The sequence below is a fragment of the Tursiops truncatus genome, chromosome 8 (assembly GCF_011762595.2).
Source record: "Tursiops truncatus isolate mTurTru1 chromosome 8, mTurTru1.mat.Y, whole genome shotgun sequence".
Lineage (NCBI taxonomy): Eukaryota > Metazoa > Chordata > Mammalia > Artiodactyla > Delphinidae > Tursiops > Tursiops truncatus.
In genome coordinates this window covers 44,037,146-44,181,324 of record NC_047041.1, presented here as the reverse complement: position 1 = coordinate 44,181,324, position 144,179 = coordinate 44,037,146, and the positions used below count along the sequence as shown (strand labels likewise).

Sequence of the window (144,179 nt, the reverse complement as noted above, 5' to 3'; positions counted from 1 at the left end):
GATACCTCATTGTAGTTTTAATTTGCATTGCTCAAATGGTTAGTGATATTAAGCATCCATTCATGTGTTTGTTGGCAATCTGTATATATCTTCTTTGGAGAAATGTTTATTTAGGTCTTCTGACCGTTTTGGATTGGGTTGTTTGTTTTTTGATATTGAGCTGCATGACCTGCTAATAAATTTTGGAGATTAATCCTGTGTCAGTTGCTTCATTTGCAAATATTTTCTCCCATTCTGAGGGTTGCATTTTCATCCCATTATGGTTTCCTTTGCTGTGCAAAAGCTTTAAGTTTCATTAGGTCCCATTTCTTTCTTTCTTTATTTTTTTATATATCCATTTCTCTAGGAGGTGGGTCAAAAAGGATCTTGCTGTGATTTATGTCATAGAGTGTTCTGCCTATGTTTTCCTCTAAGAGTTTTATAGTGTCTGGCCTTATATTTAGGTCTCTAATCTATTTTGAGTTTATTTTTGTGTATGGTGTTAGGGAGTGTTCTAATTTCATTTTTTTACATGTAGCTGTCCAGTTTTCCCAGCACAACTTATTGAAGAGACTGTCTTTTTCCATTGTACATTCTTGCCTCCTTTATCAAAAATAAGGTGACCATATGTGCGTGGGTTTATTGTTGGGCTTTCTATCCTGTTCCATTGATCTATAGTTCTTTTTTTGTGCCAGTACCCTACTGTCTTGATTACTGTAGCTTTGTAGTATAGTGTGAAGTCAGGAAGCCTGATTCCTCCAGCTCCATTTTTCTTTCTCAAGATTGCTTTGGCAATTCAGGGTAGTTTGTGTTTCCATACAAACTGTCAAATTTTTTGTTCTAGTTCTGTGAAAGATGCCATTGGTAGTTTGATAGGGATTGCATTGAATCTGTAGATTGCTTTGGGTAGTAGAGTCTTTTTCAAAATGTTGGTTCTTCCAATCCAAGAACATGGTATATCTCTCCATCTGTTCGTATCATCTTTAATTTCTTTCATCAGTGTCTTAGAGTTTTGTGCATAGAGGTCTTTTTTCTCATTAGGTAGGTTTATTACTAGGTATTTTATTCTTTTTGTTGAAATGGTAAATGGGAATGTTTCCTTAATTTCTCTTTCAGATTTTTCATCATTAGTGTATAGGAATGCAAGAGATTTCTATGCATTAATTTTGTATCCTGCTACTTTACCAAATTCATTGATTAGTGCTAGTAGTTTTCTGGTAGCATCTTTAGGATTCTCCATGTATAGTATCATGTCATCTGCAAACAGTGACTGTTTTACGTCTTCTTTTCTGATTTGGATTCCTTTTATTTCTTTTTCTTCTCTGACTGCTGTAGCTAAAACTTCCAAAACTATGTTGAATAATAGTGGTGAGAGTGGGCAACCTTGTCTTGTTCCTGATCTTAGAGGAAATGGTTTCAGTTTTTCACCATTGAGAACAATGTTGGCTGTGTGTTTGTCATATATGGCCTTTATTATGTTGAGGTAAGTTCCCTCTATGCCTACTTTCTGGAGGGTTTTTATCATAAATGGTGTTGAATTTTGTCAAAAGCGTTCTCTGCATCTATTGAGATGATCATATGGTTTTTCTCCTTCAGTTTGTTAATATGGTGTATCACATTGATTGATTTGCATGTATTGATGAATTCTTGCATTCCTGGTATAAACCCCACTTGATCATGGTGTACGATCCTTTTAATGTGCTGTTGGATTCTGTTTGCTAGTATTTGGTTGAGGATTTTTGCATCTATGCTCATCAGTGATACTGGGCTGTAGTTTTCTTTCTTTGTGACATCTTTGTCTGGTTTTGGTATCAGGGTGATGGTGGCCTCATAGAATGACTTGGGGAGTGTTCCTCCCTCTGCTATATTTTGGAAGAGTTTGAGGAGGATAGGTGTTAGCTCTTCTCTAAATGTTTAATAGAATTCACCTGTGAAGCCATCTGGTCTTGGGCTTTTGTTTGTTGGAAGATTTTTAATCACAGTCTCAATTTCAGTGCTTGTGATTGGTCTGTTTATATTTTCTATTTCTTCCTGGTTCAGTCTCAGAAGGTTGTGCTTTTCTAAGAAATGTGTCCATTTCCTCCAGGTTGTCCATTTTATTGGCATAGAGTTGCTTGTAGTAATCTCTCATGAGCCTTTGTATTTCTGCAGTGTCAGTTGTTACTTCTCCTTTTTCATTTCTAATTCTGTTGATTTGAATCCTTTCCGTTTTTCTCATGATTATTCTAGCAAATGGTTTATCAATTTTGTTTATCTTCTCAAAGAACCACTTTCAGTTTTATTGATCTTTGATATTGTGTCCTTCATTTCTTTTTCATTTATTTATGAACTGATTTTTATGATTTCTGCTAACTTTGGGGTTCTTTTGTTCTTCTTTCTCTAATTGCTTTAGGTGTAAGGTTAGGTTGTTTATTTGAGATGTTTCTTGTTTCTTGAGGTAGGATTGTATTGCTGTAATCTTCCCTCCTAGAACTGCTTTTGCTGCATCCCATAGGTTTTGGGTTATCGTGTTTTCATTTGTTTCTAGGTATTTTTTTGATTACCTCTGATTTCTTCAGTGATCTCTTGGTTATTTAGTAGTGTATTGTTTAGCCTCCATGTGTTTTTAATTTTTAACAGATTTTTCCTGTAATTGATATCTAGTCTCATAGCATTGTGCTCAGAAAAGATACTTGATATGATTTCAATTTTCTTAAATTTACCAAGGGTTGATTTGTGATCCATGATATGATCTATCCTGGAGAATGTTCCATGAGCACTTGAGAAGAAAGTGTATTCTGTTGTTTATGGATGGAGTGTCCTATAAATGTCAATTAAGTCCATCTGGTCTAATGTGTCATTTAAAGCTTGTGTTTCCTTATTTATTTTCATTTTGGATGACCTGTCCATTGGTGAAATTGGGGTGTTAATAGTAGCACCCTACTATTATTGTGTTACTGTCAATTTCCCCTTTTATGGCTGTTAGCATTTGCCTTATGTATTGGGGTGCTCCTATGTTGGGTGCATAAATATTTACAATTGTTATATCTTCTTCTTGGATTGATCCCTTGTAGTGTCCCTCTTTGTCTCTTGTAATGGTCTTTCTTTTAAAGTCCATTTGGTCTGATATGAGAATTGCTACTCCAACTTTCTTTTGATTTCCATTTGCATGGAATATCTTTTTCCATCCCCTCACTTTCACTCTGCATGTGTCTGTAGGTCTGAAGTGGGTCTCTTGTAGACAGCATATGTATGGGTGCTATTTTTGTATCCATTCAACCAGTCTATGTCTTTTGGTTGGAGCATTTAATCCATTTACAGTTAAGGTAATTATCGATATGTATGTTCTTATTACCATTTTCTTAATTGTTTTGGGTTTGTTATTGTAGGTCTTTTCCTTCTTTGTGTTTCCTGTCTTAGTAAGTTCCTTTAGCATTTGTTGTAAAGCTGGTTTGGTTCTGCTGAATTCTCTTAGCTTTTGCTTATCTGTAAAGGTTTTAATTTCTCCATCAATCTGAATGAGATCCTTGCTGGGTAGAGTAATCTTGGTTGTAGGTTTTTCCCTTTCATCACTTTAAATATGTCCTGCCACTCCCTTCTGGCTTGTAGAGTTTCTGCTGAAAGATCAGCTGTTAACCTTATGGGGATTCCCTTGTATGCTATTTGTTGCTTTTCCCTTGCTGCTTTTAATATTTTTTCTTTGTATTTACTTTTTGATAGTTTGATTAATATGTGTCTTGGTGTATTTCTCCTTGGATTTATCCTGTATGGGACTCTCTGTGCTTCTTGGACTTGATTAACTATTTCCTTTCCCATATAAGGGAAGTTTTCAACTGTAATGTCTTTAAATATTTTCTCAGTCCCTTTCTTTCTCTCTTCTTCTTCTGGGACCCCTATAAGTCAAATATTGGTGCATTTAATGTTGTCCCACAGGTCTCTGAGACTGTTCTCAATTGTTTTCATTCTTTTCTCTTTATCCTGCTCTGCAGTAGTTATTTCCACTATTTTATCTTTGAGGTCACTTATCTTTTCTTCTGCCTCAGTTATTCTGCTATTGATTCCTTCTAGAGAATTTTAAATTTCATTTATTGTGTCGTTCATCATTGTTTATTTGCTCTTTAGTTCTTCTAGGTCTTTGTTAAACGTTTCTTGTATTTTCTCTATTCTATTTCCAAGATTTTGGATGATCTTTACTATCATTACTCTGAATTATTTATCAGGTAAACTGCTTATTTCCACTTCATTTGTTTCATCTGGTGGGTTTTTTACTTTGCTCCTTCATCTGCTGTGTATTTCTCTATCTTCTCATTTTGCTTAACTTTCTGTTTGCAGTCTCCTTTCCTTGGGCTGCAGGTTCATAGTTCCCTTTGTGTTTGGTGTCTGCCCCAAGTGGGTAAGGTTGGTTCAGTGGGTTGTGTAGGCCTCCTGGAGGAGTGGACTGGTGCCTGTGTTCTGGCGGATGAGGCTGGATCTTGTCATTTTGGTGGGCAGGACCACGTCTGATGGTGTGTTTTGGCGTGTCTGTGAACTTATTATGATTTTAGGCAGCCTCTCTGCTAATGCGTGGGGTTGTGTTCCTGTCCTGCTAGTTGTTTGGCATAGGCTGTCCAGCACTGGAGCTTGCTGGTCGTTAAGTGGAGCTCGGTCTTACCATTGAGATGGAGATCTCTGGAAGAGCTCTCATCGATTGATATTACGTGTAGCTGGGAGGTCTCTGGTGGTGCAATGTCCTTAACTCAGCCCTCCCACCTCAGAAGCTCAGGCCCGACACCCGGCCAGAGGAGGAAGAGCCTGTCAGCCACACGGCTCAGAAGAAAAGGGAGGGAAAAAAAGGAATAAAATAAAAGTTATTAAAATAAAAAACTAAAGTAATTTAAAAAAAAAAAGAAGAGAGCAACCAAACCAATAAACAAATCCACCTATGATAACAAGTGCTAAAAACTATACTAAGATAAACATAAAAATCAGAAACTAGTCTGTCGCATTCAGCAAACCCCAAGTCTACAGTTGCTTCGAAAGTCCACAGCCTCAATTTTGGGATGATCCGTTGTGTATTCACATATTCCACTGATGCAGGGTACCTCTAGGTGATTGTGGAGATTTAATCAGTTGCTCCTTAGGCTGCACGGAGAAATTTCCCTTTCTCTCTTCTTTGTTCGCACAGCTCCCGGGGTTCAGCTTTGGATTTGACCCCGCCTCTGCATGTAGGTCGCCCTATGGTGTCTGTTCTTAGCCCAGACAGAAGGGGGTTAAAAGAGCAGCTGATTAAGGGGCTCTGGCTCACTCAGGCTGGGGGGAGGGAGGGGTACGGAATGCAGGGTGAGCCTGTGGCAGCAGAGGCTGGCGTGACATTGCAACAGCCTGAGGCGCACCGTGTGTTCTCCTGGGGAAGTCATCCCTGGATCACGGGACTCTGGCAGTGGCGGACTGCACAGGCTCCTGGGACAGCAGGTGTGGATAGTGACCAGTGCTTGCACACAGGACTCTTGGTGGCTGCAGGACCATCCTTAGCATTTCATGCCCGTTTCTGGTGTCCGCGCTGATAGCCATGGCTTGCGCCCCATCTCTGAAGCTCATTTAGGCAGTGTTCTGAATCTCCTCTCCTCAGGCACCCCGAAACACTTGTCTCTTGCCTCTTAGGCAGTTCCAGAGTTTTTCCTGGACTCCCTCCCAGCTAGCTGTGGTGCACTAGCCCCCTTCAGGCTGTGTTCACACAGTCAACCCCAGTCCTTTCCCTGGGATCTGACCTCCAAAGCCCCAGCCTCAGCTCCCAGCTCCACGTGCCCCGGCGGGTGAGCAGACAAGCCTCTTGGGCTGGTGAGTGCTGGTCGGCACTGATCCTCTGTGTGGGCATCTCTCTGCTTTGCCCTCTGCACCCCTGTTGCTGCACTCTTCTCCGTGGCTTGAATCTTCCCCCAACACACACACCCCGTCTCTGCCAGTGAAGGGGCTTCTTAGTGTGTGGAAACTTTTCCTCCTTCACAGCTCCCTCCCAGAGGTGCAGTTCCCATCATTATTCTTTTGTCTCTGTTTCTTCTTTTTTCTTTTGCCTACCCATGTACGTGGGGGAGTTTCTTGCCTTTTGGGAGGTCTGAGGTCTTCTGCCAGCATTCAGTAGGTGTCTGTAGGAGTTTTTCCACATGTAGATGTATTTCTAATGTATTTGTGGGGAGGAAGGTGATCTCCATGTCTTACTCCTCCACCATCTTGAAGGTCCTCCTCAGGAGTCAACCAACCTGTCCTCTTCATTGGCTTTTGAGCGGCGAGCAGCCGGACCCCACTTTCATTTACAACCTGACTGGCACAGACTGTCAGTAAATGTTTTAATGAGAATGGAAAATACGAACGATGTGAAACCATGTCTTATATTACTGCCAAACACTCTGAGTCCTGGGTGCTATATGCTGCCTGTCTTTTTCTACAAGGAACTTGAGCATTGCTGCCAGCTTCTACAGAAAGCAATGGGAAGGGGGTGGGGGGGTCCAAAGTCTGCTGGACTGGAAGTTTTAAGGACTGTGTTCCATTTGTGATTCTGCTACTAACTCCCAAGTCAACCTGGTCACTTCACCTCACACCCCTGCAACCCCCTTTGAATATCTTCTCTAAATTGTTTAGACCTTCTCCAAGATAACCTGGCCATATGCATTGAGTCCTAAATATAGGCATAATTATCCAACGCATAGTTAATGCCATTTAAACAGTTACTCTGCTTGTAAGAATCCATCCTAAAGAAATAATCAGACAGTCTTTCAAAGGTTTATGCACTAGCTATTTAAAGCGGCACTATTTTTAGCAGCAATCTGAGTACCCATGAATAGAAAATTGGTTAAAAGACAATGTCATATCCATAAAATTTAATATTTACAGCCATTAAACGTCATGTTTATAAAGAATATTTAGAGCCATGTAACGTTTAGAATATAACATTATTTTGGAAAAAGCAAAGTATAAAATTACGTATGAAACAAATATGTATATATACATATATATATATATTCATCCCTATTTTGCTAACATATGTGCATGAGTATACATATAGCTGGAAGGAAACTTAAGGAAATATGAATGATAGACTTATTGGTGATTTTTGTTCTTTATGCTTTTCTAAATTCTCTACAATATACATATACTGACTTAAAAATTGGTGAAAATTAATGTATAATTATTTTGGAAATATTTTAGGATTTACTATTTATTTTTATTTACTTTTGGCATTTTGAAATTTTACATGATATATTTGTTTAAGTCACTAAGTAATTTCTGACACCTAGATACTCATGCATGTGATTTTCCAGAAGCATTGTTACTATTATTAAGACTTTTTACAATTACTGTTTTGTTCTTTTTGTCTCATTATTCTGCTTTCTGGAAGATTTCCTCAGCTTGTTTTTCCAAGTCTTCCATTGAGAGTATTTTATTAGTCGATTTCCAGGAGATGTTTAGATCTATTTATCTACTTTTTTAAGAAATGTGACAGCTTCCTAAAACATAAATATACAGCTTGACCAATTAAGTTGATTTCTCGTAACAATCTCATGGCAGCTTCCTGAGAATTATTGGAAAATTTACTACCCAGCACTTCCCACCCACCAGTGCACCACATTGGAAGTGTTTAAACAGCACTGGAATTGTAGGTTGCATATAGACGTGCAAGCCCTAACATGCCCAGGCCTCAGCAGTAACCTAGGTGTTTTGTGAAACAGATAATAGATGGCCTGTGGGGAGCAGGAATTCTTAAATTGTATTATTGTTGGAAGACCCTTTCGTTGAGGTAAACTTAACTTGGGGAAAGCTGGGAGGCAGGAAAAAGTGACTTGTTTCTGCTGCTCCCCAATAATCCCTTGCTCCCCCACTCCACATCAAATGACCATCTTTATTTCAGAAAGTCAGGTTAGGAAGAACTCAAAGGAAATACAGAAAATGTGACAATGAGGAAAGGTGGGACTTTGTTTTTGTTGTTCTTACCAAAAAAAAAAAACAACAACAAAAAACTCTTAGCTTTGGTCTGTTTAGACTAAGTCTAACCAGTAGAGTTGTTTGGAAATATCTTTCTGTTGATCAGCGTCTGAATTCCAGATCTTTGTCAGCAGCAGTTTTCCTGAGTCAGAAGTCATACGGACTGGTGGCAGCCTCCTTCAGCCAGTGAGCCTCGGAGACGAGATGCTTATCTAGACAGCTGGGATTATCTTCGCCAGGTAAGGCATACTGTTGCACAAATTGGCTTATGCTATAGGGAACAGAGACACAAGGAAGATCAGAGGCCCCCCAGACTTGCCTGTTAGATTTCTTGAAGCTGATAATTCCATGATAAATTCCAAAAATAAAATGGCACGAGGACCTCCAGAAGTCTCAGGAAGATCAGGGCCATATACATCTAAAACTCCAGGCCCCTGCGGCTGCGAGGTCGAGCTGCGAGGAAGCTGCGGCTTCCTCCATTTGATGAAACAGTACTTCAGCCAAGCCTTTACCACTGACTCATTAAAGCTGAGTTCCTCTGAGGTAATTCAATCTGGGCATATGGTCTTGCTAAACACATCTTCCAACATTCTCAGCTGTTCTGGGATAGAGTCTGTGCATCTTCAACGAGCACACCTTGGCTTTGCCGGCTTGAGATCTTTTGGGAAGGCAGTATTTCAATCAGCTGAATCCCCTGAACCAGTGCCTCCTTGGTCACTCTTAGCACCTCAGTTTATTATTTGTTATTTTAATAAAAGGTTTTACATTTTGTTAATTCTCTTCCATTTAGGAAAATTTTACATTGCTAGGAGCTTTTCTTGAGTCATTTTTAAAGGAGCTCCCTTGGAAAATATCCATCAGACAAGCAAAGCCCTGAAGCTTCCCCATCTCCTGTCCCATGGGAGTCGTGGCCTCTCTGCTCCATGGCCCAGTCTTCCAAGCTCCTGGTATGCAAGGCTGGCATTCTTTCCTACTAAAACCGACTCCTAAGGCTTAGCCTGGGGGATTAGACAGCCCCTTGCCCTCTAGAGTAATGGGCCAAATAAATAATAATTGAAGATGAAAGGGATTTTCACAGTTTCAACTAAGGCTAAGAAGATTACATGTATTCTAACCCCAGTCACAGTGGTAGCTTTATGGCATCTGGGTTCACAGTGAGGTCACAAGTCACTGGCAGTAAATAGGGGCCTTGGAAGAATAAGAGTTATGTATCAATGTGCATTGTCTGCTAATTAGCTAGTGCTGCCTGGCATTTATTATACAGACAAGTTAGCAGAACTAGGAAAAACAAGATTTGGAACACTGGGCTGACAAGCATTATTAAAAAGGTTATATTTATGGGTCCCAGCAAGGAAAGTAATGGTCATTTTGGCTGAAAGAAGAAACATACATAACAGATCCCTGGGGCATACTAAGTTGGGAGGCCAGTGGTAACTCAACTTTGCATTCATGTTTCTTCAAATTCCACTGAAAAAGACAAATTACTGGGTCTAGTCTCAGCTCTATAACTCACTTGAAGTGTGACCTTGAGCTATCATTGGATCTCTCCGAGCCTCAGATTCTTTAGCAGTACAATGTGATGAATATTATCATCCTCCCTGGCTGTAAAAATCAAATCAGATAAATGACTAAGCAATCGTTTAGGAAATTGAAGAGATCTCTATACAAAAGTAAGATATAACTTCTTGGTACTCCTATTGCCCATACTATAAGAGGAAAAGAACTCTGTTATAAGACTGCATACCAATACTCTACTGTAAAACTAAATATAACGCTTACGCTATAGGGCTAAAAGAACTCTATAGCTCATACTGTAAACCTAAAGGACAAAAAGAATTCAACTTCCTCTAAGAAAGCATCACTGAACTCTGCCAACTAGAATTGATTCCCCAGCCCCTCTGTAAGTCTAAAACACATGCTGCTTTTGCCTCAAGCAGACCTAAGTTTGAACTGTGGCTCTACCACTCGCTACCTGTATAATCGTGGGGAAGTCACTTAACAATGTGTCTTGGAGATTTTTTCATGTCTGTATCCAGTATGTAATTCAAGCCCATTCTTTTTTATGGCTGACTAGTACCATTATTGCCATTTATTTATGAAGAAACCCAGTTTGAGAGGCTAGATCCCTTTTCCAAAAATATAGTACATGTAAATACTTGAACTGGGATTTAAACCCAGAACCGTCTAGATCTGAAGTATTCATCCTTTCCATCAAGCAATGATGCAAAATCAAAACTTCAGAGCACAGAGCAGACATTTGGTACGTGCAGGCAGAGGATACTGGTTCAGTTTGACCCGGGAGCCAAACCACCTGGGTTCATTCTGCTGCTGCCGTTTATTAGCTGTGTGACCATGGGCAAGACACTTAACTTCTCTGTGCCTCAGTTTCTTACCCTGTAAAATGGAGATAAAAATAGTGCTAGTTTATATGGTTGTTCTGAGTACTACTTTAATGCATTAAAGTAGTAGGTGCTCAAAAAATATGAACTATTATTGCTTAATAGTAATAATTTTCTGAACTTCTCTTCACAAATCTGTAACATACTACTGTCCACCTTTTGAAGGAACAAAATATAATTACCAAAAAGAGAATTTATTTTTGGAGAGTTACTAGCAAATCATAAATGCTTCTGCTAATACATATATTAAATGTTGAATTTTCATTCACTACTCTCTGAGACAAATAGTAGCTATTTTTCTTTTTCTATTATACATTCATATAGGTGCATTTTTTAGGAAGTTTGGCAAATATAGAAAGTAGAAAAAATAAATCAGCCATAATTTCATCATCTAACACAATCACTGCCAACATTATATTGCATGTTATTTTATTATTAATTTCTATTTTTGGAATGTATATGTAATATGTAGATATATAAATACAGTTATAACAATACTATATATATACCTTGATTTCTTAATTCTACTTGTTTACATAATGGTGATTTCCTTCATTTCAAACTTTATGAAATACATTTTTTCCAAACAATCAGATCACTGTCCCTTAAAAGTGTATCTAAGTTGAAGCTTAGCAAATTATCACTTTTCAACCAAAATAGAGCTTGTTAAATATAACATCACTACAGTCTTAATGAGGTTTTTTCTTATTTTTAACATATTACGTAGGAAGTGATGTATCACAGGAAATGACATGTTAAGGAAATATCATTTTGTTTTCAAAAGATAATAAAACCTCTGCTTTTTTTTTCAAAATTAAATAGGGAGTCATAAAAATAGTCTTCTTGAACTATATAAATTATCTTTCATATATTTTCGGAGTTCATCCAAAATGTGAATTTTACAAAAAATCAATGTGGTGTTTGAACATAATTTTTAGCACATGCAAATTTTCTACATCTAATTATACTTAGTACTTAGCACTCTTTATCTTGAATGCATCAAAGCATTTCACACATTTTAATAAAGACTAAAAGTTTTTTTTAGTTAAAGATTGAATTTGGGGTGATATTCAACAAATAAATTACACAAAAATATCCTTTATAAAATGCTACATGTAATATATGATAATATATGATATACTCAATTTCTAGAGCACTAAAATGAATACTGTATTTCAAGATGAAGATACAGCAAATAGAATCAAAGCTATTTATTTTCATTATTCACCTATTATAATTATTTGTTAAAACGAAATAGATCCAAATAGTAATTTTTTTATCAAGTGTGGTCAATTAGATAAATAAACAGCTTTAGAAACTTTGCTAAATCCTCATGCTTTTCTGTCTTCCAATAAAATGTTTTGCATTGCCATTTTTTTTAGTTTTTAGCCCTTTGTGATTATTATTTTGGATGTCTGTTTGCTCTCTACAGTAACCCTCCCATGATATGTCTGGGAAGTAGCAATAGACATCATCCCATTTGGCCAGTGGTGTGTTACTTTTAGAGTCAGAAGAAAAAACTATCCATGCAGTAGTCTAGGAAGGAAAGGAAGTACAGATTTCATAAGGGATATTTTTATTTATAGTCTTGATTAGATATTTAAAGGGCATATAATCCAGAGTATTTGTGCTGAGGAGTATCTGTTGGGATTTCAGTTTAATCTTGGAGAGTGGAAATTTTGCCATTAGCATGTTTACCTGCAAAAGGTAGTTAGGAAATTAGGGTGTTGGAAAAGAAGGAAGGAAAACAGAAAATTAGGAAGAGAAGGTAAAAGAAAATAGAGGGAAGGTGAGAGAGAAGAAAGAAAAAAAAGAGGAAAAAAGGGAGGGTTCATTATACTCCTACTCTGTGCCAAGCATTTTCACTAAATCTGTACCATTTAACTGTTAATCTAACCTTGAAATAACGGTATTATCCACACTTTTACAACGAAGAAATTGAAGCACAGAAAAGGATAGCTTAATTTCATAATTAACACAGTTTGTAAGTAATCAAATTGGAGATTAAACTCAATAGTATCTGACTTCAAAGCCTATATTGTTTTTCAATTAATATCACTGTACCATTCTAGATATTGCCCGAATGCTCTGTGAGCTTTTCTGCTTCCTGATTTATGGAAGTTGCTCAATCTGGCTTTTCTCTACATTGCTGAGTCTGATACACAGTAGACATTCAGTAAACATTTGTCGAATGAATGAATGATTCCCAAAAGCAGAAAAAGGAAATGGGAAAATGAGCTTCTCTTCTTATAAAGGAAACAAAGGGAGGCAGACACCAGAAAGTGAAACTATGCTTAGCTCTATTTTGGCCTTGGAAAGTAAGGTTGTCTGAAATTAGTTTAAGACATGAGTTCAGATTGGGTATCACCAAGAAGTGTGATTAGGACTCAGCTGATCTCTCAGCTGGAAAAAGCAAACAGACAAAAAACTGAAGTCAAGTTTGCACCAGAGACTAATCTGTAGATTTTCTTCTGCTCTAGGGAAGTTCAAAGATGTGGTTATAGATTCTGAGACCCTAGTGGAACATCCTATACCACATTTCTACTACAAGATTAACTCTCAAACCTGGAATTAGCCTGCCCCCAAACTCCTGTCTTATGTATTTTGAAGCCGCATCCCTTGGACCAAACTGAATCTCCCAGGATGCAAGCCTGATACATCAGATACTTTATTGGAAACCCAAGCATTAAACATTCTGACTGTGCTTTACACAAATAGATAACAGGAAGTCATCAGGGGATGTTTGTTAGATGATGTTAATGGAAAATTCAACTGGCGTCTGTATTATTTACAATATTTGGCATGGCAAGTAGTAGAAAATACAACTAAAACTCTTCAGCAATAAAAAGAATGTTAGCTAACATCACTGAAAAATCTGGTGATACAGTGACACTTGATTGAGTAGCTCAAGGAGATCAAGGATTCCATTCTTCCAATCTTCCTACTCTACCTTCCACAGCATTGATGTCTGTGCAGAAACTGGTTAGCTGTTCACCAAAGTTTTTAGCTCTTTCTCCCGATGATGCAAGTGGACTGTATGATTTCCTAGCCTTCCTCACAGTTAGGTTTGGCCATGGGACTGAGTTCTGGCCAAGAAGAAGTAGCAAAAATATAATAGCTTGTGGAAGGAGAAAGCATGCAGAATCATGCATGCTCTACACACAGAAGAAGTCATGAACTAATACTAAAGATATCTTGACCACACGTGCCTCCAACACAAACAGGCTCCAAAATCTCAAGAACAGAAAAGAAGTATGAAATCTATGCAACCCCTGAGCAAGGACTGCTCCCAGACTAATTTCAGCTGTCACCATAAAAGGTCAGGGAGGACAATTACTAGGGAACTACCTCCCAGAAGGAGGACTCAGCGCCTGCAGGAAACAATAGCTGAAAAAGTTCTTTTCAGAAAGAAGAATAAAATCTAGCCAAGGAACCTCCCCCATTTGTTAAGGGAAAGGGGCCTCCTCAAGCCTGCCTGACAGAATGTTCACCATTGCTATGGGCCACTGACTTCAGTAGAATCCCACTCTTCTCTTGGTCTGAACGGAAGTTTGAGCTGTAGCTAACCCATCTCTGCTCCAATATTTTATATTGGGTGGGCATGGGGGAGCAAATAATTTAATTTGTTGTTTCATATGCTGCAAGATAATTAGAGGTATATTCAGACTCAATGGAGAATAAAGAGCATTATCTAAAGATCATAAATACCTGGATGGCTATCTCCCTTGACACAGAATAAGTGTCTTCTATTATGTGGAAGGAAGAGTAAAATAGGTATGTGGTGCCCATAAAAGTGCAATGTGGCAGAAACTGGCTTGCCGTTCACCGAAAACCATTTCCTTTTTCAGTTTGGCCATGTGATCCACGTCTGGCCAGGGGGATGGCACAGACATGAGCAACCCCTTTCAGACGTGACTCATAAAAATTACTTGCATGTGATCCTCCATGCTCTTTCTCTTTCCATGGCTTGATGGAAAAGAGCACAGAGATCTTGCAAGCTTTATACTGAGAATGGAGGAGCCACGAGATGTAAGGAGCTTGGGCACTTCCGCTTCTAACTGGGATGAAGTTAAGAGACTAGATTTACCCTCCTTCCTGAAACAATCAATAAATTGGACAAAATATTTGAAACAATGGTTTTCAAGGCATTGGTCATAGACATCAGGCAGTGAAGAACAGTGATCACTGAGAAACTGTAAGTAAGGCAAGCCCCTACAACCATTGAGAGAGAGGTTCTGGGACATGGCTCAGGCAGTGAGACTTCGGGCAGGGCCCAGCACACTGTCTAGAGGAGGATGGAAGTCTGGGGGGACCAAGGCAGCTAGAGTTCACAGGATAAAGTACTATAAAGGGCAGAGCTGCCCAAAGAGAAAGACCTTGGGAGATATGCAGAGGGAACCCCTTGAGTGTTCAGCAAAGTACTGATCAGCAAGTGTAAGGAAACTATTTGGGCCTGGAAAAAGAATGTTCTAGAAGGCACAGTACCTGGAGCTCACACAGGGCTGAAATTAGTGTGTCTTCTCACCAGCTAGGCTGAAAAATCTCATAATTCATGGGGTATTAGGTAGAGTTTTCAGAAGGTTCTTGTCTCAGCAGTAGGACTAAATTAGCTCAAAACTAAATGCTCTCTAGTTCTTCCAAACAAATATCAAAAGTAAATCCCAAAAGGATAAAACTGTTTCTAACATAACATCATCCCAGAGCAAAGCTCAACAATGTTTATAGGGACACAGAGAACATGTTGGGTGCTGGCAACTTTTGACTGGATGTCAGCAATAAAAAACTTAGACTTGGGCTTCCCTGGGGGCGCAGTGGTTGAGAGTCCACCTGCCGATGCAGGGGACACGGGTTCATGCCCCGGTCCGGGAGGATCCCACGTGCCGCGGAGCGGCTGGGCCCGTGAGCCTGCGCGTCCGGAGCCTGTGCTCCGCAACGGGAGAGGCCACAACAGTGAGAGGCCCGCGTACTGCAAACAAACAAACAAACAAACTTAGACTTGATATAACTTAGGAACCAACCTGTATTGTATTTGAGACATTTCTGTGTGTTTGTATGTTGCATACCAATATAGCTTCCTATTGGGGCTGGTCCCAAGATCTTATGGTCATATGACAGTAACCTGCATTAACTAAGGCTATATCTTTCTTATTCATGTCCAGTGGGACCCAGTGTCTTTTTTAATAGCTTCCATAGAAGAAAAATAATTGTATTTCCCAAAGCCTCCATTAATGTATCCTTGTATTTTATTAGTCTAAACTGATTCATGTTACAATATCTAAGTGAATGATGGTCGAGGCCACCATAGACAATTGTGCGTGTTACACCTTGAACAGGGGCACTCAACCAAGGGAAGAAATGGGGGCTCAAAGCCAGCATGTGCCCTGTTTATCAAACGGTGCAATTTGGTGCTGGGCTGCATTCACCTGGAGAAGGGGGCACCTTTCTTTTATTTGCACAAAGCTGCCACACGGCCTTGTGTAGACCCTGATCTTTGTGATCAAGCAGAGAGACTCTAGTAGGAAACGGGAATAGAACCGAATGCTAGCTAGGGATCAGGGGAACAAGAAAATGACTACTACGACAACCTCAATGATGTGATTGTTAGTACGGCTATCATTCGTTATATTTCAATATATCTTTTCAGATATCCTAAATGAAAGGAATCTCACTTATCTGAAATCTTATACAATTATATCTTATAAAAATCTCTTAGAGAGAGAATTAGCTTTAATTATAATTAATTGCATGCATGTAACAAGTCAGGGATGCAACACAGAGAGAGCCAAGGATTGGAGGACTGTGTGTCGAGACTCTTGTGGGACTAAATGGAGACAGGGAATTCTTTTGGCCAACACAGGAAAAGCTGGTAAAAGGAGAAAGAGTTCCAGCAAGCGTTATATTTTGAGTGGAAAGTACTTAGGTGACAAATGCTACTATACCATCTTTCCTTTTCTCAAGACAAGAAATAAAGTGATTTCTTCAGCATGTAGTGTGTTAATTCCAGCAATGACCAAGAGTGAGAAAATGTCTTGATGGATATAGTACTCAAGCAGGTTTCCTAGACACTTCTAAGATGCAGCAGTGAAGTCTCATTAAATCTGGGAAACCAAACACAGGAGAAAACTGATCATCTAGAGAACCAAATTAAAAATTAATTCTGTGCCCTGGTTTTCTTTTGGATTTATAATCAGTTTGGTGCTGTGACAACTGAAAATTGTCATAGCATCACGTTAATAGATCCTGTTGTGATCTGTGCCCAAACAGTCAAACCAAGTTGCAAGCAAATATATTGGGCAGATCATTTGTTTCTACATACCAACTTATACAAATTCATTGGCACTATGTATAGTAGTAAATATAAAATGCAGAGAATTTTTTAAACGGTCCTTTGATTTTTCCAGTATTACACTTTACAATGCAACATTAATTTAATTGGCCCACTAAAATAATGTTTTGGTAGTTACAAACATGTTCCTATTAAAAATGAAATTAAAATGATAGGGATAGGGAAAATATCCAAAAATTAGTCTGAGCCGTTCAAAAGAATAAAATCAAGTAAACAGAAAGTAAAACATATAGATAACCAATAAGGACCTACTGTATAGCACAGCACAGGGAACTATACTCAATATTTTGTAATAACCTATAAGGGAAAAGAATCTGAAAAATAATATATATATATATATATATATAAACTGAATCAATGTGCTGTACACCTGAAACTAACATGACATTGTAAATCAACTATACTTCAATAATAAAATAAATAGAAAAGAAAAAAAGTAAAATGTAAAACGAGCAAATGCATATTTGTGCTATTAAATTCAAAATTGGCATTTAAATTTCAAAAATGACATCATCTATCACATTTAATTAATATTTTAATTCTAATAAAATAAGTCCTACATTTATGTATATAATCTATAAATGTGTTTTGGTGTTTTAGTTCTAAAAGAGCTAGTGAGTTTATACCTACTTTTATTCTTAAACATATTTTATTAACGTTATAATAAAAACAAGTTAAGACAACACTAGAAATCCATGAAAATATTTTCCTTTTAAGGGAGGTTTATATTTTAGTCAAGTTTGAGAAACAATCTTATATAGAACTTTTTCTTAAGTAAACATGTAGCTAGAGGGCTTGCTCTACATTTCTGAAATTCTCAAGCCTGATGGGAAAAATACCAGAAGAAATGGAATCCAGGAGAAAGAGGTAGAAGAGAGTTATGAAATGGAAATGTACCACCCAGAAACTCCTCACCTCTCAGACAATTACTAAAAAACCCTCTGTGAATGGAGACACTTCAGAGGTGTCATTACGCCTTTTGTTCTACCCTAGACTTTAAGTGTCTTAAGGAAGTTTTCATATCTGATTCATCACTGTCTTGTATTCTATCTTATTTTAAAAATATGTGTTAACTTAAGAAAATACATTCCAAAATTAGTCAGGATTAAGGAAGTGGCAGATTAGTCCATAAACCAAACATATTTCAATTCAACAAAATTTATTAATTATGTACTGAGAGCAGTCACTATGCTAGGTGTTGTGAAAATGAAATGATATAATATATCCCCATGAATAATCACTAAGAGAAATAGACATAAATAAATTGTAGAACAGTATGACAAAAATTGTAAAATATGTATATATACATATATGTGCCATATACGTGTGTGTGTGTGTGTGTATATATATATATATATATATATATATATATATATCAGGAAATTATTCAGAAGACAGAAAGATTAACTTCAGAATGGTAGCAAGATTCTGTGGGAACAACAGGAACCAGGTTAAAATTTCAGAGAAGGGATTGCCCTGGGTAAGTGAGCTGATGATCTCCAGTCATTTTCCCCACTAAGGACATTTGCCCATTCCAACAGCAGGCTGAGGACTGGGTTTGGCCCAAGCCTATGGCTTTTTCTGGGGAAAGAGAAATCACAAAGCTTTCAGCAATCACGCAGGGCTGGTGTAAAACAAATTGGAAACTTGAGGGACCTCAAAGGCTGCAGTGATCCTGCTCCCAATTCCCAGGGTTTGGGGAAGGTTTCCCACATCATCAACAATTCTCTGACACCAGCTGGGTGTCCTACAATTCAACTCAATTCTGACTCTATCTACCAGGAGATAGCATCAGATTCCACAGGTTAAGCGCTCAGTCCCCTGACCACCTTAACATCAAACAAACAAACAACCCAACTGAAAACGGTTAGAGGACCTGAAAAGACATTTTCCAAAGAAGACATACAGATAGCCAATAGGCACATGAAAAAGTGCTTACCATCACTAATCATCAGGGACATGCAAATCAAAATCACAATGAGATACCATCTCATACCTATCAGAATGGCTATTATCAAAAAGACAAGAAATAACAAGTGTGGATGATGATTTGGAGAAAAGAGAACCCTCATACACTGTTGGTAGGAATGTAAATAGGTGCAGCCACTATGGAAAACAGTATGGAGTTTCCTCAAATAAACTAAAAATAGAACTACCATATGATCCAGCAATTCTACTTCTGGGTATTTATCTGAAGAAAATGAAACACTATTCTAAAAGGATGTATATACCCCTATTCATTGCAGCACTATTTACAATAGCCAAGATATGGAAGCAACCTAAATTGTCTATCCATAGAGGCATGGGTAATGAAGATGTGGTATATATATATATATATATATATATATATATATATACACACACACAACAGAATATTACTCAGACATTAAAAAGAATGAAATATGGCCATTTGCAACAACATGGATGGACCTGGAGGGTATTGTGCTTAAGTGAACTAAATCAGACAGAGAAAAACTAATAGAGTATGATTTCACTTATATGTGGAATTTAAAAAAAAATACAAACACATAAAACAAAATAGGAACAGACTCCTAGAGAACAAACTGGTGGTTGCCAGAGGGGAGGGAGTTGGGGAGTTGGAAGAAATAGGTGAAGGGGATTAAGAGGTACAAACTTATAGCTATAAAATAAGTAGTCATGGGGATGTAATGTACACATAGGGAATACAGTCAATAATATTGGAAGAATTTTGTATGGTGACAGATGGTAACTGGTCTTATTGCGGTGATCATTTCATAACATATAAAAATGTTGAAACACTATTCTATACACTGGGAACTAATATAATATTGTATGTTAATTATAAATCAATAAAAAAAACTAAGGGAAACATAAGGTTTATTAATATATAGTGCTGGGGAAAAAAATCTCAATATGATGCCCAGTGCACTGTTCTAATTGTTCCTCTTTCTTTCCCAATCAGAATGCAAATGAATGAGACATGTCATTTCGTCAATCCATTCTGATTTATTTTTTAAAAGCAAATGATTCCTTGTAAATTTTACTTATTATTAAGCTAATAGTATGTTAAATTGGTAATTTTCTCACTATTGGTTGAGGACAGAGAAACAAAGCAATATATGACAATACTCACTCCCTCAAAATTTCAAAGGGATTCAAACTACCTATGCAGATTTTCTCAAACAATGTGACTAGAAAGCCACCTCCTGAGCTGAGGTTCAATATTGAGAGAAATACTGAAGGAAAGTAGTTGGGAATGTTATATTATTTTTTTCCTCACCACTTGCTCTTTGATAAAGGAAAAGGTGTGCTTCTCCTTACTTCAGACACACTGAGAAAGGTTTCAAGAAATCACCATTTGAGAAATCTAAAATGAATAGGCTGTGACTATTGTCCTAGTGCCAGAATGAAAAGCAGTATCTACATTGGGAAACAGCTTAGTTTCCACTGATGTCAGGGAGAGATGTATATTTGTCAAGGATCCAACAAAGATTGCATAGTAGGGAGCCAGTCTGAAGCATAAACGGTCCAAGAGTCAGCTTCATTATGCAAGTGTTTATTAGATTCATAAAGAAAAGGGTAGGGATCATTAGCAGACAACCAAGGTGAAGACATTGCAGACATCCAGGGTGTGGAAATCAAATGTCCCTGATTGGGAAATCTCCAAAGAACTCACAAATGTGCTTCATGAGGGGGAAAAAAAAATCACTGAATATCTACCATGCCCAGAGAGCACCAGCTCCAGATTACAACCATACAATAAAAGCCTGATATTTTCTGAATGTGATCTCTTTGTTCTTTCCCTATGCCTATCCTAGTCTCGAGAATCGCAGCTAGTGAAAAGAAGCCCATCATGCTTCCTATCCCATAACTGGCTTCTCACCATGATGGAGATGCAGGATGGAAAGAGGAAAACTTTAGTTTCAAATGCATTTCATAGTTTTATTTTTTCAGACTGGACATTTCAATTACTAGACTGAGATTGTTCTGGGAACTAAAGTGATACTTTATTATCTGGGAGTGACTGGAATAGTCTTAAGACATGATCTGGTTTTCAGGTGGAGCAGGTAAGAAACAGCTTCAGAGGAGTTGTACGAATTGCTATCAGTCAAGGGGAGACTGTTGACTTGTCACAGACAAGCCGGTTGCTGATCAATTCCATTTCCTCTTCCAGGGAACACAAGAAAAGTAATTCTCAGCTTCTGTTGTAGCTGGGTTGGGGTCATGGGACTGGGATCTCGCCAGTAAAATGTGAATGGAGGTACACTATTATATAGCCCTAGCTATAAACCACTCCAGTGATTCCCAGTCTAATTTTCTCCTGACCTATGCCTAGAAATGAGGGAGACCATACATGAGGGAAATCATGCTGTGTGATGGGAAATCAATGTCCCTGAGTCACTGCTTGGAAGCCAGCACTACCCCAAGATCTCCAGCAAACCACCTGACCCTAGGCAGACTGTAATATGAGCAAAAAATAAACTTTAATTTTTGTTTAATCCACTGATTTGAGTTTGTTTTCCTCAGCAGCTAGAATGAATTACCCTGATGAATACACAGCCTAATTCTCTTGCCACAAAATTTTGATAATATCAGCAATTATATGCATCGTATTCACAACTGATTGTGATTAATAAGTGAATGGTAACAGTAAGTAGAGAATGATTTCTGTAGAGAACCAAGTATCCAAGAGGCTCTCTCCCTAAAGCCAGATGCGACTCACAGAAATCTGTCCTTTAGTGGACGGGGTTTTAACTATGTCATAAGGCTGTTGTGTGAAGAGAGGAGTAGTACTTGTGAATCTGAGGTCCACAGGAACGGTTAAGACCACCTGAGAATTCTAAACCCTATCCAATCCTGATCTCTGGTGGCCTTGGCCTGTAGCGGCTTGAAGCAGGGTTTCAGTTTCTGGCCAGTGATTGAGGTCGTGTCGCGACGGTGAGCACACTGAATCCTAGCCACTACACCAGTGGTCAGTGACAAGGCCCTGGCCCTATGGCTTTGCAGAAAGAGAATTCCCACAAAGACGGAAAGTAGTGAAACAAGTAAAGTATTTATTAGAGAAAAAAGAGTACAGTATGTGTGGATAGACACACGGGGTGGCTCAGAGAGTCACGCCCTCGTGACAGTTTAAATCACTTATACGGGGCATTTCTTCCTGGTTTCCTTTGGCCAATCATTTTAATTTGCCTGGCTCAAAGTCCATATTTGGTATATCTCGGGATTTTCCCATGTGTGCGTGCGCATCTCTTAGCCAAGATGGATTCTACCAAAGAGGCCTGTGGGTAGTGAGCATCAGTTGGCATCAGTTAGCATCACTCCCCTTTTGACATCCAAGGAGCCTTTCTGCACATGTGTAGTCGGGGAGGCCTCCTGACTTCGAGAGTGAGAAATATGTGGTGTCTTATCTTCTATCTGGGCAGGGCCCAGCCTCCTCTCTCAATTATCCTGTTATTCCCATCTCGGAGTATCGGTCCACAAGGAAGGAACTCCAACCATTTTCCCCAGGGGCCCATCTATCCCCTGCCTCAATCCTAAAACAAGGTTAACTCCTGGTTTCTCAGTGGGAAGAAGAAATTAAGACTTCTGGTTGGATTAACCAGAGAAGAATTTGGTTAAGCACCAATTTGGGCTTGGCCTGGAGAGGTGGGTAGGATCTGATTAGACAAAGAAGAACAGAGCGGGTATTCTGGAGGGAAGTGCAGCACCAGAATGGTTGCAGATACAGGATGAGTGTGTTGCTAGGATAGAAAATGGACGAGTCATTCAACATGATAGCTTCCTCTATTTGGACCATGGACATTAAGGGGAAAAAAGATGAAAAGGGATACAGGAGAATTTTGAATAAAGGATTAATAAGATAGCATAACTGACTTTTAGATGATTCCCAGGGAAAATATATTGAGAGCTTACCATGTGCCAGTTACTGTACTAGGTTGTTTATATTTCATTTAATTCTTACAATTCAGTGAGGTATGGACTTTTATTAGTTCCATTTTATAGATGAGAAAATTGAGGCGGAGGAAAGTAAAGTAACTTGACTTCAAGTCATAAGCATAGCAAGTTTAGCATCCAGAATTCAGACTCAAGTAGGTGACCCTAGTAAATGCTCTTAACCACTATACTGTGCTTCAAGAATAAGACAGTGAATGTTGGAGGTGGTGAGGTAGTGGAAAGAGTTTTACCTTTGAAATCATAATAATTGTTGCTTGAATCCTTTCTCCGCTATATGAAGTCTTGGGCATATGAAACTTTCTGAGTCTAAATATTTTTTAATGAAAATAATACCGCCTACCTTTATTTATTTTTTAATTCAAAAGATCTCTGGTATAAAGGGTAACGTGTACAGTACATAGAGCACACTAGGTGGCTCAGTACACAGTAGCTCTTATAATAGTGCAACATTGTATGGGGTGAAAGAAGACTATGTATATAAATTTAAGATCTTTTTTATTTTGCAGTTAGATGACAGAGATAAGCATGTCTAGACAGTGCCTAGCAAATACTTGGTATTTAAAGTCAGTTTAATAAACAACAAGGTCCTACTGCATAGCACAGGGGACTATATTCAATAGCCTGTGACTAACCATAATGGAAAAGAATATATTATATACATGTATAACTGAGTCACTTTGCTGTACAGCAGAAATTAACACAACCCTGTAAATGAACTATACTTCAATAAAATTTAAAAAATAGAGTCTATTTAATCTGAATCTGATTTTGGGGTTGTCATGGGGCATTCAAATGGCACTGCCCGATGAATTTACAGATGTATGACTGGAGCTTGGGATAAAGGTGAGCGTTGAAACAACAGCCACCTATATAATGTGCTAATTGAGTTCGTAACAGTGGATGAGATTCGTGAGAAAGAGATGTAAAGTGGCAACACTAGTGGCTGTTATGTTGTGGGGCATGAAATGAATCCAGGAAGGAATGATCAGAGAAATAGTAACTGTTACCTTCAAATAAAAAAAGAGTTTGCACTTCCTAGAGAGAAATGGGCTCTGATAGGCATTGTCTCTTACCTGGAATACCTATTGTCATGAATAAAAAGATTGCTGAAGATGAAGTATTTGTCACAGACAATCCACAATGTGGGTTCACATGTGGGTAATATTTTTTAATTGTATTTTTAAATAAAAAGTTACCTTTCTCTCTCCTTGAAAATAACTGGTGAATTAGAAATGTTGTTATTCATTCCTACTTGTTATCATGCAAACACTTTAAACAGCTTCTTGCGTTTCTATTGGACTTTTTTTTTTTTTCAGAATAGCAAAAAGAAAAATAGTCCTTTCCCATGGAGAGTTTAAGCCTACCTTCTCTTTTCAGTTTCTAATTTCTATTGCATTTTTGTCAAAGTAATCTTTCTGCTATTTATTCAACAACCAAACATTTGTCAAGCACCTACTAGATGGAAGGCCCTCTGGTAGGCTCTCGGGATTACAAAACTAAATTTAAAAACAATCACTGTCTTTAAAGCCTGTGTATCTCAGTGAGGAAGAAAGATATTTATACAGAAACTGTGCGTACAAGTGACCACATAACAGGCATTATGGGAAAAAAATCTTCAAGTGGGCTAAGGGCGCAGCACTGAGCCATGCAGATATTTAAGATCCGTACAGGTAGAACTGAGAAGTGAGGAGGAGGAAACATTGCCTGAAAATCTGAGTAATTATAAAGAGTTAAATTTCAAGATTTTATTGTTCTTGTTTGCACAAAGCTAATGTATAATTTTGATATGTTGCATTAACTAAATATCAAAGAACGTAGATGGTCTCTCTTCCTTTTGATTTTTTATTTAACCATATTAAGCAGTCTAGCTTATATAAAAATTTTAAGACAAGTAGTTGTAACTTTCCATAATCATCCTACTGTTTGAAATATACCTACTCAGGTGTAATTCTGAAGTTCACACTAGTGTGTACGGGGAATTTTATCTTGGATTTTTCTAATCTGTCACCCACTCAAAAGGCAGAAAGAGATTCCTTTATTGCAAAGCCATTGGCCACAAGAATCTAACCCATTCAAGATGGAAGAACTAATTTATGTACTAGCAGTTTATTTATGGTGCTTTCAGGATTGCTATCTATGAAATAAATTAAGGTTTTATCCGCTGACTAATACACCGCAGGGATAGACCAGTCCTCAGAGCTCTGGATCAAACCTTTTTTCTCTTTGAAGAGTGTCACAGACTTTTAAGGGTTTGTTACCAAGGGAATATAGTAGAGGGAAAATAGCCCACCGTACAGATTTTGTTAAATCCTAGCTTCCTTCACTTACTATCATAACTGTCACTTCCTGAGAGAAAAGCTTAGAGAGATCTATCTCTACCATGTTTTGCATTATCATTCCTATAGTTTTTCATAATGTGTGCCGCCAAGAAGAAGCAATCATTGATTGGATAGAGATTCATTAAAAAAAAAAAAGAGGGGCTCCTTATGAGACTTAGTCATATTTTAATAACAATAATAATAATAATAGAACTTATTGAATACTAAAGATGTATCAGATACTGGGCTAAACAATTTATCACACATCAAGTTTGCAGGCATCATGGTATAAAGAAAAGAGCTCATGTTTTTAGGGTCAGGTAAGTTTGAGTTCAAAACTGACTTTTGACTCTTAACTATCTGGGTGCCTTGAACAAGTTGCATATCCTCTTTGAGTCTCATTCCCTTAGTCTCATTCCCTTATCTTTAAGAAAGGTACCAAAATATGTAACAGCTATTATATGTGTAAAACTCTTCTAAAGCACTTGAACATAGTATGTGCTCAATAAATCTACAAGCCTAACAGTAGGTACAAAAAATTTATCCATGCTTTGAATACCATTGTCCTAATATTTCTCACCATGTGGCCTTAGTGTCACCAGTTAGAGGAGAGACTATAAATGACTTTTACAAAAAAAGCTAGATTGGGGTACACATTAATCTTGAATCAAAAGACAGAAATTATTGTTAATATTTACAATGCCTTGGTTGCAGCTGAAAAACTAAGTCAGGTGACTTGCTGCTTGCCTTTGGATCCTCATGGTAGCTTTACATGCATAAAAATTAATTTATTCCACCAGCCCACTCCATTTTCTTCACCCTCACTCAGCTGCAGTTTGAAGATCACTAGTAACATTACCTTCTTTAGCTCCTCTGATGTTCCAGACACTCATAAGACATACCACAACCTTTCCTGCCAGACATGAACAAAGCTTTGAAATCAATGACAGTTTTCACAGAACTTTTTTAAAACCATCCTATGATGAGCAATTAATAGGTTGTCTCCTAATGGGGGCTTGTGTGCAATTAGTGCTAACATTTTATGGGCAATTTTGAATGTTTTTGTTTTTCATCTGGATCCAGCCGAGTATGTTTAAAATCTCTCAATAATGTTTCATAGTGTTCTGTGTAGAGGGAGACTTTGTACATCATTCATTAGCTATGTAGTTAAAAAATTTTTTTCTAATCACTTTTGCTGGTATATAAAATGCAAATTGATATTTGTATGCTGAATTTACTAAATTCACTTGCTAATTCTTATAGATTATCTGGAGATCCTTTCGGATTTTCCACATCTATAATCGTGCTATCCACAAATAATGACAGTTATTTCTTCCTTTCCAATAGTCACACCATTTGTTCTAACTGGATCTCCAGTATATTGTTAAAAAAGGTGATAGTGGGCATCTTAATCTTGTTCCTGATCTCATGGTGCAAACTTCAAAGATTTTACCATTAATTGTGAAGTATACAGTGAAGGTTTGGTAGATGTTCTTTAACATATTAAAGAAGTTTCTTTCTATTTCTAGTATGCTACAAGTTTATAACATGAATGGTTGTTGAGAGGTATCCATGCTTTTGTCTGCAACTATTGAGATTATCATATAATTTTCTCCTTTATTTTCTAAATATAGTGAATTATATTGATTTTTGAATATTGAAACAATCTGAAATAAACCCACCTTAATCTCACTTGATTCAGTTATCAGCTAATACAATTTAGGATTTTTGCATCTATGTTTATGAGCGATATTAACCTGTAATATTTCTTTCTTATAATGTCTGTATCAGGTTTTGTTATCAAGATTATACTGGCCTAGTAAAATTGGAAGTGTTCCCTTTTTTTCTATTCTCTAATAAAATTTAGCAGAGGTTGGTGTTATTTTTTTGCTTAAATGTTTGGAATAATTCACCACTAAACTTATCTGTGCCTGGAGTTTCCTTTGTGGGATGGTTTTTATTTTGAGACACATTTCTTTACTAGATATAGGACTATTCAATTTTTATAATACATCTGTGTATGTTACAATAAATTGCATTTTAAAGTAACTTACTCTTGGGACTTCCCTGGTGGCACAGCAGTTAAGACTCCAAGCTTCCAGTGCAGGGGGCCCGGGTTTCAGCTCTGGTCAGGGAACTAGATCCCATGTGCATGCTGCAACTAAGAGTTCGTGTGCCACAACTAAGGAGCTGGCAAGCTGTGACTAAGGAGCCAGCCTGCCACAAACTAAGACCTGGGGCAGCCAAATAAATAATAAATAAATAAATAAAACTTTTTAAAAAATAAATAAAATAACTTACTCATTTTATCAAAATTTCACTATTTGTTAGCAAATGTCTTTCATTATTCTGTCATTTTAATTTCTCTCATCTCTGATAATAATGTCTCACTTTCGTTCCTGATATTATTTGTACTCACATTTAATCTTCATAACAATTCTATGTGGTGATTATTATTATTTCTCACGTTTTCTAAGGAGTAAAGGAATCTCAAAGAGCTAAGCAGCTGCCCGTGTTTAATTAGCTAGAAGGCACAGAGCTAGGACTCAAAGCAAGGTCTGTAGCCTCAGAAGCCTATGTTCTTTACAACCATGTCAACACTCATTTCAAACATACATTGTAGTCATGACTATGCTGATTTCAGTCCTTTCAGAAAAAAAAAAAAAAAAATGCATGTAGGGGCAGGGCTTCTGTCCAAGCAAATAGAACAGGAAAAAGATAAATTTGCTTTCCTCAGTCTCTAAACACTTACACATTTGACATCAGTGCTGTGAATCATTTTCCACTTAACATGCACCATTATATGCTCTTCAATTTCTCTGAAGAGCTCCTCCCATCCTATTTGAAAATACTGAATTATCCTTTAAGCAGCAGCTTCTATTCTGTGAAGGATTTTTTCTATTCTATTCTTCTACAATATTCTGTGCCTCTGATTCCATGAAGCATTCCTTAACTCTCCCAACAAAATAGATGTCTCTGTTGCATTACCACCGTAGTTACTAAAAAAAAAAAACAAAAAAACTCTCTATTATAGCTTATATACTTATATATAATGTTGTGAATATGTTTATAAACATCTGCCTCTCCTAATGAACTATCAATCTCTTGAGGATATTAGGAACCATGTCTCCTGCATTTTTCTAGGCCCCGTGTTCAACATAATGACAGAGGAGGTGCTCAGTGAAAACATCTTCATTATTTTATAGGACTAATTATTTTTACATGCATTTCTTACCTCCCCTAAGAACTTTTCTCTCAAGGAATCTACCACAGCAGAACTTTGCTTGGCATGCAGTGACTGTGTTCTCTACATATGAAATTTCTCGGAAGTAAGAAGAGTTTAAACTTCTTCCATTATTTGAGGCTGCAGTTCTAATTATTTTAAATGATGATACTGATACATGGCTTCAAAAATTGAATCACATTTTAATGTTTACATTTAATTAATTAATGCTTAAACATATGCATTCACAGACTCAATAGCTGTCTATATTATCTCAATTACAGATAATAGCAAAGTCTAAATTTGATCTAAATTTGAGGTTTTACTAAATGTGAGAGTCAAAATAAGTATTTTTCCTTCTCCCCTTCTTACCACTCTGCTCCATTCTCCCCTGTTCTACTAATTACGAACATACTGTGTGATGGGCAAAGCAGAACTATCTGAGGCACTTCACTGAAGGCCTAAGAAAACCGGGTAGAACTTAGAGCTGCAATATGGGGCAAAGCCACTAGGTGGAGCCCCATAAAATCTATGGTCATCTCCTGCCCATTACTAAACGCTTTAGTCCATAGGATGCTTATACTGGAATGGACCAAGGAAAGCAAGGAACCAACCCCTTCATTTTCACAGAGGAGGAATCTGGGAGCCAATCAGGGAAAGAACCAACCTAGGTCACACATTCACATTAGTGAAAGCGAGCAGAACCCTGTGAGGTCCTCCCAGTTACGAAAGCCCTTCTGTGTTCCCTGCCTCTTGTTTGTAGAAAAGCTGCAGCCTCCCAGGCATCCCGAGTCACAAAAGGCTCAAGCAATTAATGGTTAGGAGTCACAGAATCTGTAGTTCCTCCCTGAAGGACATAGATAACAGTGTCCAATACACATTCCTGAGTTGTTTTGCAGATACTATAACCACCACCAGAGGGAAAAAGCTGGCCAGATGACCAGACTATAGCCATAATGTAAGCTGCTGCATCTTGAGCAGTACTGAATCTATGGCTTGCACAATTCCAGGAACTGGCCTCAAGGAAATGGGAACAAGGAGACCCTGGAGTTGAAGACTAACTGTGCTTTAAACAATCAAGATGACGCTGACCAGACCACCACATGACCAGTTTCAAAATGACTGTCGGAGCTGACTGTGCTGTTCTGCACATGGCCCCTGCCTGCACACCCCTGAAACTTCCTGGCTTTTCCCTATACAACCCTTTCCCTCTAACCAACAAGAGGGAGATGCTTTGGGCGACAACAGTCTGCCATCATCCCAGGTTGGCGGCTTCCTGAAGAAAGCATCTTTCTTTTTCCACCAACCCTTGTCTCTCAAACATTGACTTTTGAGCGATGAGCAGCTGACCTTGAGCTCGGTTCTGGCTCTGGCTGGTAACAGCAGTAGAAACCCCAAATCAGCACCCAGAGTCTGCATTGCCTTGGGTCTTTGCATTTGCTACAGCAATGGTTTTCCCCTAGAGTTATGAATGGAAAAGCTGTACAGCTTAAATAAAAACAGGATACATACCTAATCAATCTCCTCAGTGGCAAAGAAAAGCAATATTGGCATAACACTAATTAGCTTGTGCTCCGGAGTCACATACTTTTAGCCAAAGGAAGTGAGCTTCATAGTCAGTGCCTGCAACAGTGTGCATTAGAACAAAGGTATCTAGGCTTCTTCCTACTGGATAATTTAAGGGACCTTATGTCACTGTTCTGCCTCAACTCTGGGAAGGGGTTTGGGCAGAGTGAGTGGAAAGGACTGCCTGTAGCTTTTCCAATGACAGACTGTGTGGTCTCAGAGGCAAGTTTCCTGCCCACTGTTTCCATGGGGGAAAATGGCTGCTTTGCCTAATGGGCACAATCAGAACAAGAAGTTATGGGGCTTTGGGATAAGATGATTACAGGACAGAACTGATCATCACAGGTTATCACTGGTAGCTTCTCTGCCCCTTCAGTCCTATCCCTTTTTCCACAGTTGTTCTCATTCTATCATGCCTTTGTCCTAGAAGGGAACGTGGCAAATAAATCACAATTACATACAGTGATCTGAGAAATGTAAATAATACAATAGGGATCATCATGACATTAGGAAAAATATGATTCAAATGTCTAGCAAAAATTCTGGCATATACACAGCAGTGTTAAAAAAAAGGTTGCTATTTCTATGCTGCTTCATTCCTCTCTGATATGTTTACAATTAAAGAAAAACGAAAGTGAGAATATCTTTTTATCTCTATAACGGAAGAGATCAGGTCTTCCGACAGAAAGCTTTTGTGTCAGTTAAATATTTACACATAATGTGTAATAGTTACTCTAATTAGAGATGCTTCATACCTCCAAATGTAAGGATTAATTAGGCTCTGGTATCTTCATTTCTTAGATTTGTAAATTGAAAGTAAAAAGTAAATTAGAAACTTCCTATAACATTTACAGAGAGAAAAATATGCAAAGCAGGTTGGTGCTCTCACACTTTGTTAGTGTCACTCCATATTACTAAAAACATTTGAGAAACATTTTTGTAATCTAGTAGACAATAATTAAAATGTAGACAGTAACAAAGCACTTACTTATTCCAGGCACTGTTTCAACTGCTATAGAGAAGCATTATTTTGCTTATCACAACCAAATTTGTGAGTTAAGTAGCATTACCCCAATATTTCAGAAGAAAATGCCAAGGCAAAAATAAAAATAAATTGTGTCACAGGTAAATGTCAGAGTTGGAATTTGGCATTTGGTCTGTTTGGCTCCAAAACCTGTGCTCCTAACTACTACATACTTAGGTTCATTATTTGTTTCCTTGGACTCAAAGCTAAGAAAATTAACTATGGAAAAAGCTACTTGCATATAAAGGTTTATTTATAATAGTGAAAAGTTAAAAGCCAAATAAAGTACATATAGTGGAAAACAATAGTAAATAGAGTAAATTATGAAGGGATATATATATATAAATAAATATATATATATATATATATATATATATATAATCCCCTATATCTTTATAGATAAAAGCATGAAAAATGCTTATTGTATAATAACTTCTTTAAGTATGATATAAATCTATACTAATTCCTTTTGAAAATTTCTTGTATATATTTCCATTTCAGAGATAAAGAAAAGAGAACGAAGTCAAGTTTCTTTTTTGTTTTCTGGGTTTTTTTTTTTTTGCGGTACGCAGGCCTCTCACTGTTGTGGCCTCTCCCATTGCGGAGAACAGGCTCTGGACGCGCAGGCTCAGCGGCCATGGCTCACGGGCCCAGCCACTCCGCAGCATGTGGGATCTTCCCGGACCGGGGCACGAACCCGTGTCCCCTGCATCGGCAGGCGGACTCTCAACCACTGCGCCACCAGGGAAGCCCTAATGTCAAGTTTTTGATGCATGGCATATACTAGAATAAGAAGGTAAACATAATAAACTCATTCTGATCAGCAAGTTCTAATTATAAGAATGTTTTAGTTCCTAGTATTACTAAGCTTTGTCTCACCAAGCATGTGAGACAATAATAATTATAGCCTTGTTTTGATAAGTAGGTTTTAGAAGTAATGAAGCTTATAAGAATAAAGCCTGGGTTTCTGATGTCCCTACATGGGGACCTAAGCCGGTGAAGAGCAGGCCCCCCTACCTGTGATGACAAGGTGGAAGGTGAACCCTGGAGAGGCAGCACTGCTGCAGTGCACCCCCTGCTTATTTAAAGGATTCACTGAAATCTGACCAGTTAGCTTCTCCTTTAAGAACGTCAAGTAGAGAAGGGAGTTCCATATGGTAAAATCATTGCCTAAAAATTAATAGTAATATCACACCCATTATGAGTTATATCCACTCTAAAGGACCTTGAGAAGACCCACAATGAGACAGAGAGTGGACAAACAGAAGGGTGAGCGGTTGATCCCACTGATTTCTTCTAGGTCCTCTGTACCCTACCTCTTTCCCTGTTTTTTTTTTTTTTTTGGAAGCAAGTGATTAGTTGCTCTCATAGTGGTAGATTATTGAGGATTCTTTTCTCTCGCTTTGAATTTTCTAGCAACAGATATAAAAACAAGAAAGGAAAAAAAATACACAAACTTGTTACCTGAAAAGTAATCATAGAACAAGATCATCAGTGACGTGTACTGATCAGTGGCAGTGACATATATACTTCTTTCCCTTGTTTCGTTTTCCCTATGGAGTGACATTGCTTTAAAACTTTCTTTAAAGGAAGAGCATTAAAGAGACAGGAGAGCAGTTAGTGTAAAAGGATCTAAGAATCTTGAAAAACCCAGCAACTTATCTTTCTACTCCAGATAAGTCTGAGACTCTTTTTTCTTCCCTCTATTTCCGTTCTCAGAATCTAGTGCTCTAACATCTCACACACACACACACACACACACACACACACGCACACACAGAAATATTGCCATATTTCCTACTTTCTAAAATCAGCTCTCCTCCTCCTGGGTTCCCTCTTGCTATGAGATCTGTTCTGGCAGTGAACTATCTCTCCCCTACCCTTCTCCACCTCGACTTCTACACTTCTTTTTTTTTTTTAAATTGAGTTATAGTTGATTTACAATGCTGTGCCAACCTCTGTACAGCAAAATGACTCAGTTATACACATACAGACACTTTTTCATATTCTTTTCCATTATGGTTTATCACAATATATTGAATATTGTTCCCTGTGCTATACAGTAGGACCTTGTTGTTTATCCTATATATAATTCGACATCTACACGTCTTTCCTCACACTTTATATTCCAGCCATTTGGATGCACATGCATTTTTCCAAATACACCAGCATGTTCAGTAACTCTGTGCCTTCCTACATGCCTCCCCTCTGAAAAATCCTTTCTTCTTCCTCATCCCATATTACATATTCTTCAGGTGACCTCTCCCCCTTAAAGCCTTCCCTACATCACACTCACCCTCCCCACAAGTGAGAGCCTGCCCCATAGGCTTAAAAGAAAAAAATTGGTAACGAACACAAATTCTTGAGCTTGTCTTACAGAACAGCAGATAAAGAAACAACTTGTTGAAATCCCCTCTGCGTCTAACACAACAAGACTGGCTGAAACCAGCTGGAGCCAAGATGGCTGATCAAACTTTGGGCAGAATAAACCTGCTTGTCCGATTGGTGACCCTTTGATATTGAGACAGGCTGGGACCTAGGGCCTGGGACGTGGGACACTGTGCAGCTGTGCTTGCACCTGGACAAGCGTCTCCTCAAGCAACAAAATACAAAGAAACTATAAGGGACTAAACTTGATGAGCAAGTTCTAATTATGAGAATGTTTTAGTTCCTAGTATTACTAAGCTTTGTCTCACCAAGCATGTGAGACAATAATAATTATATCCTTTGTGCATGTGCAGCTGGGCCAAATTATGGACAACAAGATACAAAAAGACCAAAAAACACCAACAGCCACTTCTGAAGAGCAGGGAGCAAAAGCAGGGGGTCGGGAGCAAAAGCAGGGTACTGAGAGTGCCCGAAGCACAAAATACCACCTAAGAGGTGGGCAAAACACCTACGCCACCCCTCCAGCCCGACCCCTGAACACACCCCTACCCTAACCCCATATAAGGAACCAGCTCTCGGCCCTCCCCTCCCCCCACCACAAGCAGGTAAGCAAGTGCGGGAACCTGTTGTTTGCTCTCCCTCCCCCCTGCTGCCGCAGGGGCCCCAATAAAGTCTTGCCTGAATTTCTTGTCTGGCGTCTGATCAATTTCTATTGATTAAGGAGGCCAAGAACCCTGATCAGTAACAATATCACAGCCCAAATTGCCACCTCTTGCTTCATACCAACTCCCTGGCATCTGCACATGCAGAGGCAGGAAGCCTGCTTGGGCCTGTGCATAGGAACTTGGCACTTCCTTGGCCTTTGTAAGCACAGCACCCTCCCTTTTTCTTCACGGCCCCAGAGCCCAATCTTTAAATATCCACCTCACCTTGCCATCTGGGAGACAGATTTCAGAGTTCTGCTTCCTGTCTCCTTGCGTGGCCGCCCTGCAATGAAGACTTTTTCTCCCTGCAAAAGACTGTTGTCTCCGTGTCTGGCATCGCTGGCTGGGGGCAGGGAGGGTTGGGGTGGGGGGCAATACAAACTCTGCACGGTGTCCATCTTTAAGGCCCAGTACTTTCAGAATCCCAGTAGATCCCCCATTTTATAATACAAATATTTGTTTATATATCTCTTCCTTTGTACTCTGAGATCCTTAAAAGCAGAAACTCTTGGCTGACTTTATAACTTCATATCCCAGCACAACATAGATGTTCAATATTAGTAGCGAGGATGATGATGATGATGATGATGATGAATGGATGAACGGATGAATAAATGAAAGGGTATACATCAACGGTAGGTAAGATGTTTGAAATCCCGCCAACCAGAAATCTACTCTGGAGCCTGGGGTGGCGCATGCGCAAACCCTCTGTCCTGTTCTTCGCTGTGGATACATCTGGGTTGGCTGCTCCAGCGGAGTCTGCAGCCCCGCCCTAACTGAAGTACGGGAAGACTGCAGGTTGCTTAGTGCACAGGAAAGCCTCACAGCGTCAGAAACTAGCAATCCTGGATTCTGCTTCTCAGAAGAATCCTGCCTTAAATTCTCAAGCAAAATTCTGCTTTAAATTAGCCTGTGATCTTGGGCAAGTCTCTGTAATTTTCCTGAGAAAATTCTGTTTCTTCATCCACAATGAGAATAGGAAGTCCAGTCTAGATATTTCTACGTTATGGTGTTAAGAAGGTGCTGGAGCCCGGGGCCTGGACAGGAGGGGGCAGTGCGTCTGGAAACACGAAGAGCTGGAGCGAGCGCAGGGTGACGGTAGCGGTGCCGGCGGGAGTAGATCCCAGCCGTGTATTCTGGGCAGCCTCGGGCGACAGACTGTGCTCTCTCCACCAAGCCTTCTGCAGGTCCGGCGGCCCTGAGCTGCCCCAAGCTAGGTGACAACATGTCCCACTGCCACCGTGGACTAGATGTCTGTCGTGAAAGAAGGTTGTTTCCACGAGCGCAGTGAATCCATAAAGACCTGGAGTGACGGCTCCTCGCTGGATGGAAGGAGCGCCGGAGCCCCCGACCAGGCCCTGCCCCCTCTCAACAACTTCTGTGTCGCAGAAAGTCCCTGATGAAGACCAGGAGACGGTGCCCAACCCTTTTGTCATACGCTGCCTGCAGTGGACCACAGTCAGCAAGAGGACCATCCACGTGGACTCGCCAGAGGGAGGTGAGTCTGGGCCTCCTCGAGGACGCCCTTTGAGAGCTTCCAAGCCCAGTGTAAGAAGGGGCGCAGACGGACAGATTAGGAGTTTACCGTCTCAGCCCTTCCGCGAGCTGGGAAGAGCAGGGCTTCTCAGTCCACTGACCCGGTTCTGCGTCCTCAGACGGGCGGGTTCGTGGGAATCCTGGGCGGAGCTTGTTGACAGTACTGGGGCTGGGCCTCTGCCTGTCTGGAGGGGGCTGCATTTTTAATGAGCATCTTCACTGATTTTGAGACAGGTTGCCCAGAGAATCAGTTTTTAAAAGATTATTTAATAATTAGAAGAGATGATGTAGAATTACTTAGGTCAAAACAAATTGTAAGAGGCAGTGTCTGGTGAAAGCTTTGCTCTCATTTCTGCCTCATGTGCTCTCACCCCCGAGTTAACTGCTGTTCTTCTGTGTCTGGGAAGAGCTTCTTCACACATGGACAGATCCATTCAGATCCTTTTGGGTTCTACTCTCCTTGTTTTATCTTTTTACACAAAAGGTGCCATTGTATGCAAACTGTTCTGAGCTTGCTTTTTTCACTTAAGTTATCTAGAGGAATCTTTCTGCTTCCATATATAGAGAACTGCTGCTACATTTTTTTTTTAATAGCTGCACATGTATGCCCCTAAGTTTGTTTAGCAGTTCTTTATTAATGGTGACTGGAGTTGTTTCCAAACAATGCCACAGTGAAGTATTGGGTTGGCCAAAAAGTACCTTTGGTTTTTAAGTAAAACTTAAAGACACAGTTTTCATTTTCACCAATTATTTTACTGGACAACATATTCACTATTTTGTTCCACTACCTTCTGCCATTTTTCAGGCAACTTCATAATTCCATCTTCCCCAAATTTATCTTTTTGAGCAAAGAACTATTGCAGGTGCCTTTTACAGTCTTCCAGGGAATTGAAATTTTTTACATTAAGAGAATTTTATAAAGACCAAAATAAACAGAAATCCGAAGGTGTTGTTATGTCTGGTGAATATGGCGGATGAATCAGAACTTCCCAGCCAAGCTGTAACAGTTTTTGCCTGATCATCAAAGAAACATGTGGTCTTGTGGTATCCTGATGAAAGATTATGCGTTTTCTGTTGACTCGTTCCAGATGCTTTTCTTCAAGTGCTGCTTTCAGTTGGTCTAATTGGGAGCAGTACTTGTTGTAATTAATCGTTTGGTTTTCCAGAAGAAGCTCATAATAGAGGACTCCCTTCCAATCCCACCATATACATAACCACCTTCTTTGGATGAAGACTGGCCTTTGGTGTGGTTGGTGGTGGTTCATTTCGCTTGCCCCATGATCTCTTCCGTTCTCACAGCTTGTTCTAAAAACAGAATGTTTTCATTACATTTCAGTAGAGAATAGCGTGTGGAAATATGGTCGAGAAGGTTTTTTTTCGCTTAACTTATGTGGAACCCAAACATCAAAGTGATTAACATAACCAAGCTGGTGCAAATGATTTTCAGCTCTTGATATGGATATTTTGAGTTTGTCGGCTATCTCCCGCCTGGTATAACTTTGATTGTTTTCAATTAATGTCTCGATTTGATTGTTATCAACTTCAACTTGTGTACCCGACCTTGCGTGGAGCGTCGTCCAGCAAGAAATCTCCAGCACGAAACTTTGCAAACCACTTTTGACATGTTCTGTCAGTCACAGCACGTTCTCCATATGCTGCAAAAATCTTTTTTTGTGTTTCAGTTGCGTTTTTACCTTTCTTGAAATAATAAAGCATGATATGCCAAAAATGTTGCTTTTTTCCTTCCATCTTCAATATTAAAATGGCCACACAAAAATTCAACAATTTTGATAAGTATTTTTAAAAATGCATGCTGATGTGACAGCTGTCACAATACAATCTAACAAAATTGTTTCAAATGACATTAAAGACAACTAAGCACTACTAGAGCCATCTTATGGAAAAACCAAATGAGCTTTTTGCCCAACCCAATACCTTGTGCTTATTTCATTTGACATATGTGCAAGTAAATCTGTAAGATGAATTCTTAGATGTAGGATTTCTGGGTCACAGGGAATATGCATTTGTAATTTTGAGCAATGGCTCTATTAGGCCATGTCTAAGAGCGTTCTCACAGCCTTGTTTTCAAATGTTGGATTTTTTTTTACCAATCTGATCAGTGGGAAATGGCACCTCAGGGTAGTTTTGGCTTTTCTTTCTGTGGGTGAGTTTGAGTGTCTTTTCATATGTTCAAAGGCCATATCAGTTTCTATACTGTCTGTTCATATCCTTTGTCTATTTTTCTATTAGGTAGTTGGTCTTTTTCTTATTTATTTTTGAAAGCTCTTTATATATTAAGGAGCTTAACCCTTTGTAATGAGTGGTGAATATTTTTTCCCCACTTTGTCCCTTTGGACCTGACTTTGAGAAACACTCCTTTAGCTTGTCTGTGAGATGAGGATTCATCTGACCTGCTGGAGAACCCTAAAACAGTGCCATCCAAGAGAACTTTCTACCATTATAGTAATGTTTAATATCCGTGGTGTCTAAAAGGGTATCCACTAGTCACATGTGCTTGTGGAGCATTTGAAATGTGGCTAGTATGACTGAGAAATGGAATTTTTATTTTATTTTATTAATTTACATTTAAACAGCCACATAAGGCTAGTGGCTGCCCTCTTGAACAATACATTTCTAGACCATATACAAAACAATATCACAAAATGTGTTGCCACAATCTATACTGTAATTATGGTTACCTACCTTCCTAAGGTTGAAAATATACTTGCCCCACCAAGGGAAACAGAATTACCATCTCAAGCTAGCTAGGTGTTACTCAGCTGAAAACTGGGGGCCAAAACGTGGACTGCCAGTGAAAGCAAACTGAGACCTGTAAGTGCATAGGACCTGGGCGTTGGGCTGAGTTTTGAAGAGTGGGTGGGAGTTGACCACAGAGATAGGAAAGAGAAAGTGACTCCGGGAAAAGGGACCAGCATATTCAAAGCCCAAGAATTGAGAGAGCTCATCTTCCCAGGACCACAGAGGGTTCTGCATCACCAATGAATGAAAGGGCCAGGAATCTTGGAAGAGGGGAAGTGGAAGCCTTGAAACTGGAGAGCTCAGCCAGGGCCTGGATTCTAGATGGAGATCTCCACGGGGCTTGGCAAACCATGAATCAACTGGGGTTTGTCACAGGATTGCTAAAAGATTCAGGGAGGTAATCAACAGGAAATCCTGGATTCAGCAGTACCTGGCACACAGCTTGCAAGCCTGGAAAAGGAGCAGTGGGGAGCCGGCAAAGCTTTTTAATAGGGACGAGACCTGCTCTGGTTTCCATTATAGTAAGATACCATGCCCTTCAGTGTGGAGAAGAATCCCTTTCCTAAGACTTGCGGGGGGCGGCGGGGGGGGGGTAGGGGGGGTAGGGCAACTCCTCTGCCACTGGAGAGAAATCTACCCCTGGGTCTGATCTGAGACCAAACTCCAGATTTCTGACCTTTACCCAAGGGGAGGTGTGAGCCAGAAATCCAGCAAGAGAGAGGCCATTCTGCTCTCTTGGCTGTCCTCTCTGCCCTGCCCCACATAGGCCTGACGCAGTAGGCTGCTTCTGAGCCTGGGGAGAGGTAGGGAGTTGGGGTGGGGATGGAGGACCACGCTGGTGGTCCAGAGGCCACGCTGGTGACAGGTCCTTGCCTAGATGATGCAGCGGCCTGCTCACTGGGCTCCCAGTAGCCTCTCCTGCCTTCCACCGATGGTGCTCCCCAGGGCAGCTAGAGAGATTCCTCTACTCCCACCACCTTGTTTCAGACTACAGGAAACTTGAAAGAATAGCATAATGAATGACGTCCAGATCCCCTGTACAGCAACTCAGCATCTGCCGTGTTTGCCTCATCTGGCTGTATTTTATGCTGACTCTTGAATTTCTGTTCATACTTTCTACACTTTCCTCACTAACACTTCAGCAGCCGTTTCCTAAGATAAGGATTCTCGCCTACAGAATCATGGCGTCATTATCACACCTGAGATGATCGTTTACACTCCAGATTGACTAATATCCTCTCCGTATCCACGCCATACTTGAATGTACCCAGTTGTCCTCAAAATGCTATGTTTCAAACCAGGATTCATTCAAGATACGTGTTGTCTCTTTGGCCTATTTTAATCCAACTCAGCCCTTTTGTCTTTTTTTTCCTTCCAGGACATTGATTTTTTTTTTTTTTTTTTATGAGCCAGGTTAGCTCTCTTAGAGAAAGTCGCACACTCCTATTAGGTGCTTTTTACTTTGTTCCCATGTGCCTGTATTTCCCGTAAACCCGAAATTAGGTCTGGAGCCAAGTTGGTAAACTCTGACCTGATCTCCTGTTTTTATAAATAAATTTTTATTGGAACACAGCCACGCCCATTTGTTTACAAATTGTCTGGCTGCTTTTGCCCTACTGTGGCAGAGTTGAAGAGTTGTGACAGAGACTGTGTGGCCTGCAAGGCCTAAAATATTTACTGATTTATCCTTTACTGGAGAAGTCTGCAGACCCCTGATTTTGGCAGGTATATTCAAACAGTGCATCACATTAGTGTGATCTTTTAAATGTAAATCTTATCATGGAATTTTTCTGCTTAGAACTCTGACTGGCTTTTAATGCCACTTGGAGTAAAGTCCAAAACTTGCGTCATATCCTACAACGTCTACATGATCTGGCCTCCTCTCCAGAATCATTTTCTACCACTAGTTCCCTCAGTTTAGCCACACTGGTCTCCTTGCTGTTCCTTAAACATGCCAAGCACACTTCTACCTCAGGACCTTTGCATTTGCTGTTAGCTTTGCTTAGAACCCTCTTCCCCCAGATATCATGATGGTTCTGACCTTAACTTCGTGAGGTGTCTGCTCAAATGCCTCCTTCTCAGAGCGTCCTGCCCTGCCCCCCATGACTCCGTTACCCTTACCTCCTTTATAGGAGGTACTTGGTAGAGTGGAGCCCTGAATGGGGAGGAGACTGGGAAGGTTGCACACACCTAAATCCTAGTGGTGAAAACTCCAATTGCCTGAGTTAAAAAGTAATAATAATAATAGTAGTAACAAATTAACCTTGACTCACTGCAGAAAATTAACTGGAATTTACTAAAAAATATAGGAAGGGTCAGTCCTACTCCTTGCATTTGAGAGCTGATTGTTTCCTAACATGCATGAATCACGTTGGTAATCTTTGCCATATCTCAGTATTGTCTGTACTATTATTTTCTTAATTGATTAAGTTGGTTGTTACTTAGCCTTATCATCCATGAAATCACAAGTTTGTCATGCTGGTTAAATTTTCTCTAATACATATGAGTATAAATATTTTGTCTTAAACATAATAATAGAGAACGCCCCACCCCCCAAAAAAGGTGTGTACCACCTAATGGCTTAAAGCATTTTTGCCTTGCAAGCTTCTTCCTGCAAATGCTTGTACCCTGACGCCTTGTTCTCAATTCTCTCATTAACTGCATTTAAAACAATCACAGGAAGTAACATAACCTTACGTCCTGGAGTGTATAATATCAATTTAAAATCTCTATTACACAAGGAGTAAGTTTTTGCGCCCTGAGAATTTCAAAATTCTTCTGTATAGGAATGTTTCTAGTTCAAACAAGGACTTGGCAGATAACTCACATCTATAGGAATTTAATAGAGTAGATGCCTGGGGCGTAAAAGTTTATCTCATGTGCACGTGCATTTAAAGCCACCAACATGCTCTGCATGTTAATTTTTTTCTTTTTTCTTTTTTGCGGTACGTGGGCCTCTCACTGTTGTGGCCTCTCCCATTGCGGAGCACAGGCTCCGGATGCTCAAGCTCAGCGGCCATGGCTCACGGGCCCAGCCGCTCTGTGGCATGTGGGATCCTCCCGGACCGGGGCACGAAGCCGTGTCCCCTGCCTGAGCAGGTGGACTCCCAACCACTGCGCCACCAGGGACGCCCCTCTGCATGTTAATTTAATCACTAATTCATCTACTAGTTAATTAAACCGAAAGTTTCAATTCAATGTGAGAAGTGGGATAATAGAGGCCTGTGAAGAGTTAGCCTGGGGCGCCAAGCCAAGGTATTCTACCCATCTGACAAGGGGGGACCCTTGGTGAGAGGGAAGAACCTTATTTAATTTCCCTGTAATCCATTTTATCTTTGTTATCTCCATTTCCAGAACCTCAGTTCAGACCCTTAGTAGTTAAGGAAATCAGTTTCCTAACTGGCTTCCCTACCTCTAGCTTAGTTTATTGCCTCCCAACCTCTATACAACTGCCGTGTAGTCCTCCATCTATTCATTGGATGGATGTGTACTGAGCTCCGGCTACATGCCAGGCACTGTTCTAGAGCTCTGATCATGTTACTAAACTCCTACCCATGGCCTTCCTGTTGGAGTTTACATCCCTTAGTATGGCTCTCAGGGTTCATGTTTATCTGGGCCATGCTCATCTCCTGACCAGTCCTTTTCCAGCATCTGGTACCCCAGCCCTACTGCACTGCTTGCTTTCTCCTGGGTGCCCTGTGTTCACACTCCTCATAGCCTTTGATTGAATGCTTATCTTTCTTGGCCTGGTTGTCTCCTCTTGGCCGGTTCTAAACTCACCTCTTCAGGGAAAAGGAGACTGTGGGATAGTTGGAATCTCCAAAGGGCATTCTTACTGATCCCCAAGGGGTAGGTGACCCCTCAATGGGTCCTTTGCCCGAAGTTGCAAATGCCAGCCAAACAAAACTGGGCTCCTTATGGCAGAGCAGAAACTTTACTCATTGAACAGGGAATGGAGAACGGAGAGCTCTGCTCTAAAAACACTTTGTTCCCAAAGGGAGGGGAGAAAGGGAATTTTAAAGGGGTAGGACATAGCCTTGTCATCAGGGCTCTAGGAAAGGGGCGGAGATTTTCAGGAGCAGCCTGGGGCAGCTGGGGCAAGCGCAGTCTTCCAGTCTTCTTTGCACACAGCACGAATTGTGCCTAACAATACAAAAACCCGCCTTGAGCGGAGATCTTAGCATGGTAGTCAGGCAAAGGTAACTTGCAGACACCTCCAGGCCTCATCTGAGCAGGTGCATTCCTATGGTCAAGCCAGAGCCAGGTCAGGGCGGATGACCACTGCATATCTCTTAAAGAACAGCTGCAAAACATCTCTGTCAAATACCAGGTGGTTTTGAAACAAACACAAAGATAAATCAAGGCAAAGATCCTTTAGCTCATAGAGGCTGATATGGGTGACAGCATCTACACTGATATTCTTTAAAACATACAAACAAACAAAAAGTCGTTTGTATTACGTGTGTACACACACACACACACACACACACACACACACACACACACACACACACCCCAAAAAGGAAAGACACATTACAAGGTTATCTTTAGTCATTTCTAAATAGTAACAATGGGTAATTTTTTAATCTTTCCATATTCCTGTAATTTCAAAAATGTTCTTTGATGATTTAATTTCTTAATGGGAAAAATAAACATTTTTTTAAATAAGGAAAAGTGGAAGAGAGAGTGGAAGCAAGGAATGAAGAAGGATATAAAGGTAGATATAGAAGCGTTGCACATGTTTCAGCATGCTAAATGAGCTTGCCTTTTTACTTGTGTAATAAAAAATCACCCATATGTCTCTCATTTATAGACAAACTCAGTTAATTACAGCATTGTTTGTGGTTGCTTCTGGGCAGGGTCAATATGGGTAATTAGATCTTTTACAATCTTTAGAAAGTTACTCTCATTCCTTGTGAATCATCAATATCAGATGCAATGTGCATTAGGAAGGAGCTGTGGTGAGTAACGTGGATGAATAACATGACCCCAAGGTCAGTGGAGTGAAAAACTGAGGCATCTAGAAAGACAATTCAGTCACAGTTTCTTGTCCCTGAATAACCAGGAGCAATAATTTTTGTCAGAATTATTTAGAAAGATGTCTCAATTCTGAGGTGTAACAAAGCCAGGTGCAGTAAAGAATCATACACTCTTAGAGCTCAATGGACCCTTAGGAGTTGTCAAACTTTGTTCTAGCATTGAAAGCCTTTTTTAAAATCAACTCTTAAATAGAAGCTTGATACTGTAACTTCTGGGTGGGATGCAGAAAGAGCAGGAGTTCGAAACTTAAACCGGGGCTTGAATTCCAGTTCCATCCCTGGGCCAAGGAACTTGACCTGAACTTCCACTTGCTTGTGAATAAAATAAGGATAATGAACAGTGACTTCAAAGGCTGGACGTGAGAACAAATGAAATACAGCCTGGATATGGCAGGTGGTATTAGTAAGCGGGGACTTTGTTAGTCCTCTCAAAACCAAATACGACAGAAGCGAGATTGCCCCTTGGAAATTAACATTGGGGCTGACATATGCAACATCATTGAACAAGTCTGAATAATTTACAGTCCAGCAGAACTGGTCGTGTCTGATTGAATTTATTAACATTTAAAGAAAGAATGTGAGGCTCAGAAGGGGGAGTTGAGAATCTCAGAGGCATTCCACTTGTAAACATTTTCCAGAGGAATTTTGCATTTAGCCAGTAATCTCCATGTCCTGTTCATGAGGGGATCCCCAATGTGGAAAGGTTGGAGGGATTTTCTGCCAAGGAGTCTGAGATTCCTGTTTTCACAGGCACTGTCATCCTTACTTGCAGATGTGGGTATCAGGGTATCTGAGACTAATGCCTTTAGACCTTGGGTGCCTCTGGCTCACTTTGTCCTGATTCCATGCCATTCATGCAACCTCGGATGCTTATTTGGAATCCCATATAGGTCAGCCTCTGACAACAGTCTGCAGTGCTCACTTGGAGGTTGAGTATTCCAGTCCCTGTGGCCATTACTTCTTATAGTAAATTCATCAGTTGGTATTTAAGTTTTATCCCTCTGTTCTAAGAGCTTACCCGATATGACCCTACCCAAGAGATGAATCTGCTCTTTGCGCTGACAAGGTCAGCAAGGCCTCAGACTGGGGAAAATTCACCAAGGCAATAAGTGTCCCCTAGTGAGAGAGGCTTTTAGAGGCTAGCTGACAACCCTCTTGGATAGAACAACCCAACATCACTTTATGGCTAGGTTAGATATTGAATAGTTTTTAGTTTTAGTTTCCATATTAGTCACTCATGAACTATTCATTACCTCCCTTTTCTATCCCAAGGAGTTGTCTTTGGTTGGATACCCCCTGAAGTAGTCTCTGAGACAAATAATATATTGGGGAGGTGGTCCCAGGAAGCACCAGTAGAAAAGTGGGGACAGGAGCCAGGAAGTGGAAGAAAGCCAGTAAAGTTTACAATATCAAGCAAGTAAATGTTGAGCGCAACCAGGGCTTAATCCCAGTGGGAACTCAGGGAGACAATGAAGGGCATGGCACAGAGTTACTCACCTCCCGTCCCCATGGGCAAAGAAGAGGTACATTTATCCTCTCATTCCCATCTCTCTTTGGCTGATGGCTATTCCCTGATCATCATCTCATGGCGCTTCCGGCTATTAGGGTCTGGAACCTAGAGAATGCTTTCAGGTGGGAATCGCAAGGGTTTTCAGTAGAACTGTGTAGGCATGTATTTGATAGGGGAGTGCCAGAGAGGGGTGAGGGTGATGAATGGGGCAACCAACTCCATTTGCTATAGGAGGTGGGTCATGAAAAAGTAAAGCACAACTGATACTCTCACATGCTTATAATGACTAGACATCATTCTAAAGGATAATCCAGTTCACCCAGAATGGTAGAAGCCATGCTAGACTCTTCTCTGTGGTTCTGGATCTGTCTCCCCAAAAGACACCAGAAAGAAGGAAGTAAAAGCAAATCTGCTACTGATTTCCACTTCTCCGCATTGCGATTTTTTTTTTCCACACCGAATGATGAAAAACTTTATTCTGTATCAGGGTATCTAGAAAATGAAGCTGCATTTGGGGCACGTTACACATGAGGAATGATCCGTATGTAGTGAGTACGAAACTCAATTACGGGATTATTTCCTAGTTCTTACCAGATACTCCATTACCAATGCCTAATTGAAAGTAAAGCATAATTTGCCACACTAAAAGCCTAAAAGTGAAATATGACAGAATTTAAACCAGCAGATATAAATGCAACACCTATCTGTGAAAAACAAAACAAAACAAAGATAGGAAAACTCAAACATTGAGGAAGAGCTCTGGCCTTAAGCACATCTCACCTGAAGAGTGAAATGATGACTGTAGCAACTTATTCCCCCAAGCAATGCTAAATCACCAGGCTACAACCTTGCTTTATATAACATTCCAGTTCAATGTCTGGCAGAAATCAAAGCATGGGGGTCTGCCAGCTGACCCCAGTATCATTCAGGCAAGCGTGATGGGTCTAGAAGTTTAGAAGTCCCAACTTCTCAGTATTCAAAGTGGAAGTAACATCACATTTGTTTAAATGTTTCTGTTTTATTTAAGGTCTACTAAAGACTTCCCCACCTACCCAGATTCATAGGAAATCCAATATCAGTTATTTGGAGGGCTGTTGGTGTGGGTCCCTTTCTCTCTTCCCTTGTATGATATAAGAACACCAGCAGGGCAGGTGGGAGGGAGGGCTTATACGGATCTGAAATGGTGTCTCCCAGGCATCACAATCTTGAGCAGGGAAAAGCAAGATCGCTGTATGCCTGTCTCTGCTGTCCATGCCCCTTGCAGCTGTGTGATGCCTTGAAGGAGTACTGGACCCCCTTCCTCTTCTGATGCAGCAGTAGCCGAGTGTCCTTGTCCAGCTGTCTGCCCAGGAGGGCCGCTCTCTGGGGACTCCAGGACCTCAAAGCTAAACTGAGCCCCAGTGCTTCTTCACACAATGGTCCTAGGTCACAATGCCCAGAACTGACCTGCATCCCTCCTGCCCTTTTCTCCAAGATCCTACTGGCTATGAGTTTCCCATCCCCACCCCCAGTCCACAGACTCAAAGTCAGAAGTCCTCTTTACTCTCCTGTTTTTGGACAAGAAAGCCTAATTGCTTCACTGGAACTAGAGCAGCCTCTTCTTCCTTGGTTATTTTCAACTTCCCTTTTTGTTTTGCCTATCAGTAAGCATATATATCAACATAAACTCAGGAAGAGAGGAGAAGTAGGGAAAGTGAATTGGTGACAAGGGGGTCAGAAGGATAACACACAGCTCCAAAGTTACTCACCACTACTAAACAGCACCAGCAGGTATCAAAGGCATCCCGTGGGTTAAAAGCAACAGAAGTAAAATTTCCATCCTAGAATTCCACCAGAAAGTTTCAGGAGTTATAACTGTTTACTCATTTGGGTTTCTGATAAAATAGTCCTCGCCCTGATTTCACTGGGGGTCACTCTCATTTCACAGGCATCTGATTTCAGCCAGTCTTTCAGTCCCAGCCTGGCCCCCTAACCCTGCTCCTCATCAGCGAAGATTACTTTAGTCAGACTTTACCATTCATATGATACTTAGAGACACAAAGAGTTCACAAAGGGTTTTCTTTTAGATGTTACTACTTTGAAGTGTATATCGCATTCCCCCAAATCCTCTGTTGAGCTCGCTTTGATTCATCTGCAGTGCAGTGGGTGATACTTCTGTCGATGGTTCTAAGATCATTTCAGGATTCTCACTGGAGGCTTTTTGGCTCTCTGAGATAAATACACAGGGCAGAAATATTTAACATTTTTTTAGTATGATTGTTTTCAAATCTCAGGAGAGAATTGCTAAAGGGGTTTGTTAAAAATGTAGATCACACCTGAGATTCTAATTCAATAGGTCTGGTATGGGCCTCAGGAATCTGTATGTATAATAATGACTTTCAGGTGCAGGGAGTTACAAAAAGGTACACTTCCTGTAAAACACTTATTTGATATCATCTATGTGTCAGACAATTTGCTAAAGGCTTTATAGGACTTATTTTATCAAACCATCACGTCAATGCCGTAACAGAAAATATTACTAGCCTCATTTTATAGATGAGTAAATGGGGCCTGAAAAAGAAATGAAAACTCAAGGTCACTAAACAAGTATGGGTTAGATCAGAGATTCAAATTAAATTATACATCTATGTGGTTGCAAAACCCAAACTCTTCCAATTATATTACATTATAAAATAAATTCTAGTGTCGAGGATATTTCAGTTCTAGCAAAAATGGCGATTCCCTACTACTAATACTTCTTAAGTTAAAATTTAATCTGTTCCTGAGTCATCATTTATGAATTAATCACATAAGGTAGGTTATGCCATGATAGCGAACAGCCCCTGGGGAGACGTGACAACGCAGATTCCTGTTCACTTATGTTCCGTGCTCATCTTGAGTTGTGCTGGGGGTTCTGTTCCGTGGTGTCTTCACTCAGGGACACAAAGTGGCAGAGCCACTACCATCTGGAATGTCACTGCTCCCTGTGGCAGGAGAGGGAAGTAAAGCAAAAAGCCACCAGCTCTTCTGCTCCCATTTCATTAGCCAAAGCAAGTGGCATGGGCAAGCCTAACGTCAGGAGGGCAGGGAAGTCTATTCTGCCTCGTGTTCAGAAGATAGAGAGCTGGAAATATTTGTGAACAGCACAAAGGGTCGCAGGTAGACTGGTTGCAGGTAGACTTGGAGAAAGAAGACCTGAGTTGAAATTGTGACTTCAAGATGTACTAACACTATGACTTTAACCAAGGGAATAAATTTCAGTTCTTCATTTCCTAAATAGATGGAATAATACTTACACCCTATGGTTGTTGTGAAAATCAAATGAAACCAAATACGTACATTCGAACAATTTAGTGCCTGAAGCATAATAGTTGCTCTCACTAAAACTAGTAGAATTAGAGATAATCACATTGTTGACTACAGTTACATATCCGCATGCCAGAGATGTTTCAGATTCACGGAGTTATTTTACTTGCACATTTAAATTCAGAGATGGTGTCTAATGAAACTTGGGAAATCACCGTGTACGGAGAATTGAAGGCAGTTAACTTGCTAGTGTGAGAGGCTGTCGTAGGCTGGGTTCCTCTGTACACAGATTCTAGCGTAAAGACTTGTTTGTAAGAATGACACCAGCAAAGGGATGAGGGAAGTTGGACTGGATAAGAAGAAAAGTTGACTTGTGTTGCAGCAGTAATAGAACGTCTGCCTGGGAGCTGGGGAGTTGAGATGGCCCTTCAGGGATATTCTGGATAGAGGCAAGGGAATCAGGCCTGACTTTGGGCCAGGTGGTACCCTTAGAGGGGAATTTCTGGAGAGGAACTTAAATGATCACCCTAACCAGGCAACACTCACTGCAGCTGGGGAAACTGGGGGACTGAGGGCTTCAGGCCTGAATCAAGGGATCTAAGTAACAGACCACAGGATCCACCTTTAAAAGTAAACCTGGAAATGGAACAGGCTATAACACTGGAAGACCCCAAACTATGACTTGTCATTATTGCTCATTAAATTTTGCTTCCACTTGAAAAGTAAGTTAGGTGAGGCAGTTAATGTTTAGTATTCTTGTATATAAACAATGAACTTCATAGAAAAATACATCATTGGTGTAGAACCTGAATTATTTTTCTCTTGCTTCTCTGCTGTCCTCATCCAGGAATAATTGGCCCCTCAGGGACTACTATCAGACTGTTAGGTCTAATGCCAAAAAGGAACTTATTCTCATGACAATCACCTCAGAAATAGTTCCTAGAAGGCAAAAATTCTTATTTTGTTTATTTCTACCTTGGTTGAAATACTTTCTAAACTTGAACTTCTTAGACTGAATATCAAATTTCCCCTGAACTTCTTAGGGATGTTTCCATGAAGCATGAAGAGGCACAAGATAAAGGTGACACATCTTATGGAGCATGGATGTGATTGGATGACTTGAAAAGGTGACAGGGAGGGGAGCAGACTTAATAATTTTATGATTTTTTTCAATTAAAAAAGCATATATATTGGGCTTCCCTGGTGGCGCAGTGGTTGGGAGTCCGCCTGCCGATGCAGGCGACACGGGTTCGTGCCCCGGTCCGGGAAGATCCCACATGCCACAGAGCGGCTGGGCCCGTGAGCCATGGCCGATGAGCCTGCGCGTCCGGAGCCTGTGCTCCGCAGCGGGAGAGGCCACAACAGTGAGAGGCCCGCGTACTGAAAAAAAAAAAAAAGCATATATATTAAGGATGACAAAACTGTACTATTTTAAAGATAAAACAATATCCTTTAAATAAGATGTAAAGAAGCATTTAAATCTATATTAGAGCATTCAAACCACATAGAGATACAAGGTCATTCTGCCACGCTTTTAAGGGGGCTTCACTGGAAGTTTGAGAAGCCTACTCTAAACCTTTACAGTTTTCCCATTATTGGCCGATCATTCTTTCAAATTTCACAATTTTTATACTGAAGAGACACACCTCTACCTATTGTTTCCTTGGGAAATAGAGCGAATAAAGAAGGCTTATTATTTCTGTAGAGCACTAAAAGTGAATGACAATATATCTTATCCTTCAAAGGGGCTGCATGTTAGCAAGCCCAGTGACACTCTAAAATGATAGGAAGAACCCTCTGTCTCAAAGTGTCTTCCAAAATAGGATCATGGTGGAATGTAAGTGAGAATAAGATGGGAAAAAGTATTTATCAAGCATTTTCCACAAGCCAAAAATCTTTTCACAAAGTTTATACCCTGTAATCCAGTTTTCAAGAAGTATTTACTATCCTGATCTGATGAATGAAGAAACTGAGGCTTAGAGAAGTTAAGAAAATGGGAAAGAGTTTAAACTCAACTTTGCTGGTCTTCAAAGCTACAGCTCATTTACCCATGTAAATAAGCTATTGGCCAAAATATTAAATTCTTTTGACTGATATAGAAGTCCTATAATATAGAGAAAGGTACCTCAGCTTTGGGATCAGACGGATGTTTAGATCCTGGTTCTATTGTGTACTAACTCTATGACATTTGGAAAGGACTTAATATTATTGAACCTCAGATATTTTATCTGGAAAATTCAAAATACCAGTGCTGAGTTGTTAGGATAAGAATAAAATATAAATGCACAGCAGAAATTGAATAAGTAATAGTAATTTTGTTAAATATTGTATTTGAGATACATCAAATAACCTTGGAGGAGATTCTAGATCTAGCGTTATATAATTCCTTCAATGATGAATTCAGTGAATACGTCTAAATGAATGTGCCACTCCTCCTTCCTTCCTTTCTTTCTAGGTTTCTTAGAAAGAAACCTAGTGGAGGCTTGGCAGTTACTCAGGGACCCTGGGCAGGGGAAGGAAACATCCTGACTCAGGGCCCCCTGTCTGTGTAATTCAGCCTGGCCTGAAATGACTATGCTTCTCTCAGGCAGTTGCTGAGACTCAGCTCATCAAATATCCTCCTTTAGTTTTTTTAAGAAGCCTTGGTAATAATAGTCCCTGTATGCTACGACTGTTTCTTCCTTTTTTTTTTTTTTAAATCTTCCTCTTTTACCTGACCCATTTTTGCGTGGCATATTTTCTCCACCAACTGAACTAGTTTTAATTAAAGCTGATAATTCCTGGGTGCTTTCCACATGCTCCCTGATGAGTGTGATATAAATGGACACAATAAACAGACCATCTAATATTGATAGAGTCTACAGCTGTATCTGCTAATTAGGGCCAATAAAGGCTTTGGGGGCAAGAGTTCCCATGTGACATTTGTTTAGTTAAAGCCTTTGTCTGCCCTACTCAGAAGGGTGAAAAATATTCCACTTAAAATGTACTGAAAACAAACATAGCCTTTAGAATGCAGAACATTCCATAATCGTCTCTCCCGGGCTCCCAGAAGGAAACTTTTAGGTCAAAATAATATTTTTTCTTGATAATACGTACAATGTTGTTGTTTTAATTAAACCAGAAAATTTATTCTATTTCCCAGTCCACACGTATACATAGAAGTAGCTCTAAGGGGGGAACAGGTTCAGAGACAAGCCAGGAAGGATGGGGCAGGGATCATGGGGCCTATTGGCAAATTGGATGTCTCATGTGTTATCCTACGGATGGTAAGCTGTTCTTGATCAACTGTATGAATGTCTGCTCTCAATAACAGGCTGAGTTATTTACTGTGGAGTTTTAGTCATCTGTTATAGGTCAAGGAATAAGATGCACTGTGTCAGGATGACATAGGAAGTGTGAGATTAAGACATTAGGAGAGACAGGAAATGTGGATTTCAGGTCTGACTTTGCCATGAATGTAGAAAATTATTCTTGAAGTCTTAGTTGCTTTATCTTGAGAAATGGAAGTATGAATATTTAGTCAGAACTCTAACTTATTTGATTTCAAGACTTTCTTTCTTCAATTTCTTTGATTACCCTTTTTTTGAGGGGATTTTTCCAAATGTGGTTCATATAAATTGTCAATTTTTAAGTAACTAAAATACAAAAGCTTATATTAACAGTAAATTGATAAATTTTTCTCTCAAGATATATCCCATAGGGTTTTTATTAGGTTGCTTTTAATTCACTATGAAGAATTTAGATGATCAATGAATTATAGATACAGGGAATGAATAAATAGAAAGTATCGGCTATTAGAACACTATGCTAAGGGGAAAAAAGTGTTTTGTCTGTCTGTCTTTGCTGCATAGGCAGAAGTCTCCAATCTATATAGCTGTCCCTAGTTTATAATTTAGTTCTATGTTTGGCTAAAAACAATAAATACCACAGTGTCTTGATTCTAAGATTCACCTTATTCCTTCTCCACATTTTAATGTTTCTGAAATCAAGACACTTCTCAAAATGAAAGCCAAAAGGGCTTAGCCTAATTTGTAACATAGCTGTCCACGTCTATAGGTACACAGATTGAACTCTCTTGGAGAAAAAAGATCTGAGTTGAAATTGTGACTTCTGAGTTGAAGTGTGTGTGACAGGAGATAACTTTTTATCTGACACTTATTTAAGTTTAGTCACTTGCACTATACCATGGGTTAAATTTCAACTTTAAAATTTGGAACCCTAATTGTTACTAAATACGCCTTCAAAAATATTACAGTAGGAAGCAGTATTGAAAAAAACAGTTATTATGAATGTTAGCACTTTCCTGTCATACGCAGGTCAATAAATAAAAAGTAGTAGATTTTTCAACTCTTTCAGGGCAGGTAATGAAATAGTGAAAGCTAGGAGAGATAGGTCTGATCAGGTCACATGTGTGAATGACTGTGACTTCAGTGTCAGAAATCTTTCTAAACTTTCTTTTCTTTTTCCTTTCCTTCCTTTCTTTTCTTTCCCTCCTTCCTTGCCTCCCTCTCTCCTTCCTTCCTTCTTCCTTTTTTTAAAAAGTGACTTTATTTTTAATATCATCACATCATTAAAAATTTAATGCATATATAAAATTATAAAGAAGAAAGTAAAATAAAACACAACATCTTATCACTCAAAAATAATGATCAGTAATATTAGGAGTATACCATTCCAGAATTATCTGTATACATATGTACAGATAAAGGGATCAATAAATTTAAAATGCTAAGGTATGTGGGTTGAGTTATGCATATTTTCCTTAATTTAATATATTAAATTTATTTTTACTTTAACAGAAAAAATGAAATAAGGCAAAATGCTTAGTATACACACAAATATTTCCTTGTGCTGGTCAGCTGAGAAGGCCTAGAAGCAAAGATGTTACAGTTGCAACAAGCTCATGTCCAGATCTTGGTTTCTAAAGCCATTCTCTAATAAAAGGAACCACGGCTCTTTAGAGAAATGACCAATTTTAGGTCCAGGGCAGGAAATATCCGAGATGATCCAGGAGCATTTTGTAGTGCCAGAAAGTAAGAAAGTGTTCCCCCCCAAAACCCCCACAATGATGGGGGTATATCCAAGGGATACATTAGCCAACTGAAAGAGTTCCAGTGGCCAAAGCTGAAATGATTTAAGCAACAAAATAAGTAAAGTTGTATTGGATTATAACCCAAACTGTAAAATAAATACCATTCACCATGCTGATTTACATAGAGAAATAGATGACAGCTAGATAGATAGATAAGGAGAACAAAGAAATCTCTGCAGAAGAATTCTAAATAATTGACGTAGATACTTCACCCTCAAAAAGGTGAAACATAACTCCCAACTCTTATGTTTGCTCTCCCCTTTGAAGAGTAAAGTATGAGAAGTGGTAAAAATAATAACTTTACAGTGGAGAAACCTGACAACCATGACCTCAGTCAGGTGATTAAAGTTAACAGTGATAAATCATGTTGACAATATGGACCCTTGATACATGTGATGAAAATGACACTTTACCCTTGTGATCTTCCACCCCAAAACCCATAACCCCAGTCCAGCCATGAAAATACATTAAATAGATCCCAGCTGAGGGACATTCTATGAAATACCTGACCTGTACTCATCAAAACTGTCAAGGTCATCAAAAACGAGGGAAGCCTGAGAAACTGTCAGAACCAAGGCGGGCCTAAGGAGACATGCTCACTAAATGTAACGTGATATCCTGTAGTAAAATAAGACATTGGGTGAAAGTTAAGGAATTTTAACTCAGGAATCAAAGTATGAACTTTAGTTAATAACAGTTATCAATATTGACAAATGAACCATACCAATATAAGATGATAATAATAGGGGAAATTGGCTGTGTGGGTAGATGAGAACTCTCTGCCTTCTCTTCACTATTTTTCTGTAAATCTATAACTATTCTAAAGGGAAAAGGTTATTTTTAAAAATGAAGTGCACCAAGGGAATTATTGTACTTTAAAAGTCTTTTTATATCATGAGAGATATTTCCTAAAATATATTTCTATTTATTACATGTACACTTAAAGTTGAGATGTTAGAGTCATGGTTTTTGAAGTATTTTTTCAACTTCAGAATTTCTATTAATTACCATCTGTGATAGGTGAGAAATTAGTACAATTATATATTATTCCTTCTTTCTTTCTTCTGCCCCATTTGATACCTATATCATTATGTTTAAAATATGTTATGTTTATAGTATATAAATTCTGTCCTATAACAATAGCTGCTACAGATGTTTAACTTTAGTTCTGTATTTAAATAATTCAGTGCTAGCCTTTTTACCCCATTTTTTTCATTTCTGAGAGTTTTATTTAAAAAACAGCTGTAGATACTCTAGATCTCATTATCAAGTAGATTCTTTTTTTTTTACAATAATAACTCATAGATTTTATATTTCCTGAGATCTGAGATGCTTGATAATATCTATGCATAGTTTTATGTATGAAGGGATTATAGCTGGGGATGAAGCCGTTGTGTTGCACTTTTTATCTATGTTTTTATCTATGTATTTTTAATGCAAACTATATATGTGTGTGCTGCATTAAAAAATAAGCTTACATTGTTTTCTTAACTGACTCTGTTAGCCTATTTGTATCTATATGACTAAATAACCTCACATTTTTCCGTATCACAGTTTAAGAGTAAGACTTTTTACATTCAGAATTCAAAACTCACATTGAATCAATTTTGTTCATTTGGAGTTTTACATATATATGCAAAGAAAAGAAAACTAGAAAAAGGGAAGAGATAAAACGGGTGGCATGAGAGAAAAGGGAAAGGTCAAAAGAGTATGACTTCGTTTTGAGCCACCAAAAATTATTGAAGAAACTAGTATCCAGTTTAGAGTATGACTTTCCATACAGAAGTGTAGATCTTGATTCTTTCCCTGACATAAAATTTGAGAATACTTTGTACAGGACCAAGCAGAACAAGGGTTTATAATGGGAATTACTGGGTGAGGAATGTGAGTTTGGTAAATACGGACAGAACATTTACAGTTACAACACTCATTATCCCAGCCAACCTGGAGAATGGCCTCAGTGCCCTGGGTACCCTGGGCTTCTTCAAGCATTAGTATGATTCTCTCTGAGACCTTATCAATTCTGTGTATTCATCTCAGCATTTATCTATCTCAACAGCATGTGGCCCACCTAATAGGCATGTGAATTAGTCATGCAGCAAAATATTCCGGGGAGATAGAAATAAAACTTCATGTCTAGAAGTGGAGGCTGCAAGTCCACTTGGAGTAAGTTTTCAATATTATGGGTAGAATTTTTTTCAGTAGCAACTGCTAGATGTGTAAATATAAAGTGATCAGACCTCTATCATCCGTTGAATTAAGTGATGAAAGATGAATAGCATCTCTTGAGGTTCAAATAGGCTGTCCCTTTAAGTACCCTTTGGTATGCAGAGCTGGCATCTGTCTCGTCTTCCCCACAACAAAACTAATTCCTTGTTCAAAGACCATCTGTCACACCAACTCTGAGACTTTACTCCTCTGAATTGGCCCATTCTAACTGCAGTAGCAGTTAGGACTTTGTAATGTACGTGGAAAAAGTTACTTTAAACAAAGAGGGAATACATTACAAGGACACAGGGTAAATTAAGAGAAATTTTAGTACTGCTGTGTCTCTAGAAGATATTGAAACCAAGATTAGAAAACTAAATGGCCTGTCTCTTATCTCAACTCCTATTAACAGATATCCTCATTCTCATTCTCTCTCTCTTTCTTTCTCTCTCCAGCTTGATGTCCTGTGTTTACATTATCAAGTTCATGTGAAGGGATTACTTGCTCTATAGAATTGGGATAATACATGATTAAGAAGAATAGGATTATGATGATAATGATGATGTTTATGATGATGAAGTACCTACTTCATCATTGTTTATGAATATTGGACAAAATTATGTATGGGGAAATCCAGAACAGTCCCTGACACATACTAAAGTAAAAGTCAAGTAAGGATCCAACCACATTTTGTTCTGTGTCAGTGTTAAAATTAGTTACCATTCATTAAACACTTCTTGTGTGCCAGGCACTTTTTGAACAGATTTAGGTAAATTAGCTTCTTTAATACTCTTGACAAATGTATGAGGTGGATGCTATCATTATCCTCATTTTCCAGATGAGGAAACTGAAATACAGACAGGTGAGTAAGTATGTAGAACCTAGAATTGAAGCTAGCCAGTCTGACGTGAGGGTTTGGGCTCTTAACCTCTATTACGCTAACTCTCAGCTTGAATTTTAACCCAAAGATAGTGGTCATCTTGTGATGGTTTTAACCAATGCAATTTTAGAAACAATTTGAGACAGATTTGGTTTTTATAAGGGTCACTTGGTAAAATAAATACTTCATGATACAAAGTTTAGCTCTTCGTATTGCTAGTAAAGAATAAACTTTACTGTGCAAAATAAATAAATAATAGAAATAGATGAGGCTCAAAATAACCCAGATGAATATACAACAGCCCTGAAACCATTTGATGATTTTAAAGAGTTCAGATCAATGTCAGCCTACATGTCGATTTTTCAAATGGCAGGACTAAGAAGTTTTGAGTTACAGACGGCATTTCAAGCCTTGAGATAAAACAGCTTCAGACTCACGAAAAGATCGGTCAGGTGTCCGGCATTTCCAGGATCAGATTGTGAGGGAGCTCCAGCAGGATGCATGAGGACTGATGTAAATATCTCCAAAGCATAGGCATGCAAAGGAAGGATCCACGTGCTGCAAATTCTAACACCCTAACAATGGTAACTGGAGGAAAACCTCATCAACTCAAAACGTTTCATCTTCCTATCAGGCACAGCCCCAGTTTCCGTTTGTAAGTGGATGATAAAAACTTCAAATTTCTCTTGGCAATTGACCTTTACTTCTCAATTTCTCTTCTCTCTCTTTCTCACACACACACATACACACATGTGTATATACATACATGTACATATACACATGTGCATATATCTAAACACATACATGCATACTTTAGTGATTTTCCTTTGATATACTGTGTAAGTCCGCTCAGGATCTACCTCTATTAAGTAGTAGATTCAGAACAATAAGAAATAATAGCCTTTTTATTTCTAGTAATCCAGGTGTATTTCATAATGTTTCAGGCTGTCTTTGCTTTTATAGGACATGAAGGCATTGTTGTTCTGGTCACAAGACAAAAGAAGTCCATCTTCTCCCTCTTGGCAACCAGCCTATTTTTCAGAGGTAGGGCTGTGATCTGATCACTTCCCCTGACTACACTTCCAGATGTTATTATGTAGAATATTACATAACCTCTAGATGACCTCTAAATATATCCCAAACCTTCATACTTTGGAATGTCTGTGTAGTTATCAGAGCTCAACATAAGGTAACACAGCAATTATTCCCCACAGATTCACTACTAAGACCCAGAAATAAAGCATGACTAAGGCACTTTATGTGTGTGTACATGAGGCGAGGTGGAGAGATGTATTACCCACAACAAAGGAACTATGGAGATACTAGCATTTTTGCTCTTTATTAGATTTCATAGTCATATTTGGAACAAATCATCCCAGAGTATCTTTGATTATCATAAAGACCTGCCATGTAGAAGGTTCTCCTTCTTTGCCCTTATCTACTAATAGCCGGCACAGCAAAAGAATTCTGTTTCCCCTTCATATTCAAGGACATGATATGACAGAGTGATTTTTTAGTTTCTTTCACTGTTTCTCTCCAAAACAATGTTTGGATTTAAGCACAGGTGAAATTAAACAATAATTTGAAGACATATAATTAGTAGATGAAACTATTCATATTATTCAACCAACAAATATTTTTGAGCACCAATTATGTGCCAACCATTGTGTTAAGTATGGAAAATGTATCATCTGACTTCTACATTTTCTTAGGATGTAGAAAGTTGGGGAGAATGTTGCTTCCACTCTAATAATGAAACCTAGCTGGATAACATACAAAACCATAAAAGTTTTTTAGTCTATTAGAGAACTGAGGGGACAAGTTAGCCTTGAACTGAAATGCAAAAGGTGACAAGCCTCTCTGATGAGAGAAAGCAGTAGCCTTTGGCAGGGCAGTGAGAGGGAGAGGAAGCTGCCATAGGTAGGGGTAAGAAGAAGGTAGATGGAATTTTAATTATTTTTTAAATGCAGAGGCACAAAGATCTCTACATCCACCCACCGGCTCTTTCTCTCAGGACTTCACTGAGAGCTCACAAGAAACACTGGGGACAGAGAAGAGGATATAAAAGAGACTCTCTGTGGTGCAAGTGTGCATGGCTACATAGGTCTGAGGGTGAAGAAAGACAATTGAGGGAAGGCTTCTGCATCCCAGACACTGAGATCTGGGATGTGACATTCTATCACTGGAGGAAGGACTGCAAGAACTCTGCAAGAGTTCACTCCTCCTAAGAGTTAGGTACATAGGGTATACCTAAGTTTACAGGAGAAGAGCCAGAAACTGTCCAGCACGCCAGACTTTATAGTAATTATGAGGGAACATTACTCTACTCCTGTGGAATTTGAAGACTGTAGTGCTTATAAAATAACTAAAGCAATAATAAAACCTAGATCACCCAAAGGAGGCAGCTAAGAAGGAACAGGGGGATATACAGCAGATGGGACAAACAGAAACTAAACAACAAGATAGTAGACTTGGGAGACTTAAATCCAACCATTTCAATAACTATATTACGTGTAAATGGATTCAACACACTAACAAAAATGCAAGGACTGTCAGGCTGGATTTTAAAATGACCCAACTGAGAGAGACCTTCAAGATGGCGGAGGAGTGAGACATGGAGATCACCTTTCTCCCCACAAATACATCAAAAATACATCTACATGTGGAACCACTCCTACAGGACACCTACTGAATGCTGACAGAAGACCTCAGACTTCCCAAAAGGCAAGAAACTCCCCACATACCTGGGTAGGGCAAAAGAAAAAACAGAGACAAAAGAATAGGGACGGGACCTGCACCTCTGGGAGGGAGCTGGGAAGGAGGAAAAGTTTCCACACAGTAGGAAGCTCCTTCAATAGTGGAGACAGGAGTGGCGGGTGCGGGGGAAGCTTCGGAGCTACGGAGGAGAGAGCAGCAACAGGGGTGCAGAGGGCAAAGCAGAGAGATTCACGCATAGAGGATTGGTAATGACCAGCACTCACCAGCCTGAGAGGGTTGTCTGCACACCGGCCGGCCGGGGCGGATGGGGGCTGGGAGCTGAGGCATGGGCTTTGGAGGTCACATCCCAGGGAGAGGACTGCGGTTGGCTGCATGAACACAGCCTGAGGGGAGCTAGTGCGTCACAGCTAGCTGGGAGGGAGTCCGGGAAAGAGACTGAAACTGCCTAAGAGGCAAGAAACCATTGTTTCAGGGTGCGGGAGGAGAGGGGATTCAGAGCACTGCCGAAACGAGTTCCAGAGGTGGGCGCGAGCCGTGGCTATCAGCACCGACCCCAGAGACGGGCATGAGACGCTGAGGCTGCTGCTACAGCCAACAAGAAGCCTGTGTGCAAACACAGGTCACTCTCCACACCTCCCCTCCCGGGAGCCTGTTCAGCCTGCCACTGCCAGGGTCCCGTGATCCAGGGACAACTTCTCCAGGACAACACATGGTGCACCTCACGCTGTTGAAACATCACGCTGGCCTCTACCGACGCAGGCTCGCCCTGTGTTCCATACCCCTCCCTCTCCCTGGCCTGAGTGAGCCAGAGCCCCCTAATCAGCTGCTCCTTTAACCCCATCCTGTCTGAGCGAAGAACAGACGCCCTCAGGTGACCTACACGCAGAGGCGGGGCGAAATCCAAAGCTGAACCCTAGGAGCTGTGTGAACAAAGAAGAGAAAGGGAAATTTCTCCCAGCAGCCTCAGGAGCAGCAGATTAAATCCCCACAATCAACTTGATGTACCCTGCATCCATGGAATACCTGGATAGACAACAAATCATCCCAAAATTGAGATGGTGGACTTTGGGAGCAAAGATATATATATATTTTTTCCTTTTTCTCTTTTTGTGAGTGTCTATATGTATACTTCTTTGTGTGATTTTTGTCTGTATAGTTTTGCTTTTACCATTTGTTCTAGGGTTTTGTCTGTCCATTTTTTTCTGTTTGTTTTCTTTTGTATTTTTAATTACTTTTTAATTTTTATAATTTTTAATAATTATTTTTCAGTTTTTATTTTAATAACTTTATTTTTTTATCCTTCCTTCCTTCCTTTCTTTCTTTCCTTCTTTTGTTTCTTCCTTTCTTTTTTTCTCCCTTTTCTTCTGAGCCATGTGGCTGACAGGGTCTTGTTGCTCCGGCTGGGTGTCAGGCCTGTTTCTCTGAGGTGGGAGAGCCAAGTTCAGGACATTGGTCCAACAGAGACCTCCTGGCTCCACATAATATTAAATGGCAAAAGCTCTCCCAGAGATCTCCATCTCAACGCTAAGACCCAGCTCCACTCAACGACCAGCAAGCTACAGTGCTGGATACCCTATGCCAAACAACTAGAAAGACAGGAACACAACCCCACCCATTAGCAGAAAGGCCGCCTAAAATCATAATAAGGTTACAGACACTCCAACACACACCACCAGATGTGGTCCTGCCCACCAGAAAGACAAGATCCAGCCTCATCCACCAGAACACAGGCACTAGTCCCCTCCATCAGGAAGCCTACACAACCCACTGAACCAACTTTAGCCACAGGGGACAGACACCAAAAACAACGGGAACTATGAACCCGCAGCCTGCAAAAAGGAGACACCAAACACAGTAAGATAAGCAAAATGAGAAGACAGAAAAACACATAGCAGATGAAGGAGCAAGGTAAAAACCCAGCAGACCAAACAAATGAAGAGGAAATAGGCAGTCTACCTGAAAAAGAATTCAGAATAATGATAGTAAAGATGATCCAAAATCTTGGAAATAGAACAGAGAAAATGCAAGAAACATTTAACAAGGACCTAGAAGAACTAAAGAGGAAACAAGCAACGATGAACTACACAATAAATGAAATTAAAAATACTCTAGAAGGGATCAATAGCAGAATAACTGAGGCAGAAGAATGGATAAGTGACCAGGAAGATAAAAAAATGGAAATAACTACTGCAGAGCAGAGTAAAGAAAAAAGACTGAAAAGAACAGAGGACAGTCTCAGAGACCTCTGGCACAACATAAAACACACCAACATTCGAATTATAGGGGTACCAGAAGAAGAAGAGAAGAAGAAAGGGACTGAAAAATATTTGAAGAGATTATAGTTGAAAACATCCCTAATATGGGAAAGGAAATAGTTAATCAAGTCCAGGAAGCACAGAGAGTCCTATACAGGATAAATCGAAGGAGAAACAGGCCAAGACACATCTTAATCAAACTATCAAAAATTAAATACAAAGAAAATATATTAAAGTCAGCAAGGGAAAAACAACAAACAACACACAAGGGAATCCCCATAAGGTTAACGGCTGATCTTTCAGCAGAAACTCTGCAAGCCAGAATGGAGTTGCAGGACATATTTAAAGTGATGAAAGGGAAGAACCTACAATGAAGATTACTCTACCCAGCAAGGATCTCACTCAGATTCAACGGAGAAATTAAAACCCTTACAGACAAGCAAAAGCTAAGAGAATTCAGCACCACCCAACCAGCTTTACAACAAATGCTAAAGGAACTTCTCTAGGCAGGAAACACAAGAGAAGGAAAAGACCTAAAATAACAAACCCAAAACAATTAAGAAAATGGTAATAGGAACATACATATCGAAAACTACCTTGAATGTAAATGGATTAAATGCTCCAACCAAAAGACACAGACTGGCTGAATGGATACAAAAACAAGACTCATATATATGCTGTCTACAAGAAACCCACTTCAGACCTAGGGACACACCAGACTGAATGTGAGGGGATGGAAGAAGATATTCCATGCAAAATGGAAATCAAAAGAAAGCTGGAGTAGCAATTCTCACATCAGACAAAATAGACTTTAAAATAAAGATTATTATAGAGACAAAGAAGGACACTACGTAATGATCAAGGGATCAATTCAAGAACAAGATATAATTGTAAATAGTTATGCACCCAACACAGGAGCACCTCAATACATAAGGCAAATGCTAGCAGGCTTAAAAGGGGAAATTGAAAGTAACACAATCACAGTAGGGGACTTTAAAACCTCACTTCCACCAATAGACAGATCCTCCAAAATGAAAATAAGTAAGGAAACAGAAGCTTTAAATGATACATTAAACAAGATGGACTTAATTGATATTTATAGGACATTTCATCCAAAAAGAACAGAATACACTTTCTTCTCAAGTGCTCATGGAACATTCTGCAGGATACATCATATCTTGGGTCACATATCAAGCCTTGGAAAATTTAAGAAAATTGAAATCGTATCAAGTATCTTTTCCAACCACACTGCTATGAGACTAGATATCAATTCCAGGAAAAAATCAGTAAAAAATACAAATACATGGATGCTAAACACTACACTACTTAATACCCAAGAGATCACTGAAGAAATCAAAGAGGTAATCAAAAAATACCTAGAAACAAATGACAATGAAAACACGATGATCCAAAACCTATGGGATGCAACAAAAGCAGTTCTAAGAGGGAGGTGTATAGCAATACAATCCTACCTCAAGAAACAAGAACCATCTCAAATAAACAACCTAACCTTACACCTAAGGCAATTAGAGAACGAAGAACAAAAAAACCCCTAAGTCAGCAGAAGGAAAGAAATCATAAATATCAGATCAGAAATAAATGAAAAAGAAATGAAGGAAACAATAGCAAAGACCAATAAAACTAAAAGCTGGTTCTTTGAGAAGATAAACAAAATTGATAAACCATTAGCCATACTCATCAAGAAAAAAAGGGAGAAGACTCAGCTCAATAGAATTAGAAATGAAAAAGGAGAAGTAACAACTGACACTGCAGAAATACAAAGGATCATGAGAGATTACTACAAGCAACTAAATGCCAATAAAATGGGCAACCTGGAAGAAATGGACAAATTCTTAGAAAAGCACAACCCTCTGAGACTGAACCAGGAAGAAATAGAAAATATTAACAGATGAATCAGAAGCACTGAAATTGAGACTGTGATTAAAAATCTTCCAACAGGGCTTCCCTGGTGGCACAGTGGTTGAGAGTCCGCTTGCCGATTCAGGGGACCACGGGTTCGTGCCCCGGTCCGGGAAGATCCCACATGCCATGGAGCTGCTAGGCCAGTGAGCCATGGCCGCTGAGCCTGCGCATCCTGAGCCTGTGCTCCGCAACAGGAGAGGCCACAAGAGTGACAGGCCCGCGTACCGCCAAAAAAAAAAAAAAAAACTTCCAACAAACAAAAGTCCAGGATCAGATGGCTTCACAGGCGAATTCTATCAAACATTTAGAGAAGAGCTAACACCTATTCTTCTCAAACTCTTCCAAAATATAGCAGAGGGAGGGACACTCCCCATCTCATTCTACCAGGCCACCATCACCCTGATACCAAAACCAGACAAAGATGTCACAAAGAAAGAAAACTACAGCCCAGTATCACTGATGAGCATAGATGCAAAAATCCTCAACAAAATACTAGCAAACAGAATCCAACAGCACATTAAAAGGATCATACACCATGATCAAGTGGGGTTTATCCCAGGAATGCAAGGATTCTTCAATACATGCAAATCACTCAATGTGATACACCATAATAAAAAATTGAAGGATAAAAACCATATGATCATCTCACTAGATGCAGAAAGAGCTTTTGACAAAATTCAACACCCATTTATGATAAAAACCCTCCAGAAAGTAGTCATAGAGGGAACTTACCTCAACATAATAAAGGCCATTTATGACAAACCCACAGCCAACATCATTCTCAATGGTGTAAAACTGAAACCATTTCCTCTAAGATCAGGAACAAGACAAGGTTGCCCACTCTCACCACTCTTATTCAACATAATTTTGGAAGTTTTAGCCACAGCAAACAGAGAAGAAAAAGAAATAGAAGGAATACAAATTGGGAAAGAAGAAGTAAAGCTGTCACTGTTTTTACTGATGACATGATATAATACATAGAGAATCCAAAAGATGCTACCAGAAAACTACTAGAGCTAATCAATGAATTTGGTAAAGTACCAGGATACAAAATTAATGCACAGAAATCTCTGGCATTCCTATCCACTAATGATGAAAAATCTGAAAGAGAAATTAAGGAAACACTCCCATTTACCATTGCAACAAAACAAATAAAATACCTAGGAATAAACATACCTAAGGAGAGAAAAGACCTGTATGCACAAAACTATAAGACACTGATGAAAGAAATTAAAGAAGATATAAACAGATGGAGAGATATACAATGTTCTTGGATTGGAAAGCTCAACATTGTGAAAATAACTATACTACCCAAAGCTATCTACAGATTCAATCCAATTCCCTATCTAAATACCAATGGCATTTTTCAGAGGCCTAGAGCAAAAAATTTCTCAATTTGTGTGGAAACACAGACCCCGAGTAGCCAAAGCAATCTTGAGAAAGAAAAACGGAGCTGGAGGAATCAGGCTCCCTGACTTCACACTATACTACAAAGCTACAGTAATCAAGACAGTATGGTACTGGCACAAAAAGAGAAATATGGATCAATGGAACAGGATAGAAAGCCCAGAGATAAACCCACACACATATGGTCACCTTATTTTTGATAAAGGAGGCAAGAATATACAATGGAGAAAAGACAGCCTCTTCAATAAGTGGTGCTGGGAAAACTGGACAGCTACATGTAAAAGAATGAAATTAGAACACTCCTTATCACCATGCACAAAAGTAAACTCAAAATGGATTAAAGACCTAAAAGAATGAAATTAGAACACTCCTTATCACCATGCACAAAAGTAAACTCAAAATGGATTAAAGACCTAATTAAAAGACACTATAAAACTCTTAGAGGAAATGATAGACAGAACACTCTATGACATAAATCACAGCAAGATCCTTTTTGACCCACCTACTAGAGAAATGGAAATAAAAACAAAAATAAACAAATGGGTCTAATGAAACTTAAAAGCTTTTGCACTGCAAAGGAAACCATAAACAAGATGAAAAGACAACCCTCAGAACGGGAGAAAATATTTGCAAATGAAGCAACCAACAAAGGATCAATCTCCAAAATATACAAGCAGTTCATGCAGCTCAATATCAAAAAAACAAACAACCCAATCCCAAAATGGGCAGAAGACCTGAATAGACACTTTTCCAAAGAGGACATACAGATGGCCAAGAAGCACATGAAAAGCTCCTCAACATCACTAATTATTAGAGAAATGCAAATAAAACTACATTGAGGTATCACCTCACACCAGTTAGAATGGGCATCATCAGAAAATCTATAAACAAAAAATGCTGGAGAGGGTGTGGAGAAAAGGGAACCCTCTTGCACTGATGGTGGGAATGTAAATTGATACAGCCACTATGGAGAACAGTATGGAGGTTCCTTAAAATCTAAGAATAGAACTACTATATGACCCAGCAATCCCACTACTGGGCATATACCCTGAGAAACCATAATTCAAAAAGTCATGTACCACAATGTTCATTGCAGCTCTCTTTACAATACCCAGGACATGGAAGCAACCTAAATGTCCATTAACAGATGTATGGATAAAGAAGATGTGGCACATATATGCAGTGGAATATTACTCAGCCATTAAAATATACAAAATTGAGTTATTTGTGGTGAGGTGGATGGACTTGGAGTCTGTCACGCAGAGTGAATTAAGTCAGAAAGAGAAAAGCAAATACCGTATGCTAACACATATATCTGGAATCTAAAAAAAAAAAAAAAAAATGTATGAAGAACCTAGGGGCAGGACAGGAATAAAGACGCAGGTGTAGAGAATGGACCTGAGGACATGGGGAGGGGGAATGGTAAGCTGGAACGAAGTGAGAGAGTATCATGGACTGATATATACTACCAAATGTGAAATAGATAGCTAGTGGGAAGCAGCCACAGAGCACAGGGAGATCAGCTGGGTGCTTTGTGACCACCTAGAGGGGTGGGATAGGGAGGGTGGGAGGGAGGCACAGGAGGGAGGAGATATAGGGATATATGTATATGTATAGCTGATTCACTTTGTTATAGAACAGAAACTAACACACCATTGTAAAGCAGTTATACTCTGATAAAGATTTTTAAGAAAAGTAATAAAATGACCCAACTATATATTGTTTACAAGTAACACATAAAAACACAAACAAGTTAAATGAAAAATATATAAAATAATATATTCTTCAAACATAATGAAGTTGAATTGACTTGTGTTGCAAAATGTTTGCCCACCTGATAACACGTTGCTGTAAGAATCAATCAACCTTTCCCTTTTGACATATCTGTATCCCTGAATAAAACATCTTAAACCTCCTTTTCTCTGCTCATACCATGCTTTATTTGCCACACTTTCTATTTTTCACTGAACAGTACCCATGTATTTTTCTGATTGTTTGTTATAAACGTAACGCTATGAAACATCTAAATTCATCAAATACCTCAAAGTTCACAACCTCATAATACAGAAACAGATAATAAGTGTTAGATGAGTTGGTAAGGTACAGATATTTGGAAAAAGAAGTCTGGCAAAGATGAAGGTGAGGCAGATCATTATTTGAAGATATCCACGGCCCTCTAATTGGTCTCCTTGTTTCTAGTTTTTCCTTCCTCTCCACCTTTCCTTAACAACAGGTAAAAATATTATCAAAGTAAAGATCTAATTATATTCTTTCCCTGCTCAAAATGTTTTTCCCCACTGACCCTATCCTCACCAGCAGGTGGGTCTATTTAGTATTAAGACCCAGCGTATGTGGAATGAAACCCAGGCCCAAAGCTGCAGGCTTTCTTCCTCTCCAGATCCTTTGAACACTCTCCTAGATTGTACTCCAGCCCTCCCCTCCCCCCCACCTCCCTCCTGGAGCTCTGGCTCATTTTCCTGGGTCCAGATATCCTGCTTATCTATTATTTTATTGGGTCCTGACACTATGCCTATCTACTGCATCCAGGCACTAACTGGGAATCTTTTGCCAAAATTTAAACCATGTTACTGCTCCCATTTGTGCCCAGGAGGCTCCTGCCACCATGTTCCATCAACTGTTTAGGATGTCCCCTTAAATATCAATGCTGCCTAGATCACATCACCGTGTTTCATTGGAATTTATATATTGGACTCTTGTTTCCCTTTATTTCACACCAACCCACCTCTGAGGTCCTAGATTGCTTTACAAGCATAGGTTTATCACACTGTTCCCTTTGACTCTTCCCTCATCAACTTCTAATCTTCCTTCCCCAAGAAAAAGAACAGAGGGTGATAAGAAGCAATAGGCACAAGATAGAAATAAGCCAGAATTTCAATTATCAAATTGGAAGACAGTGAATTAATGCTTTTTTTTTTCCTTTTCCCAAACTCCGTAACTATCCCTTCCCTCCACCCTTCCCCCTCTGGTAACCATAGCTCATTCTCTAAGTCTGTGAGTCTGTTTCTGTTTTGTAAATACGTTCATTTGTATCATTTCTTTTTAGATTCCACATGTAAGCGATATCATGTGATGTATCTCTTTCTCTTCTGTTGGCTTTTACTGTAGGGGAGATAGGCTATGTCCTTGTCTCATAACAAACACCCCATTTGGAGGTCCCAAAGCATTAAATGATACGAGGATATGGGTTAGAGGATGGTTAATTTACAGAGGCAGGGAATCCTGGTTAAAATAAATTTTCTAGGAAAAAAGAACATGGGTGATCCTAATTTTGGCAACAGGACATACTTATTTATGGGTACATTTGTAGACAACTAAGCCCACACTTGTTTTATAATAATACACCAGTCACAGGTAGGATAATTACCTTCAAAAATAGTGTAAAAGTACTAATGCTAAGGAAAGCATAAATAATTCTCCGAGTCATTATTGACTAAGAGTGGTGTATAATTTTCTGTCAGGTACAGTTAAAGGAAGAATTACTAACTTAATGCCTGATACGTTGCATTTCAGAAAATAAACATTGAAAAGAATGGGGCAAGATAGAGAGTAGGCTTAAGTCTGAAGCTATGGGCTCAAGTACTGGTTCTTACAAATACTGTGAGCCAGACTTTTGGTCTCACAGAACCTCAGTTTTATATCTGTAAAATGGACTGTTAAAACGTTTCCTGTCTATCTCAGAGATTATTTGAAGAACAATATAAACAGTATACTTCCATTCAAAAGGTAATTATTTTGTCTGTTATTATGGCCACTTGGACAGGCACAGTGACTCATAATCAGGTCAACGTAATGTTTCAGTTTTGACATGTAAATGGTCATTAAGTGTTCTAAATCCTTTTTAACACAGGAGAGTTGAAGATCAGCTTTTGAGACCAGAGTTTTGAGCAGAGACCAAGATAATTCAGCTGCCAGCTACAAAGTACTACAGCAAGTGCCCGAAACACTACTCATTTTTGCATGGGAAAATATTTCTGCCAAACCAAGTTCTTTCCTACGTGTCTCTATGAAAATGTTATTTTTCTTATCTCATTTTTGAATGGGGCTGTCAGGAATACAAGTATCAGCTGTTTTCCAGGCCTGGGAAATTGATGCAGTTCAACTGAATTTAAGGTTGAGGAGTCTTTTAGGGAACCCCGTGAGTTATGTCTCGGGGATAGGGACAGCACAGATTAAAATAAGCGCAGGTGTTTGGCCTCCAGTTTATAGCTGGCACATCAGGTCTGCTTCTGCATAGACAACTCCGAGACAAACATTCCAGAACTGGCATCAGTGCCTCCTGGGGACAACAATTAGGAAAATATTTAACAACCAGTCATGTTATAACTGATTAGGAAATGCCATTTTCACTCTTAGTCATCCCAGCCGCATGGCCAGAGTAGAAAAAGAGGGAGGTTTACTAAAAGCAGACAACAATATTGCTGAATTCCAAGCAACTGTAATCGAATATGGTCTGGGGAGGAATTAGACTTCTGATCTTGTATGTGCAGGTCCTTGCCTTTGCCAAGACTGTACAGGAACATTTTCCTGTTCTTATATTGTCATCCTGTGAGCTAGCAAAGACTCTGAGAGATTAAAATGTTGGAATAAATAGGTCTGAGTTTCTGAGAACTGTTATGAAACTTTTAATAAATGAAAATACCTGGAAAGTTATATGGTTGAACTTTTGTTATTTGATAGAAAATATCTTCAAGGAATTCTGGCTTCCAAAAAGATAACATTTTAAAGAAAATCTGATGGCAGTTACTACAGACAGATACAACTGTTTTGACCTTACATCTCCCATATTTGATATACCACACTAAACCACTTGCATCCTACTTAGGAGTTTCAAATAGAAAACTGTTTTCCTCATAATATTTGTCACTCAACTTCTGTGTATCCCTACCAGCCAAGAAGATTTTGCTGAGTTTAAATTTCTGAAGTCCGCATTATGAAAACCACAGGTTTATTGAATGTCCATTTTTAGGTTACTGGCCTGTCCACCTTGAAATATTCCTGAGCTATGGGAAGCCATTAAAGATTTTAAACAGAGATGTGACATCGTCAACTTTGCTGTGGTGAGGATTGGAGAGAGCAAGGCTGGAAGTAGAAAGGTATGTTAGGAGGATATACCAGTGACACAATTTACAGATCATGATAGTCTAAGGCAGATGTGTGGAGAGACAGATTTAACAGGTATTTAGAAATTAGAATTGGTAGGAGGTCACGACCAATTGAACATCGCGTGGGTGAGGAAGAGGAATAAATCAATGAAATACCTAGGTTTCTGATTTTGGAAACTGGGTGAATGAGGGTGCCAATAACTAAAAGAATGGAAAGGAGCTTGCTTCAGGGATGGGACAAAGATGATGTACTCAGATTTGTGCATTTTGCACTGGCTAATGGGACTCGTAAATCTAGGTACAAGTAGGAAGGGAGATGTCTGGTTTAAAGTTATGGTAAGTACCATTATCTTGGCCCCAGTGATCTCCATCTCTTGGTATTCAGGCTTTCTGTAATACTCTGTCCTTGAGTAATTTGCTTCTGACCAATAGAATGTGGGAACATTGAGGATATCTCACGGAATATCTCTTCCATGATTAGGTTACAAAGATTTTGAATCCTACCTTGTTAGTACACTCCCTCTATTGCTATCATAGCTTGCACACTTAGGTGAACAAGCTCTCATATTGGAGAGGCCCAAGGCACTGAGGGTAGCCTCTGGTCAGCAGCCAGCAAGAAACTGAGGCCTTTAATCCAAGAATCTGCAAGGAACTGAATACTGCCTACAATTTCTGGGTGAGCCTTCCCCAGGTGAACCTTCAGATGAGACTGAAGACCATAGGCTGATTGCAGCCTTGTGAGAGGCCCATGAAGCGCAGAATCCAGTGAAACTGCACCTGGATTCCAGACCCACATCAATGATAAGATAACAAATTTGTGTTAGTTTAAACCACTGGGTCTTTGGGTATTGGGTTATGCCACAATTAGATAACTAATACATGAGCTCTGGAGATGGAGGCTAGATGTGGGATTCACCAGCACATAGATAATATATACTGACTGTGAGAAAGCTCAACTTGAGATAATATACAGTGATGGGGAAAGAGGATTGTATAGAAGCTGGAGGAATAGTAAAATTAGGGAATAGGTGGGGGACCAGGAGTCTGAAAAGGGAACTGCAAAGAAATAGAGATCTGAAAGCTGGGAGGTGCAAGGTTAAGGAAGGCATGACCAAATATCAAATGCTGAGAAGAAGACTGAAAACTGCTTTAAGTAACAAGGTGTTTTTTTGCTTACCTTGATGTGAACAACTTCAATGAAGTGACCTGGTGGAAGGCAGATTTCATGACATTAAGGAGAAAACACAAAGAGAGAAGGTAGAAAAAAAAGCTTCCTTGAAGAAGCTTAGCTGTTGAAAGAAGGAAAAAATAATGTGATATTTGCTGTAGGATGAAAAGTTGGTGGCTTTTTATGAGGGGAGAGAGACCTGAGCATATTTATGTGATGAGGGCTTCTTGGCTGTGCAAATTTTGATTACATTTTCTGTTATATGTAACATAGCTGTTATAACAAAACCAATAAAGGAAATAACTTTATCCATTCAGAAACTTCCTGCCCTTTTGAAGATGCTTACACGTCCATTTGCTTTTTATGTAACAAAACACGGTATCATTTTTCTATGTATTATAACATAAACATTTCTTAATGTTGTTACATTGGAGGCACAGTTATTTTTACTACTGTATAATATATTGTCAAGCTTGTGTACTATAAATGACATATTTCCTATTTCTTGGACCACTAGGTTGTTTCCAACTTCTTATAACTGTAAATAATGCTGTCATTAATTGTGCAAAGTTGCTACAAAACAAAAACAGAGAGGCTCCTCCTAAGAGGTGTTTTCTGGATGATTGCCAAAGCCAGCACTCTTCATGCTGAAGGACTCTGAGCTGAATTCAGTAAAAATGTATGCAAAAATTGCAGGAGCCATTTCTTTTTTAATTTATTTTTTATTATCCCAAACTTTAAAATCCCAACAGGCAGGCAGTTCAAATATATAGAAAGAAATCCTTGAGTGCCCAGATGGACTTTAAACTTTCTGTGAACCCAGATGTGTTCTGTGAACCCATCCTGCATTGATACCTTTTCTACCAACACCCTGAGGTACACGTGGAATACAGCAGAGAAGGCCTCAGTCATCTTTCTTCTTTAATTAATTAATTAATTTTATACTGGAAAGAAGTTACTGTCCTTAATACCTTCCTTGCCATATGACTCCAAGTAAAATAATCCACCCTCCCTTGGAGGGCTGGATGCACTGCCAGAAGATACCTTCCATTTGAGCTTAGAGTTATTGTTGCAAATCTGCTAAATATTAGGTTTGCCAGATCCTTCCTGAGAATAGCTATCACATTTCTGGTGAGACACTTGTTGAAAGAAAAGTTTTCCCTGCTTTTGCAGTGGTCAGCTGAAATGCAACATGTTTAAGATAGAGTGTGTCATTCCTTTCTCACCGTTCCTCTCTTGACTTAACCTCTATCTCTGAGACCACCCTTCATTTATTCATCCTGATTTAAGAGGAAGGCATCTCTCAGGGCTTGAGCAAGTATAATATTTACCTACAAAATGACAAAGAAGAATAAAACGGACCAGGGCCTGAAAAATGAACACACCACAAGGAGAAACACAGGAAGGACATCTTGAGGGAGGAAGTATAGAGCAGTTAAGAGCTGTGGTTCTACAACGTAGAGACCTGGGTTCAAATCCCAAGTAAATGCTCTTTGTAAGCAAAAATACTACAACCTCTCTTCTTTTTATCCTTATCTCGATCAAATGTTTGGTGGGTTGAGATGGTGTGTTCATCTTCTATGGCAGAATTTTCTCACTCACGTGGGCCTCCAATTAGGATCCTACCTTCCCATTTGCTGCCCTCCTCCTTTTTTGAAACAAGAATTCATCCAATTTCTGATCCATCAATGAGCCCCATTCTTATTGTAAGTTAAGACTATATATTTAACAAGTTCCTATTGGAACTTATCACTGGGTTCCTGTTGGGTGGGGCTAGTACACAATGGGCTCAGCCTATTGTCTTGAAACTGAGGGTCAGTGCTCTTACCTTGTCTCACAACTTCAATGTGCCCCCACTCCCTGGGCCTTCCCTGCCTTTTACTACTCCTTTTGATTCTTCAAAGTTCAGCTCAAGTTCTGGAAGCTTCTGAGATACCCTCAGAATTCTCTCCCTCCTCCAAAGCCCATCACATTCATTTGGTGGTGGGGAAGAAAGCATAAAGGAGTTGGCATGTCGTAGTGCAGACTTTCTCCACCTTGGCACTGTTGACATTTGGTGCTGGATAATTCTTCATTGTGGAGTGCGTCTCCTCCCCCAGTGTGACAACCCAAATGTCTACAAACATCGCCGGATGTCCCATGAGGGACAAAAATCACTTCTGGTTCAGACCCACTGTTGAAGCATGAGCCTCATGCATCAGGTAATGTGCTAGGCTCTGTGCAGACTCTATTCATGGCCACATCCTATTTTTTTACCTTTTTCTTCTTTTTGCTTCAGTTTGCTCACTTATTTCTAACTTATTTTGTACTGCACCTTTACCATTGTAAACCTTTTTTTACAAGGCAGATAATATATAATCACTCACGGCTTCTTTGAAACTTTTTTGTTTTCTTAAGGGTGAGGGGGCAGCAAGGAATGCTTAAATTCAGAGGTCACCCTCAGATGCTCAAAATCCATAGACAGACCTCGGCCACCACTCGCCTCCCAACACGGGCACCCCGCTCTGGCCGTGTCCGTGTCTCCAGCCCTGGCTTTGGCCACGCTGCCCTTGGCATCACCTTTTAACAAGTGAACACTGAAGACTAGAGATCTATGTTCAGACTATGTTTAGACTAAGGTCTAAATGACAAACCCTGGAGGATCAAAAATATCTGAGTTCATGATATCTTCAGCGCTGTTTTGTTTACTTTCTCTCCATAGACCCATCCTTGTTACTCCACTGAATTTTAGTCTACAGAACTGGGATTGTGTCTCTTGGGAATACTGTGCATTTCTTATGGTGGCATAGGAATAGTTATCTACAGGGAAAACAGGCTTTTCTGTTAGCTCTCCAGAAACCCCAAAAATGAGAGAATGGGGGGTATAAAAATCTGATACTAAAAGTATTCATTTTCTATCATTTATCTTATACTTCACTTGAAACTATTCAATACTTTTGAAGCTGCAGAAAATACATTACAAGAAAAAAACAAATCATCTCAATGATTACTTTAATGCACAGCCCTAGCTTCCTGGCATTCCCCTCATTTCCCCAGGGGAAGGCTATTTCTCCAAGTTATTTCTTTTCAATTGATTTGCTAGGATTTCAATCTCTTTAGACCTTTTGTATTAGAGGAAGAAACAAGTCTGCTTTTTTTCCCCTCAACTTGGGGGGTTTGGAGTTTATCACAGTCTTTCCTTATTTAACTACCTATAGAATTGAATTTGAATTCTATAAATTGCCTTTTAGGACCAAAAGTTCAAAATCAAAGTGTATCAACATCACATCCTCAAAATCGGAGAAGGAGAGGTTAAGTTTCTTACTTCTGCTAGCTCCTCAAAGGCATGTGGGGAAAAGGGATCTTGATAAATGGACTTCTGAAAGGAGAAATGAAGACACCAACAAAGGCACGTGTTGCATGTTCTGTCCAAGGGCTAGTTTATCTCCTGCAATTTTGGTTTGCTGTCATCAAGAGGACATTGTGCAGGGCAGCCCTAATGTCTGCTGAGGATTCAATTATTTTACAGTCCAGGCGATTTTAGGCAAATCCACTTTGAATCAGAACTACAATTCAATGAAGTCAGTATTTTACAGCTAATGAAATTAAGACCTAATGGCTAACTAATGCACAACCAACGTACAATTTCCAGTCCATGCATTTCCCATCAGAGCTGAAGAATTTGTTATGTCTAAAGCTCTCCTGTCTTGGTCAGGAAGTCTCTACTTAACTTTAGGCCAAAAATAAATCTTTATTACAGTTAAGAAATATAAATATTAACATCACTATATTTAGAGGAAAACTGTTAGATTAAACCTCCGAAACCAGAGCACTTGCCATCAAGAGTTCAGAATAGGATTTCTGAGAACTGGAAAGGATCTTAGAAATGATTTTACAGTATGAGGTCAGATTGTCTCATAACATTTATATTTCTTTCTCCATTTTTCTTAATTGGGAGGCAGCAGGTACAGTAGAAAGTTCTTGACGCACTGGGGTCTAGATTTATCTTTATTAGCCAGAACCCCAGGCATGTTATTTCACCTCACTGAACCCATTTTTATTTTAATGACAGAGGTGGACTAGATGACCTTCCAGCTCTATTGTTATGTGAATCTGCTATGCTTATCCTGATAGGAAAATCCTGATTAGGAAAATCAAATTGTTACAACGTTAGCTTAACCTTTAGTTTTTGGGGTTTTTTTTGCTTCAAAGTTACTTGCTGTCAGCTGGGTCTTGATTTTCATCTCTGCTGTAGCAATCTAAACCTGATCGCCTCTCACACTTATTCTTTCCACACAGGCAGCAGCAGAGGCAATGATGTGGTGCGGGTTGTAAAAACTTCTGTACCAGAAAATCAAAATCAACTCCCTAATTCATAACGTTTTCGAAGATTTTTCTCCGTGGGTTTCTTTGCGCCATGTTCCTCTGTTGTTTTTTTCTCCCTTTAAAAAAAATATCCGAAGCCCCTCCTGTACCCTCTCAGAGTAGAGCTTGTTTATTAATAGAATACATGTGAGCTGCTTCCTCATAGCAAAAGATTACAATTTGAATTGGGAAAAAGATGACTTGAACAGTAACTAATATTTATATACCCTTACTACGTCCCAAGCACTGGTGTACCGACTTTCCATATATGAAGGCGTTTAACCCTTCAGAGCCCTGTGAAGTGGATACACATATCCCTTACTATGCAAATCTATTCGGTTCCTGAGGTCAGTGTTTAGAAGTCAGAGTTCAGTGAGCAAGTTTGAATGGCCAGGGAAACTTCATTATCTGAATTTACATTAGTTTACCCACTTGGGATGGGGTAAGTCCTGACCTTAAATCAAATAAATGTCATTCAAAAGTGTAAACCCTTTTGGTTCCTTTATTATAATAGCAAGAGGTTAGGGAGAGTTCAGACAGTGATAGATATTTATCCCATTATCCCCAGTTTACAGATGAGGAAACAGAAGCACTGGTAGGTTAAGTAAACTGTCCAAGTTCTCATGGCTCGTGTGGCAGAGCAAGCGATCTTACCCAGGCACTAAGGCACGAGGGTCAGGACCAGGCTTGTGCTAGATGGCCCAGCTAAACTTATTTTTTGCTTTGTGGCCAATGGTGTCATCCACGCACATCACTACTGTAGCTTTTCTGGGCATGTGTTTGGGGAGGTTAGCCAGAGTTCCCAACCCATTTTTTTCCAGAGCTCATTTGCTCAACAGACTTTGATGATATGTTCTGTTAGCACCAATACAAACAAGTTTCAGACAATGAAACTTGCTTTTTGTATAGCTTAACAGTTTAATTACATGGCTTAAGGAACCATGATTTAGTCAACATCTTGAATGAATTCCACCACTGTGGATGAAATGGTGATCTTTCTCTTGTAGAGCAATAGGAAAAGCAGACCTCCCACAGCAGAAAATGCAAGTTGAAGGGCAGTGTAACTTGAGCTCTCTGGGCAATCCTGCGTGCACCTCTGAAAACTTAGGCCCTTTTCAAACCATTGCTTGTCCTCAACTAATCATGCTTGTGAGACCTGCTTCCCATTGCCAGTTAAGTTCACAACTATAGTCCTTAGTCCTTCAATATTTCCTAGATTATTTAAAGAATGACACGAGCAACGATTTTCCTTCAGAGCTCAGCCAGGGTCCCTGTGAAATTGTGCAAAAGCATGGGTGCTCTTCACCTTCAGGACGTGCTCTCACATGTGTCAACTGACTGCTGTCCAAGTAAACACCAGAGGATGAGCTCACACTTAATGGGTTAAAGAAAATCTTAGCTATTAAGCTGACAGGTAGTATATCTTTATAAATTTTAGTGAAAAATAAATTCCTGCTTGATTTCAAAGTCTATTTACACTTTCATGTAGCAACAAGGCTAGGCATAAATTAGGATTATAATTATTACATTCCACCAGTAACAGTAACAAGGAAAATACACCTCCTTGGAGGCCTTCCAGATAATAAGAACTCTGGCTATGCCTGCCATTCAGAGTGTCTGCTTCTTTGTCATCATGTGGTAAAAAGGTCAAAGGTATGCAGCCATGTACCAGGAGGCCCAAGAAGCCACACTTTAAATACGAGGCAAACTCCTCGAATAACCCTTCAGTTTAAGAAGAGTAAAAATGTCATTGTAGGGCTTCCCTGGTGGCACAGTGGTTGAGAGTCTGCCTGCTGATGCAGGGTACACGGGTTCGTGCCCCGGTCCAGGAAGATCCCACATGCCGCGGAGCGGCTGGGCCCGTGAGCCATGGCCACTGAGCCTGCGCGTCCGGAGCCTGTGCTCTGCAATGGGAGAGGCCACAACAGTTGAGAGGCCCGCGTACCGCAAAAAAAAAAGAAAAAAAAAAAAAGTCATTGTAGTGAATTGCAATACAAAAAGTACATGAGGTTTAAGACAAAACTGAGACTTAACATGTCAATGTGAAATTTCCAACTATGCATCTAGTATCCCTGGTGATTTTGGATACTCTGGTGGAAAGCACAGAGATTCAGTGTCTAAGTCACTCAAGGAGAACCAGACTTAGAAAATCTAGGTTCTAATCTAGACTCATCATTTACCAGCTGTGTGACCTTGGATGAGTCACTTGCCCTCTGTATAAGCCTCAGTGCCTTTTTCTGGTTAAGAGGAAGTTACACTGAACCATCTTCAAGGTCCCTTTCAGCTCTAAAAGCCTTGTAGTTCTTGTTTATGGTTTAGAGCTCTAATTTGCCTAATTTTGCCTCATCTATTATTTCTAATGTATCCTATCTGTTTACTCAGTGTGGAGATTTCATATCACTGTGAAATATCCCTTGGAGATCCCAAAGATCTGACCAAATATAAACTGCTAATATTCCACGAATTAGGCTATTACTGCTCAGCCAATGAAGGCTAACCAATACTTCCAAATGCAAGATACACCATAAGAAGGTTTAACCAATAACCAGACTCTTATCAAAACTCCTGTATCTCTTCTTTATAATCTCTGTCTCATCAAATCTTCAGAAGATAACTTCAGGGTTCACTAGACATTAACTGAGTATACCCCCTATTGTAAACGTTCATAATTTTGTTGTTTTTAGTTGAAATACCCTGATTTTCCTTTTTAAAGTATTTACATAAGTGAGAGAAGTAAATACGACTGAAGGAGTCAAGATTAAAAATTCTCTTAAGCACATACATAAATTTCATAATACATATCACCTGAATATTTACAAAAACTTTTTAAATTTAATAATCATTGCCATATTTTCTCATGATTTGTACAATTAAAAAATAAGCCTGTGCATTCACACAGACTTTTAAAAATACAGCATCTGTTTGAATCACAAATGATTAGCAAAATCCATTACTTCATAGTTTACCATCATCCATAAAAACCTCATTTCACTGAATATTTAGGAAAAAGCAGGCTGGTGTTCAATGGGAAAGTATATTACGGTCAAGGGCAGTTTTAATTTTAAAGGCACAAATCTTCATAGGGATCTATTTGTAACCTTTTGACATTGCAGTAGCCATACGGTAAAAGTCTCTAGTCTGTGAATAAGTCAGTTTCCTTTCATGACTGACGGTGATCAGTCTGAAACGCTGGGAGGTACACCCTACAATTTAGGAATTGGTGTGGCCGCCAGTGCTATACTTTCAATTGCACACTCATCGGTTCCTCTGCGGATCCGGAAGTAACCACCCTCACCCCAGCCAGGGCCCCAGCTGTTTTTAACAATCCAGTAATCCAGTCCAGAGGCCAAGTCAGTGCCATAGCCCACCAGCAGGACAGCGTGATTGGTCAGCTCAAAGGGGTTGAAAGGGTCTCTCAGACCAGTGTGGTGGTAGATCCCCTTGTGGTAGTGGAAGAAGTCATCGTAGACTTCAAACGCAACTGCCATGGGCCCATGATGGACCAGCTCAAGCTTCATCAGGGCTTCATTGCAGCCCCCATAGAAACCTCCCACATAGTGGTACTCGGAGGAGTAGTAACGGAAGCAGTCCTCTTTCAGTTTGCATGGAGAATCTGTGCCTGTGTAGGGGAAGCAGGCCTCTTCCACCAGCCCAAAATCTTGGGCATACTTTCCTGCGATGAGGTATGGGAAGCCACCTTCACAGCCTGAGGATGAAGGACACACAGAGTTATTATTACCCTCTATTAGAAAGGGGTACAAAACAAACTGTCCCATTTCATATTTTTTCTTTTCTACGCCATTAATTATTCTTTATGTCGCCCCTAGAAGTTGTTTCTTAGCTTAAATACCACTTCATGCATCCATCCATCAGCCATCTATTTGACAGACATTTATTCGGCACCTCCTATGGAAGGTAGCTTCGTGGTTAAGTGGGAGGCTCTGAAGCCTGACTATAGAGGCTCAATCCAAAACTGGGTTAAGAATTGATAGTTTCTCTGTACCTCTGTTTACTTATCTGTAAAATATAGATAGCAATAGCACCTTCCTTGTAGGATTAAATGAATTACTTCATGTAAAAGCAATAAAAGTTCGCTATTATTGTCATTATTAAATAGCCAGACACTTCCTCAAGGAAGTCTTCTCTGACCGCCTCTTGCAGAAAAGTCTAAATTAGGTCCCCATATCCTTCCTCCAGTCCTGGCCCTATTACAAGCATATCTCAGAGACACTGCAGGTTCAGTTCCAGACTACCACAATAAAGCAAGTATCACAATAAAGTCACACAAACGTTTTGGTTTCCTAGTGCATATAAAAGTTATGTTTACAGTCTACTGTAGTCTATTAAGTGTGCATTTGTCTAAAAAACAGTACACACACCTTAATTTTAAAATGCTTTATTGCTAAAAAAAACCCCACTAACCATCACCAGAGCATTCAATGAGTTATAACCGTTTTGCTGGCAGAGGGTTGGAAACATTTCAAGAATTACCAAAATGTGATAAAGAGACATGAAGTGAGCAAATCCTGTTGCAAAAATGGCACTGACAGACCTGCTCGATGCAGGGTTGCCACGAACCTTCAATTTGTAAAAAACAAAAAAACAAAAAACCATGCTGTATCTGAGAAGCACAATAAAATGAGGTATGCCTGTATACACATCCAGAACCCTTTTTCTTCATTGTTCTTATAATTATTTAATTTCTGTTTTCCTCACGTAACTGTAAGCTTCATGAGGGTAAGGACTCTCTTGATACTTCAGAGTCCCCAGGGCCCAAAAGTCACAATGTCAGAGTTTAATAAGTATTTCAGAAAGAAGGAAAGGCTCACTGACAATCATTCACCAGCAGTTTCACTGGTGGACTGAGAAAGTCTCTAGTAGCCAAACCTGGGGTTGATAGCAGAAAACTTTAAAATGAGAATGTTTCTCCCTGAATCAACGGCAGCCGGGCTTTCTACACACCTTACGTATAGCCTGTTCTAGAAGCCTACGTACACAATTTTTAAATCCTTCTGGAGAGAAACCAGTTTTGTATGATTTCAATAAGAATTAGGTTTCAGAATGAGACCTTATTTGGGACTGAGATTCATGCTTAGAAGCTGAGTGGCCTTCAAAATACTATAGAACAACTTCATGTCTGTTCCTTGTCTATAAATAGGATAACAGCTACTCTTTCAGGGTTTGAGCACTGTTGGATAATGCATGTAAGAGGCTCCTAAGAGCCAGTGCTTACTCAAAATATAGCAATTATTGACATGTTGCTGGATGGTACAGTGAATTCCATGAGAAACCACTCGATAATAAGTGATACGGCCAGAAGTTGCACCCAGGATTGTTTTTTTTTCTGAATTTTATTTTATTTATTTTTGTATACAGCAGGTTCTTATTAGTCATCAGTTTTATACACATCAGTGTATACATGCCAATCCCAATCGCCCAATTCATCACACCACCACCCCCACCTCCCCCACCACTTTCCCACCTTGGTGTCCATAAGTTTGTTCTCTACATCTGTGTCTCAATTTCTGCCCTGCAAACCAGTTCATCTGTACCATTTTTCTAGGTTCCAAATATATGCATTAATACACGATATTTGTTTTTCTCTTTCTGACTTCACTCTGTATGACAGTCTCTAGATCCACCCACGTCTCAACAAACGACCCAATTTCGTTCCTTTTTATGGCTGAGTAATATTCCATTGTATATATGTACCACATCTTCTTTATCCATTCGTCTGTCAATGGGCATTTAGGTTGCTTCCATGACCTGGCTATTGTAAATAGTGCTGCAAAGAACATTGGGGTGCATGTATCTTTTTGAATTATGGCTTTCTCTGGGTATATGCCCGGTAGTGGGATTGCTGGGTCATATGGTAGTTCTATTTTTAGTTTTTTAAGGTACCTCCATACTGTTCTCCATAGTGGCTGTATCAATTTACATTCCCACCAACAGTGCAAGAGGGTTCCCTTTTCTCCACACCCTCTCCAGCATTTGTTGTTTGTAGATTTTCTGATGATGCCCATTCTAACTGGTGTGAGGTGATACATCATTGTGGTTTTGATTTGCATTTCTCTAATAATTAGTGATGTTGAGCAGCTTTTCATGTGCCTCTTGGCCATCTGTATGTCTTCTTCGGAGAAATGTCTATTTAGGTCTTCTGCCCATTTTTTGACTGGGTTATTTAGTTTTTTAACATTCAGCTGCATGAGCTGTTTATATATTTTAGAGATTAATCCTTTGTCCGTTGATTCATTTGCAAATATTTTCGCCCATTCTGAGGATTATCTTTTCGTCTTGTTTATGGTTTCCTTTGCTGTGCAAAAGCTTTTAAGTTTCATTAGGTCCCATTTGTTGATGTTTGTTTTTATTTCTATTACTCTAGGAGGTGGATCAAAACAGATCTTGCTGTGATGTATGTCAAAGAGTGTTCTTCCTATGTTTTCCTCTAAGAGTTTTATAGTGTCCAGTCTTACATTTAGGTCTCTAATCCATTTTGACTTTACTTTTGTGTATGGTGTTAGGGAGTGTTCTAATTTCATTCTTTTACACATAGCTGTCCACTTTTCCCAGCACCACTTATTGAAGAGACTGTCTTTTCTCCATTGTATATCCTTGCCTCCTTTGTCATAGCTTAATTGACCATAAGTGCGTGGGTTTATCTCTGGGCTTTCTATCTTGTTCCATTGATCTATATTTCTATTTTGTGGCAGTACCATATTGTCTTGATTACTGTAGCTTTTTGTATAGTCTGAAGTCAGGGAGTCTGATTCCTCCAGCTCTGCTTTTTTCCCTCAAGACTGCTTTGGGTATTCAGGGTCTTTTGTGTCTCTATACAAATTTTAAGGTATTTTGTTCTAGTTCTGTGAAAAATGCCATTGGTAATTTGATAGGGATTGCATTGAGTCTGTAGATTGCTTTGGGTAGTATAGTCATTTTTACAATATTGATTCTTCCAATCCCAGAACATGGTATCTCTCTCCATCTGTTGGTATCATCTTTAATTTCTTTCATCAGTGTCTTAGAGTTTTCTGCTTACAGGTCTTTTCTCTCCCTAAGTAGGTTTATTCCTAGGTATTTTACTCTTTTTGTTGCAATGGTAAAAGGGAGTGTTTCCTTAATTTCTCTTTCAGATTTTTCATCATTAGTATATAGGAATGCAAGAGATTTCTGTGCATTAATTTTGTATCCTGCAACTTTACCAAATTCATTGATTAGCTCTAGTAGTTTTCTGCTGCCATTTTTAGGATTCTCTATGTATAGTATCATGTCATCTGCAAACACTGACAGTTTTACTTCTTCTTTCCAGATCAGGATTCCTTTTATTTCTTTTTCTTCTCTGATTGCTGTGGCTAAAACTTCGAAAACTATGTTGAATAATAGTGGTGAGAGTGGGCAACCTTGTCTTCTTCATGATCTTAGAGGAAATGCTTTCAGCTTTTCACCATTGAGAATGATGTTTGCTGTGGGTCTGTCATATATAGATAGCCTTTATTATGTTGAGGTAGGTTCCCTCTATGCCCACTTTCTGGAGAATTTTGATCATAAATGGGTATTGAATTTTTTCAAAAGCTTTTTCTGAATCTATTGAGATGATCATATGTTTTTTATTCTTCAATTTGTTAATATAGTGTATCACATTGATTGATTTGCATATATTGAAGAATCCTTGCATCCCTGGGATAAATCCCAGTTGATCATGGTGTATGATCCTTTTAATGTGTTGTTGGATTCTGTTTGCTAGTATTTTGTTGAGGATTTTTGCACCTATATTCATCAGTGATATTGGTCTGTAATTTTCTTTCTTTTTTTTTTTTTTGCAGTATGCGGCCTCGCACTGTTGTGGCCTCTCCCATTGCGGAGCACAGGCTCTGGATACGCAGGCTCAGTGGCCATGGTTCATGGGCCTAGCTGCTCCGTGGCATATGGGATCTTCCCAGACCGGGGCACAAAACCGTGTCCCCTGCATCAGCAGGCGGACTCTCAACCACTGCGCCACCAGGGAAGCACTGTAATTTTCTTTTGTTGTAGCATCTTTGTCCAGTTTTGGTATCAGGGTGCTGGTGGCCTCATAGAATGAGTTTGGGAGTGTTCCTTCCTTTGCAGCATTTTGGAAGAGTTTGAGAAGGATAGGTGTTTGCTCTTCTCTAAATGTTTGATAGAATTCACCTGTGAAGCCATCTGGTCCTGGACTTTTGTTTGTTGGAAGATTTTTAATCACAGTTTCATTACTTGTGATTGGTCTGTTCATATTTTCTATTTCTTCCTGGTTCAGTCTTGGAAGGTCATACCTTTCTAAGAATTTGTCCATTTCTTCCAGGTTGTCCATTTTATTGGCATAGAGTTGCTTGTAGTAGTCTCTTAGGATGCTCTGTATTTCTGCGGTGTCTGTTGCAACTTCTCCTTTTTCATTTCTAATTTTATTGATTTGAGTCCTCTCCCTCTTTTTCTTGATGAGTCTGGCTAATGGTTTATCAATATGGTTTATCTTCTCAAAGAACCAGCTTTTAGTTTTATTGATCTTTGCTATTGTTTTCTTTGTTTCTATTTCATTTATTTCTGCTCTGATCTTTATGATTTCTTTCCTTCTGCTAACTTTGGGTTTTGTTTGTTCTTCTTTCTCTAGTTCCTTTAGGTGTAAGGTAAGATTGTTTATTTGAGAGTTTTCCTGTTTCTTGAGGTAGGCTTGTATAGCTATAAACTTCCCTCTTAGAACTGCTTTTGCTGCAGTTTTGGATAGTCGTTTCATTTTCATTTGTCTCTAGGTATTTTTTGATTTCCTCTTTGATTTCTTCAGTGATCTCTTTGTCTAAACGCATTGTTTTGCCTCCATGTGTTTGTGTTTTTTACGTTTTTTTCCCTGTAATTCATTTCTAATCTCATAGCATTGTGGTCAGAAAAGATGCTTGATACGATTTCAATTTTCTTAAATTCACTTAGGCTTGATTTGTGACCCAAGATGTGATCTATCCTGGAGAATGTTCCATGCACACTTGAGAAGAAAGTGTAACCTGCTGTTTTTGGATGGAATGTCCTATAAATATCAATTAAATCTATCTGGTCTATTGTGTCATTTAAAGCTTCTGTTTCCTTATTAATTTTCTGTTTTGATGATCCATCCATTGGTGTAAGTGAGGTGTTAAAGTCCCCCACTATTATTGTGTTACTGTCGATTTCCTCTTTTATAGCTGTTAGCAGTTGCCTTATGTATTGAGATGCTTGTATGTTGGGTGCATATATATTTATAATTGTTATATCTTCTTCTTGGATTGATCCCTTGGTCATTATGTAGTGTCCTTCCTTGTCTCTTGTAACATTCTTTATTTTAAAGTCTATTTTATCTGATATGGGTATTGCTACTGCACCTTTCTTTTGATTTCCATTTGTATGGAATATCTTTTTCCATCTCCTCACTTTCAGTCTGTATGTGTCCCTAGGTCTAAAGTGGGTCTCTTGTAGACAGCATATATACGGGTCTTGTTTTTGTATCCATTCAGCAAGCCTGTGTCTTTTGGTTGGAGCATTTAATCCATTCACGTTTAAGGTAATTATCGATATGTACGTTACTATGATCATTTTCTTAATTGTTTTGGGTTTGTTTTTGTAGGTCCTTATCTTCGCTTGCATTTCCCACTTAGAGAAGTTCCTTTAGCATTTCTTGTAGAGCTGGTTTGGTGGTGCTGATATCTCTTAGCTTTTGCTTGTCTGGAAAGCTTTTGATTTCTCCATCGAGTCTGAATGAGATCCTTGCCAGGTAGAGTAATCTTGGTTGTAAGGTTCTTCCCTTTCATCACTTTAAGTATATCATGCCACTCCCTTCTGGCTTGTAGAGTTTCAGCTGAGAAATCATTGTTAACCTTATGGGAGTTCCCTTGTGTGTTATTTGTCATTTTTCCCTTGCTGCTTTCAATAATTTTTCTTTGTCTTTAATTTTTGCCAGTTTGATTACTATGTGTCTCAGTGTGTTTCTCCTTGGATTTATCCTGTATTGGACTCTCTGTGCTTCCTGGACTTGGGTGGCTGTTTCCTTTCCCATGTTAGGGAAGTTTTTGACTCTTCAAATATTTTCTCGGGTCCTCTCTCCCTTCTCCTTCTGGGACCCCTGTAATGTGAATGTTGTTGCATTTAATGTTGTCCCCATGGTCTCTTAGGCTGTCTTCTTTTCATTCTTTTTTCTTTATTCTGTTCCGCAGCGGTGAATTCCACCATTCTGTTTTCCAGGTCACTTATCCGTTCTTCTGCCTCAGTTATTCTGCTATTGATTCCTTCTAGTGTAGTTTTCATTTCAGTTATTGTATTGTTCATCTTTGTTTGTTTGTTCTTTAATCCTTCTAGGTGTTTTATAAACATTTCTTGCATCTTCTCGATCTTTGTCTCCACTCTTTTTCCAAGGTCCTGGATCATCTTCGCCCTCATTATTCTGAATCCTTTTCTGGAAGGTTGCCTATCTCCACTTCATTTAGTTGTTTTTCTGGGGTTTTATCTTGTTCCTTCATCTGGTACATAGATAGCCCTCTGCCTTTTCATGTTGTCTATCTTTCTGTGAATCGCACCCAGGTTTTCTGACAGAAGACATTATGATCTCTCTACTATCCCATCCTTTTGCCTTTGCCAACAATGGCAAACTACACACAGGTAAACAGTGCCTGAAATACAACACATACCTTGAGCATACTGGCTGCAAGACACAACCTCCTGAGGACTCAAGATTGGGGTCTGGGTATTGTTGGTTAGTATACGGATTCTTGCTTCCATCATCCCCATAGAAGCAAATGAGTAGCAGCTTCCACAAGACCCTGGTGATAGAAAAGAAGGATATATAACCCAAGAGACCTTTGACGCACTCAAAAAGAATCATAGAAACCTTAAGTGCATGACATACATTAATATATTTATATTGAGTGTTGCAGTTTTTGTTCATAAGGATCAGCATAATAAAGAAGATTCAATCAAAGAATGCTACTGACCTTATAGGCAAACATTAAGATTTTAGTTTTTCACCAAAAGGCAATCATTACTATATGGGGCTTTCCTTGAAAATATTTTGGGAGAAAAAAACCTAACTTCTGCAAAGCATTTGACAATATTCTGTTTTTTTTAACATCTTTATTGGCATATAATTGCTTTACAATGGTGTGTTAGTTTCTGCTTTATAACAAAGTGAATCAGCTATACATATACATATATCCCCATATCTCCTCCCTCTTGTGTCTCCCTCCCACCCTCCCTATCCCACCCCTCTAGGTGGTCACAAAGCACCCAGCTGATCTCCCTGTGCTATGCGGCTGCTTCCCACCGGCTATCTATTTTACATTTGGTAGTGTATATGTGTCCATGCCACTCTCTCACTTCGTCCCAGCTTACCCTTCCCCCTCTCTGTGTCCTCAAGTCCATTCTCTACGTCTGCGCGTCTTTATTCCTGTCCTGCCCCTAGGTTCTTCAGATCCTTTTTTTTATATTCCATATATATATGTATTAGCATACAGTATTTATTTTTCTCTTTCTGACTTACTTCACTTTGTATGACAGTCTCTAGGTCCATCCACCTCACTACAAATAACTCAATTTCGTTTCTTTTTATGGCCAAGTAATATTCCACTGTATATATGTGCCACATCTTCTTTATCCATTCATCTGTTGATGGACACTTAGGTTGCTTCCATTTGGCAGTATTCTTAATGCAGAAATGATTTACATTTGCAACATTCTGAGCCATCAAATTGAGAGAAAATAATGGAGGGATACATATAAGCTAAGCTTTTAAATATCTCCAGAGAGGCATTTTCTAAAGCCCTTGTTGGGTGGAATTAACCCTAATAATGGCTCAGGTATGGGTGTATTATAGTAGAGAGTTGGATTCAACCAGGGTCAAGGAGGCAAAATACAACAAAGTCCAAGGAGGTAAGAGAGTAATTACAATGATAGATATGGTATTTAAGGTGGCCAGTAAGGAAGTAAAGATATAAAGCAGATGGAGGTAGTGAAATGGAAAATGAGTTGAAATGTAGCTGTATGGAGGTAGGGGAGAAGGGAAAGGAAAACAGCTTTATTTAATATGTAAATGTTCTGGCAAGACAAAATAAATTTACTTAAGAAGCATATGCTAGGAATATAGTTGCTGCTTCAAGAGAAGAAAAATATTGTATTATGAGGTAATTTATATAAAAATATTTTTATCTGTTTCTTCAATATGTGTGAGTAGAAGAAATACACAGAATAAAATATGGAATGTATGTAACAAAACTGGGATTTCCACTTGTTACAATTCTAGAAAGAAATGAGCATAACTTAATATCCCCATTATGATACAGCCTCTTTCACATCTGCCACTGATACAAATTCTACATGGAGATATGCTTGTACCAAACCTGAGACACTGGTATTAAATGAAGTTGACATGTTACTCAAGTTACTAATATTAATTAGTTACCAAATTACTTGAATGGTAAGCACTCCCTTGTGCACGTAAAGTAAGATGAACGAACAGACAATATTACAATTCAAAACACTCATTCTACATAAAGAGAATGCTGCCTTTGTTCTCTTTAATAAGTCTGAATTTAGTTAGTGAATGTCTTCCTCCAAAAAGTATTAAGAAGAACACTGTCCATTAAAAATATGAGGGGCACTGTTTTTCTCTTCTCCTGGTAACTGTTCATTCATGTCCCTCCCTGAGTACAAAGGAAAGCCAGGATACTCTATGCTCAGCCTCTAACATTCTTAAGCCTACTTGAACTACTTAATACCGTTTTCCTCAAACTAAATTGTGAATTTCTTTGAGTATTTACAGGAAATCTGTTTCTTCACCTTGATGCCTGAGGCAATGAAGGAACTCAGTGCATCTTTGTAGAAAGAAAAGTCAAATTATGAATAAGTGGATACATATTTATATCCAGGAAAGAAGGTTATTTCAATGGAAACAGTTAATATTTACTTTTAGTCCATTAGAGCCCTATCACCCTGTAACTGCTACCATTCTGATGGTCCCCAAAATTCTCCCCGTAAACATCTCAGATTTATCCATACTGCTTTTGCCACTGAGGGATCACCTAAATTATGAAGATTAGAAGAGAAACATTTGGAAAGGGGCCTTGGGATTCATCTAGTGTGCAACCTACTCAACAATACATACACTGAGATTCAAAAAGAAGCACTGACCTGTCCAAAGTCACAAAACTAAAGGGTGGCAGGTGCTAGCATCTACATGTCTCCTAATGCAGAGTACTGTCTTTTTCCATTTATAGATCAGTATCTACTTTAAAGAATTTTCAAATTTCCTTTCCCTGTCTTCTAGTTACTAGATAGAATGAAATTAACGTGCACATTTTGTTTTCAAAACCATCCAAATAATACTATCCTTAGGACTCCTCTTTCAAATGACAGAATGTCAAAGAACTAGATGAGTGACAGTAAATGGCCAAGGCCAGTGTTCCTTTCTTGAGACATCAGGATCTTTCAATAAATAACATCACAAGAGTCTAGAAATGGCCCCAATTTGGCCATTTAGCATTCTTGGCCCAGGGCAGCCACAGAAATAATCTCTCTTGGTATTAACTATTAAATCCTCATCATCTGACCATCCAGCATTGTGGGAGGGACAGGCCACATGTACATTCAAGGGCTCAGAATGTGCTCTGTTAACAGAGAGATCACAGGAATGAGGAATGGAGATAACCTTCCTCAAGCCCTTGATGTTCCCAGAAGGTCAGCTGCCAATGTAAGTAATGCCTCTTCAGAAGTCAGGCCAGAGTCTAGATTCTGTAAATCAACTATACTTCAATAAACAAATAGTAAATAAATAAATAACAAAAATAAATAAAAGGACCATTTTCTCTTAAGAAGACTACAGGGCAATAAAGAAGAAGATGGGGAGACGATCCAGACAGAGCTCTATGGTAATCATATTTCCACAATCTCAAACGGGTATGTGATTGTCAGATGGTTTAACTATATTCAGCTGTAACTTCTAACAGTGGAGAGAACACTGAACTGGGAGTAAGGAGCCAGGATTCTTTTTCCCTTCCCTCCCACCCCGTCACTCAGCTGTGTGACTCTGGGCAAGTCACTTGACCTTTCTGGCATTTCTTTTTATCTTGTGTGTAAAAGGAATAGGGTGGAGCAGTTTAAGGCCCCTGCCTTCCAGTTTTAATATAAACAGTAGTTAGAACAAGACTTAAACAAACTAGATTTTAAAGTTAGGAAAACCCTCTGCATTTCCTAATTAATGTGACCTGAAAGACACTCCCCTTCTCTCTTGAAGACGCAATCATAAATAAAGACAACACAGCTGGGAGAAGAACAAAGAAAGTCCCACCTCTTGCAACTTCCTAGCTCTCTTCCCTCTCACACATCAAAGTAAATCCTGGCTACATGGCTAGTGCTTAGAGATGTTAACACGTGTAAAGGTAAGAATTTGCCCCCATCCCCGCCATATTTTTTTTTCATTAATCTTGATTTGCTCTCCAAATAGAGAAAAGTTGTGAATTCCCTTAATTCCCTTAACTAGGTTATATAGAACACTGGTGTATTTAAGTTAGTGGAAATTTCCAAGTAGCCCGGTTAGTAGGAATAGAAAATAATTTTTTCCCAACCTAAAGTACAGAAAACCAAAAAGAAATCAAAAGAGGAACAACTAAGTACATTATTTTCTCAGACACCTAACAAGATACTACAGATGAGGGATCAGTTTAAAAGCAATTAATCTGTCAAAGCCCTCTGTTTTTAAATTGTCCATGTCTGTACAAACCATATTTATAACACTCAAAGAATATGGAATATTAGAGATGACAATACCTTTTACCAAGCCACAAGAAAATCATTGTCAAAGGATATAGCTTTAGAAAGTCTAATTTCCTTCCCCTGAATAATTATCTCATCAGTAGTCAATCATATATTTTGTGAAGTGAGTGGAACTAAATATTTCTTTCAACCTTTCCCTAAAGAATTTTAAGAACGCCCTATTAAAGCAGTTATTATACTGTATTTTAATGTTTTGCTTGCAGGTCTTGCTAAACTGTAGTTTCTAGGATGAGGACCATGTCATATTGGTCTTTATATCCTCAGCCATTAAACAAAAATTACTGGACTTCCCTGGTGGCGCAGTGGTTAAGAAGCAGGGGATAGGGGTTCAATCCCTGGTCCGGGAAGATCCCACATGTGCAGAGCAACTAAGCCCGTGCGCCACAACTACTGAGCCCGCACGCTCTAGGGCCTGCGTGCCGTAACTACTGAGCCTGCGTGCTGCAACTACTGAAGCCCACGTGCCTAGAGCCGGTGCTTCACAACAAGACGAGCCACCGCAATGAAAAGCCTGCACACTGCAACGAAGAGTAGCCCCGCTCATCACAACTAAAGAAAGTCCACGCACAGCAGCAAAGACCCAACGCAGCCAAAAAAAAACCTCCTAACATATTAGATACTCTATAAACACTGCAACACAGTGGAAACAACCATGTGCCAAGCCCTCAGTAACCAACACTTGACATGCAGTATTTACTTAATCCTCTCCAATAAGGATAGGAAACCTGTTTGATGACAGAATAAATTTTAATCCTCTCTTAATATCAAACCTTTAATCGACTTCCCATTCATTTCTCAATTACCTTCAAATTTCTCTCATTTCCAATCCCTCCTTTCCAAGGAAGCTATCCCCAGAAAAGGTAGGGATGGATTTCAGGACCCACACTTTCTCTAGAGCCAAAGAGTCTCAGAATAACTGATACAAAGGAAAGACAAAGAGATGAGACCTCTGGTGTCAGATGAAGGACAGGAACACTGCTGCTGTAAGACCTGCTCAAAGCTCCATATATTCAGAACACTTTGCAAGAATTCAGTCAGGATGAACTGAAGGGTTGGTGGTGAATGTTGAGAAGTGGGAGAGGCTGATTAGCATTGAATTTTAGGAAAGGGGAAGGACAATTTATCTTTGGGTGTCATAAATTTATAATCCTCTCTCAGGAGACACTAATCAGAATGTTTCCAGACAGTAAACACTACGCCCATTTTATAGTAACAAAGCAGTCATGTGTACTGTAATTATCTTCAAAATGAGCTTAGAAGTAATAAACCTGAGTATTATATAAATGATTCTCCAATCATTGTTGGCTAAAATTTAGGATAAAATAATTTGCTCTCAAGTGCTATGAGAGGAAACGTTATTAAATCTACTCATCCTGTATCCAATTTCCAAAAATAACATAAAATGCAATTACAGTGATAATTCTGATAAACCTGGGCTCTGCCTCCAGCCCACCATTCAGGAAGCTGAGTTAATACTTACCATTATATGTCTTATCCTGGGGTAAAGTTAATTGAAAGGTCTTTACACAGCTCAAAAAATCTACTTTACCAGAAAAAAATTTAAGGATTCATTTTCTGGGCTCCTAAAGTAATTAAAGACTAAATGATGGGGGGAGGAAAAAGGGGTAGAGTGGGCAGACAGGTAGTAAAGAAGGATTCCAGCATAAAGAAGATGTGGTATATATACACAATGGAATATTACTCAGCCATAAAAAAGAATGAAATATTGCCATTTTCAGCAACATGATGATCCTAGAGATTATCATACTAAGTAAATCAAAGACAAATATCATATATCACTTACATGTAGAATCTAAAAAGTAATACAGATGAACTTATTTACAAAACAGAAACAGACTCACAGACATAGAAAAAAACTGGTTACCAAAGGGGAAAGGGGAGGGATAAATCAGGAGTTTGGGATTAACAGATACACACTACTATATATAAAATAGATAAACAACAAGGACTTACTGTATAGCACAGGGAACTATATTCAATGTCTTTTAATAAACTATAATGGAAAAGAATCTGAAAAGGAATACATATATATAAACTGAGTCACTTTGCTGTACACCTGAAACTAAAACAACATTGTAAATCTATTATACTTCAATTAAAAAAAAAAAAGATTCCAGCAAACCACTTGCAGAAGGAAGACCAATTTTGGCTGCATGCAATTCTTTGTTTCTACACAAGTCTCTGTGACTAGGAGGGCAAATGAGGTTGGCTTACGTATCACTCTAATTTCATTAGCTACCTGGAACACACTGAGAAGGATACTGAAGAAATGCTGAGCTCTGCTGGAGAGATTATCTACTACCAAAGTCTGTCATGGACACAAAAAGAAGTGAGTATTCATTAGTTATATATTTTCCATTTCTTTACTAAAGTGGATCATAACCTATTCACCTCTGTATCCCCCAAATCTGAGAGCCTGGCACATAGTAAATGTTTAATAAATATTTCAGAATGAATTAATGAAAAAAAAATCAGACTTTTTTTTTACCTTGGTTTCGAACAGGAGTAACAAAATTGGTACCATGAACATTTCTCCAGTCCCAGGATGCTGGCAAATGCAAAATCTTTTTCTGTATTTCAGCAGTTATTGGTGCAGGTTTGGGCCTAGGATGGAAATAGACATTTGATGTCAATATATATTCTTTCCTTTGAGGATGATTCCATGATTTCAACCACCTGGCTGGCTAGAATGTAGATTCAGATCCAAAGAGCACTTGTCTAGCAGTGTTTCAATGTGTCTATTATACAAACATGTGTCTACTATACAATGTGTCAATTATACAACTAAGTTGTATAAATTACCCATTTCTTTTTCAGGATCTAGTAATTTTCCCCGGTGAAATCATGTTGGTTTCGTATATTGCCATTGCTAATTCTAGTATGCCTAAATAGCTGCATTCTCTTACTTTTAATAGATTTTGACCAAGAAAGCAGATGTGAGAAATTGAAGATGGCCTACAAAGGGTTTAGAGAAAATAGAGGAATGACTGATGTTTGACTCTGGAGATGGTGGTGATGGTAGCTGTAAAAGAAGTGAAGGCCTGTATATAAGAGATCTAAGTAGAAGCAGGCAGTCTAGCTCCATAAACAGATGAAAGTAAGACACAAAGATGGCCACAAATGGCTTTACCACTTACTAGCTGTGTAACATTCGTCAAAGACCTTAACATCACAAAACTATGATCACCTCCTATTAAGATGGGTACAATCATGCCTACCGCAAAGGATTGTTATGAAAATTCAATGTAATAATGATTAACAAGTGCTTAAAACATGGCCTTGTCTCTGATAAGTCCTTACTAAATTATTAAGCTATTAGGATGATCACCACCACCATCATCGTCCTCCATGTCATTAAGACTAAATTGCTGCTGATACATTTAGGTGACTATCTAGCACAAAACAGGCAATTGTTAACTTCCTTCTTCCTAACATCCTATAAAGGCAGAGTGTTTGCCCATCAATGCACACACAGATAAAACAAAAGCAATGTGACAACAAAGCTCAGTGGTGTGAAAATGAAGACAGTGAAAGAGAAATCAGGGAGATGGAGAAGTGAGAATTACAAACATCACAGGCACACTATACATTATTGGCTTTCAATCATTTGGGTCCAGATTCTTTTAAGAATCTGCAGAGAGCTCTGGACTCAGATGTCCATAAACAATACGTTTTTCAACAAGAGTTCTTCAGAAACATGGCACCTGACACATGGCAAAGCAGCTGGGGCTGAGGCTCAATCTTTCAGACAGGAGTCCCAGTCTCCCTGGGCTCCAGTGCTGACCCCACCTCCTCTGGGTTCTCCTTTGGCTTGTTACTGAACAGGTCTCAACTTCTCGTCTCACACAGATACAGGATGGCTCTTTCACTTTAGTGAATCTGAGAAGGAATACGGTATGCTCCCATTCCCAATTTCGACTAACCAGAGCATCTCACACACTAGTCATTCCTCAGAATACACTTTGAGAAACACTGTGTAAGATTCTTTTCAGATATGGGTAGAACTGTGAGAGAAACTACATAGTCTGCTAAATCCAGCTACAGTTTTGAGGGAATAAATCTACCAAATTCCTGACTGTATAAATTCAAAGAACGGTATAATTTTCCATAAGAAATACACCATGGGGTATATAAACTAAAGATGGGAGGGAAATGCCACTCTGGCTGAAGGTAGCAGAGGTATATTGATAAATATGGAATATTTTTTGCTGGACCTAAAAACAGAGAAAGGATTTTGAGATTTTTACAGGTGGCAAATTTGACAGTTTCTATAGGTAAGTTCAGGGGTATCTGAGGCAAAGGGAGTGTCATGAATGGAGGTAGGTGAAAGTTTTCAGGAATTTTCTGTCATATTATTTGAAAGCAGGTCAAGGTAGTCAATACAGTTATGGGTAAATTTAGGTGGCTTTGATTACCAGGCTAAATTTATTCATTAGACAATAGGTAGTGACTCAACCATAGCTGGGTGTAAGAAGATGTAACAGGCAGTATTTCATAGAACGGCTAAGAGTGGGGACAGGGAGGGGTAGAAACCAAAGAGAGAGAAGGCAGGAAGCTGATCCATTATACAGGATAGAGGTGACAAAGCCCTAAGCCAAAGTGTAGAAATTGGAAAGAGAGTAAAGGAAATGGCAGATGCTGTGAAAGCAAAACCCATAAATAGGGCTTGGAGAACATCCGAGTCTGTATGAATAGGAAAGGGAGATGGTCAGGGAAAAGATAACATAAAAAGTCTAAGTTACGATGACCAATAAAATGATGAACAGCCCAGGGAGGAGGAGATCAATTGATACAAATATCTTTACTAGTGATAAAGAGATGTGCTTTATTACCTTGGAATTCTCCGGCTGTGGCCACCACCTCTCCTAATCATCTCTTTCAGTGTAAGAGTCTCATATTCCGTGTATGCAGTTGCAGTCCAAGACTTCTGAATGGCATTGATAGCTTTCACAAAGTTGTGGTTATATTTGTAGAGCCTATTAGAATACCTGCCAGCAAAAGTAAGACAGCTTCAGATACACTCTTTACTGATGTAAATAGATCCCGTTAAAATAGGCACTCTTATACTGTGGGCCTGAGTGGAAAGTGGTATAATCTTTCAGGAAGACAACTGGATATGTCAATCTCTATCAATAGCCTAGAATTGGAATGTGTCCTATGAAAATAAAAGTTCAAGTGAACTAAGATGTATGTATAAGGATGTTCAGTGAAACATTTTTATACCAGTGATGGATTATAAACATAAATATTCTAAGGTAAGGGATGGATTAAATAAATAATGGTACTTCATTTGCTATATAGTTTATTCAGTAAAAATATCTGGAAGATTATTTAGTGATATGGAAGACTTCACACTATATTAAACAAAAAAGCAGAATATCAAAGAAGTTTATATAGAATTAATCAATTTTTGTGAAAGTGAACATTTATATTTATACCCTAAGTACATACAACCATGGTTATCTCTGAGTGGTGACATAGGATCATCACCTTTCCCCCACCCTCCACAATTTCTACAATGTACCTTTTAAACTTTGTAATAATAAAAAATAAAGGCGGAGGGGGGAGGACAGCAAAACTGTATACAATATATATATAGCATGGCAAGCATTATAACCACATGATGGAAAAAAAAAATGGTTCCATAGGGACATTTGGTTTATATCCTTGTTACTCAAATTTGGTTCTTGAGCCAGTATCAGCAGAAGCACCTGGAAGCTTGCTAGAAGTATCCAACCCAGGCCACCTGAATCAGAATCTACATTTTTAACAAGATCCCCAGATGATTCACAGCAACATTAAAATCTGAAAGGCACTGGTTTACCTGATGCCAAATGCTTGGATATAGATGTAAACAAGTCTAACACACAAAGAGCATGTTTACAAAGCAAAAGAACTGAGGGAGTTGATTATTCATTTAACTTAAACATGTATCGCACGTATGTGCCAGGTGCTAGGAATGAACAGAATTCACCATGTTATTTCTACTAAAAAAGATTCTGGCCCCGGAGCAGCTAAGCCCATGAGCCACAACTACTGAAGCCCGTGCGCCTAGAGTCCGTGCTCCGCAGCAAGAGAAGCCCCCGCAATGAGAAGCCCACGCACCGCAACGAAGAGTAGCCCCCGCTTACCACAACTAGAGAAAGCCCACGCACAGTAACAAAGACCCAATGCAGCCGTATATACATACATACATAAACACATACATACATAACATTCTGTAACTTAAGTGTGACTCACTACCCAAGACTTTCATTAACATTCAATTATGCAAAGCAAGATATACGTAACCTGAGTAACATGTTAGGCATATTTTGAACTTTCCTTTCTCTTTTAATTTGGATGTTCGCAGAGAGAGTATTTTGATATAGTGAAAAATCCTGGGAGCACTGAAAATAATAAGAAAAATGTGCAACCACATTGATAATGTGTTAATGTTTTTATCAAAATCCTTTCCCATTTGTTGCAAAATGTGAAACCAGAGAGGTACCTTTATTAAATAGATTATAAAACTGCCTGTATTCTATTTCTGACAACACTAACACACAACAAAAGCCAGTTACAGTTGTTGTTTCTTAAGACACAGGAATATATTTTAAGTCGTAAATGTCTATCTTGAAATCAGATCATTAAGAGCTGAAAGAGACCTTGATGGTAATTTAGTCCTAAATGCTTACTTTACAAGTGAGGCAACATAGATTCTGAGCACTCCGGTTAGTAGCTTCTTCACTAAATGAGGCAATGTTTGAAACGTCAGAAAAGTACAAAGTAGTAGGGTGAAAAGTGAACAGCTTCATAGGAAAGGTGTTGCTCAAGGATCACTCCAAACAAAGCAATTTAAAAGCTAAGTTCAAAATGGAGGTGATGAATTAGTCTAAATCTTGGGGAGTACTTCCCCAGACAAGTGCGATTTGTCCTCTTTGAACTCATGTCCCCCCACCTTCTCTGCTGCAGAGTTATTCACTGCCAGTGTGGTCTGGCTCTGGATGATTTGTTCATGTACACTTTCAGTGGATTTCACAACCAAACAAAACAGAAAATTTGCTACTGCTAATATTTATCTTTTCCTTCCGAACTAATAAAAGTCTGAAATCTCTTGTGTGGTTCATAGTTACTTAAACTGGACCTAACTCAACAAAAACTTTAACTGAAAGTTATACACTGAATTGTGTCCTCCTCAAATTCATGTGTTCAAGTTCCAACCTCCAGTACATCAGAATGTGACTGTATTCAGAGACAGGGCCTTTAAAGAGGACATTAAGGTTAAATGAGGCCATATGGGTGGGCCCTAATCCAATATGACTGGTGTACTTTTGAGAAATGGAGATTAGGACACAGACAGGATGACCATGTAGAACAACAGTGAGCAGCCATCTGCAAGCCAGGGACAGAGGCCTCAGAAGAAACTAAACCTGCTGACACCTTATCTTGGACTTATAGCTTCCAGAATTGTGAGAAAATAAGTTTCTGTTGCTTAAACCGTTCGGTCGGTGGTACTCTGTTATGGCAGCCCCAGGAAACTAATACGCTACATAAATACTAAGAACTTTAATTGCAGTTATTTATTTCCTTGTTTAAAACTTACGTTCAATTAGCATCACCTATATTTGTTGCAACACAAACATACGTATCTACAAGTATTATGCAACATATTATTACATGGCAATAATAAAATGACTTTTCTGTATAAGTCACTGCAATTTTGTGGTCCTTTATGTAACTATTCTTTAAAGCTATCATTGGTCCATTACTTTTGAAGTACTTTGAAAAACTACTTTCTTCTCTATCACTCAATGTATTTTTCCAGGAAAGTTGTACATAACATGGCTTATGTTTCTAAGTCAAATACATTTTATATAATCAAATTAAATTTTCCAAGAATTAAGACAGACATACATATTATAAAAAACTATATGTAACTTTCATTTACGACAACTCACTTTTCCTGGAGATTCTCAAGGTGTGCTATGTTCACGTTCACATTCTCAAAGGTATTTCCCTCCTTCTTTCCTGTGAAACAAGCCCAGTTCCTGCCCAGCACGTCATGCACCCAGCCAGTCATGGTTTCATGGCAGTAACTAGTTACCTTGCCGCCCTCTTCTTTATACTGCAATCAAATAAGAAAAGGAAAAGCCAAGTGAATCTGTGTTCCTCTCTCAGGTCTGTTTCCTTGTCTCCCATTCACAGTAAAGATGCCCCTTTTTCGTTTCATCTTAGGGACCAGCCACTGCCAACCAAAACCAAAACTGAGAGGTTTCAGTTTGTGAACTATTCTAGAAAAGGAAGAGAAATAAACTTTTCTATGATTAGCATCACTGATTACCAAGCAAAATTTACACAACAAACACTTCTGGGGAACGAAAGGCAGGGAAAGAAACTAACATTTTTAGAGCATCTGCCCCATTCCAGGCATTTTACAAAAGTTACCTCATTAAGCCTATGAGGAGACAGACACCAATAATCCCATTTTACCAGTGAGTAAGTGGAGGTTCAGCGCAGAGAGGGTAAGCAGCCCCTACCTAAGGTAACAGAGCTGTGAAGTGGCAGAAACAAAATTCTGCTCAGTTTGTCAGACTACTTTTCCACTCAGAGAAGATATATTCCAGAAAAATACAAGAACATATGGTGAAAATGTTCCAAAATATTAAAATTTTTTCTCCTGTTAACCTCCCAATTTATTAGCATATTCTAATCATGAGGGAGTTAAATTAACCTGATTATTAAATATTCTTTCCACTTTATTTCACTAATATGGCCCGTTGTCTTATGTCGATGTTAACGCTGAAAAATAACTGCAGTTGACCCTTGAACAACACAGGGGCACTGACTCTCCGCAGTCAAAAATCCACATATTACTTTATAGTCAGCCATTCCTATCCTGGACCCTGCTTCCAAGGAATCAACCAGCCTCGGCTCATGTAGTACTGAAGTACGTCTTTATGGGAAAAAAATCTGCATATAAGTGGACCCACGTAGTTCAAACCCATGTTGTTCTAGGGTCAGCTGTATATAGTGATAGATCTAGGATCTGAACTCAGATGCTTTGGCTCCACAGCCTGAAAACCCTGTGTTATCACACCTCCTCATGGAGGAAAGGACATATAATCCAGAATGAGAGCGGAGAGCATGGGAGGAAGAAAGGAAAATAATGCACGCTAAATTTCTTTCTGAAGGGACTTGGATATAGACAATTTCAGGCACTGACTTAATTGAATGGAACAGAAGCACAAAAGCAGTTCAAAGGCAACACAAACAAATCAGCACGGCAAGCAGCTGTGTTTCAATGCTTTTCTTTACAAAAGTACACGGTTGATTTTGGCCCTCAGGATGTAGTTTGTGGACTGAATCTAATATAATGGATGCTACTTTACCTATGCTGAGGGGGTGGCAAACTTCTTTTTAAGGGCCAAACAATAAATGCAGGTTATCAGTCCTCTGTCATCATCACTCAACTCTACCACTGCAGTGTGAAAGGTACACAGGAAATGCATAAGTGAATGAACTACATGGTGTTCCAATAAAACTTCATTTACAAAAACAGACTTATAGTTTGCAAACCCCAAGTTTAAAGGAATGTGTAGGCTAAACTACTCTTAAAGGTAAAACTACCTTACTGCATCTGACTCTGAATTCAAATCATATTGAGGCATAGAGTTAAAAACGTATGGCCTTAGAATTCAAAAGAGCTAGGTCTGAATCCTGGGATTCTTGCCACACAAGATAAGTTACTTCGGGCTATTCATATGTACATTTTGCTTCTTCCTTGGTGGTTCCTAACACTGTGAAGCCAGTCTCCCTACCTCTGGCTAAGAATATCTCCACTAGCATGAGTTTGGCTCACCACTCCTCATTTCCCTGCTAAAGCCCCAACTCGGGATACAGGAACACTGAAATAAAGGCCTAGGACACGACCAGGCTGCAACACTGGAGGGTATGTTGCGTGAAAAGGTTAGTAAAGTTTATATTTATTATGCTGAACTATCTGCAACTACTATTTTTATAATCAAAAACTGTTCGATATTGGCAACCTCCTATGATGCAGACAGGCCAGCCGGGGGTAGGCCACTGCTCACCCCCACCAGTGCTGTTATTAGAAAGCAGTCTGACAAGGCTTTAAGAGTTTTTCAGAGCTACCTTGTAGAAATTGTCAAATACACATAAATGAAAAAAAAAGGCTAAACACAGGAAGATGTTCATTACAGTAGAAGAGGCTAGGGAAGGCTGCTTGCTTTTATAAATAGTGTTATTGGAACACAGCCAGACCCACTTGTTTATAGTATTGAATATCTTATCTCTGGCTGCTTTGGTGCTAAAGCAGCAGGACTGGGGAGCTCCCACAGAGACCATAAGGTTCACAAAGCCTAAAACATTTACTATCTGACCCTGTTAAGAAAAAGTTTGCTGACCTCTCTGTATAGAACCATAAAAAAAAAAAAGAAAACCTGGGAATTCCCTGGTGGTCCAGTGGTTAGGACTCCACGCTCTCACAGCTAAGGGCCCAGGTTCGATCCCTGTTTGGAGAACTAAAATCCCACAAGCTGTGCGGTGCAGCCAAAAAAAAGAAAGAAAAATAACCTATGATGTATTAAGAGGAAAAAACTACAAGATAGTACTTAAGTGGAGTGCCAATAAGTAAAATTTTTATGAAATACTATTTTTAGAAAATGAAAGGTGAAAATGATCTTTGGGTGGGATTTTCTTGGTTATTTACAAAACGAAGATAGTTATATACATTTCGTGAAATTCATCACTTTAAAAAGGTGATGAATTTCCTAAGGATAAGAAACATAGCCTACAAAGCCCTAGAAGAGGACACCTACGAAGGATGGTTCAGATGTTGCTAGAGACTAACTCTGACCTGTCTAGGATTATGATTACACTTCCTGAAAAAAAACATGAATTGTATAACCTATTTTGTATTTTGCTAAGTTCTTTCACTTATTTATCAAATGCTTATTGGTCACATAATATTTCCCAGGCATCATGTTAGGTGCTAGACGCTAGGCACACATGCACGTATGTATTGATGCAGCCCCAGACCTTAAGACGCTGGGTATTCAACGAAATAAACAGACATGTAAATAACGTGGTTATTTATTTGAACCCAGATCATGTGGTCCAGCAAGTTAACCATGCTTGAAAAAGCCTGGGAAATTTCCCCACCTAAGCAGAAAATTTAGATCACAGCTGAAATGACTTTCTCAATGTACCAAAAGAGTCAGGGGCATTCAAGTTAGAAGAAATGGGCCCCATGTTTCTCATCAGTGTGCTTTTTGTTCACCTAGTTGGCACAACTTACAAGCATGATGGCTAACACCAAATGAACTTCCCCTGTGAGGAAAAGGCGGATTTGTTATTTTGATTGGAGGGGGAAAAATATCACTGAAGCATGACCGATTGTGCTAAAGATCCTTACCGTTCATATTTGTTCAACAACTCTATACCCTTCACCATCAATGTTACAGAACTACAGGACCTTAACATTTACCTATCACATCATACTTTATAAACATTTTACAGATTACTCAGAAATCTTAGAGGTTCAAGAGAACATAAAGATAATACAGTCTCGGGGGACAAAAGAAGAGACCTAAAAGAGATGGTTGAACTAGAATTTATAACCAAGCATTCTTCCCAAATACCATGCAACATTTCTTCATACACTTTGTCTTCTCACAAAGTGCTAGAGAAATAAACATACAGGTCAATTGCCAAAAACACGGAGAGGAGATACCTAGAAACCATGCAGGAAATGCTTAAGCAATTTGCAAAGGGTTTTCATCTATTATCATGTGAGCCTCACAATGATCTTTTGGGATAATAGGCATTATGTTTTTCATGGGAAAAAAAAAAGTGACTTTGCAAAGTTAGAGAAGAGAGAATTAAAATATGAGTTTAAAGGTTACAAGCATCATTGCTTTATTCATTATTTCCTTTAAAAAACAAAGCTGGAAATTAATTGGCTCTCATGAGTCAGATCCAAACTGTTGCCCAAGACCCTTTTTAGGGGTCACTTAAATTCTCCAGTAGCCCTAATGGTGATTTCCCACTATTCAGGTGTCTATGTTGTCCTGGCTAGTCCAGTCTTTTTACCCTTTCTGTCAAGGGTTTTTGATACAGGGCAGAGGTAAAGGACTTGGTCTGCAGGCTCGACTACCTGGACTGGATCCAGCTCTGCCACTTACTGGCTGTGTGATCCTGAACAAGTTACTTACCCTCTCTGTACTTTCAATGTCCTCATCTATAAAATCAGGATGATGATAACAGACTCAACCTCATAGGTTGCATTTTATATATCCTAACCCATTTAATTTTCCTAACAGCCTGTGAGGGTTGTTCTTTCCACGTAACCACTGTGAGAAGAGGATTTTTTTGTTTATTCATTAACTAGGACACTGGCACTAGAAAGCAATTAGTTATTGAATGAGTGAATAAAAAAATGAATAACAGAAAGAACAACAAATGCCAAGTCCTATTTAAACAATAACACAAGAAACTTAGAAAAATTTATAATTAAAAGAAGAGTGACACTTTTATAATTAAAAGAAATTTATAATTAAAAGAAGTGGGTCACAGAGACCCAACTTCTGACTTTGCCTATTACTTCAGAAATGTCAGTTTTCCTCCCCAAACCTCAGCTTCCCTACTTGTAAATTTAAGTTGACCTGAAAGTTCCAAAATATCCCTTCAAGTTTCCTAACTACACAGTCCTTACATCTGTGGATTTCTTATTTATTATTCACAAAGCCAGGTAAATAATTTAGACATACTCCTTACTTACATAGAATATTTATACATTCTAAGTAACCCTAAATAATCCTAAAACACTACAACTGTTTTTACTTAGCAAATTACCAAGAGATGCTATCTTTATGTACCACTTCTTATACATTAAATTGATGGAATTATTTTCCATTTAAAATTTTTATTTTATTTTATTCTGTAGTTTTCCCAGTCTAAAATAATTTGGTCTTCTTTTAGAACCTGAAATTACCTTATGAAAGGTAGGACAGGACTGTGATGCCACTGTGCAGGACAGCTACAACTTAGTAGAAAAGAGATATTTAACCCCCCAAGAAGCCAAGTACTCAGTACCTTAATTTGAGAGGACCACACACTGTGCCCCCATTATTTTCTTGATTTGAATGTTCTCAATGTTTGTCATTTTTCCTGCTATTGTAAAATACATCTTTTGTGATTTCTGACATTATTACCAATTAAGAAGTTGAAGTTTTGGCCACACTATCCAGCTTGAAATGTAGCTTAATTTTTTTCCTAAGGGTTTTCATTTATTTTATTTATATAAACATCAGTCTCTGAATACTGCCTTGAACAGATGGCATAGTTTAAGTTTCTATTCATTTATGCCAATTTCTATTGCAACAAATAGATAATTGCATAAAATCTGAAGGAATTCCAAACCCTAGCACTTGGGTTTAGAAAACTACTAGGATTCAGTAACTCTCCATTTGCTTCTTCAAGGTTAACGTTGGGTTGCCAAACATTCTTGAAACCACCTGTCTTCAATTTCCCATTCACTTTATCAATTCTCCAATTCCATCCAATTACCTACTAATGTTAACCAACTGAAAAAGAAAAGGTTGGGATATTTTAGAACTTAAGTTATTTATCCCAGATCTCTTTCTCAACTGCTTTTTGACACTAAGGGGGGGGGGGGGGAAATGCCTTATACCTTTTGTTCCACTGTTTTCCTGATTACAATTAGCAAATATTTGAATACTTCCTTTATGTAATGCACTAGCTATGAGAAAAATGTACTTTAATGAAAAAGGACTCTGCCCTTTAAATCCCTGTTCTGCCACTTATTTATGTAACCTTGAGCAAGTCGCAACTAAGGAGCCTCAGTTTCTTCAGCTGATAATGGGAATGATCTCTACTTCACTGGATTCCTATTGAGAATAAGGATGACACTGAAGTTTGAAGAGTTTAAAAAGTTCTAAAACACCGAACAAGTAACAATATAAACACTACCAACTGTTACCACATGGGATACAAAGCCATTTAAGACTTTACTCATGCTGTCAAAGAACTGATACTCTAGCCCAAACTGTCAACTGAGCAGTTGATACGGGTTTTATCCTGTCAACCAGTAATTTTCCAAAATGAGAAGACAATCCATTAAAATATCAGAAAGAAAATCTTATAATTTCAATTTCTATTTGTAGCATAGAAATAAAATTGAAAACCAACCTCCACTATTATTTAATATACAAAGCAACACTGATAACCCCACTCAGTTCCAATGTCAGATGTTCACCTGTTATGTGCAGTATGCTGCCTAAAGATGGTCAGGACACAGCACATTCCCTTTTACATGTGCGTGCTTAAACTCACTTACGTACATCTGATGTAATTAAGCTAACTCGCACAAAATGAACATGTGGTTTAAAATAATACTTGCAAAGAAACCAGGATTTGCAAACACTAATGATGTAAATATAAGAAAACAACAAAGCTTACATTTGCCCTATTCCTGGTATGAGTTTTTGAAAACATGTTTTGAAATGGTTCCAGCGTTGCGGTATTCACTTTTTAATCTGTTTTATCAATAAAGCAAATGTCTCCGTTTTAAAATTTGCCCATTAAATTATCATCATTTAACACCAAACATCATTTAAATACCAAACAGTAATTCTTCTAAACTCTACCAGTGACACTTTCATACTTTTAACAAAATGTGTCAAAATTAAAATTCTTTACTTGAAACATTTTAACTAGAAAATTGTTTCCAAATGTTGAAAATTGGCAGTAATAAAAATGACGGGTAACAGAAATCCTTACATTGCTTTTGGCAACAAAATCATGATAATGAAACATAGTTTTACATTGTTTCCAAAGAATATCATAATGAGATATATTTTGGCAGGACATGTTTTTGTGACAATAAATAAATCAAATATTTAATCATTTAATATTATTTCATGTTTGATAGCAAACATGTTAGTATAGTAGTGCATGTATATAATTTTTTAAATGTATGTATACATACTATGGAATACCTATTAAAAATTTGGACATCTAGGTCTAATCCATCAATATCATTCACCATTTCAGAAAAGAACACCTTGCATGAAGTTAAATGGTTTGATGATACACCACACATATAGAGAGATTACATTCCAGCAATACTGAAGAACAAAGAGTGTTTATTCAATTTTTTGCCATTTGTTTACCGTACATGTCTACGTAAGCGCAGATTAACTGCTTCTATCTGCTGTCAGGTCTGGAGTGTGAATGAAGCCATTAGATGGCAACAAAGGAGAAGAAGGCATCTTTTGCTAAATTGATATTTTTCCAACCCAACCAAGAGTGTCACATCTTACCTCAGAAACAAACTTCCCTGGCAGTTTCAAGGATTAGCTTCCGTTTTCTGCCCATTAACCGGACTTAACCATTTATTTAAAAAGTTGAATTTTAATGAATTGTGAGACTGCCAGGAAATTGCTGCGGTGGTCGCAACCAAATAACCTCCAGCATTTTACTGAAGGAACTGGCAATCAGATTTACATATGAAAATGGCGGACCATAAATTTATTTCCAGGGCTGAAAAGATGTTCCATTTAAACCAAAACATATGTTCCAGAACTAGTTCAGAAAACAGCAATTTGAAACCCAGCAAGGTAGACAAAGTCCCTTGGCTCATTCCTCACTTATTTGCTCATAATCTCTTAAACTGTAAGGTTGTTAGAAATTTTAGAGTTCATCGACTCTAACCTTTAGCTGGTGCTTCTTAAGGAGGGGGTGGGGGCACAGCCCACAGCACCCTAGGCTAGTTTGAGTCCTTGGTTATCCAGGCTTTGGGGAACCACTGCAGTCACAGATAAAGCTCACTATTTCCCCATGACAGCTAATTTACTTTTTAGTAATTCTGAAAGTTAGAACTTTACTATTTTTAACTCTGAGGTTTATCTTAGCCCCTACAGTCTCACACAAAAAATTAAAATATAATATATAAGCAGAATAAAATGTTAAAGTCTCATCTGTTTTCTACAAAGTCATTCAAAAACTATGGCCTGAGGGTCTACCATAGCCTCTAAGGACACAAAGTAAAAATACTTTCAGAAACACAACAATAAAACAACAGAACAACACAATGGTATATTATTCAATTTTCTTTCTCTTACAAATATTTATTGAAGCCCTATTATTTATCACATATTGAACTATACATAAGGAATAAAATGGTCATTAATACAACGTTGATCATTGCCCTCAAGGAGTTTAAAGGCCAGAGGAAAGGACAAACAGGCAATTACAACAGAGAATGCTAAACAGTAATCTATTATGGGGCCTACTAACACAAATACCTGCAATTTTGTACCCAAGTTTTCTCTTTCATAATCAAACCAAACATTTAGATGCAAAGATACTCAAAGAAACGGGAAAAAAAAAACACTTTAGTAGGGGTGATTTTAGATGCCTTGCTAAATATATTCTTATACACATTGGTTGCTTTGTCAGTATTTACATCCGGACAATCAGTTTGAAAATACACAACTCTTACAGAACGCTGTAAGTATGTAACCTCATATTTTTTTTAGAACAGAGGACCAAAAATATAAACATAGCACCGTTCCTGATTTGGGCTTCTAGAACCCTATAGAATTAATTCCTTGTAAGCTGGTATTACTTTTGAAGTCTTTGAAAAGACGAGAGAAATGTGGATAATTTTCCAAACTAAAGTTCCAAGATAAAGTTCTACATGCATTAGGTGCTGAAGATACACAGATCTTCAGTCTGGAAGAAGATGACACGCTATCAAGTCATTCCTTTTACAGCAGAGTTAGTACTACCAGGGCAGAGATACCTGCGAAGTACAATTGGAACCAAAATAAGAGCATTCCTCCCAGTAAGGGAGAAAGCTGGGGAATTTCACAGAGGTGGCATCAAGATCCTGAGTGACAAAGAATCATCAGGATAGGGCTTCCCTGGTGGCGCAGTGGTTGAGAGTCCGCCTGCCGATACAGGGGACGCGGGCTCGTGCCCCGGGCCGGGAAGATCCCACATGCCGCTCACCGGCTGGGCCCACGAGCCATGGCCGTCGAGCCTGCGCATCCGGAGCCTGTGCTCCGCAACAGGAGAGGCCACAACAGTGAGAGGCCCGCGTACCGCAAAAAAAAAAGAATCATCAGGAGAGAAGAAAGTATCCAGGTGGCAGTTGGATGTACTCTTATTTAGTTTTTATAAGATATAACCTTCCCAGAACAGCAGACCAGTGCCTCTCAAATGATATAAATAATTATCTGAACCAATAAAGTAATGACAACCTACTATCTAGAGAAAGACTCTTCCACTCAAGAAGCAATTCAAGGGATGCAGAAAAGTCCTCCCAGACAATAAGAATTAGGTGTAGCCCCACATTTTTGGTTTGCCAAGGCTGATGTTTAATCAGCTCTAAACAAATGAGGAGGAGACTAGTCCATTGTTTATTAACAGGAAAGACCTAAAAGACAGCAATCAGTTTGAACAATAGTGTAATTAAGAAAAGAAAACTTGGGCTTCCCTGGTGGCGCAGTGGTTGAGAGTCCCCCTGCCGATGCAGGGGACACGGGTTCGTGCCTGAGCCATGACCTCTGAGCCTGCGTGTCCGGAGCCTGTGCTCCGCAACGGGAGAGGCCACAACAGTGACAGGCCCGCGTACCGCAAAAAAAAAAAAGAAAAGTAAACTTAGCAAGGGTACTTAACTTGAAGGTTACAAAACTCTCCTTCAATTTGGAGAACCATAAAGAGAAGGAAAAAGTAAATTTTTGTCTTGCATAAGGGACCTGGGCTTAGGAAAGAAAGTCAGTAGCCTCATTTGGTAAGGAAATCTAAGGTTCAAGCCAATTCTTCTCCTAAAATTTCAACAAGAGCCAATACAGTGCACTGAACTAACATTTGTGATGCTTACAGACTATGATTCACCAGAAAACCTGCCCAAAATGTGACTTCAAGTACCAATACTTGTTTGTGAAACAAACTTGACAAATAGCCCATATCATTCTACAGTTAAAAGCTGTGTGAGTTTAAGCACTGTATGAGACTAATTTTCCCTATCTGAAAATTGAAGCTAGTAATATCTACTTCATGGGATTTTTGTAACATAAAGCATGTCAAGTTCTTAGCACAAGGCTGGCACCTAATTTTAAAAAACACCAAAAAAAATGTATTAATCATATCATCTTTCTGGGCAGGGGTACTGCAGATCTATGATCTATAAAAAGAGACCCTTCAGCCGTTCGGTTTATCTCAGAAAGCCTCCTCCCCCAAACATGTCCCCCTGGGACCATCTTCCCACCCATGATGTATCTGTACATCTCAAGATATTCTGAAGCCTAATTTTATTCTTATAATAGGTGTCGGGGCTCCTCAAGGTAATTAGAGAAAGAGAAGGCACTTGGGAAGTTCATTTAACTGTGAGTAAAATTTGCACTGTTAACAAAATCAAACAAATAAGTCAAGTCCTAAAAGCAGTCTGAAAAAATCATTTCAACAGAAGAGTTTTCAAAAGAGAAAATAAGAAAGAAATGTATGTTGCATATTGTTCCTTTTATTCAAAGGCTGAAGGGCGAAGCCACCTAAGACTTCCAGATTTTTTTTCTTTTTCCTGCTTGTTCTTTGGTTGTTCACATTCCAGAATGGCAGTTGCTGCTTTCCAAGGAAGTGTTCAGGAGGGCAGCTGCCTTGGAGGTAGGTTACCAGGACTCCTTTGTATGTTACATGCACATAAAGACTCCAGAAGGGACTGTAGCTGCTAGAGGCCTCTGCTAGCTGTTAGAGGTAGGTAGGTCCACTGCCGCATGCTGCTCTGCCTCTTGCCTCTTAGCCCCAAAGTCTGTTTTTGGCTGTGGTTTTAAAAAAGCCCCTCAACGGATGCTCTATTTAATAACTAAAAGACAATAAAAACTAGAGTTACAAGCCAACAAGGATCATACTGTCTCTTAAAAATTTAAACATATTAATTTCTTTAAGTGAAAAAAAAATACTAGTATTTAGTATTTCAGATGCAGGTATTTTTTCATGCTATTTAAGACATTCACAAAAAGCCGCCATTCTCAACAGCTGAATGCTTAAGCAATACATATCGTGCATGCAGCCAACATGCTCAAGAAGCACATGCAGATGCATTTTAAGTTAAATGCTACCAAATAAGCCTAATATAGTTTTGAAATGTAGTTAAGAAAGAGGCTAATCTAGCAACCGAGACATAATAACATATACGCCTTACAAATTCTAAATGCAGGCTTAATGCTACTTGGATCAATGTTTCTAGGTACAAGGCTATTTATCCCATTTACGGATCAAATACTAGGGTCAATCTTTTCTGCTGGTAGAAGCATCTCCCTAATAAGGAGAAAGAATGAAAGTTTTAAGACAGAATTTTGTAAACTGCATTCTGAGAATACCTTAAATTTTTGTGAGGAAATAATGGTAAACTTATTTTAGAAAACCTTCCTATCATATCTCCCTTCTCAGCTATCACCATACAGTATATTAAAGATTGTGAGAAGTTCTGAAAGAAAACTATTTAAGGCAGTCTACACTTACTCAATTACCAGAAATAAATTCAGAAGGAAGAGCTTATTGGTTTCAGCTCTAATTTTCACTTTGATGTTTTATTAGTGGCTGCCTAGAACAACCTTTAAAGCTTAACAAGATGAAGCGATACAACTTATGAGTAATCCCTTCCTGGCACATGTGTGGGCCACCGCTGGCCCATTAAACAGTTTGAAAAACGCTGATACAGGATAAGGCTCTGGTGCTTTCAACACTTGCCCCAGTTCCCTTTTTCATATCTCACTTCCTTACTTAAGAGCTAAGTAAAAGAGGAAGGGAAAGGGGAAAATCTGTTATATGAAATGTAAGGGAGGGTAAGTCCCTATTAACTTTTTCTCTCTAACCACCCATTTTTCCATCAAAATTTTAGACATCTCAATTTATGGATCCAGAGAGAGCAATGATTAAAACATCTATTCTGGAAGTGTGAGGAGAATGTACAGAGTGAAAAAGATCCTCTTCTCCCTAGTCAACAGTCTGTTCTGAGAAGGAACCAGTTTAAAAAATGATAGGTGATGTCTCAAAGGGATGACTAACAGGTACGTCAATTTCTCTGGAGAAGATCCTCTTCTCCCTAGTCAACAGTCTGTTCTGAGAAGGAACCAGTTTAAAAAATGATAGGTGATGTCTCAAAGGGATGACTAACAGGTACGTCAATTTCTCTGGCAGAGCCACCTTCTCTACTGGAAGACAACTAAAATGCCATGGTTCACATGGGTCCCTCTTGAGTCTTTTTAGAAAAGAATGAGCAACCTCAGGCAGCATAGCTACTTCAAGGATGTGAACTGAATTTGAACCAACCTTTCCTCAACTGGGTCTTTATCTTTTTGGTTTCATGTCCACTTACGTTATAAGCATCATGCTTGAGAAAGCTAATCTGATGTGTGCAAACAGAACATACTAACATGAAAATACATAGTGAAGGCACATAAGAAGTAGCAAATAAGCAGGCTCAAGCAAGAAATCTATAAGAAAACCATAATCTCTCTGTTCTCCATCTTCCTCTCCCTGATGAGTAAATAAGCATTAATTTTTATAAGCCACCAAGGAGGAGGGAAGCTTGCTTTTAGTAAGAAAGTTAAAAATATTTCAATGGAGCTCACCCAGTTTGTTCCTCAGGTGTGGCATATCATATATCCCCACAGTTCCCAGTTGCATGAAAAACTGACTGATAAAATCAGTGACATCCTACGAAGGGTTTACAATGGAAAACTGAGTCATTACGTTGAGATTAAGCAACATCATGAAAGAAAACAAATACCCAGACATGCGTTAAGTGCTTAACTTCTGATTCTTTTCCTCAATTTAAACACTTTTAAAAGTAAACATCAAGTTATTTTTTTAAAAAAAGACAAACTCATCTTGGTGTGTTGAATCTGTATCAAAACAGGTAAATCTATCCCAATAACAAATATTCTGAAAGTTTGTTATATCTTAAAAATGAACCCAGAAGGCACAACAGAAAAATTGCGAGAGACTCCCAAATCCTTTACTGTAGGAACACATGATTCACATTTCTAACTGTTGTGACAGGCTTGAAATTTGTAAGTCACTAGCACACAAAATGGGTAAATAAATCCTCTGGTATGGATTTCCCAACATACTGTTCTTGTTTTGAGTACCAACCTGCTTTAGAAATACTCACGGTCGTGTTTTTAGCTTATAGTTCTACAAAGACTGGTAGGTCCCAAACAAAAACTCAATTAGAAATCAGTGAAGTCTGCTTAACTATCCCCAAATTCAGTTTTCAGCCTAATGAGTCTAGTTTCCCTTCTATGCATCTTCTTCAGCCCTTGAGTAGCTTAATGTTCAAAATAAAATCTGAGTTCATTCGCTACTGCCCCCTTTTACAGCCTCAGAGAAAGTAAAGTGAGAAACAGTAAAAGGTTAGAAAGCTTATGCAACTTGAGGGTATTCTTTGAAGCTGTGTTTGTTTCATACCACTTCCTTCCTTGGCAATTCGGTAGAGGACGGTGTAGAGGAGCTTTATACATGCTCATGGTAAAAAATGAACAAATTCCACAGAAGTGTAAAGAAGAAAAAAACAATTGCTTACCCACCCATCACAAAGTCAGCCGTAATCAAACATCCTTTACATTGTTTTGTTACATTGCGTGTTTCTATATAAGAGGTTGGTTGTTTTTCATCTGCAGGTACTTTTAAAGGGTGCAAATTTATTGGAGTGTGCCAATTATAATCAAATGGTAATGCTATTAAAATTTGACAGTCTTAGAAACTGGCTTGTGCAGATGGTCTTTTATTTTGGCCAGCACATTATTTTAAAGGAAAACTGAATCTGAATGTCTCTAGGAAAGTTTCCATTTTGCCATAGGTTGAATAACTCCTTACTGTTTTACAAAAGTTGTTTTAAATGCTTAGGTATTTGCCTGGGTGAGCCCTAAATTCATGTGAGTTTGTAACCCCGCCAAAGGTTTCTGATAACTGAATCTATGCTAGAAGTTGAGTAGAAAAAAAGTGTCTTTCAAAAATATACACCTAGTGCTTCCTGCCTAACTCAAACTATGTATAAATTTCCAGTGTCAAGATTTCCTTCCAAGCTTTTATCTAGCTTGAAGTCCTATGTAAAAAAAAAAAAAAAAAAAAAAAAAACAACCCCACTCCACTCCCAATTTCTTAAGCAGTTAAAACCAAGGGAAAAAAGGTCGAAGAACCTCAATTCATGAAAAATTCTGCTTATTTTCCAGGTGAGGCCTGAATAAGTAGAACTTAATAAAAGCAAGTTCCTAGCAATAAAAGTGGTGTCACAACTGCTCCAAAGTTGGCATGCAGGGAGAATGATGCGGAAGCTGTCTGTTCTGTTGAGCTGCAGGCTGATCTGGGGGAACAGAGGAACAGAAGGCGGAGCGGGAACCTAATAGAATACCTTGCATGTAACACCCGCTCAGCAAACTAGCAGGAACAACTCTAAGAAACAACCTCATGAAAGCATATCTGAAGAGGGCAAAAGGAAACAAGTGGTGGGGTCTGCTATGAGTTAAGGAAGACTCCTGGAAATCCAACTGATTTGTAGAATAACAGTGGAGGGTCTAAATGGCAAAAATTTGTCAGATATTTCTGCAATAGCAGTAGGTTGAGTGGATTATGGTGTAGTTTACATAAGGCACCTAAACTTGAATAGTAAACACTGCTTATATCTTGATAATTGTTCTTTTTTAAAAATAAATTATTTTTCATTTAAAAGATACTTCTAAAATCTGTAGGAAAAAAATCTCACATGCTTTATTCATTAAATAGGTGAGCTTTCTTGAGTTACACACCCAGCGTGGATTCCCCAGCACCACTGTAGGAAATACCCCGAGGCTTACGGTAAAATCCAGCAAGCCTTTTATGTTAACAAGTATCATTCCAAAAGTGTTTGACTGCCCTATTATGTAAAGTCAACTCCACTGTATCATTTTTCTTAAATTTGTTAAATTCTGCTACTCCCCATTACTTTTTCAGTTGGATTTGCTAAAAGAACGTGGCACTTTATCACTCTGCAAAATATGTTTATCTGGAACTACTTGATTGTGTTAAGAGAAAGTTTAAAATCAAGTATCTTGTGTACGTTCTGCTCTGCTTATTGAAATTATCATCCTTATCACATGATCTAACTACGGACCAGAGTGGCTGATTTGTTAGGAGGAAAAGAAAACATGGTCCTGATAATGGTTCTGGTCAAATGAACACTTTAAAAAATACACTGAAATCAGTAGCAGAAGAGCACTCTTCTACTTTTATTCCTAATAAGAGAATGCTATCCAGAAGCATATGATCAGGTAGGGTTCTACCCTACAACAGTGTATACACTGACTCTTCCCACATATGGTTGAGAACACTTACAACTTCATTTGGCTTTAAAAAGCCTTTATTGATCTGCAACTAATGTTCTGAGGCTACAGAAAAATACCAAATTTGCTTATACTGTGACTTAAAGAGAAATAGAGTTGACCCTTGAACAAAGGAACAATGCAGGGTTTGGGGCACCAACCCTCCAAGTAGTTGAAAACCCACCTATAACTTATAGCCAGCCCTCAATATACGGGTTTCCACATCTAAGGAATCAACCAACCCTGGATCACCATTTGCAGATTCAACTAACCTCGGATTGTGTATATATTTACTATAGTATTTATTATTGAAAAGAAAATCTCTGTATAAGTGGACCTACGCAGTTCAAACCTGTGTCGTTCAAGGGTCAACTGTACAAAGAAGTGTTCCGATTCCTCATTCAGCTACCAGCCATTCCCTCTATCCCCACCATCTCCGGACTCCTATTCAAGCTGAGAGCAGACAGACTGATGGGAAAATATTACCGGAGGGAAACTGCCCTTGCCTGTTTCTGATTATGTCTCAGGTAAGTAATGGTGTCATTAGAAGTTCCACCACCAGTTTCTCCAATTCTACAGAACTGAAGAATGAAAAGTCTTCTAAGCCAAATGGGTAAAACTATTCACTCATCTATTTATATACTACACCCTATCTTGTACTTAAGTAATTTATGCAACGTATTTCTCAACTGAATTCTACTTCATTTTCATGTTTTAAATAAATATCGATTACCTATTTTGTATCAACAAAAGGAGAAGAGGAGGGAGAGGTGGGAAAAAGGAGGGGCAAGAGGAAGAAGTGGAGGAAGGAGGAAGGTACATGGTAACAACTGTCTTGAATATTTCTTTCCTTGTGCCTCAATTCCATAGGCAATTCACTCCCCACCTGAAGGCAAAGAACTTTTGAAGGACTGTAACAGAGTACCTACAAAGGTCTACAAAGCCCTAGGCTCGTCAATATGCAGACCAAGAATTATATTCAGATGGAATCACATTTATTGCATACACACTACAATTTTTAAAACTCATACAGATACTGCTATGATTTTTAAAAATACATAGTATCTAGGGGTGATATTTAAAAATATTTAATAACTGGTCAAGCATGGGCTTCAACTAATAAAACAGACTGCTGGCCCTCAATGGCCAGCATGGATGGACTGGTTCCCACCAGCTGAATATCAGACAGCCAATCCAGGTGAGGGAGACAACTTTTCCCATCTCTCTTTTCTTTTTTCAATTAAGAAGGGGTCCTCGTAGTTAAAAAAAAAAAAAAAAAAAAAAAAAATTGGGCATTACTATTCTTAGAAATTTGGTTGGCTCAGATGTTAACAACATATCCTAGTTAGTGATTAAGCCACAACCCACATGAACGATCACAATAAATTTAGAAATTAGTCTTTTCCTGGTGCTTTGTCTTTCATCATCTTTAACAGAATCATTCCCTCACCTTCCCACAAATTCCTGTAATTGGCCAACTCTTACCAGATGTTTTAAAGGCTACCGACACTAACCCATGAAAAACTGTCTTTACTTATACTTTATTTAGAATAAGAAACAGCTAGTCTCAGGTTTGCATATTCAATTTAGTTAAACCATTTAATACCCTGCTAATAGGAAACGTTCCAACTTCAGAAGGATATCTGGGATGGACTGCAATTTGTGCTCAAGTATTTTACCTTAGAGTGTGTCTGCAATTAGAAGCAATGTGTAAGACCATAAGAATGGACAACAGTTCTTCCCTAGTGAGAGAAGAAAACAAGCTGGGCTGGCCAGGCTACCTTCTGCTTTCATTAGCCCAAGGAGTAACTCCAAGGCTCTCCATCTCTGTCCCACTTTAGTCAAATAAATTATTCACATTAATATATTTAGTACATTATACTAGTTCAATGAGTCATTTAGGTCAATTTCTCAAAGCTAACAAACGATGATAAGAGGGACAGTATAATAACCTCAAGATAATAAAAAAAACCCTACCTTTCCAACAGATTCAGTACAAAGCCAAGTGACTAAGGCAACCATTAGAAATAAAGATGTAGTTATAAAGAAAATAAAGAATTTAGTCATACTTACCAAAATGTAAATGTAAATAGAGATGGATCATACATACTCAAATATAGATCATGTATTTTTTTAAAACCTACTGAAGTTATAATTTTAAATAAAGTGGCAAAATGACACCATCTAATTTCTCTTCAGAAAATTGGTATCCATTCTGGTTATCTTCTTAATCTAAAATTAAAATACTGAGGGTCTCCTCATTAGAAGAAGCTTCAGTTATCAAATCATTGAAAATATGAATGTATATTCCAACAAAACTAACCTTAAAAAAGGCAAACCACTTGTAGTCATTCAACACAATCTCAAAGCCTTGATTGTAAATGATGGTGAAATGGCCAGAATTGCCAAAGTTATCATATGCCGTATCCAACTTCTTAAGGTGCACCACTACTTCTTTTTCTGGTGGTCCTAAAGAAAAGAAAATGCACAACAAAGGAAAATTATGTGGACTTCAATGGGAGGTCAAAGCTCCTCTATAATTTCCATTATTTTTAAGCTGCTTTCCTTTCATGCTACTGAATGTGGGTGGATCTGGCTTGTGAATGTATCAGAGTCCCCGTTTTGTTGCCTCCCTCTGTATAATCCCAGAGGGGTCTCAGGCAAGAATGTGAAGCAAAGGCTCAAAAGTACGTCAAGTAGCCCAGCAGGCAGAGAGACCCCAAAAAGTACAGCCACTACCTTCCCAGAGCATCCAAACACTGAAGAAATTTTTCCACTGAGGAAAAGGAGAAATGGGGTATGTTGAAAATGACCAGCAGAAATGAGAAGACAAAATGGTAATCAAAAAGTGGAAATATAAAAAGACTTGCTACCAGATCATAAGAACAAAGGAAATGATCTCTTCACAGAAGAAATGGGATGGATATCTTTCTTCTAAATGGCTGTACAGTTCAGAACCTCAGAATCTGAATCCTTTCAAAGTATTCAGCAAACTCAAGGTTTTTATCCTATACAGCTAATTTGTGCCGAATGGAACTAAACTTTTAACCTTCAGAAAATGGGGACTCAGATCTGTGGGTGTCTTTAATTGATTAGATTAAGGTCAAAGGTATGGAATATAGGCAGAGAGGCTGCCTGAAAAGGGTTCTGCTGTGTCGAATCTGGAGGTTTCCACACTTTGGACAATTTTTCCATGTTTCAGATTAATGCTCAGAAATAGGGGATTCCATGTGACAGAACACTGCAAATCCTGATCTCCTTTCTGCTTTGGATCTCCAAGTTCAACTTTTAAAAGAGAAAATGGTTATAATGCCCAGTACCATGAAATGCCACACAGTCATTTGGAGTTGGACAGTTGAGTAAGTCTGTTTAGTGACAGATGACCTGGCAATCTCTGTTCCGTTAACAAGGAAACTGCAGTTGAGAGCTTCACTCATTCTGCACAAACCACAGTGTGGTAAAGGTTTGGGCAGAACGAGAGTGCCTTTCCTGACCCAAGACTGTGTGTTTTTTCTTCTCCCTTCACTAAATTCTTTGTCCTTGGGATAGCCATGTTATCTGAGGGCTTATGGAATGTTCCAGGGTGTTCAAACACTAGATATTTATTGAGAGCCTTCCATGATCCCTGGCACTGTGCTTGGCTCTGGGCATTTCAAAATATAATTATTTGCCAAAGAGGTATAAAAAAAACACAAAACTTTTATATACTACTGAGACAGGCTGGGACCTGGGACCCTTTGCTGAAGTGCTGCAATGCTTGCACCTGGACAAACCTCCTCCAGCAATAAAATACAAAGAAACTACACGGGACTAAAAATAACTGCGTGCATGCACAATTGGGCCCCATTATGGACAAAAAGATACAAAAAAGCAAAAAACTTAACTGCCACTTCTGAAGAGCCCTGTGCAAAAACTGGGTGTCCGGAGCAAACACTGGGTATTGCGCATGCCCCCTGCACTCAACACCCCCAGAGGGGTGGGCAAACCACCCAAGCCATCCCTCCCCCCCCCCCCCCACTGGACACAGCCCATACCCTCTCCCCATATAAGGAACAAGCTTGTTACTTGTTCTCACTAGCCCTGCTGCAGCAGGGGCCCAATAAAGCCTTGCCTGAATTTCTTGTCTGGCCTGTAGTCAATTTCTGATTGGCGAAGGCCAAGAACCCTGGTGGGTATCACTACCCCCCCTGCAATACATGAAACTGTAGTGGTACCAGAAGCTTTCTCAGGTCCACATCAATATCTCTGGGCTTGGGCTTCCCTGGTGGCGCAGTGGTTGAGAGTCCGCCTGCCGATGCAGGGGACAAGGGTTCGTGCCCTGGTCCGGGAAGATCCCACATGCCGCGGAGCAGCTGGGCCAGTGAGCCACGGCCGCTGAGCCTACGCGTCCGGAGCCTGTGCTCCGCAATGGGAGAGGCCACAACAGTGAGAGGCCCGCGTACCGCAAAAAAAAAAAAAAAAAAAAAAAAAATCTCTGGGCTTAAGGGCTCTTTCCCACAACCTAATAAAAGGAAACTAAAAGCTATATTCTCAAGAGTCTTTGAGCTCATTTTTCACTGGCACAATAAAATACTGCAGATGGGATGAGGAGATAAGATTGCACGGTCTCAACTCTTTAACAAACCAAACAAACCCAAAAACAAGAAACGGAAACCATGGGGGGGGGGGGAAGTTCTTGCAAAAAGTGTTGGGGGCCCGGGAATAACCAAGACCGAGCGAAGTGAGACGTTCTCAGCAGCTCCACGTTGACGTCGCTGCCCTGGAGCGGTAGAGGGCACGCCCCCCATGGACCCCAAGTCCAGCCAGGACCTCCTGGCCTCCCCCTAGCGGGGGCGCTGCAGGGAAGGGCTCAGGGACCAAAGGGAAGGAGCCCCGGGTAGGGACAGGAAGGAAGCGGGTGCAAGGGCGCCGGCGGCTTACCCATAACCGAGCAGTTGACCTCGCGCTGAGAACCGCTGCGGCCCACGTGGAAGACCCAGGTGCCCAGCAGGTCAGGGTAGGTGCAGTTGGCAGGAGTGTCGCAGTGCACGTTGCTAGCGCTGAAGAGGAGCAGCAGGAGGGCGGCGAGCGGCGAGCCGGGCCAGGGACCCATGCTGGCAAGGCCCTTAGGAGAAGTGAGGAAGGCACGCGAGCCACAGCACTGAAGGCGGGGACTGAGGCCACAGCTGCTGTGCTATAGTGCCTTAAAATAGAGGTGCTGGAAACCGGCAACCCGGAGGGGGGCGGGGTCTCGGGGCCGCGGGGGCTGGGCGCCTGCCAGTGGCACCGCCCCTTAGGTAGGGGCTTCTGGAGAGCGCGCCCGTCACCTGGCGGCCGTCGGACCTCAGGCCCAGAGAGCCCAGCACCAGGTTCAGTTGCCAAGGGACACCTCCAAAGAGGACTGCAGAGCCACAGCTGGTCTGTGCGCGCCCCAGACTGCGCTCTTTCGCTCCTTGAGAAGTAACAGAGAGAGAGAGAGACTAAGAGAAAAAGAGAGGAAGAGAGAGAGAGACGGAGAGACAGAGAGGTGAGGGGGAGGGGAGGCTAAATGTCAGAGACTGAGAGAAGCGCGGTGAGGGAGGCGGCGGGGGTACCGAAGGTAGGAAAAAGGCCCAGAGAAAGAGCGACCTAACTAGTGGAGCTTTCTTTTACTCGCTTGTCTTTCCCACTTCGTCCTCATTCAGTTAACTTTTATCCTCAGAACTATTTTACGTGCGACCCCAAGCCAGCCCAGCTGTTTGAGAACTGCTCTTCCTTCCGTTTTCCAAAACTTTCACTTCCTTTTGTTTGCTGGGTTTTGTCGGTTTCCTGTTAATGTTGTTTGCCTATTATCCACTGGGGAATTCAGTTGTGGTGCAAACTTGCAGTTTTGTGTATTAGGATTTTCTTCCGCCCGCTAACGTTATAGGATTTAGTTGCGCGCACGCAAACACGCACAGGCACTAACGCCCTTGTTTTGCAGCTGAAAAGCGGGTAGCCCAGAGGGGAAGCAAGTCGCCCAGGGTGAGGAAGGGAGCTGGTGGGAGAATGCTGGTCTTAGGAGCAGGTTCCAGGGTGTCAGTCTCATCGCCAGTAATTATAAGGTAGCACTATTTCCAGGTGCCTCCTCGTTCAGTTTAATTATCATCCTTTTCTGTGAGAGCTCCTCTGCCTTTCCTGGCTGTTGTTGGAAGTTGGGGCTCCTTTTGTGCACAGAGCCTTTTAGGTGTCAGGCACTGTGCAACATCAAGGACAAGTGATGAACAAGACAGACTTTTCTGTGCCCCTGCCCTCTAGGGCACGTGCATTTTGCCCTCAAAGCACTGGTTACAAATAAATACTTGGATGTCCACCTTCTCCACCAGATTGTAAGCATTCAAAGGGAGCAAGTCGACATTATTCACCTTTGTCTTCCAAATTCTGGCTTGAAAATACTTAGGAAGTGTCCTGGGGTGTTAAAATAAATGTACTTAATAGCCTTATCTTGGTTTCCAGGCCGGAAAGCCAATTTTGATTTGGCAAAAGGAGTTTCCCTTGAAAGCTCATAAATGAAAATACTCTCTAATGTAGTCACAAACTGCAAAGGCAAGGGTGGAGCCAACACCCTGCTTCTAGGTTTTATTCCCCGTTACTTAGGATGAAAAGCTGAAGCATATAATTAAACTAGCACACTTACTGTTTAGAGATAAACTGACAGAGTAACATTGCCTTCCTCATCTCTGGGAAAATGCGTCATTGGTTGTTAAAACGTTAAAACTTTCACTAGATCATCAATTTTGAAGAGCTGAACAGTCAAGTTGGAAATTTCTTTGATGGCATGATCAAAGTAGCACAAACAATTGTGAAGAAAGTTGAAAACATCTCTATTCAGTTAATAAATATAAGCGAAAAGGATTTTGGAGGCCTCTTAATCTAATAGATTCCTTTTACTATTGGGAAATGAAGATCCAGAGATAATAATAACTTGATGAATGTCACAGTTGCCTTATCAGATGGTCATTCAAATATCATACCTCCATTATTCATGCTAGAAAACTCTTGGTCAAGTTCCCAGCAGAACAAAGTACCTTCCTGTTGATTTATCTAGAAGTTGCATTCCTAAAAATTTGATATATTTAAAATGATATAAAAGTCAGTTTATATACAAACCAGATTTTGGTACTAGTCTCAGATCATTATAAGCAGGTTTATAGAGAAGGAGCATTGCTTAGCAGTCGTTCTCAAACTGTGGTCCCAGGACCAAAATGACCAGCAGCATATGCATCTCCTTGGAATTTGCTAGAAATGCAAATTCCTGACCCCCACCCCATACCTACTGAATCAGGTCCCTGCAATCTATGTTTTAACAATCCCCTTCCAGAGGATCCTGACACAGATACAGCTTGAGTATCACTGGCTTGGAGATGAACAGCAAGGACTTGCATCACACTGCCTAAGTTTGAAGCATGGCTTTGCTACTCACCAGCTATTTGATTTGGAGGAAGTTATTTTACTTCTTTTTGTGCCTTGGTTTTCTCATCTATAACATGCGCATAATTGTTATAGACCTATGGCTACCTCCAGTTTTGAGAAGACTAAATGAGTTCATACAGATTCTACAGAGAACTGACTACATTTATTATAGTGTATCTTTCTACTAGAAAACTATCCTTATTAGTTAGACAGTAGATTCCAAATCCTGTTCTCCTTTGTAATCCTAGCACCCTGAATAATTTCTGGCACACAGTAAGTTCTCATATATCCGTTGAATGAACGAATAGTATCATGGACATAAATACTTCTGTATTTCATGGTGTTTGGCAAAGAGCATCATGATTCCCATATCCCCTGCCTTGTGAATAAGTTTGAAAGCCACTGTTCAGGAACATATATCAAAACAAAGAAGGATCAAAGAAATAGAAAAAAAATTTGACATATCAATGTAGAATGCCATTTGGTATTGTATACACCTCTGTCATTGGTAGTCAGAATAACAACCATAATAATGTCATTTATTTAGGACTTTACATTTTACCAAGGTAATTCACATATATCATCTCATTTAATTATTACACAATTGTGTGAGAAAGAGAGCACCACTTGTTCAGGTCTTGTGATGCCCTAAGTACTGTACTTTGTTTCTGTCCTTCTGATCTCCTAGGCACATGTCAAAACTCTCTCTTCTGTGACCTCATGTTCCTGAGTTCACAATTCACAGTAATTATTTGATTGACTGCCTTTTCCACTAGAGTCCATGCTTCTTGACAGCAGGACTATATTATTTTTGTACCTCAAGGTTTTTGTCAGAGTTGGACAATAGCCAATATTTACTCATTCATCCTCTCAATAAAATTTATGAAAGAAAGGAAGGAAGGCGGGAAGATGAGTGGGAAGGAAGCTCATCGTCATTTGCACAGTACATTCACATATTATGTCCATTTGATAGTAATCTCCCAGATAGTATTACTCCCATTTTACAGATAAGAAAACTGGAGCTCAGAAAGGATAAGTGATTCTTCCATGGTCAAACTGCTAGTAAGTATAGATCGGATAACCAAAAAAGGCTTCTGTTTTTAAGTTAGATTGTTAGAACGGAATTAAGCAAGTGAAGCTTTATCTGCTTCTTGATAGAGTCAGATATAAAATTAAGAGAAAGAAAAGTTCTACAGAAGATACATGTTGAGGCAGCTGTGAAACTAGGAATTACTGAGATAATCTCTACTATTTGATCCCTTTCTCATTTCATTATTTCCTTCTGTTAAATGAACCATGAGGACTTCTCTGGTGGCACAGTGGTTAAGAATCTGCCTGCCAATGCAGGAGACATGGGTTTGATCCCTGGTCCGGGAAGATCCCACATGCCACGGAGCAACTAAGCCCTCGCACCACAACTACTGAGCCTGTGCTCTGGAGCCTGCACGCCACAGCTACTGAGCCCACGTGCCACAACTACTGAAGCCTGCATGCCATAGAGCCTGCGCACTGCAACTACTGAGCCCACGTGCCACAACTACCGAAGCCCACATGCTCTAGGGCCCACGTGCCGCAACTACTGAGCCCGTGTGCTGCAACTACTGAAGCCCACGCACCTAGAGCCTGTGCTCCACAACAACAGAAGCCCACACACTGCAACAAAGAGTAGCCCCCACTCTCCACAACTAGAGAAAGCCTGCACGCAGCGACGAAGACCCAGTGCAGCCAAAAATAAAATTAAATAAATAAAAAAATAAAAGAAGAAATGTGTATTTAAAAAATAAAAAATAAATAAACCATGTTTTTGAAATGAAAATTTTGAGAAGCATTACTTTTTACTGATACACCAGGATTATCCTATAGGTCACACAGAGTAAGAGCAACCCTAAAGAGCCAGTGAACTTAATGAATGTCTCTATTTTGCTCTTTTTTCACCACCACCACTCTGGTCCAATAAGCTATCATTTCTTGCTAGTCAACCAAAATTACCTTCTAATTTCATCCACTTTTTGTTGAATTCAATGTAAAAGCCAGGAACCTAAGTGTCATCCTTGACTCTTCCTTCCCCCAGGCCCCCCCCACCCCAAGTTGATCAGCCAATGTATCATACTGAGTCTACTCTCACCATTGTTATTTTTTATTTAAATGTAAACCATATCATGATACTCCCAATATTGACAAGTGGAATACTTCCCAATAGGTTACCTTTTGTATCATCTTTGAATAAAATTCTGCAAGACCCTGTACAATATGCCCAACTTATCCCTTCATCCTCCCAGTTGTCCCAGAAACCCTTGCCTTCTGTTGGTCCTCAAACCCGCTAGATTCCTTCTGTCTCCATTACTTTTGCACTTCGCTAGTCTCTTTGCCTGAAATCATTTGCTGTTTTTCCCATGACTGCTCATTCTCACTGTATGACATTCTCACTGAAAAAGATTTTATCTCCTCTAGCCATGCTATCTGAAGTGGCCCTCTCTAGCTATTCATTTTATTAGTACTCTGTTTATTTCTATGTAAAAATTATAAATACCTGTAATTATTGCACTTTCTTGTTTATTATGTATCTGCCACACTGGAACAGAAGCTCCATGAGGTTTGGGCCTTGTCTGTCTTGTTCACCACTGTATTACCAGGACATAGTAGATGCTCAATAAATATTTATTAAATGTTGATTGAAACTCCTTACTCTCCAACTTTAGGAATCAGATTTATTGGAAGCAAATTTTCATGGGGCAAATGTTAAGTCACTAGATAAATTTTATATTTCTCATCTCATACTGTTCACTTGCAGAGATATTCAACTAGTATAGGGACCAACTTTTCAGCCCCAGCAACATCTGGAATTTTAAGTTTATATGCCTGTGTGGATTAGTTTGTAAGTTGTCGAAGTTGACCTAAAACTACTTCGTATGCTATCAGGAAGTCAAGTTATAAACATATGTTGGACAAAAGAAAGCTAAACCGTATCTTAGCATTTTAGTTTCAAAGTTTTGCAGTTCAATTTGACTTCCCTTCTTTCTCTAGGTTATTGCTGAAAGGGAAATATGAAGTCAAACGAGGTAAAGTCTAGAATAGCAAACTGTAGAGAGTCTTGGCATGAAGAGAACAAAACCAGAACAGGGTGACCGATTTAAAGGTCAAGACTATCAGTTTCTCCAAGGTGAGAAAGGGCATTCCTTTTCCAAGAATCACATTACTTACCCAGGTAATGGTATGGGAATATTTAAAATATTTCATTTTAATAAGTTGAACATAAGCTGACTTACTATTTATTATTACTTTTTACTTATTTGACAAGATCACACTGATTTATGCATTTCTCTCATTTTTTAAACAACCCTTAGAATTTAAAAATAGTTCAATATATAAATGAATAACTTTAGTTCATATACAATTAAGGTAACAAATTGAGTAAAAGAGCCTTCAAATTTATCATCATTTTCATTTGTTCCTAGTCCTTTTTCTAAAAGGACGTATTTATGTTTTTATTATATGATGAGATAATAATATTCAATAAATTACATTAAATATATTTTGCCATTGTGCTACAGATTTTTCCCCTGCCCCCCCTTTTTCTTTCCATCTATACCCTGCCAAGCAAGGCAACCTATGTTCCCTCCTTGGTGTGTATACTTGCAAATTTTTTACTAAAATTCCCCAGCCACTTAAAATATGCATAAGGAGCAGGACACATAATGTCTAGATCCAGAATGCCATGGTTTGAATCCTGATACCACTTCTTACCGCCTGTGTGACTTTAGAAAAGCTATTTATTTTCTCTGACTCAAGTTTCCATGTTAGCAAAACTGGGATAATAATAGTACCTACCTCATAGGGTTGTAGTGAAGTTTTGACTGAGTTAAAATATGAAATACTTAGAACAGTGCTGTCACTTAGTTTCCATTCTTTCATTCTTGTCAACCTTATTTCATTCTTAATGAAATTCGTTCTTAAAAACACGTAACAGAGGTTTCTTCACATCAAGAAATTGAATTCATTTTAAGGAAAATAGCTGCATGGTACTGCTAAAAAAAACACACCACAGGTCCAAAATGGCATCACATGTGCTAAAAGCCCATGATACCAAAACATAGATTTAATACCTAACTTAATTGCAGTTTTGATTTTCCCCCAAATGTAATCTTAATCAACCAGTTTGGAATTTTCTGGTTAGAACCAATGAGGTAATCTCAGCCATCTCTAGCCTACTCCTCGGAGGAAGAACAGGCAATCTGCATGATAAAACCCTTGCCAGTCCCTGCCCTTCAAAGAAGATGTCCTGGCCCAAAAGAACCTTTTTTTGTGTGTTTTTTTGCTAGTGACTTTCTTGCCCCACCCTCCTTTCTATAAAAGCCTTCCATTTTGTGCCACTTCCCAGAGCTCTCTTCTGTTTACTAGATGTGATGCTGCCAGATTCATGAATCCTTAAATAAAGCCAATCGGGTCTTCAAATCTACTCAGTTTGTTGCAGGAAGGGGGACTGCTTCCAGAGCTCAAGAGTGGGCTCTTGTCTAACACTGGGAAATGAATTGTCCAAAGATACAGACGTGCTGACAAAGCAAGAGACTTCATTGGAAAGGGGCTTGTTGCAGAGCAGCAGGATAAGGAAACCCAGGAGAACTGCTCTGCTACATGACTCGAACTCAGATGTTATGGTAATGGGGTTAGTTTCCGGGTTGTCTCTGGCCAGTCATCTTGCTTTGCCTATATTTGGCTTGACTCAGGGTCGTGCCTGGTGGCATGTGCATCTTTCAGCCAAGACGGATTCCAGTGAGAAGGACTCTGGGAGGTTGCTCATCTCCTCCCTCTTTTGGCCCCTCCCAAATTCTCCCATTAGTTTTCAGCGGCAGCACTGTGTTCCTTATCCGGACCTCCTATCCTGAGACAACTCAGGCAAGCAGACCTGGCCAAGGCAGGTGGTTTCTGTTAACAGTTCCCTAACAGGTTGAATTTTGTTTTTAAGCAATACTTAAGGCATGTAACAAATCTAAGTGTTATTAAATGGGCATTTGGGTTGTTTCCAAGTATTTTAGCATTATTATTTTTTGCCATTGCAAACAATATTGCAGTAAGAATTTTTGAGTATACATCCTTTCTACAGCTGCTTTTCTTTCCATAGGAAAGTGACAACCATGTCCCTTCCTTATAAGCTTACTTTCTTTCCTGAGTTGTTTTAAATCTTTTAAATTGTTGTAAATTTTGATATTTTAAGTTGTTTTAAATTGGTTGAAATGTTTTAAATAACTGTCATTTAATTTTAAATTTGTATCTTGGAAGCACCTAAGGTCTGCTTTTGTATATGGTATCATACAGGTCTTTTTATTTAGGCAGTCGTAGCAGTGCCGTTTATAAAATAAACCTTATTTTCCCTCTAAATTTAAACACCAAATTTGAATATATTCAGTTCCTGTAAGTACTGGAATATTTTGTTTTGTTTTACTGATTGATTTTAAAGTAAGTTCACTTCCTGTTCTTCTTTTACATATTTTTCTCAGCTCCCACTCTGTATCAATTTAGAATTGTATGTTTTGGCTACCCCTCTACTATTTCTTTTAACTTTTTATTTTATATTGGAGTATAGCCGATTAACAATGTTTTGATAGTTTCAGGTGCACAGCAGAGTAACTCAACCATACATATACATGTGTCCATTCTCCCCTAGACTCCCCTCCTATCCAGGCTGCCACATAACATTGAGGAGAGTTCCCTGTGCTATACAGTAGGTCCTTGTTGGTTATCCTTTTTAAATATAGCAGGGTATACATGTCAGTCCTAAACTCCCTAACTATCCCTTTTCTCTACTCTTGCCCCCCTGGTAATCATAAGTCCATTCTCTAAGTATGTGAGTCCATTTCTGTTTTGTAAATACGTTCATTTGTATCATTAAAGATTCCACATATAAGCGATATCATATATTTCTCTTTCTCTGTCTGACTTACTTCACTCAGTATGACAGTCTCTAGGTCCACCCATGTTGCTGCAAATGGCATTATTTCATTCTTTTGTTATGGCTGAGTAATATACCATTGTATATATGTACCACATCTTCTTTATCCATTCCTCTGTTGACAGACATTTAGGTTGCTTCCATGTCTTGCCTATTGTAAACAGTGCTGCAATGAATATTGGGGTGCATGTATCTTTTCAGACCATGTTTTTCTCCAGACATATGCCCAGGAGTGGGATTGCAGCGTCATGTGATAGCTCTATTTTTAGTTTTTTAAGGAACCTCCATACTGTTCTCCATAGTGACTGTACCAATTTACATTCCCACCAACAGTGTAGGAGGGTTCCCTTCTCTCCACACCCTCTCCAGCATTTATTGTTTGTGGATTTTTTGATGATAGCCATTTTGACTGGTGTGAGGTGATATCTCATTGTAGTTTTGATTTGCATTTCTCTAATCATTAGCAATGTTGAATATCTCTTCATGTGCCTCTTGGCCATTCTTATGTCTTCCTTGGAAAAATGTCTGTTTAGGTCTTCTACCCATTGCTTGATTGGGTTGTTTGTTTTGATGATATTAACCCTCCTGAGCTGTTTGTAAAATTTGGAGACTAATCCCTTATCGGTCACATCATTTGCAAATATTTTCTCCCAGTTTGTGGGTTGTCTTTTCATTTTGTTTATAGTTTCCTTTGCTGTGCAAAAGCTTTTGAGTTTAATTAGGTTCCATTTGTTTATTTTTGTTTTTATTTCCATTACTCTGAGAGACAGATTGGAAAAGATATTGCTGCAATTTATGTCAGAGAGTGTTCTACCTGTGTTTTCCTCTAGGAGTTTTTTAGTGTCTGGTCTCACATTTAAGGTCTTTAATCCATTTTGAGCTTATGTTTGTGTGTGGTGTTAAAGAATGATCTAATTTCATTTTTTTACATGTAGCTGTCTAGTTTTCCTAGCACCATTTGTTGAAGAGACTATCTTTCCACCATTGTATAGTCTTGCATACTTTGTCGTAGATTAATTGACCATTGGTATGTGGGTTTATTTCTGGGCTTTCTATCCTGTTCCATTGACCTATAGTTCTGTTTTTGTGCCAGTACCATACTCTTTTGATGACTATAGCTTTGTACTATAGTCTGAAGTCAGGGAGCCTGATTCCTCTAGGTCCATTTTTCTTTCACCAGATTGCTTTGGATATTCGGAGTCTTTTGTGTCTCCATACAAATTTAAGATTTTTTGTTCTACTTCTGTGAAAAATACCATTAGTAATTTGATAGGAATTGCATTGAATCTGTAGATTGCCTTGGGTAGTATAGTCATTTTGACAATATTTATTCTTCCAATTCAAGAACATGGTATATATTTCCATCTGTTTGTGTCTTCAGTTTCTTTCATCAGTGTCTTATACTTTTCGGAGTACAGGTCTTTTGTCTCCTTAGGTAGGTTTATTCCTAGGTATTTTATTCTTTTTGATGCAGTGGTAAATGGGATTGTTTCTTGAATTTCTCTTTCTGATCTTTCATTGTTAGTGTATAGTAATGCAACAGATTTCTGTGTATTAGTTTTGTAGCCTACAACTTTACCAAATCCATTGATGAGCTCTAGTAGTTTTCTGGTAGTGTCTTTACAATTTTCGATGTATAGTATCATGTCATCTGCAAACAGTGACAGTTTTACTTCTTTTCCAATTTGGATTCATTTTATTTCTTTTTCTTCTCTGATTGCCATAGCTAGGACTTCCAAAAGTATGTTGAATAAAAGTGGTGGGAGTGGGCATCCTTGTCCTGTTCCTGATCTTGAAGGAAATGCCTTCAACTTTTCGCTGTTGAGTATGATGCTAGCTGTAGGTTTGTCATATATGAACTTTATTATGTTGAGGTAGGTTCCCTCTGTGCCCACTTTCTGGAGAGTTTTTATCGTAAATGGGTGTTGAATTTTGTCAAAAGCTTTTTCTGCATCTATTGAGATGAGCATATGGTTTTTATTCTTCAAGTTGTTGATGTGATATATCGCACTGATTGATTTGCAGATATTGAAAAATCCCTGCATCTCTGGGATAAATCCCAGTTGATCATGGTGTATGATCCTTTTAATGAATTATTGGATTTGAGTTGCTAGTATTTTGTTGAGGATTTTTGTGTCTGTGTTCATCAGTGATACTGGTCTGTAATTTTTTTTTATGGTATTGTCTGGTTTTTGTATCAGGATGATGGTGGCCTCATAGAATGAGTTTGGGAGTTTTCCTTCCTCTGGAAATTTGGAACAGTTTCAGAAGGATGGGTGTTAGCTCTTCTCTAAATGTTTGATAGAATTCACCTGTGAAGCCATCATGACCTGGACTTCTGTTTGTTGGGAGTTTTTAAATTTAAGTTTTAATTTCAGTGCTTGTGATTGGTCTCTTCATATTTTCTAATTCTTCCTGGTTCAGTCTTAGGAGACTGTACCTTTCTAAGAACATGTCCTTTTCTTTCAGGTTGTCCATTTTATTGGCATACAGTTGCATATAGTAGTCTCTTATGATCCTTTGTATTTCTGTGATGTCAGTTGTAACTTCTCCTTTTTCATTTCTAATTTTATTGATTTGAGTCCTCTCCCTTTTTTTTTTGATGATTCTGGTTAAAGGTTTATCAATTTTATTTATCTTTTCAAAGAACCAGCTTTTAGTTTCATTGATCTTTGCTATTGTCTTCTTTGTCTCTGTTTCATTTATTTCTGCTCTGATCTTTATGATTTCTTTCCTTCTACTAACTTTAGTTTTTGTTTGTTCTTTGTTCTCTAGTTGCTTTAGGTGTAAGGTTAGGTTGTTTATTTGAGGTTTTTCTTGTTTCCTGAGGTAAGATTGTATTGCTATAAACTTTCCTCTTAGAACTGCTTTTGCTGTATTACATAGGTTTTGGATTGTTGTGCTTTCATTTTCATTTGTCTCCAGGTATTTTTTGACTTCCTCTTTGATTTCTTCAGTGATCCATTGGTTATTTAGTAGCATATTGTTTACCCTTCGCTTGTTTGTGTTTTTTACATTTTTTTCCTTGTAGTTTATTTCTCATCTCATAGCATTGTGGTTGGAAAAGATGCTTGATACTATTTCAATTTTCTTAAATTTACTGAGGCTCGCTTTGTGGCCCAGGATGTGGTCAGTCATGGAGAACATTCCATGTGTACTTGAGAAGAATGTGTGTTCTGCTTTTGGATGGAGTGCTCTATAAATATCAATTAAATCCATCTGGTCTAATGTGTCATCTAAGACCTGTGTTTCCTTATTGATTTTCTGTCTGGATGATCTGTCCATTGATGAAAGTGGGGTGTTAAAGTCCCCCACTATCATTGTGTTACTGTAGATTTCTCCCTTTATGCCTGTTAGTGTTTGCCTTATGTATTGAGGTGCTCCTATGTTGGGTGCATATTATGTTTACAATTGTTATATCTTCTGCTTGGATTGGTCCCTTGATTATTATGTAGTGTCCTTCTTTGTCTCTTGTAACAATCTTTATTTTTAAGTCTGTTTTTTCTGATATGACTGTTGCTACTCCAGCTTTCTTTTGATTTCCATTTGCATGGAATACCTTCTTCCATCCCCTCACTTTCAGTTTGTATGTGTCCCTAGGTCTGAGGTGGGTTTCTTATAGACAGCATATATACGGGTCTTGTCTTCATATCCGTTCAGCCAGTCTGTGTCTTTTGGTTGGCTCATTTAATCCACTTACATTTAAGGTAATTATCAATATGTGTGTTCCTATTGCAATTTTCTTAATTGTTTTGGTAGATCTTTTTTCTTTCCTTCCTCTTTTGTTCTCTTCTCTTGTGGTTTGATGACCATCTTTAGTGTTGTGTTTGGGTTGCTTTTTCTTTTTTGTGTTTGTATCTATTGTAGTTTTGGGGTTTGCTGTTCCCATGTGGTTTCAATATAGCAATCTATATATGTACAGGGTTGTTTTCAGTTGCTAAGTCTCTTTCCTTCCTAGAGGAGTTCCTTTAGCATTTGTTGCAAAGCTGGTCTGCTAGTGCTGAATTCTCTTAGCTTTTGCTTGTCTGTAAAACTTTTCATTTCTCTGTTAAATCTGAATGAGAGCCTTGCTGGGTAGAGTAGAGTATTCTTGGTTGCAGGTTCTTCCCTTTCATCACTTTAAATATATCATGCCACGCCCTTCTGGCTTGCAGAGTTTCTGCTGAAAGATCAGCTGTTAACCTTATGGGGGTTCCCTTGTATGTTATTTGTCATTTTTCCCTTGTTGCTTTCAATAATTTTTCTTTGTCTTTAATGTTTGTCAATTTGATTACTATGTGTCTTGGTGTGTTTCTCCTTGGGTTTAACCTGCTTGGGACTCTCTGTGCTTCCTGGACTTGGGTGGCTGTTTCCTTTCCCATGTTAGGGAAGTTTTTGACTATAATCTCTTCATATATTTTCTTGGGTCCTTTCTCTCTCTCTTCTCCTTCTGGGACTCCTAGAATGCGAATGTTGTTGCGTTTAGTTTTGTCCCAGAGGTCTCTGAGACTGTCTTCATTTCTTTTCATTCTTTTTTCTTTATTCTGTTCTGCGGCAGCGATTTCCACCATTCTGTCTTCCAGGTCACTTATCCGTTCTTCTGCCTCAGTTATTCTGCTATTGATTCCTTCTAGTGTAGTTTTCATTTCAGTTATTGTATTGTTCATCTCTGTTTGTTTGTTCTTTAATTCTTCTAGGTCTTTGTTAAACATTTCTTGCATCTTCTTGATCTTTTCCTCCATTCTTTTTCCTAGGTCCTGGATCATCTTCACTGTCATTATTCTGAAATCTTTTTCTGGAAAGTTGCCTATCTCCACTTCATTTAGTTGTTTTTCTGGGGTTTTATCTTGTTCCTTCATGTGGGACATAATCGTCTGCCTTTTCATTTTGTCTATCTTTCTGTGATTGTGGTTTTTATGCTGCAGGCTGCAGGATTGTAGTACTTCTTGCTTCTGCTGTCTGCCCTCTGGTGGTTGAGGCTATCTAAGAGGGTTGTACAAGCTTCCTGATGGGAGGGATTGGTGGGTATTTCTCTGGTGGGCAGAGCTCAGTAAAACTTTAATCGTCTTGTCTGCTGATGGGTGGGGCTGTCTTCCCTCCTTGTTGGTTGTTTAGCCTGACGTGACCCAGCACTGCAGCCTACAGGCTCTTTGGTGGGGCTAATGCCAGACTCTAAGAGGGTTCACGCCAAGGAATACTTCCCAGAACTGCTGCTGCCCGTGTCCTTGTCCCCGCGGTGAGCCACAGCCACCCCCCCCCCCCGCCTCTGCAGGAGACCCTCCAACACTGGCAGGTAGGTCTGGTTCACTCTCCTATGCAGCACTGTTTCTTCCCTCTGGGTCCTGGTGCACACAGGATTTTGTGTGTGCCCTCCAAGAGTAGAATCTCAGTTTCCCCCAGTCCTGTCGAAGTTCACAATCAAATCCTGCTGGCCTTCAAAGTCTGATTCTCTGGGGATTCCTCCTCCCATTGCCAGACCCCCTAGTTGGGAAGCCTGACGTGGGGCTCAATACCTTCACTCCAGTGGGTAGACTTCTGTGGTGTAAGTTTTCTCCAGGTTGTGAGTCACCCACCCAGAAGTTATAGGATTTGATTTTATCGTGATTTTGCCCCTTCCGCCATCACATTGCAGCTTCTCCTTTGGCTTTGGATGTGGGGTATCTTTTTTTGGTGAGTTTCAGTGTCTTCCTGTTGATGATTGTTCAGCAGTTATTTGTGATTCCAGTTCTCTTGCAAGAAGGAGTGAGTGCACGTCCTTCTACTCTGACATCTTGAACCAATCGCCTCTCTACTGTTTTTTTAACTTAATGGAACATTCATTGAAATTAAATTTGGGATATTACTTTCAAGTAACCAGTTTTGGATATATTCATCCATCTGAACATCTTTGTTTATTGTTTAACCGATTTCATCTTTTATTTGGAAAACTTTTTTGTTCCTACTTTATCTGGTTCATTGTATTTTTCTTTTCTTAATTTTGTTAGTATGAGTCCTTAGCACCTAATTTTCAGTCTTTTCCTTTAATAATAAAGGTGTATTACCCTCACAGTTTTCTTCTGAGGCAAGTTTTAACTGTATCCCACAAGTTATTACTTGACATACTTTTTTTATCCTTGTAATTTAAAGAGTTTATAATTTAGGTTTGATTTCCAGTCGATTACATAGGTTATTTAGGAGTTCATTTCTTATTTTACCTAGTTATATTAGTTTGTTTTCTTCTTTTTATTAGATTATGTTTGAAGAATATGGCATGTATAATATCAGCATTTAAAATTTTATTAATAATGTCTTTCTGGCTTAATGTATGGCTGAGTTAAAGAAACATTTAAAAATTACATTTTCTCTACTCAAAAGAACTTTGATATACACTCAAAGTGATTAAGTCACTCTATGACCATGCTTAATTTTTTGTCTATTACATGTTTCAATTCTAAAAGATCAATTGAAATATCTCAAGGTAAATTTATTCTAATAAACTTCTCATTTATCTCTTTTGTTCTTAGTATTTTAATTGCATTGTTATTTGGTACATTTCCATGTAAGCATATTTTATCTACTTTGAAACCTATGCTTTTTGCCTATTCATAGGCGTCCCACAATAGCCCTCTCCTCTTAGAAATTCTACTTAGGCCTGCAACCTCAAAAGTACCTTTTCCTACTTGCCTCTCTGGGTGTTGTCTTGTTTCAAGACCTAGTTAAGATTAAGTTTAGAGGGAGAGAATGTTTGAAATGCAAATTCACACTGCTATTAGGTGTTTCAGGCTTTTCATTTAATATATTTTTTCCTCCCTGATTTTTATGATTTTAACAGGCCTTCTCAACAGTGTAGAATACAGAATACTGACGAGTATTAGTAGTGAACTAAGAAGAACAGATATATTAAATGAAAAGTGAGGACATGGAGAGAGGCAAAATGTGCAGATGTAATTACTTGTTACGATAACAGTTACCATTTATTGAATGTCTGCTATGTGTAGGCACTATGTACATGTGCACACTTTTCCCTACAGCTGCACATAAGGTAGGTATTATTCACTTCAATTTAGAAATGAAAAAGTATTTAGAAAAGAGAGATTAAGTATCGTGGTAAATATCATACTTCTTAAGTGGCTGAGCTAGAAAGCTTGGCTGATTCCCAAAGTCTGTCTGAGTCCCAGTGCCCAGTTCTTCCCACTGTACCACACTACCTTACTTATATGCAGACTTAAGGGGATATTCTGAATAAATAGTTGTCCATAAATAAAAACCATAATATTTCCTTAACTATAGAAACTGTATTTATTTAATAAATATATATTCAACATGGTACTAATGTTGCAGCCACAAAGTAAGAGGAAATGATGGTAGAGTAGGTGTTTTGGGAAGAAAGTAAAGACACATGGAGACATGTATTTCAAGTAGCTGTGGGATGTCAGAATGGAGATATCTAGTAATAAGCTGGAAATATTGCTTACTCTGGGAAGGGGTCATTCAGTCATTCAGATCAATAAAACAGATATTTATTGAGCATCTACTCTATTCAGGGCATAGACAGGCATTGAGAATAGCTGCAAGGGTATTCAGACTACTTCAGGTATTGGGTGAATACAATGTTTATTAGTCCTCACCAAATAAATGAGAGTTGACCTGGGAGTAGAGGTCACCCAAAGCAAGCCCATAAAACACAGGGGAAAGTGGAGGAAAGAGGTTGAAGACAGCTTAACAATCAGCAAAAATGTAACGGCTAAGCTAAAGAACAGGAGTTCATGAAGGAAAAGTTAAGAGAATCAGAAGGAGGACGAAGAAGTTAATACTATGTTGAAAGCAAGGAAGAGGAAATTTTGAGTGTCTAAAATTTGAAGAATGAGTTTTTGTTTCAACCATCCCCAAGTCAGAACCAATTTTAGCTTCTACTTCCAGGACCACATGCCAAATTGGTGTTCTGTTTCTTGGGTTCAGGGCAGAGACCCCAGCTCTTTGCAAAACTGATCAGAAACCTGGAGTTGACAGTCCTGAAATCCTCTAGAGAACTGAGAGCTACCTGAGACTGCAGCATGGCCATTCCTGATGGATATTACTACAAAAATTGGCTCATATTTTGTGGTTCTAAGATATAGATTGAATAGCATCTTGAACCTGTCCTATTCCATTACACCAGTATACCCCAATGTGGCACATGCTGAGAGTTGCCTTAAAAAATAAATTTCTCGAGCAGACTGGGGTTGGCGTGAACACAGCCTGCAGGGGGTTAGTGCACCACGGCTACCCAGGAGGGAGTCCGGGGAAAGGTCGGGACCTGCCGAAGAGGCAAGAGACTTTTTCTTCCCTCTTTGTTTCCTGCTGCATGAGGAGAGGGGATTAAGAAAGCTGCTTAAAGGAGCTCCAGAGACAGGCCGCGAGCCGCAGCTAAAAGCGCGGACCACAGAGCCGGGCATGAGACGCTAAGGCTGCTGCTGCCGCCACCAAGAAGCCTGTGTGCGAGCACAGGTCACTGTCCACACCCCGCTTCCGGGGAGCCTGTGCAGCCTGCCACTGCCAGGGTCCCGGGATCCAGCGACAACTACCCCGGAAGAAGGCATGGCACACCTCAGGCTGGTGCAACGTTACGCCGGCCTCTGCCGCCACAGGCTCGCCTGCACTCTGTACCCCTCTCTCCCCCCCGGGCCTGAGTGAGCCAGAGCCCCAGAATCAGTGGCTCCGTTAACCCCGTCCTGTCTGAGTGAAGAACAGACGCCCTCTGGCGAGCTATATGCAGAGGCGGGTCCAAATCCAAAGCTGAGCCCCGGGAGCTGTGTGAACAAAGAAGAGAAAGGGAAATCTCTCCCAGCAGCCTCAAGAGCAGCGGATTAAAGCTCCACAATCAACTTGATGTACCCTGCATCTGTGGAATACCTGAACAGACAACGAATCATCCCAAATTGAGGAGGTGGACTTTGAGAGCAAGATTCATTATTTTTTCCCCTTTTCCTCTTTTTTGTGAGTGTGTATGTGTATGTTTCTGTGTGAGATTTTGTCTACATAGCTTTGCTTTCACCGTTTGCCCTAGGGTTCTATCCATCCGTTTTTTATTTTTGTACTTGTAAAAAAATCTTTTTTCTTAATAATTATTTTTGATTTTCATAACTTTATTTTATCTTTATTTATTTTATTTTATCCTCTTTCTTTCTATTTTTTCTCCCTTTTATTCTGAGCCGTGTGGATGAAAGGCTCTTGGTGCTGCAGCCAGGAGTCAGAGCTGTGCCTCTGAGTTGGGAGAGCCAACTTAAGGACACTGGTCCACAAGACACCTCCCAGCTCCACATAATATCAAACAGTGAAAATCTCCCAGAGATCTCCATCTCAACACCAACACCCAGCTTCACTCAATGACCAGCAAGCTACACTGCTGGACACCCTATGCCAAACAACTAGCAGGACAGGAACACAACCCCACCCATTAACAGATAGGCTGCATAGAATCATAAGTCCACAGACACCCCAAAACACACCACCAGACCTGGACCTGCCCACCAGAAAGACAAGATCCAGCCTCATCCACCAGAACACAGGCACTAGTCCCCTCCACCAGGAAGCCTACACAACCCACTGAACCAACCTTAGCCACTGGTGACAGACACCAAAAACAACGGGAACTATGAACCTGGAGCCTGCGAAAAGGAGACCCCAAACACAGTAAGATAAGCAAAATGAGAAGACAGAAAAACACACAGCAGATGAAGAAGCAAGATAAAAACCCACCAGACCTAACAAATGAAGAGGAAATAGGCAGTCTACCTGAAGAAGACTTCAGAATAATGATAGTAAAGATGATCCAAAATCTTGGAAACAATAGAGAAAATGCAAGAAATATTTAACAAGGACCTAGAAGAACTAAAGATGAAACAAGCAACAATGAACAACAAAATAAATGAAGTTAAAAATACTCTAGAAGGGATCAGTAGCAGAATAACTGAGGCAGAAGAACGGATAAGTGACCTGGAAGATAAAATAGTGGAAATAACTACTGCAGAGCAGAATAAAGGAAAAAGAATGAAAAGAACTGAGGACAGTCTCAGAGACCTCTGGGACAACATTAAATGCACCAACATTTGAATTATAGGGGTTCCAGAAGAAGAAGAGAAAAAGAAAGGGACTGAGAAAATATTTGAAGAGATTATAGTTTAAAACTTCCCTAATATGGGAAAGGAAATAGTTAATCAAGTCCAGGAAGCACAGAGAGTCCCATACAGGATAAATCCAAGGAGAAACATGACAAGACACATATTAATCAAACTGTCAAAAATTACATACAAAGAAAACATATTAAAAGCAGCAAGGGAAAAAAAAAACAAATAACACACAAGTGAATCCCCATAAGGTTAACAGCTGATCTTTCAGCAGAAACTCTGCAAGCCAGAAGGGACTGGCAGGACATATTTAGAGTGATGAAGGAGAAAAACCTACAACCAAGATTACACTACCCAGTAAGGATCTCATTTAGATTTTTTTTCGTTTTTATTTTTGTGGTACGCAGGCCTCTCACTGTTGTGGCCTCTCCCGTTGCGGGGCACAGGCTCCGGATGTGCAGGCTCAGCAGCCATGGCTCACGGACCTAGCCACTCAGTGGCAAGTGGGATCTTCCTGGTCCGGGGTACGAACCCCGTGTCCCGTGCCTCAGCAGGCGGACTCTCAACCACTGCGCCACCAGGGAAGCCCTCATTCAGATTTGATGGAGAAATTAAAACCTTTACAGACAAGCAAAAGCTGAGAGAGTTCAGCACCACCAAACCAGCTTTACAACAAATGCTAAAGGATCTTCTCTAGGCAAGGAACACTAGAGAAGGAAAAGAGCTACAATAACAAACCCAAAACAATTAAGAAAATGGGAATAGGAACATACATATCTATAATTACCTTAAATGTAAATGGATTAAATTCTCCCACCAAAAGATACAGACTGGCTGAATGGATATAAAAACAAGACCCATATATATGCTGTCTACAAGAGACCCACTTCAGACCTAGAGTCACATACAGACAAAGTGAGGGCATGGAAAAAGATATTTCATGCAAATGGAAACCAAAAGAAAGCTGGAGTAGCAATTCTCATATCAGACAAAATAGACTTTAAAATAAAGACTATTAGGGCTTCCGTGGTGACGCAGCGGTTGGGAGTCCGACTGCCGATGCAGGGGGCATGGGTTCGTGCCCTTGTCTGGGAGGATCCCACATGCTGCGGAGCGGCTGGGTGCGTGGGCCATGGCCGCTGGGCCTGCGCGTCTGGAGCCTGTGCTCTGCAGCGGAAGGGGCTGCAGCAGTGAGAGGCCCACGTACTGCAAAAAAAAAAAAGAAAGAAAGAAAGAAAGAAAGATAAAATAAAGACTATTAGAAGAGACAAAGAAGGACACTACATAATGATCAAGGGATCTATCCAAGAAGAAGATATAACAATTGTAAATATTTATGCACCCAACATAGGAGCACCTCAATACATAAGGCAAATACTAACAGCCATAAAAGGGGAAATCAACAGTAACACAGTCATAGTAGGGGACTTTAACACACCACTTTCACCAATGGAAAGATCATCCAAAATGAAAATAAATAAGGAAACACAAGCTTTAAATGATACATTAAACAAGATGGACATAATTGATATTTATAGGACAGTCCATCCAAAAACAACAGAATACACATTTTTCTCAAGTGCTCATGGAACATTCTCCAGGATAGATCATATCTTGGGTCACAAATCAAGCCTTGGTAAATTTAAGAAAATTGAAATTGTATCAAGTATCTTTTCCGACCACAACACCATGAGACTAGATATCAATTACAGGAAAAGACCTGTAAAAAATACAAACACATGGAGGGTAAACAATACACTACTTAATAACAAAGTGATCACTGAAGAAATCAAAGAGGAAATCAACAAATACCTAGAAACAAATGACAATGGAGACACGACGACCCAAAACCTATGGGATGCAGCAAAAGCAGTTCTAAGAGGGAAGTTTATAGCAATACAATTCTACCTTAAGAAACAGGAAACATCTCGAATAAACAACCTAACCTTGCACCTAAAGCAATTAGAGAAAGAATAACAAAAATAACCCCAAAATTAGCAAAAGAAAAGAAATCATAAAGATCAGATAAGAAATGAAGGAAACGATAGCAAAGATCAATAAAACTAAAAGCTGTTTCTTTTAGAAGATAAACAAATTGATAAACCATTAGCGAGACTCATCAAGAAAAAAAGGGAGAAGACTCAATAGAATTAGAAATGAAAAAGGAGAAGTAACAACTGACACTGCAGAAATACAAAAGATCATGAGAGATTACTACAGGCAACTCTATGCCAATAAAATGGACAACCTGGAAGAAATGGACAAATTCTTAGAAATGCACAACCTGCCAAGACTGAATCAGGAAGAAATAGAAAATATGAACAGACCACTCACAAGCACTGAAATTGAAACTGTGATTAAAAATCTTCCAACAAACAAAAGCCCAGGACCAGATGGCTTCACAGGTGAATTCTATCAAACATTTAGAGAAGAGCTAACACCTATCCTTCTCAGACTCCTCCAAAATATAGCAGAGGGAGGAACACTCCCAAACTCATTCTACCAGGCCACCATCACCCTGATACCAAAACCAGACAAGGATGTCACAAAGAAAGAAAACTACAGGCTAATATCACTGATGAACATAGATGCAAAACTCCTCAACAAAATACTAGGAAACAGAATCCAACAGCGCATTAAAAGGATCGTACACCATGATCAAGTGGGGTTTATACCAGGAATGCAAGGATTCTTCAATATACAGAAATCAATTGACGTGATACACCATAATAACAGATTGAAGGAGAAAAATCATATGGTCATCTCAATAGATGCAGAGAAAGCTTTTGACAAAATTCAACACCCATTTATGATAAAAACCCTCCAGAAAGTAGGCATAGAGGGAACTTTCCTCAACATAATAAAGGCCATATATGACAAACCCACAGCCAACATCGTCCTCAATGTTGAAAAACTGAATAAACTGAATAAACCTACCTAAGGAGACAAAAGACCTGTATGCAGAAAATTTAAGACACTGATGAAACAAATTAAAGATGATACAAATAGATGGAGAGATATACCATGTTCTTGGATTGGAAGAATCAACATTGTCAAAATGACTCTACTACCCAAAGCACTCTACAGATTCAATGCAATCCTGATTAAACTACCAATGGCATTTTTCACAGAACTAGAACAAAAGATTTCACAATTTGTATGGAAACACAAAAGACCCCGAATAGCCAAAGCAGTCTTGAGAAGGAAAAATGGAGCTGGAGGAATCAGGCTCCCTGACTTCAGACTATACTACAAAGCTACAGTAATTAAGACAGTATGGTACTGGCACAAAAACAGAAATATATCAATGGAACAGGATAGAAAGCCCAGAGATAAACCCACGCACATATGGTCACCTTATCTTTGATAAAGGAGGCAGGAATGTACAGTGGAGAAAGGACAGCCTCTTCAATAAGTGGTGCTGGGATAAGTGGACAGGTACATGTTCATGATTAGAACACTCCCTAACACCATACACAAAAATAAGCTCAAAATGGATTAAAGACCTAAATGTAAGGCCAGAAACTCTCAGACTCTTAGAGGAAAACATAGGCAAAACACTCTATGACATAAATCACAGCAAGATCCTTTTTGACCCACCTCCTAGAGAAATGGAAATAAAAACAAAAACAAATGGGACCTAATGAAACTTAAAAGCTTTTGCACAGCAAAGGAAACCATAAACAAGACCAAAAGGCACCCTTCAGAATGGGAGAAAATATTTGCAAATGAACCAACTGACAAAGGATTAATCTCCAAAATTTACAAGCAGCTCATGCAGCTCAATAACAAAAAAACAAACAACCCAATCCAAAAATGGGCAGAAGACCTAAATAGACATTTCTCTAAAGAAGATATACAGATTTCCAACAAACACATGAAAGAATGCTCAACATCATTAATCATTAGAGAAATGCAAATCAAAACTACAATGAGATATCATCTCACACTGGTCAGAATGGCCATCATCAAAAAATCTAGAAACAATAAATGCTGGAGAGGGTGTGGAGAAAAGGGAACACTCTTGCACTGCTGGTGGGAATGTGAATTGGTACAACCACTATGGAGAACAGTATGGAGGTTCCTTAAAAAAACTACAAATAAAACTACCATATGACCAGCAATCCCACTACTGGGCATATACCCTGCGAAAACCATAATTCAAAAAGAGTCATGTACCAAAATGTTCATTGCAGCTCTATTTACAATAGCCAGGAGATGGAAACAACCTAAGTGTCCATCATCGGATGAATGGATAAAGAAGATGTGGCACATATATACAGTGGAATATTACTCAGCCATTAAAAGGAACGAAATTGAGTTATTTGTAGTGAGATGGATGGACCTAGAGTCTGTCATACAGAGTGAAGCAAATTAGAAAGAGAAAGACAAATACCGTATGCTAAGACATATATATGGAATCTAAGAAAAAAAATGTTATGAAGAACCTAGGGGTAAAACAGGAATAAAGACACAGACCTACTAGAGAATGGACTTGAGAATATGGGGAGGGGGAGGGGTAAGCTGTGACAAAGTGAGAGAGTGGCATGGACATATATACACTACCAAACGTAAAGTAGGTAGTGGGAAGCAGCTGCATAGCACAGGGAGATCAGCTCGGTGCTTTGTGACCACCTAGAGGGGTGGGATAGGGAGGGTGGGAGGGAGGGAGATGCAAGAGGGAAGAGATATGGGAACATATGTATATGTATAAGTGATTCACTTTGTTATAAAGCAGAAACTAACACACCATTGTCAAGCAATTATACTCCAATAAAGATGTGAAAAAAAATAAAATATAAATAAATTTCTCATGTCAAGCTATCATTTGCATATCCTTATAAAAGGAAGTAGATGCATTAGCACAGCTTGAACTTTCTAGTTGCTTAGAACCTGAATAAGTAGGAATAAACAGGAATTATTGTGCCATGTTTGAATTTCTTTATTGATTTTTCTTTGAAAAACTTAGGCTGTAGACAGCAGACCTGTTGCATAATTGCAAGAGCTAATAAAAAAAAGGTTATTTGCACATCATTCACATGACATGTCTCAAAGTCAAAAAGAAAGTATAATTTCATTTCCTATACAATGTTAAGTTCAACATTCTGGTTCCCTAGAAGACCAGGAAAACAATTTTTCCCTCTATATGTAATTCCTGCTTTGGTTCAGCTGAATCCATTAGTAGGGAAATAATTGATTCAGAGGTAGTATGATACCTCTCTACAGAGACAGTAATATATTTAGAGAATCTCTATGATTATCTCTAATTAAGATCTCAATTTGCATGAGATATTGTTATTTTTAATGATAAAAATATTCAAAAATTTCCTGAAGCATTGATCGTATTTCCTGTGTCTGCCAGAAGCCAGGAAAGCTGGGTTATAATTATATCTGTGCCACTAACTCACGTGGTGATCTTTTTTTTAAAAAATAAATTTATTTATTTTATTTTTGGCTGTATTGGGTCTTTGTTGCTGCGTGCGGGCTTTCTCTAGTTGTGGCGAGTGGGGGCTACTCTTCGTTGTGGTGCGCAGGCTTCTCATTGTGGTGGCTTCTCTTGCGGACACAGGCTCTAAGCACGTGGGCTTCAGTAGTTGTGGCACATGGGCTCAGTAGTTGTGGCACACGGGCTGTAGAGCACAGGCCCAGTAGTTGTGGCACACAGGCTTAGTTGCTCCGTGGCATGTTTGATCTTCCTGGACCAGGGCTTGAACCCATATCTGCTGCATTGGCAGGCAGATTCTTAACCGCTGCGCCACCAAGGAAGCCCCTCACGTGGTGATCTTGAGGAGATCAATTCAAACTATCCCTGTGATTCTTCCCTTGAAACTTCACTGGATTGTTATGAAATTTGAGTAGATTGATTCAGGAAATATTTATTATGTGCTTACTGTGTGTCAAGCTCTGTTCTAACACCAGGGCTTCAGTAGAGAACATGACAAATGAGATTGCTGCTTTCCTGGAGCTTAAATTCAAGCCAAGAAAAAAAAAATTAAACAGCTACATGTGGATACATATCACAAAGGGAAGTATCAGATGTAACGGTAGTAACATGGTAGTTTGGGAGTCAGGAAAGAATTCTCTGAGAAAATGACACATGAGCTGAGATCTCCAGGGTAAGAGTTCTATATGTCAGCAACTTTCTGTGTCGTAGGGAAATCATATAGAAAGGCAGGAAGAATTTGAGGAAGTATGAAAAGTTCAGAATAGCTATCATGATGAGTGATGGGGAAGAAGTGAAAGATACGTAGTTATGAAAACACAGTGTGACATGGCTAGTAAGAATGTAAATTGATTCAAACATTTTGGAAAGTGTTTTGGTAACATGAAATAAGAATCTCAAAAAATATTTCTAGCCTTTGATTCAACAGTTTCATATCTGGATATCTATCCTGCCAAAAATCTTAGAAAATACAGAAAAAATTTAAGAACAAAGATACTAAAGTGCATCTGTAACAGGAAAATCAGGGGAAAAATGCCTATACAGGGATGAGCAGAAATATAGTGTGTGCTATTAGGAAATACATACAGCTAATAAAAGTCTGTTTATGAAGAGTTTGTAATAATATTTTAAAAATTGTTATAATTTATTTTATAGTACTAAAGCAGGGGCAGGGCAGGGGTGGGTCCAGGTAAATACTGCTCACGCCGTGGATCTGGATCACAGCTGAGGAACTCTCAGATGAGGAGAATATCCTGATCTTTTGTAGGGTTACTGGCAAATCAGCTTCACCTCTCCTCCAAAGAAAGATATTATCTTTATTGCCTGGAATGTCTCCAGGAAGAAGAGGGAATCGTCTCATCTTGACTGTCCTGGCCAGCAAACAAGTCTGTTCTTCGGCCTCTAGGGAGACAGTATTTCTAGCTTCCAAGGCTTTTTGCCAAGAGAATAATCTTGAAAAGGTAATCTATCACAAGAGGTATAGAAATACCATGGAGAATTGTCTCCTCAAAGCCGTTATTTTCATTATTTTTATCGTTTTAACTGATAATAACTCTTAGTGTTGTTTCAGCAAAGATTTTTATAACAAGCACATAATACTCATAGTAGTGTGAAAAATGGAAAGTTGGCTACATAGAGACCCATAAGTGTTAGCCAATCTAGGGAAGTTTCTGCCACTAATTAGTTGTAACAACTTCTCTGGGCTCCGGTTTCTATTAAATGACAGTTCAAGACTAGTCAACTATCTAATCTCTAGTCTACTTTAAATTCTGTCATGTTATTATTCCATATGTGGGGAGGGACACCCATAACTAGTACTATACAGGCTTGGACTACGTTTTAATAAAGGGTTATTGAATTGAACTGCCCCTGGTTAATATGCAAACATTTCTGAAAACTACAACAAAACATGCCTAAATCATAATCTCTCCACCAAAAAAAATTTTTAAATCACTTCTAATTTCACTGTTGACTAAGATTATTTTTCCTATACAACCCCTTAGTGATACTAGGAAAAGGGATGAAATGGGGATTCAGAGTTGGG

At 39.1% G+C, this 144,179-nt stretch overlaps 2 protein-coding genes and 1 long non-coding RNA gene across 4 annotated transcripts in view; 1 reads left to right on the top strand and 2 right to left on the bottom strand.

Annotated features, from left to right (window-relative positions):
* Positions 1-6,161, bottom strand: part of RAB38 (RAB38, member RAS oncogene family) — a 102,253-nt gene extending 96,092 nt beyond the window's left edge. The window contains exon 1 of the mRNA XM_073808328.1: positions 6,038-6,161. Within this exon, the coding sequence (XP_073664429.1) occupies positions 6,038-6,146 (109 nt within the window). The 5' untranslated portion in view covers positions 6,147-6,161. The remainder of the gene's footprint in view (positions 1-6,037) is intronic.
* Positions 6,162-34,046: 27,885 nt separating this feature from the next.
* LOC109552324 (uncharacterized) lies at positions 34,047-124,123 on the top strand. Its single transcript, XR_012333378.1, has 5 exons — positions 34,047-35,317; positions 92,120-92,213; positions 108,241-110,089; positions 113,638-118,777; positions 121,983-124,123. It is a non-coding gene; the product is annotated as an uncharacterized lncRNA (long non-coding RNA).
* CTSC (cathepsin C) lies at positions 77,820-118,363 on the bottom strand. Of its 2 annotated transcripts, XM_019948723.3 has the most exons (7): positions 118,192-118,363; positions 115,595-115,740; positions 97,825-97,991; positions 94,717-94,872; positions 92,373-92,488; positions 85,729-85,860; positions 77,820-78,773 (listed from the first exon to the last, which is right to left on the bottom strand). In XM_019948723.3, the coding sequence occupies exons 1-7, from the start codon at positions 118,361-118,363 to the stop codon at positions 78,271-78,273; spliced, it is 1,392 nt and encodes a 463-aa protein (XP_019804282.1). In that variant the 3' UTR covers positions 77,820-78,270. The 2 variants fall into 2 exon arrangements, with proteins under 2 accessions (XP_019804282.1, XP_019804283.1); XM_019948724.3 differs by lacking the exons at positions 77,820-78,773; positions 85,729-85,860; positions 92,373-92,488; positions 94,717-94,872; positions 97,825-97,991 and adding exons at positions 106,015-108,773; positions 110,545-110,629.
* Positions 124,124-144,179: the final 20,056 nt, after the last annotated feature.

Bases quoted from the DNA above. Each gene is read 5' to 3' on its own strand.
- CTSC (XM_019948723.3), bottom strand. From the start codon at position 118,363: ATGGGTCCCTGGCCCGGCTCGCCGCTCGCCGCCCTCCTGCTGCTCCTC. The intron at 94,873-97,824 runs GTGAGTTGTCGT...TTTTGCTGGCAG, and splicing joins CTTGAGAATCTCCAGGAAAA to GTATTCTAATAGGCTCTACA. The intron at 92,489-94,716 runs GTAATAAAGCAC...TTTCCATCCTAG, and splicing joins CACAGCCGGAGAATTCCAAG to GCCCAAACCTGCACCAATAA.